Here is a 140954-nt window from a genome sequence, read left to right on the forward strand (position 1 = left end):
TATGTGATTAAAGCATTTTGCAGCGGAGAGGAATTTGGATGGATAATGTTGGATTTAAAAGAATAAAATCTGAACGCATTTTCACATCATTATAAGCATAACATGGATAATTTGCATGGATTTCTTTCCATGTTATCTTTTTTCTCCTTTTTTGATCTGTTCCAATAAAGCCTCACCCTAGAGCACATTTTAAAATTGACACCAGTGCAAATGTGGCCACCGAGGTAACTAACTAATATTTCTGTCCCCCATAGTCTCCCTTAAACATATATATTTTAACAAATATGCTATTTCTCAAAGTCAGTCTGCAGCTGGTGCCACGTTATCATTTCCATCCTGCTTTCATCAACAATAGTGAAATAGCTCAAACTGAATGCAGCCAATAGGGACTAATACAGAAACACAATAGCATACCATCAATAGTAACAACTTTATAAAGGGAAGCGCAGCCATTGGCTGCACTCACTAAAATGTGTTCTCCTATTTCATCATCTAAAAATCCCCTGCTGAGCATGGTAAACTACATGCTCCAATAAGAGAACCAAAACAAATGGAAATAAAAGAAGACAAAAAAAACTTTTTTTTCCCTGGGATATGTTCCCAAAAACTGTTATCGGGCTCCCGGTTTTCACACACTTAAGCCCCAGCCAGGCAGGCCCCGTCACTCGCCATCTTGTCCTGAGTGCTGAGAGGCCTGTGCTTCTGGTTTCCAAAATAAGTCATCAACAGGAGCCTCTCTGTGGGATGAGACAAAAGGAGGGTGATAGGAGCCCAGAGCTCTCACATTATGCCCTCAAAACAGCTGACGACAACCGCAACAGGCTGCACTATAGCTTTTGAATGGGTATATAGGACTCTTAAAGCACTTCTTACCATGAAGAAAAGCATTTATGCTTTGATTTAGGCCAAAACAAGTACAGTACATTCTGTTCCCAAAAATTCCCCCAATGTCCCTTTAGACATGAATGGAATATCATTGCTATCTGAGGCCAGGTATTTAACTATTTAATGTGGTTTTCTGTTCTTTATACACATTTTTAGAAGTATTACTCTATATGCACACAAAATGTTAGAGTGGTTTAAAAGGTCACATCCCTGCTCATCTTACTGTGCTGATCGCTGTGATAAAGTGCACATGATTTTATGACTGATATTTAATATTTTTTGGCCACAAGGAGGTGAGGAACATAATCTGTTATGTCTGTTGTCTTGTCACGGCAGGAATACAAAAAAAAAAAAAACGCTCTGGAGGAAGATTTTAAAATGTACCGTTTTCAAACAACATGAATATTTAAGCCTAAATATTTCTGGAAAGCACATTTAATGTTCCCCAATTAATGATACTGTCTTTTTGTGAATGAGATTAAGTTTATTGCACCAGAATAAAACCCTTAATTGCAGTTTTTAGATAACCCGACAAGAACAGGGTTGGTACTGATGTCATGACATCTGACAATAACTTTCTAACTAAAGACCCTGTTTCTGCAAAAATAACTAAAATGAACATCTGGATTTTGCACTGCATTGCAATATTCACACTGATCCTATTACAATCTGACAACATCAAATTGAATTGATTTAAAGTTCAAATTCATTTACATAAAAAAAACTTGGTGGGAACAGTACACAAGGACAAGATGTTGGAATTAATTTAGATTAAACCAGATGAGGTGGAGTAGAAAATCATCTACCCCAAATTAAAACACGTAAGTGTTCTAAAACATTGTTCTTGAATCTTGGACATACTGATGAGCGTTTGCTGATTCTGTCAGTTTGTTCTGTGTGTGTATCCTCTGGTGCATTCTGGGATATAAAAGTGTGAATCGTATTAAGTAAAGTATTTTATTTGTGCTGCTTGTGGCTCATATGTTCTCAATTTCCTGTCACAAACAAGCAAGCGTGGGTCGACATTTCCGTTGCAATTTGTCTTCTCACAAGTACTTCAGGTCAGCTGGGTGCTGGACCTGCAGCCCACCAGGGGGGATGGAATTGATGGAATTGCCACAAATCCTCCCACCCGCTACTGTTTCCGAGGCAGCAAATGACCTCCCAAAGTGTAGCGGAGATCTTGATAAGTGAAATTGAAAAGCCAGTTTTTGGATCATCAAGGCTGTGCTCCAGTGCACAGGGGGAAAAAATCTGATGAGTCTTTTTGGAGAAGAATGAGGTTTATTCCACTCAGTTTGGTCTCCAGAAACTGACTCTTTTAGTCGTCAGAGGAAAGATCGAGACACACAGGATAAAGGTACAACCGAGAGGATGCCAAAGGCAGATATAGAGGGAAGAAGGGGTTAGGGTGGCCATCGTCGCTGCAGCTCCTCTCAGCAAGTTCCTATTTTCTCTGGTACAAATCACTGCTATGGCTGGCAGCCCCAGAGGGGAAAGCACTTTTCTTCACCTCATCGTCAGGCCTTGGAATCTCACTCGATTTTTCCAGATGGCCTCAGCAGCAGCAGCAAACTGAGCTGATCCTGCTTCCTTTGACCTGCCCAGTTATCCCATCCAACCCAAGCAACCTAGTCACTACTGGCTGCAACTGTTTGAGACTGGGAACCTAATCCCAGCGAGTCCCTCGCTGGAGACCAATTTGTGAGGTAGTTTGGTGGAAACCGTTACCTCTATCTTTGGCCGTGCTCCTCCTGTACTAGGCAAACATCCTAATTGATTTACGGTTAACAGACATGGGGGGAGGGGAGTTTATTTTCTTGTGTTGAACATATGGAGCACATACATGTGCCCCTTTCCTGGAGTAAGTGATTATTTAAGTTCCAAGTCTCAGGCAGTGCTTACGCTTTTTTTTGATTTTCTTAAAATATTTGTGCTTTAATAACATTTGATACATGAAAATAGCATAAAGATGTTTTATTGTTAAGTTACAAATATCTTTAAATGGTGAAGTGTTTTAAAATGCTTCCTGATAATGACAAAACTTCGAATTTCCTGGCCAAATGTTTCTTTCATTATTTCGCTACATTATCCTGCAAAACTCTCTTTTTGTTGGAATGTAGATTAGATCTCTGGAAAGACTGGATTTAACTGATATTGAAAATCTTTTATCAGGATCACAAAAAGCTTTCAAAGGGTTCAGTTTTCACTTAAATCACTGATCAAACGTTCAACATGGAGCACTCAGCAGTCATTACAAACATCAAACCCTTATCTTATACTTGCATTTTCGACACAGTAACACAATATATAAGAACAAGTTTCATCCTTGTGACATAAGGCAGTGACCAAATCCAATAATTAAAGCAAGCAATATGTCACATAAACACAACTGAGACGTCATCCCCTTTGCATGCAAGGACATCTGTGGGTATTCATTGAAACTTTTGGAGCTTGGGGGACCCTCTCACTTTCCATCAGCTGAAAAGGACTTTCCAGTACGATAGCAGCAAGCTGGAAAGGGCAGCAGCATTAGAGCCAGCTCTTTGAAAGCTTCAAATTTTCCCAGCTGCTTCCATAAAGGAACAGCAGGTCCAGGTGTTCAGGCAAGATCTGAAACCCTGATCGTGAAATTCAATTGTTCCAGAATTGATTTTTTTAAAGTTTCTATAAAATTCCTTTTTATTTTTAAATTCTTTTTTTAATATAATGTAAAATTCTTCTTTAAAGGCATCTATAAGTGTCTAATGTAACAGTATTGCCCACTTGCAGAGTAAAACACATCTACAGGTATTGTTATATGGGCTAATGTTAGCAGGCTAGTGACCATAACAAATAGGAAACTTTCAATATATAATGAAATGTATTATTTTTAGTCCACAAGAACCCTCAATTGCACTGTTTGGTGCTAAGGAATTTATCACAGGGCTTAAATACGATTCATGTGATGGGTTGGATAAAGACGGTAGTAAAACGGTATGTGTGGATTTTGTGCATGTGTGTGCCTGATTTAAGAAGGGGATTTGGGTTAATTAGAAAAGTTCATACAAAGTCCAACTTCCCTGGTTCCATCTTCAACCTGTAACACAAAGACAGCCACATGCAGTAGCAGGGAAGAAAGACGAGGTGACAGGTTCAAAAGTTCAGGCTCTGCTTTAGACTCACTTTGCATGCCACTACCATTCGGCACACCCTGATACTTTGGAAATGTCAGGGGGAACCTCATTTAGTGTTCTGTTTGGATCACTGGGTGACAGCAAATCTCCACAGGGGAATACCAAAATGGAAATAAGAGGACAGGGGGTGGGTGAAGGCCGGTTGGTGTGAAAAAAGCTACGGCCCTTTTACATCCTCCTTGATGAAATTGTAAAACAGATCCACGATGTCTCACTGAAGACAAGCTGTGACATGGCCCCCTTTTCAGATGTGCTAATCTCTGAATGGTTGTTATCGTCACATGAGATACCATGAAATCGATTCCTTCACCTGTGACCTCTGAATGATATGGGATATTTCCATGTCACAACAGGAAAACACCATTAATGTAAAATTGTTTGAACAGAGATCATTCCAAACCTACAATAATTGATATGTACCACGGGGGGAGCTAAATTGAGTTAAATAAGCCAACCTATAGTTTGATTCATTGATATATTTGGAGTAGGATTAGAAGCCATTCAAAAATCAAAAGGGCAACATTTCTTCAGGAAATAATGTGAGATCTGAGCAAGCTGATATCCAACTGCTTTCAATTTCATGGGGTTTGTATTAAATATGACTAAATAATAATAAAGAAGTAAATGAAAAGATTTGTTCTGATGGATGGATAAGGCTGCTGAAGCTAACAATAGAACAAAATATCTCTGAGAGCTGACGCATAGAGTGTGGAGCTTCCTGCAAAACTCATCTCAGCTGAAAGGTGGAACTTAAGCCTTTAAGCCATGACAACATTTTCTGGAGAAAATGCATAAAAACAAACCTAAATTAAGTACAATAAAGAAGTTTCAGTCTATATTTCTCTTATCTATCTATCTATCTATCTATCTATCTATCTATCTATCTATCTATCTATCTATCTATCTATCTATCTATCTATCTATCTATCTATCTATAAGAGAAATATAGACTGAAGTTTCCGTTACTGGGCACCTCAGAGGGGCTTTTCCATATCTTGGAGAGACTGCCATGTGGCAGGTCGGGATCTTTGGCTTGTGTCTCGGCTCCTGACGGACTTTCCACATGTCTGCAGTGGCTCTCTTCCCACCAGTTCACTTATAATTATCTCTTAAATCGAAGCCATTCAGAGGAAGTCTGGGATCATGGTATCAAAATACTGTGGAGGTTCAAGAGTTGTAGAAAATGTGTGGCATCCTGGCTTCAGAACTTTTTAAAGTGCATTTCCTGCATTCTTTTATATGTTTATGAGATTGTTACAGCTGGCCCTAGTTAGAAGACCCTGTATGACTCTTGAACAAAAAAATACTGATTTATATTGTTGTATACAAATTGTTATTTTCTATACTTTAGTGCTACTATCAGGCTTCAATGGTCATTCGGCCACAAGTTCCATTAAACCCTACAACAGTCGTCTGTATTAGGATCTGCTATCAACCACAACAGATAAGTACGTCACTTTTATGTACTGAGCGAGTTTTAACGGTGAATGTGCAGATGATTAAAAACATCTTGAATCAAGGCTAAGGAGTCAACTTTGGGTCAAACAGATGCAACTACGTAAGAGCAGATTTAAAGCTCCCAACTGATAAAAATCATGTTTGTGAACATCTCCATGTGGTCCTTAAAGAGCTATAACACACACAATTACAGAATTAAAAAAAAACATTGAACCCAGTTTAGTGAAAATAAAATGTGATGCTGGAACTCCAGATGGTCAAAGATCTCAAGGCTAGCTGCTGCTGATAAATGAGAGCAGAATCTGTCTGCTAGATAACATCTCTACCACCAGCTTGGGGATTTCATTCACAGACTCATGAGTGTCAGATGAGTTCCATGATGTGGGTGTGATGTTCGTACATACATATTTACAAAGGGGGAAAAAAAAATGTTTATCTCATGCATTCTGCACATTCTTTTCCAATATCAGAATGACTGATGATGATAGATTCTAGTAAACATTAAACGTTTTATTAAACAAAATACTTAACTGTAGTGCTGTGACTTTCACAAGCGATATAAATATCTCTTTGCCCCTCCACCGGGTCCTGACTCTGATGTTAACTAATGTGAAATGTCAAAGAACGAACAAACAAAAGGATTTTGTTGAATTTACTGTTATTCAAACATCTTCTTTACCAAGAAAAAAAAATATATATATGGCCGGCAGTGGTTATAATTTCAATTAATCTGCAAGTGGAATGTACTATAATCAAGCAGTTGAAAATTTAGATAGATGACTTTAGCACCATTGACTGGAGCTACCAAATGATTCAGAGGCTGCCCGTGAAGCCTAACAGAAATTATAGCTCACCCTCGAGAAGAGAGCCCTCTTTGTTTTTAATGCGAGTTTGTCTGTTGAACACACAGTAAATGTAGCGTCTCTGGAAGAACTTTTGGCTTCTTCTGAATACCTCCGTCTGGAGCTTTCAGAACTCAGTATTCAGCAGCTACCTTCCTGCACTGAGTGACACGTCCTTCCTCTTGTCAGACAGCACTTGCGGCGCGATCATTTTCATTAACGTGAGATGGAGCAGGTCGAGGCCACCGCCCTTCTCGGTGTTTTCATTTGGCCAGGGTTCACTGCCTGTGGAAGACAAGTCTGCATCATGCTGTCCCCTCCCTTTTAATGGAGCCCACTTTCTCTGGCAATAACAATGCCATCAGGTATGGTTGTTGAAATACAATTAGATCATTTGAGTCTTTTTTGGAAAGCACATATAATCACTTTATATTTGGAACTTTTAAGATTCATCTGAACTTTTATAAGTGACTTCAGACAGCTAATGTACATCAATTTAAAATGCTTAAAATATTCCATTGGTTTTCTTACCAGAAACATCCATGCAAAAAGCATCCAATCCAATCTCTCATTTAATGGAACACTGCTTCTAACATATTAAATTCCAATTCTCATTCTGCCTGATTTGTTTTTCTCTTGGTACTTCCAAAGTGGGAGTTGCAATAATGATCTCACACTGGATAAAACACATTTATTCTGATGTGCCAGGAAACATCATGTCTTGTATAGAAACATGAATGTGACATTACGGATTCATCAGCATAGAAAAAACTTTTTATGAGAATTTGCTGTAGTTACTTTTTTCCTGACCATGTTATTCCTTTTGGGGTCACAGGTAAGGTGCTGGAGTCTATCCCAGTTTTATATGGACAAAGGCCGTGTACACCCCTGAATCGAGCATATGAGCTATTGAGGGTTCTGTAACTTCCTCAAGGGTACCGCAGCAGGTTCGTATCCTGCTTTAAATAACCATGCATTCATTTATAATTATCTAGAAGTAGACAATGGATTTGTTGAAAAGAAAAATAAAATAAATCCAACTAATATTTATCAGAGTATTACAATAAAATGGCACCTCCATTCCCAATGAGGTTTAGGTCTTGCTCTTTCATATGAGAGCTGTTCCCTTGTGCATGTTTCTCATTTACTGTATGCAGAGTTTATACTGTGACCTCACATACACAAGACTTATGTTTGTTGACTCTAGCCTGTCCCATCATAATATTGCTGTTGAGGGTTGCTTATTCCACTTAAGATGAAGAGACTGCTGTGTGAACTATAACATTCCATTCAAACAAAGGTTTGAGTGAGGTGGGTCTGTCCATCCGCAGAAAATGCAATGTTCATTTGTTGCCCACAAAACGTTCATGAAAAAACTTCCTTTGACATTCCTGAATTATTCGTTAATGGACGATGCATTTTTCTGCCATCATATGATAGATGGTTCTGGGAATGATAAATCCGTAACATTTTATAACTGAAAACATCACCTAAAAGTTTTAGACTAAATATGCAGGGGGACAACACAATTTCCTCTCTTAAATTATTTTTCTTTCCAGCACAGCAATGTAAAGTTTTTCATCACAATCACCGAATTTAGATTATTATCAACTCATTTGTTTTTGACATATACAAAGAAAGTTAGGCAAAGGTATTAAGGTTTACTTTCAACAAGCTATTCCAAATATTTCAATTCCATTTCATTTATTTCATGCTTTCAAGTAAACACTGATAGATGCCCACAAGAAGAACCATCCTAAATATAGTTTTATCTTCTAGCCATTGCAATAATGCAGCTGTACAGTTGTAGTTAGGGTATAAAATGAACCTTCACAATGCAAAAAAAAGAACAACACGGTAGAAGCTCAGACTGTTGGGAACTGAGCTAAGGAGCACAGGGTTCTTGGTTCGAGCCCCAGTGCACACAAGACCTGGAAGGTGTTCAGGTAGTGGGGGAAGGATGTCAGAACACCTTTAGAACACTGCTGAGGTACCCTTGAGCAAGGTAACAAACCCACAAATGCTCATATAGGGCCCTGCAATGAACTGAGAACTCATTGAGGGCCGGACCTTTGCCATTGTGTACCCTCCACATGATCCCGAAAGGGACAAAGCAGTTAAGAAGACAAGAGGACATGACTCCAAATGTTGCATGTAAAGTTTCTACAGAATGTTGTGCTGTATCACCTGTGTGCTGGGGCCAGGATAAAATATTCTGAGGAGAGGATAAATAAAGGTAAAGGCAAACTCAACAGAAGTGTTAAACCACGTCTAGCCACCATGCTGACAGAAGAACTCAAATAAATTCCAAGTTGGACTTTACAAGCATACAACTGATGCTTATGTCCAGACGGTAAAAGGACAACTTTAATCCCATTCCTGCTTCTCTATTTGAAAAATGTCTCAATGCTTAAATATGGGCCACAAGAGAGAGTTTATGCATCTCATGGGGTAAAGCAGGGGAATGTTAGGCCAAATCTGGAGGTTACAAGTTTGAGGATCAACTTGTGCATGTGGCTGTCTTATATGTGGGTGACATATTCAGAAAAAAAAGTGTGTGTGAATGGGGAAAGGAAAGACATTTTGGCTGGTTCTCACAATTTCACAGGACTGCTTGAGGGTTAAGAAATGGTTTTAGACTTGTGGTGAGAATTGCATTTAGGTCAAGGGTTAGGGTCAGGTATTTAGTTGTGACGGTTCGGGGATGGTTAGTTATGTCTAACACAAAGTCCTCACAAAGATAGAAGTACAAGGATCTATGTGTGTGTGAGAGAGAGAGGGAGAGAGACTAGGGCAGAATACATCTCAGAATGAAGTCCAGGAAGTCACACATGAGGATTGAAACATGCACGTTCAGCACTTCCTCTAAAGCAGCTCCACAGTTGAGGAAGATGCAGGTGGTGTCACAGGACGTGCTGGTGAGCAGCAAACCTGACAAGTCTAATCTGGTCTTATCAGGCTCTGCTACAATTTCATGGCTGTTTGGAACAAGTGGGCCATGTTCTTCAGATCTTTGGTAGAGGATATCAAAGCATCTTGAAGGTATGTGGGGCAAATTGTGCTTTACATGACTTTGTTGTGCATTTCTGCAGTAGTGTTTCAAGTCTTTTGAGGAAGAGCAGGGGTCTATACATTACAGTCAAAGACAACAGCCTGTCCTTGTGTGATTAGGGATAGAGGTAAGTGTCAATGTGTGCTGGTGGTGATGAAAATACACTTTTGGGTTTGTGAACTGATATCAGAACTGTGGGAAATTCAACCATTGCTAAAGAATTGAATGTTGTCCTGAAAAAATCTTCGATTAAAATCAAAGCACTTTATTTGGCCACTATGACCTACGTGTGTGACTTTTTTTCCCAGGCAAAATGTAAATGTAAATTGTGAACACATTTATCCATTAATGTTAATTGAATTTCAAAGCTATTTGTTCTGACAGACTTAATTTCTAGAGGTCAGCTTCGTAAATAGTAGACACAGTATACTCCCTAAAGATAGGTGAATAAGCACTCTCCTCATGTGTTTGCACTAAAATTTCATGACCTTTCCTCCCACATGAAATCTCTGACAACCTTCTGACATTCTCAATAAAGAAGTTAAAGTGGGGGCGTCTGCATGTGAACTTGGAGACTTCATGTCACCGCTCCTTTCTCCCATAACCACACCTAAATCTGACGCTATAAAAACAAAAAAACATCAGGGATGGAGGTAGAATTGACAAGTTCTGCACATCCAGAGCATTCATCTTGGTTAGAAAAGAAAAAAAAAGCAAAAGCAGAGATATCCAATTATGTGTTTATAATCCAACTAAGTGCACACAAGAGGACCACAGAAATGGTCGGCTATGTCCTTGGAAAACTGCTTCAAAAATATAAATTAGACAAACGTTCTCAAGTCATATTTCATACTGTAGAACTGAGTGAACTGTTTAGTAGAACAGTTTTTATCTGAACAGGTTCGATAGTCAGAACATTGTTTACTTTTTTCAGCTTGTCTGGAGCTCAAATACATTTTTATCAGCTAATTTTTGCTTGATTGTTTGGAATAGCAGTCAGTTTCTGAATGGTGTCCAGTGGGTCAGTGTCCTTGGCTGACCATGAAGATGTCCCCTTTCACTTCACAGCTTTCTGCCCTGTCATAGGGGCCGGCAAATTCTCAGCACTTTATCCTCTTTTGGGAAAGAATCCAAGAAACTTTAGGCCCAACAGTTCATTAGTATAATCTAGTACACCAAAGAATGCGTCCTTCTTTTAGACTGTTTGAACCACTGAAACATTATTTATTTTGGCTATTTATGCTTTCACAATTGGCTTAGCAGACAACCATTTAAAGGTGAGATAGTTTAAGTTATATTGGGCTTACGTCTCACCTAATGGGAAATGACATTGTTTATGCTCTTTCTGCATCCTACCAACAGAGGGTGATCAAGATGCCTCCATTTTGATAGTGTAACTGCAGTTTGATTAGTGTAGCTCTCTGGCATTCTTCTAAATTTACAAGGTTTTTCTTTTTTGGCACCTCAATCTGAACAATAATGAGCAGTATGTTTTCACCCCACACTGATTTATTTAACAATAAAAACAAGAAAAAAGTTAGATTTTAGGGGGAAGAATTCCACAAAATGGTGCGCAGGAGGTCCTTTCCACATTAAAGTGTGTGGTTTTGATCTGTTTTCTCAAACCTCTAAGAATCAACATTGTTTATGATGCTGACATCATTAAATAATAAGCTGTTACAAATCCCAGCAAAGTCTCTTGACATTCCAGAAAGGATAGGACCTGGAATACAATGCCGTGACGGAAGAACTGTTAAAATGCGACTCGTCCAAGTAAGTAATTACTGCTGATTTTGCCAAAGAAATAACATCATAAAGTCAGTATCCATTTAAAACGGATTTGGCAAAGTCTGGGACACTATCTCCCTAATGCGAACAACATGAGAAAAGTTCAATCTGGGTTTTCAGCACTTTCAAACATGAAACAGATGGTCTCATTAGAGCGAGCGTAAGCATAATGACGTGTCCTGTGTATCTGACACATGAAGGCAGTGAAACCCCACTTGCTGCCAGAATAAACAGAGCAGGAGCATTACTCAGCATAAATTACACATCCGAGGTGCCTTGAAAGTATAAAATGCAACGTAAGAAATGTGGTTTAACCTCAAACTAATCATTGTCACCGTCACAGAAAATGTAAGAAAACTCCATAGGCCAATTATTGACAGCAGAAATTAATAATTGACACAGTTTTGCAGTTCTGAGATACAACTTCAAGCTTAGGGAGCTTAGGGAGCTTGATGTTGCACACCTGGAAAAGCATTTTACTCCTACTATCGTGAATATTCGATACTCTTATTTCAAAGGACGTGCACGGCAGACTGCTACTCCACAAGATCCAGACCTCCTAAGTTGCAAAAAGCTTCAGATTCATGGTCTTTGAAGGTTTTTGGTAATGAGACTGACAGTATCCTACTTTTCTAAAAATACTATAGAGTACAGGACTGTTTTAAATACATGAACATGGCATAAAGTATTTTACTGCAAAAAAAAGTTTTTAAAAATCTTTACAGTGATTATGTTATCAAGGGTGATTATATCATTAGAATGCAGTCCTCATTATAAAATAATCAGCATCTGACTGTATCACTTTGCTCTAATAAGGCCTTTAACTGCCACATTTGCCTTGTAAATGTAATTTTAATTGACTTATTGATCTTTTACAATTTATGTGTTTATTGTAATGTTGCGAAAACGTTTTTTAAAAAGTGTCTGTAATAGTTGAGCACATGTCATCACTATTTCACTACTTCTTAAATGATTGGAGTCAGTCTTGATCTCTTTTACTTCCCCTTACAGCCAAGAATCCATCATAATATTTATTTTGTGTTCTGTGGCAAAGAAACTCGCACTGATTAATGAACACATTTTTATCTCCAAACCACCAATCTGCCTCACAGTGCCCACTTGGTTTTCAGTTAGCATGTAACGCTGGCATTATAGAATGTATACGTATGAGCTTTTGTTATGATAATTAAGAACTTCAAACAGTGGCTTGAAGTGGCTTTGATTTATTTTTTGTGTAGAATGCAAAGACTGCTTTCTGCTGAGCTCTCTGGAACGCTTTCCCGTTGCTATGCTCAAGATGGATGGAATCGGATTGTTTCAATAGTTTAAATTTGTGCTCGGAAATATCTCCACATAATTAATCATGCAGCTTCTCATAAATGTGCCAATTTCCGAGAGGTGCAGCCATGCAATTTCGATATCAATCCTCTGTCACGTGCTGACATTCTGACACATTAGAGCTCACAGTATTGTGAGACAAGTAAAAGAAAATGTTATTTTGTGCCGATAACCCGGCGGTTGTGTCTTTGACCAGGCCATAAAATGACATTCAGTTTATTTTGATAACAGAAATTGGTTACAAATGTAAAATAAAAAGATAAAACAAGGCTGGAAAATCAATGAATAGCATAAAACACTGAAGAAAGATAAAGGTTAAAAAAAATGAAAGAAAGAAATTAGTTATACATAAAAAAAATCAGTTACCTAGTCAACCAATCTTCTGTAACCAATACAGATTTTGTCTCTGTCCACAGGAGGACATTAAACTGATACAAGTCTGGTGGCACTAAATAATTTACATATGTACACAATGTACACAAATACATTATTGTTAGGCAGTTCATTTTGAAGGTGTTCAACAAGATAAGTGAAGATTGAGGAGTTTCGTTGCAGAGTATTTGCCATCCCCAGAGTACACTATTCTCCAGCTGAGAGCTTGTTAATTCTTACACGCTGGTTCCACATTGCCACACCATCACTCCAAAACAAAAAGGCAGTCTTTTTCTTTCAGACCTTGGGACATTTTCGGACGCCTGTGTGTGGTCACTTTAACTAGAGTCTCCCTGGTACCATTACATCTTAAAAACAAATGGCAAATAATCAAAAACCCGTAATTGCTCGGCCTCACTGGGTTTGTTGGTCTATTCTTACTGGTTTCAGCGACGCGATGACGTATGATTAACAGCCAAACTCTAACTGTTTGCCAGGTGCTGCGTCAGGCTCTGTTGCCACACTATGGTGGTCATGAGTGTCAAACAATGGCCCTTTTTTGGAGTTACGACCGCAGAACGGTAAACCTGTGAATCACTGTGGGTTTTTTCCTTGTTCTGCGAAGCGCTGTTTGGGTTCAAGGAATTTGGGTCTTTTGCGGTTCTTTTTTTTTTTTTTTTTTTTAAACAAAAGCTGGTTTGGTTGTGTCTGCCCTAGCGATTGTCTTGGACACAAAGCTATCCTCCCACAGCACACCCAAACCCGCGTCAGTGCTTGATAATGGGAATCTTGTCTCCATCTGTTTATCATTGCTCCGTCACTTGATTCGGTCTCAGTCTGGTATGCACACTACATCTTTGTGTGCACGGCAGGGCAGTCAGTGATGTGGTGGATGGCATGAGTAATTTGCTCTTGATGTTCAGATGTTGCTTGCAACTTTTTTGTTCTAACGTCACCTGGCTTTTCAGCTATCTTGATGGAAATTATGGCATGGCACAGGGTCAATGGCAGACCCAAAGTACAAAAGTTGAATGTTTTTGGAACATGAAGGAAATTTCACTGTATGTCTGCAGAGGATTGAACTGTATATCATTTTCAACAAGGTCCAGCACAATTTAGAAATTTTTACTGCAGAGGATTCTAGACCCCTTGGGCCATGGTTCCTCACTCTGTAGGGTACTGGGCTGAATGTTGCAGGGTTCTCAAGTGTTGGCCAAAGTTGGAAAATGGGTTTGTAGCAGGAGAGGTGTCAGGACACTTATGACACTGCTGAGGTATCCTTGAGCAAGCTACCAAACCCCCAAATCCGCAGAGCACCTGTCAAGTGCAGCTTGCTAACTTTGCCTCAGCTGCCTGAATGACTGTGCATGTTTTCATTGTATGTTCACATGAAACTGCATGTGTCTCATGTGCAAGAGCTCAAAGTGTGGAAAAAGTCATTTCCCCTCTGTGGGAATAATAAAGCCTGCTTCTTCTTCTCCTACTGTCCGCTTATTCAAAGTTTTATAATCCCAGGTTCCTGAGACTGTCCTTACAGCCACTGGAAAAAAGCAGAATTAGACCATCAACTGGTTCACACACTCATACACAGGGACAAATCAGTGTTCCTGATTGACATAACTGAACATGGGCACCAGGATTTTTGCAGGGCACTTCAATAATCTGTGCACACACCCCCACCCCCATATTCTCGGTTTCCAGTATTAACCACTGCACCAAAGCAGTTATTTTGTTTGGATGCAGTGGTTTTTCCTACTGTCCCTCCTTTTTCAGTAGCTGCTCTCCTCATTAACAGACGTCATAACAACGGACAAAAGTCTGGATTCTTAAAGACGTAAACGCTGCAAGACTGCAGTCACTGTGGGGGGAAAAATCAACATGTCATTATTAAAAATACCACTTGAAATGTTTTAATTTACAGCTGGAGGCAGATCAGAACATCTGGAATGACCTTTGTGATTAAACATGGCACTTTACACAAACTTGAAACTGCTTATGCTGATGAACATGTCACTGGGACTTACAGTCACGCAAAGATGCATCTGTGGTTCCGATGCTTGAAACCCAAAATATTATTATTATTCCTGTATTATGGGAACAGCACCTGCACAGAAGTGATCTTCAAATGAAAGAACATAAAGTTGCATTTGGTTTGAAATGCCAAAAGCCATCAAAGTATCCTTCTGTCTTTCTATATATATTTTTGAAGTTTTCATGTGAATATACAGTGATTAGACTTACAAATTTTGGTCTATGTCTGTCATGCATGACTTCAAGGAAAGATCATTGCAGACAGTGGAATCATTTCAAGTGCCAGTAGGCATTCAAGAAGCTAGAATATGGTGTGACAGGTTTCCTTCTCTGATTGCCAAGTTTTATTCATCCGGTTGTATTCCTCCTTTCAGACTTTGCCTAAAGACAGTGTGGGTTCTGCTATTTAGTAATCTGTTGCTACATGAAGCTCGCAGCAGAGAGGAGCGGCTGGCTGAAGGTTGTTGTTGACTTGCCCTTCACATTGACTCGTGTTTTGTTTTTCAGTCCATCAGAGTGTGCACATTTGCCGTTTTCCATTAGCTGTGCACTGATTTACTCTTATCTCACCTCCAAGGACAATACAAAATGCTAAACCTGATCCCTGAGCAGCAGGAATCCTATTAGATACCTTTAAAAAAAAAAAATCCCACCTTTGAGAAGTTGTTTTTAACCCTAAATTTAATGCAAGCGTGTTGCATATGTGTCAGCTGTGATTCATTTAAAACTCCGAACCTACTGTGGTTATTTTATTTAAAATCCTGTAAATAATGCTAACAGTGTGAAAACTAAATGTCACTGGAAAACACTGTTTAATCTCATCCTTTCCTCCACCAGGGCAGAAGAGATTCACCCATTTTTCTAGCCCGTGTTCTCCCTCTCTGAATACAATGTGTATCGTGTTCTTCTCCTTTGTGGCATGATTGTGACATGTAGCTCTACACAATGAAAGATCAGTTTGCACAGACACATTTGTTCTCAGACACAAAAACACCATGTCTGACTTAGTGAAGGGAACAAGACAAAACATGCAGTCAGCTCCGTATTCAGCCGAGGGTTCTCGGTTTAATGAAAAAATAGCCTTCTTCAGACCTGCATCACAGTATCCTCACAGCTCTGTCTGTTCCAATAATTAAATGTATCAGTAACATTGATCTTTTGTTCTGATTCTGGGTGAGTTTGTGTGTTAGTGAGTCCCTGACACTGTGGAGGCAGTGGGAGAAGGAATAACCATGTACCACTTTAAAGTGGTACATGGTTATTATCAGATTGAGATTACAATCCATTCCCATCTGTTCCTTTCACACCAGCCCCCATATTCCATTTCTACCAAATTTACTGCTACCAGGCATCCCATTCCCCACCTTTACTGGAAATCCAGGATCCTGACAGCAGTAGTGTTTTCAGTAAAGTTCGGGCTTATTGGTGCTGTGTTATCGCTCCATTTTAACCGTGGGGTGAAAAGATTACAACCAGAGCGTGTTATAGCCTGTTCTTTGCCTTTTCTAAGAAATGAGCTCATAGAGAGCATTGATTTCCCTTATGCAGAGTAAATGTGCTGAAGATTTGGGGCATGAAGCAGCACTTGACACCTATAGACCCGAAGGACCCGGCTTTTACTCAAATGAGAATTTTCAATGTGAAATCTGCAATTAGTTCCTGGCCAAGTTAAATAAAACGGCTTATGCTCTCAGGAGATTACGGACATTAGCTGCCTTAAGCCATAAAGTCTAATAATAAATGATCGTGCTAACATACATGTCAAAATATTAATACAAAGATTTTGACATGTATTTAGAGCTGCACTTCTGCAACATTTATTATTGTCCAAAAGTATTTCTGTAGCTTGCGACCCGGCCTCTTAAAGGATCATATCCTAGCAGCGCTATATCCAGACACGGGGGTTATACTGGTGGCATGAGAGAGACCACAAAACAAAACAAACATTAATTTGGCCCAAACTCCAGATCTGTCCTCCAGCTCCTCAACGGTGTCACAGACAGTTCTCCTCCCTGGAGGAGATCCATTTCCTGAAAGTAGAAATACAGGCTCTTCTGCAGAAACAGGTGGCTTCTATCAGTCTCTGTTACAGGAGCAGCAACATCTTCTACTTTCTGTTATTAAATGTGGAGGCTTTCAGCAGATCTCTTGCAGCTTGCATGCTTTTAGCATATTACCTCCTTCCTTAGCTTTCTTCACTGCCAGTATACAGAAATAACAAATGATGGTCACCCGTGGCCTATACTGTACTGAGTGACTGCAACAGAGTCATCAAACACACCCAAAATACCTGCCAAGGGAAAACTAGGATTTTGTATGGTAGGTCTTGTTCTCTACCCACTATTGGAGCATTTTTCACTGGACCTTGCTCCATCCTCAAGGTGTAGAGCAGGGGTGCCCAAACCGGCCAGGTTTTCTGTCTTACCAGGCAGAAAATGCTTCTCTGAAGAAAAATGAGATCCCAGGTGATCGTGAATTGATTGGACCAAAATCCCAGTTGGATAACGACCCTCAAGAACTGAATCTGGACAGCACTGGTGTATTTTCTTTAAATAGGGCAACATACTCATTGTAAAGCAAACGCACGGGTTTGGAAATTGAATTTTCAGAAAGAATGACCAATTATGTCTCTGTCCAATTTGTATTAAACTGATGATCTTCATTTTTTGCACTTGATGACAGAGACCTTTGAATTGCTCCAGAGACACAACAAGGAGCTAAATTGTGGGTTTAATTTTGGAAAGATATGACTGAATGTGCATTTATGGTCCAGGTTACCATAGGGCATTTTTCTTATTTCTTAAGTGAAAGTGAAAGTCATATTTTCAGCACTACCTGTGCTACAATGGACTGGGCCAGTCAAAGGTTGGCTCTAGGCCGCCTGAGGCCCGCAGACTGGTACAGACTACTGCAGGAGGCCACAACCATACTAGAGTACATTGTGCATATTTCCAGCAGGCTATTATTTTATCATGACTGTAGGAGAGTACCAGTTCAGTGGATTTTGAAGAGAAACCCTGAAATAGGAAACCCATGCATGACACACAAAATGTGCTGTTAAACTCATTATTTTGCATGAGATGGGATCTGTGACTGATATCCAAATAAAAGGGAAGAAGAAATGGAGCAGTACAGGAGCTAAGAGAATAAAGGGCATCACATTGGTGTAATGGCATCGAAGTGAATTCATAGATTATTTGTGACCTAATAACATGCTGACAAGGTTTAGTCAAGGTCTTATTAAAGTCAGGATGCAGGATTATACAGTGTCAACTGTCTGCTTGCCAGTTTTATCGCGTGAGTTGCAGGTGTGAATGTATTTAACTGAGGAGGATGTTTTTGGAAAGCTCTGGGAATGTTTAGTATTCCATTGGATTTAGATTGTAAGAATTAATTAATTTCTGGGGGGGCGATTTGGAACAGCTTGTAAAACTTTTACTGGATCACATCATCTAGAAACAAAGAATGTGGCGCCCATCCAGAAGTCCAGGAAGGTTTTGGTTACTGTGAAATGGGAAAGAGAAATAAATTGCACCCCCCTCACTTCAGTGCACATTATACAATTAATGCTGATCAAAACGTAAATCTCACCCGGTGGGAGAATGGGGTTAGTCATGAGGAGTATCATTAGCGTGTCATTGCAATTTATTTCCTCTTTGCGTGCTATCAGTATGACTAATCTAATTAGCCTCAGAGTTTAATGAACTGCACTGTGCTGAACTTGAAAAAAAAAAAATCCATAACACTCCAAAATGAGGAAGATCTTAGCAATAACATACAGGAGGCCTGTGTGTATGTGTGTGTGTATATATGTGTATATATATACATTTGATTAAATGAAAAGAAACACTGGTTGTAGGTTTTCGTGTTATTTGTCGGCTGATTGTGGAGGAGAAGGGCCTACGTTTTATGCCCCATACATGAGAACAGCAGCCAACCCCTTAACCAGCGCTGGATCAATTTAAAACGACAAAACTTTCCCCCAACAAATCCAGCAACCACAAAGACAGATTTCGAGGAAAAAAAAAAAACAAATACAGCAAAGTAACTTTGCAGGAATAAAGGCTGCGTTTCGCAGCAGAGAGCAGTCAGCGTGTCAGCACTTTTTGATCGAGTGGCTCATCACGTCTTGTTGTGGCTTGCCAACACGCAGTGCTTGAGGTGCTATGTGAGCCTGTCACGGGAGGAGCAGATAGTGATTTACATGCTGGGTCTTCATGGCACAGAGGCGCTAAGCTAGCTGGAGAAGCAGCATGCATCTGCAGCAGCATGCTCGTTAAGCATGAGAGATGTTTAAACAGGTTGAACGGGTCAACTTGCACGCGTGATATACTGTATGACTGTATGAAGTTTTGAGCAACCTAATAACATGCTGAGCTATTTCTGCACTATTCTGCACGTGCAACTGGTGGTCTGTGTGCCATATGACATAACATTCGATTTAGGATGTGGGTACCTTACAATTTTATGTCTTGAAATACACATCTGGCCAGTAAACTTGGATTCTTGTCTTTACAATCAACTGTTTAGAAACCATTTAGCAATCAATAAACCCTCCCTCTACCTAAAAACTACAGCGACCTCTTAAGATATAGCTTTAATTCCCAAACTGGTGATTTAAAAACGTGTACCGGAAGTCCTGACTGACTCATAAAGTTCGGAAAACATTACACGGTGAGTTTTACCACGTGGCTGCATCATGGTGGACATTTGTCACTGGTGGATCCATCATGTTAACTGGGCCACTAAATATGCCCTTGATAAATATCCTGACTCAGTCATGAGACAGAAAGCTGCACATGTTGTCAAACCAATAGATGCTAAAGACATTAGTTCCTACTTACCGAAATGTTGACTGCCTTTCTCCGATTGAAATATTTTTCTTCAGCAAATTTTACTTTGATTTATTTAATGTGTTGCTCTATCAGTAGGATCTAGTTGATTTACTGGCATCTTTTATGTACACTGCTAACAAATGCAACAGGGGTTTTGAATTTTAAGAATAAAAGCTTGGGTTTTTATCCAGAGGAAAAGGCATCTGGGAGAAGTGGCACTCACTCGATGTGCTACACTTGGTCCAGAACTTCTGTTGTAGCCCCGCTTGACCATGTTAATGACAAAATTGTTTGCAGACTGGAGTGAAATGTGAAATGTTTCTCTTTGATACTCTTATCTCCTAAGCTTTCCCATTCGACCTCATCCTTGGCTGGTGTATGGTCTGCTCCAGATCACAGAAACAGATGTTGTGCAGGGTGTCCCCCTCTGAAAGGGACCTATTGTTGGGGATTAGAAGGAGAGCATGTGTCCAGCCCGGGCTAAGGGTCAGGTTAGGCAAAAGGCAGCAGCTTCCACCAGTCCTGACCTTTTAAATGAGTGCAATGTGACATAATGCATGGGTCAGCAGTCGCATGCTGAAAGTAGGCCCACATGTTGACAGCGACCCATGACCCCCACTGCTCTGACCCAGCCCAAGCCTCAGCCATGAAGTGTGGCCACTCGCATTCTGGAATAACAACCCCCTGAGATTTCTGGGTAATTAGGGGACCAATCAAAGAGGCTTTGGGGCTGACCTGAAATAGGGATTCTTATGGGGCGCAGACACGTCCTGCCAATAGAAATAAACATGCCTTAGCTCTGCTTTTTGTCGTCATGGATGAAGGTTTAATACTTAACCTGGTTCAAGTGCCAAATCCTACATCACAGTATCAGTACAGTTCCAGAGACCAATCATTGCTTCCAGGCTTTTGCGATTGCTGCTGCTAAAAATATTTTTTCTCTCCTGCCTCAGAATCTGAATGCAAATGTTGAATGTCTGTGAATTACAACATCACAAATTCCCGGAGGGGTTAATTAACGTTTGCACGGAGCAGCCGAACTCATCAGCCATTTGTAAACAAAAGCTAGAAATGGTGCTTGATTTGTGGTCTGATTTATGACTCTCACTAATAATATTATCTAAAGACAGCTGAATATGAAATAGCTTGAACTGTTTTTTTGTTTTTATTATGAATCACAGTTTCCCTGTTAATAGTACCAAACTTTTATCCTCACGTACTTTCATTAAAACAATAATATTTACCAGTGGTTCAGGGCTCCAGGATGTTACATGATAAATGTTGGGTGTCCCATGACAAATCTCCTGGCATTTGTTTAAAGCTGGAGAAAAGCTGATGCACTCTGCAGAGCCCAAAACACAGTGGAGGTTTTTCCTGACTTAATAATGTCAACACGGCGGCCCTCGCACAAACCAGATGGAGCCACTTTATTTGCCGGCCTGATTGCACCTACTCAAGTTTATCTCCTGCCGCTCACATGGTGGAGAGGCTGACGGGGTAATTTACAGTGCCGCTAAGACCGTGGTAACCCCTCTTCTGCGTAACGCAGCCCATAAAAACACCACACCGTCATCAGAGAGCATAAATTCTAGTAAATGAAGCCACCCCTCCCTTAGCTTTCTGTCCTATACCACAAATGGTAATTTCATTTTAACAGTTGCTTATCTTAAATGTCACCTCCTTTTTTCCCCCAACCGCTGATGAAACATATAAAAATGAGACTTACTTTTTAAAGATTTGGCTATCGCGCATTTCACAACACTATAATTCTACTTAAATCATATTTATGGAACAGCTACGGTACTTTAAAATGTTAACAGTACATAAAATATTCAACAAAACAAAGAAGTTGGCAGTGATTTTAGTGTCTGCAGCCAAGAGGTATCTAATATATATATCATATTTGAAAGGATACAGGGCCCAACTTATAGGCTTAAATCCACACCAAAATTTAAAATTGTCTCACTCAACTGGTTAAATCTGCTCTGCTCACAGCAGCATACACACTTGCAGACACACAGATACAATCATACCTCTAATTCTCTCACTGCACAATATTCATGGCGGTGATGCCAGCGTTACCCGTCAAAAATGTGGACATATAACATTGTTGAGATAATGGTGACAAGCGTCTCTGCATCTAGATCAGGGTGATAAGTAATAGGAAGACTCCCATGTGGATCTCTTCAGGTTTCACTGAAATGTAACGTTATATAAGGTAGATGTCCAATCTAAACACCTGCCATTAAGTTTAGCTGCTCCAGTGAGCAAACCCAGCACAGAAATGGACAAAAAAGAAGCAGACCCGGATGATTAACGCGATCTCCCTCTGGAATGATCATGATAATGAGCAAAACATCTATAGGAATGCATCACACATTAAGAAATTACTCGGACATAGAAAAAAATGATTGTGACGTGACTTGAAACAGTAATAGTCAGCTGGAAATGTTTTATGTGCAGCCATTCAGCTGACAGCTGGTGCTAATGGAAAAATCTGTTGCATTTCCACTGAAGAAATATTCCCCACTCTCCCTTCCAATGAATCATCTCAGAGCGCTTTTACATGTAATTTCATTCGCTGAAGCGGAGCCACTTCTGTCCACCTCCACTCCAAACAGAAAAAAAAGTGACAGATCTCCCAGATTGTGTCATTTTCTGTTAGCAGCAGTCGTCCCCAGCCGCGCAGATCAAAAGCCTTTGTTATGTCAGTAAAAGCTCCTAAATGTGGCCGCTGCTGCAACTGGTTATCACTTAGAAAAATCCCGACACCAGTCTGAGCAACAGAACACTCGCCAGTGGCGCCTGCACCATTCGTCTGATATTCATCATACGAGCATTCATTTGCTTAAATTGCCACCTCCGAGCTGCCAGCTCCGTGTGCCTCTGCGCTGAAATATGCCGCGCTTGGTTCCATCTCACCACAGGCTGTATGGGCTGCAGCCAGCGTGGTAGAGGGCCGATTACATGTTGGATTAAACTGGGGAACGGCTGTGGTGATTGACTGCCGAAGATGGCCTAAATCTGGATACAGAATCATTTGGGAGAGGGAGGGGGGGCGCTCATTTGGACTTAATCGATCTGTGGAAGGGCTTCCATGCATTAAAGATTCTTTTGCTATGTTCTGCACTTCACCAGCGACGCCATGACATGAGGTAAAGCAGTCATGGGTCGCTCTGTGAAAGAATGCCGTAAACACAGGTGATTAAGTCAGATGTGGGAGTGAGACTTAGCTTTTCTGGTGCACCAACATGACACAAAATGGAAAAGAACAAGTAATAATATTTGTCATTTTGTGTCCTTGAGTGCCAGAGTCCTCTCTGGAGTTTGTGCCTGTTTGTTTTGTTCTGCAGTTACTGCAGACGAGATGTTGCCCATTGGAGTGTGACTGAACGGTGTGTGGGGGGGTGTGTCTGTGTGTGTGTGACCTGCTGACCAATACCCGGAGCATGCTTTTTTCAGTGTCCACTGTGAAAGACTCCAACTCCCTCCTTCACCCTGACAACAAGTAAGTGGCTGTTTATGGATGTTTACATCCATAAAGGATTGCGTATTGAATTAGGGCAGCAGAGGTCAGTGATGAGAAGACCAACAGTTCCTGAAGCTGCAAATATAATATGAACGAAGTTGGGGGTTTTTGGCTGCTAATAAAATCTGTCAACGTGTCGTATTTCTGCAGGGTGTCTTGAAACCCAGCAGCTTAGTCATGATGATTCCCCCATATGCGGAGAAATGCTGATCTCAGACAGGTCAGTTGCTCTGACACAGGAACTGGTTGTTCCTTTATACCTGGGGTTTCATCTGCCAGTGTCAGTCCCACACGGACCGGCCGGGCACCCTGACAGGTTAGAATGTCCAGTCAGGAGAGCAACATAAACTCATTTTTGTAAAAACTATACTCAAGGCTGCATTCACTGTGTGTTTAGCTTCCACACTAGCATTTAGCCTTTTTTACTGCTTTGCAAATGCTGGCTAATTATGGCTGCTTCATTTTATTAGTTCCTAGTTATACCAAACAATTTTCCCCCTATGTAATGCATATTTATGACTGGAGATTCTAGTTTGATAAGCGGACCTTCAGATTTCTTCTCTCTGGCTTTAGAGACAGCAGTTTCTTTTGATTTTATACATGGGACATAAATAGGACACACAAACTGTGTTTAATAATATATTCCACGAAGGTCTTATATTAAAAAAAGGCTAAACTGCAAGATTTCATCCTTCACCGAAGGATTCAACCACTTCCAGGTATATGGTTCCAGGATACACAGTATTATTTTTTGGGTTTTAAACAGTGTGGCTCTGCACTGCCAGAGGCATCCTTGTAACTGGTTTTGAAAATAACTGCCTCTGTGTTTTGGTTTGGACCCACTGAACAATTTACAATGTAATTACACATTCTGCAAAAGCCTCTGTGTCCACTCCGTCCCACTTGGGGTTCTCTTTGCATCACAGTCACAACCAGAGCTTTGACCAAATCAAAACTCAAAGCCACTCTCTAATCAAATATTGGAAAGCTCATATGTAGAAGGGGGTTTCTAGATCTGCGGAATACCTTTTAGTTACCAACTGGGTAATAGTTTAAAATTCTATTATTATTATTATTGTTGTTGTTGTGGTTGTTGTTGCTGTTGTAGTTGAATGTATTATTTAACTATCCATTGTTTTAATTACATTTCCAGTGAGGTTTACACACACTTTGGTATTTGATAGCTCAGAATTGTTCCTGTTCCTCTCGTTTCTAGGCCACTATCATAATTAACAATTTTAAATATACTGGGTTTAATGAAAAGTTACCTTTTCAGCAAGAGGTTGATTAAGGAGCAGGTCCGAGCATTTGATTGTCCTGAATTTGTGTCCCCGAGTGTTCTAAAGACGGCACTGAGCTGCATACAGATTTACACAAGATCCAGGACATTAACAGTTACGTATTTACCTAAAGAACAGTCCTGGCTAGGCTACAAAGGCTAAACTCACTGACCTGCTAGTGCGTCAATCATTACAAGCACGTTCCATCCTGACACACTTAACAATACCAAACGTGTTGTTCTTGACTGAGGTTTTCAAAACCTAAAGGGAAGATATCAACAACAAACATAGATTTGAATATTTGATTTGGCTTTTGTCCAACGAGCAAGAGCCCATGTGATTGGCAAAACAAGCTAACACTTCTATCATGTAAATGTCAATAAAAGTGATCATTTAATATAATTACTGCATAACACCCGTAACACCCGGTATATATATTTTTTTTTTAAAAATCTCATCATGAATTTTAAAGGAAAATATTGAAATATGACTTTTGCCCCCAAATACACGCTTACATATAAAGTTAGCATCCACATGCATGTGCCGTCTCACCACAACAGGCTATATTCAACCTCTTCCAACTCGTCTCCTGCCATAGTTAGCGTTCATGTCCAGAGATTGGCACACACTGGACTTGAGCTGCCCACCATCAAGGTAACAGCTGGCCCCACTAAAGTGGCAGTGAAACGTGATCGTTGGCCGAAGCGGTTGGCACATTAAGTTCAGCACCAAACAGGAATGTCAGGAACTGAATTTGTTTTCAGTTATTTCTAAATCCCTGGACATTTTTTAACAGCCAACCAATCTATTACATGTTCCCAGACTGTGTCCCAAAATTAGCTGTTAGCTTTTAGAATAAAGCTGCTGTTCTGTAAAATAAACCCAAAATCATGCCCACGCTGGATTCGATTAATATGCATTGTTGGAATTTCTAAGCTCTTAAGATAGGCTGAGCACTCCACAAACAGTGATGATGAATGAGGTCTTTTTTGTTTCGCGTGTTATGTATTTTTCACACCATACTCAAATCTATCCAGCCTGGGGAATTATTTTAAATTTATAGTGCAGGATTTCTAATGTTGATCTAAACTGACAAACTGAAAGGAATGTTTTAAGTGTTTAAAGAATACTTGAGCCAGAACTTGATGTATAAGTTTTAAATATTTGCAAATATGACTTGAAGGTTTTTATCCTGTTTTCTGTCCCTAGAGACACATTAACAAAATATATTAACAAGAATAGCATAATCATTGTTGGGTTTAGTGCCAAAGGTGGGTTAAAGAGGATGGAGAAATATGAAGAAGGTAAATATACCAAAGGACTACAAAGCAAATCCCAAGAAGCGAATCCATTGTTCAATACCATTCCCAAGTTTTGCCCAAACTTCATTTTGTAAAATTAAGAGACAGCATTTCAGAAGGCTGTAATGGCTCAAAGCCAAAGTATTAACATCTTGTTTACAGAGTGAGAAGCAGGTTAGCACTAGGAGTGTGTCGTTGTGGTAATGCAAACATCAGCCAGGATCTGCTAGTTCACAGAGAGGCTAGTTAATCTCTGGATGTTTGAAAGACTCATCATACAGCATATTCAAGTAGAGACTCCAGCACAACATTTAAAAGGATGAAACCAAGTGACAGTCAGTTCTGTCAATACATGACCTTTGACCCACATGTTAAAGCATACGATTGATGCTGATCATCACTTCTGAAGCAAATCTACACCGTATGTGTAGCGTAGTTACCTCCTTTGCAGGGACAAAGCACGCCTACATGTAGCCCACTTCCCCAATTTCCTTCTTGTTTTGTGAATTTTGTGTTTAAAAAGGTCTATAAATAGTGACAGAAACAGTTTTAATGGTTTCAAGCTGTGGCTAGAGCTAACACAGAAACTCTTTCGATATCTGTACATTTATGGGTGTGTCAATTCAAAGGTTTTTAAAGTTTCGATGACGATACTAGGAAAAAAAACGAAAAAAGGTGAGCTCAAAAAAGGTGAGCACAGACTTTTTTAATACCAAAGGGGTCCGTTAGCATCACTTTGGTGTTATCTTGCTATGGGAACATGTGCTGCACCTGTATGAAAGACAGAGGAAAGAATCCAAAACAATGTAGCCAAGGCTGCAACCTGAAAAAGCAGCAACATCTGTTGAGGCTTCCCATCACTGCCTGCCTTTGGTGCCATGTGCTTCTAAAACCGACCTTTGTGTTGTGGATGTTTCGGGGCTACATACATTAATAGTCTATATAAAGACTCACAGTTGTGTAAGGTGTTATACTTGATGGCCGGCTTATCTCGATCAGCAGAGTTTCCATCGCAGCGCCGAGATAAGCCGCAGCACCGTCTCATGTTACGAGATCATGCAGGTCTTGTCATGGTCACATTGTGGCGATTCGGTGTTAATGGAAACCCACAGGACGCTCATCACCACAGTTCACCGCGCTGTTGACAATGCTTCTATAGCAACGGTGTCAACTAGAGTGAAACCGAACCCAGGCTGAATATCTGCCGCAGCTGAATTTAACGCTCATGCGCTGCTTCAATGCACGTATGATAATAAAAGATCAACTTTCAGGTTCTTTACAAAATGAACGCATAGTAATGCGGCTTTCAAATGCTGATATCGGGGGTTTTGCATTGTTACAGGGGGTCATTCAAATTTGACCACCGTCATGCACCCAAAAAGTCAATATTTTTATTCGTGACTGCAGATAAAAGACTTTGTAACAGCCACAAAATTCTAGTGATTTCAGTCTCAGCAGCTCCTTTCAACAAATGTTCATGAAGACCAAAAGTTAAAAAAAACAACCTTGAGGTCAGCGTATTGGTCACATCCCCGGCTTCCTTTTCTGCAGGAACACATTTACACTCACTTACGAATTTTATTGCTTTTACAGTACACAGTTTAAATGACAGAACCCAGACTGTAAACGGGCCCTGTCCTGGAGCCGCGCTGTCTAGTTTGAACAGATATACACAACAACACCTTTTTGTCTGTCCTTGGAAATGGGACTGTTTGTGAGCCCGCGAGTGTTTGTGTACCACATTCTTCTCTTGTATATACTCTATGTAGAATGATGACTTGAAAATAAGCAATAAGAACTATTATAAGCTGATCTTGGTGACTTTCCCTGGCAGGACAAATTGCACAAACAGAAAATTCCACTGAATTTGAACCTGGAAACACTTAGACGCCGATTCATCACCACTTTATGTATCTAGAAGGCAACATGAAAAATGCCTGTTTGTGCATTTAGGGGTGTTTTACGTGTAACCATCACCTCAACAAGACTTGGTCTCCTGAAGTGTGGAATGTTCAGAATGGGACTGAACATCGTGTGCTAGACTTGGGATGAAACAAACACATTTGACCTATTTGAGGACAGACTGAGGACATTTTTTAATTTAATCAAGGACTTCAAATATTATTATTGTTATTTTTCTCTCACTGTTGGCTTTAAGCAATTGTGAAACCTCAGATCAGAGGTTACACTTTGATGCTGCCGCCCTTTTACAGTAGCAGGTATGCGTCCAAATTTTGTTCACAGGACTCCAAAACTGTTTGACTGATTGAGCCTTTAAAAGAAACTCCCAGTATTTTACCAAAGTAAGCATGACTGACTGAGTATCTTGTTGTTTTAAGGCTCCACTCCTGCTCTCCTCTGTGTTGCTGGGTATTTTCTTTAAATCCTAATTGCGTTGCGTTCGCCTCTATGGGAAAGGTAAACAGAATGGTGGTTACGTGAAAAACAACATGTTAACAACTGTCAGCGATGGTGATTCTTCAGCTCAAGTAATGTTTGCCTTGTTCAGGACAAAGGGAAGTTAATGGACTCGTGCACGTGTCGTGGTAATTTAGCCTGAGCAAAGGGTGAACAAAGCAATAGGAGCGATATGGCCTTTCTGAGTAAAGTAGTGCTTTCATTGGAAACACATTTTTCCTCTCCTTTTGTGTTGCTCTTGCTTCATTCGTCGCCCTCTGCCCAGCTGAGTTCTAGTGAATGTGTCATTAATCTGTACTTCTTTGCTCTCCTAATCCAGCTTGTTATTCTGCTCAGGTTTAGTCAGGGCAGTTCAAACCTATGTCTCAATTTACACTCTTTGGGTTTCGCTTCTCCCATCTGCAACAATGACTTTTTCTGCTGCTTATGAAAATGAACACAATCGCTGAAAGTCACTTTAAGCTCTTTGTATAGCTGTTGGATTAATTTGTTGGCGGCTGATTAATTTGTTCCCTCTGCTAATAATAAAGCAGAGGGAACAATCCCCATGTCTCTGTTGGTTGTTGCATGTAATGGATAGCATGTGATAGCATGAATATGAATGTGAGGGGTGGTGTGTGAAGGGAAGCTGGGGGAAAAAGCCATATAGAAACCAAAAATCCCAGAAATGTAAACAGCGGTTACGGAACCTCAGTGAACCCAGTTCATATCACCATGGCTCAGATTAACTGAGGAAAACCACTTAATTTAAGACCTATCCCAAAGATAATTAGAAATGTGTTCTCAGTTTTCTAATAAGCTAAAGTATATGATTATCTGTTGAAAAGGCTATGGATTTGAAGTCTATCTAGTTTCAACACATTCTGCTCTTAGTGCCATGATGAAAAATCAACTAATGTGATAATTTTCTATGATTGTAACAGTTTATAAAGTGAACATGTGTCATTGACGCCCTTCCAGAGCTTACTGTTGTTAACAGTGCCTTCTAGTGGTCAACTGTGGAACTACCGTGGTGCATACACTCCTCAACTGCCGGCAAATGCAAAGATGCAGGTCAAATGTGTGTGCAGGACATCTGGGAGATGACTCTGCCGATTCATTAAGGATGTATGACAACAGATTCAACTTTTTGATCCTGAGCTTTTATTTATGGGAGAAAAAATGTGGCAGAGGTGGTGGTGGGGAGGGGCAAAAAAGCTCCAACTGGGCTGATTTACAATACATGTGTGGTAGGAGCAGAGCCCACAGCAAAGCAGTCAGGCCTCTGTTTTGCTTACAGCCTATAAAATAATAGAGCCCAGTTGTTGGCAAGCTGTTGTCTCAAATCACAGTTTCAAAAGTCCTTCCCTTCTTATTTTCTCACCATTTAACTCGTGAGTGTTACACAAGCTGTGGTGACCAAATCTGAGCAGAATTTCACATTAGGGGTACAATTTCTTCATAGGGACATAATGCAGCCCCATCTGGGGGGGAGAATGGGTTAGGGTTACGTAGTGATGTGACTGTGTGTGTGTGTGAGTGAGTTTTTCAAAGAGGAGAGTTATAGTGAAATTGAAATTGCCCTCTGGCTCAATTTGTAAAGCAAATGGGTCGAGTGGAAGCAACAGGTGACGACTTAACTGCAGCAGGTACCCCTGCCGGTGTTTTCTTACAAATGTACAAGAAGAATACATAAACAGACACACACACACACACAGACAAAGCCAGAAATTTCAACAAGTGTGTTTGATTCAGCACTTTTTAAGTCCCACACTTTGTCGGCTGCCACAGTCCTGCTTTTCCCTTCCTAATGTGTCTGTCTCAACCCATGACAATGACATTCCTACGAGTCAAGCAGGTTTACCATCGGGTTTTTTTTTCTTCTTTCTTTTTACAGGAGGAGCAAAAGATGTAGGAAATGTTTTCTCTAAGACTCAGATCTAAACGCCAGATGTTTTCATATCCACATGTCTGAAATTATTTTCTGTTCGTGAAATAAATTCACGCCACGATCCAGCGAGCTGTCACAGCCATGGCCAGAGTTGAACATACTTTATTTTTTATTGTGTGTTTTTTTGTAACTGACAAACTTGTACTGGAAATTTAAAAAAAAATAATGCTAACATGTTATTAAAGCACTGTTATTTTAAATAAAAATCATTCAAATACGTACGTATTTGACTAGAAGTCTACTCAAATCACTTTTATTCTGATAGAAGCGAGTTGGATGAAATGGTGGGAGGGTGTTTACATTGGGATGTTCTTGATGAATGGTTTCAGACAGTTGAGTCTGTCCCACTAGAACCATTTGGGCTCTTTCTCATCATAACCAGGCTGTTGAGCCTTCCTATAAGAACCCAATCTCCCACTCATGAGTGTCACCTCATTTAGTGATATAGAAAATTGCCACTGAAGTTTCTTTTTCTTTTCATTTCTTTCTTTATATCGTCTTGTTCTGTCTTGAAGAACCAGAATTGGTGATTTAAAAATAAGATCACTTCTTATCTCATGTTCCGACCCAGACAGCTCTGCACGCAGTGAAAGCTCGAACGTTTTGAGCTCTGCTAGAAAGATATGATGAGGGCTGTTCTCTCGGCATCAGTTGAGCTCGGAGAGCGTTCTTCCTCCTCCTCCTCGTCGTCGTCGTCGTCGTCCTCCTCCTCCTCCTCCTCCTTCTACTGCTGCTGCTGCTGCTGCTGCTGGAGGATAGAAAAAAAGCAGTCTGGCCGTCTGCCAGGCCGTGGAACAAGTGCGCCTCCCTTCCCTGCTGTTCGGCGAATTCATAGTCAGGGGTTTGGGCTCGGCTGTTTTAAAAAGGCAAGGCTGCGCTCAAGTTGATCAGTCCGTTCAGAAACTTGTGTTGGAGAAAGTACCGGAGTCCGAACTGAAGAGGAGTCACGCTGTGTGCAGGGACTTGCGCCTGCATGTAGGACAATATATCGGGGGAAACAGCATATTTGTTCGAAATTGCTGAGTAGGACTCATTTATGCGCGGCGCGCGGCGCAAACCTCTAATGTAATTTTTAATAGATAGAAACACTCTTGGATGAGACTGTTGGCTTTAGCTTTTAAAAATCGGATTATCTGACTGAGTCATTGTGCTCATTAGACCAGTCTACTTTTTTCCCCTCCTCTTTGCGTTTCAGGTCTATAACTGAACAGAACACCGAGAATGTTTCTGAGTTTTTGCCTCTTGGTGACATTTATCTTGGGGCTGTCCGGGTGTTTGGGCTCTTACGTGCCGTGCGAGCCTTGTGACCAGAAGGCGCTCTCCATGTGTCCTCCGGTCCCGGTCGGCTGCCAGCTAATCAAAGAGCCGGGCTGCGGATGCTGCCTAACGTGCGCCCTGTCCGAGGGCCAGGCGTGCGGCGTTTACACAGGGACCTGCACCCAGGGCCTCCGCTGCCTGCCGAGGAGCGGCGAGGAGAAGCCCCTGCACGCGCTTCTCCATGGCAGGGGGGTGTGCACCAACGAGAAAGGATACAAACCTGCTCACCCACCCATAGGTAAGACGCGCACCGGTTGCATGGCCGAATGCATTCGTGCATGTACGGGGGAGCATAAAATGTGGCCAATTTTAGAAACGGAACGATAGAGAACCGACGCGCTCAGTTTTGCTGATAGGTGTTTGACGGTGTGGAGGAGACCCCCCCACCACTACCACCACTACCAGTGGGTTATAATCATGTATTTTGCACAGACGAATTCGGGGTACAATTGCGGTTAAATGAGGGCATAAATCGATATTTTGATCTTGTTTCCACCCCCCTGTCTCCCTTCTGGATTCGGCTCTTTAGCGCATGAGGGCTCTCTGACAGATGGTTTGAGGTGCCATCTGATTAACTTTTATCCACCGCCTTGATTAAACTGGCTGCAGGAGCTTATACCTCCTCTCCTCGTGGGTTTGCGCAGGGACAGAAATTTACCAAGGCTTCTTACTCATCCAACTGGAATGACGCGGTGGTTTTATTGCGGATGATTAGAAGCGTTGGCGGTAGAAAATGACCAGCACTTGCCTATCCGTGCGCTGCGGTCAGCGGCTCTCCGAATGCGCGCACATCGCGTCCCGACCGATTTGATCTGGTATAGTGCGGGCGACGGGCTGCCAAATTGCGTTCTATTAAAGAAGAAAGGGTGGCTGATAAAAGATCCAGGCAGTGGCTCTTGTATATTTACATTTTTAGGACAGCGCGTAATGGTCTGAACAGATTTCCCTCAGAAGAAATGCGGTTCGTGCACTCCGCCGCGGTGCGTGTGAGACGATGTAAAGCTGGGGAACTCTTTAACAGGGTTTCATTCTTGCAAATTGCCACATTTAATGCCAGTTGCTGCAACAAGTGTCCATCAAACTCCACCATAATTTTCCACACCATTTAGCACATTTCCAATAATCACGCTCAACTGCTTGGGAAAAAAAATGTAGCGCGGTGCCAATCAAAGGAGTTTATGTTTTAATTTAGCATTAAGGTGTTGACTTATAGCCTGGAGAATGCCAGAGTCTAAATCTGTACTAAAGGAAACAGAAAAGAAAAATGCACAGCCGTTTAAGGACTGAAGATTTGAAGAGGACTTTTTTTCCCCTCCTGTCATTCAAGAGTTTTATCAGCATGTCAACAACTAGTTAAGTAGGTGGCAACCACAGAGGTTTTGGCCACATGCCATGTTTTGTAAAAATGAGCCACCGCTGGGCTCAACCTTTCCTCTCCTCTAAATGATTCTTTTTCACGATGTGGCTCCGTCATGGACGTCATTGTTCCAGGAATACCCATTAAGCCCTGTGTTTGGGAAACGACACGGGCTGACATCAGTTTGTGTGTGCCAGAGAGCTCACATGCATAGGTCTACTTAGGCGGGGCTGTGTGGGTGTCTGGGTGTGTATTGTGCGTGATCGCTGTGAGTGATGGCACCTCAGGCAGCTTGGAACACACACACAAGCTCTGACTCCTTTGTTGGCCCACAGAGGTAATCAGAGCATCTTTTCCTGCCTCTGGTGGTGGATTCATTGCATGAACGCGCAGTCACAAGGCAGTGATTCAGCAGAATGCCTGTGGCCCCGTCTTGCGTCTGAAGGGCCCTTCTGTCAGACATCTCTATGCTCGGACACCGGCGAGGTGAGCTTCTGGATCCCTGCGGTGTGGGATCACAGCTGTCCTGTGTGCAGCACCAGCTGAGTGAGTCAAACACAGGGAGGAGGAGCTCAAGTGTTCATGACACTTGAGAGGCCATGAGGGCTGGCAGCCTACTAAATATTGACTGGGGCAGCCAAACAATGGGGGGAGAAGAATCTTTGCTATCCAACAGCCCCCACCATTGTATTTGGTCGAAGAAAAAGAATCCTGGCCATCACTTTGTGTCTAGGTTCATGTCCCAGTGGTGCATTAATTCACATTTTTCCCACTCTGTGATCCCTGGAGCTGTTTGGATTATAAGGCACAGGAGGTGGTATGTGCACTGGGGGCACTCAGATTTTGTTAGCCCCCCCGCGAGTGAATCAGACCCTGGAAAGCTTGCCAACAGATATGACTTCATAGCAGCAGGCCCCTCGTCCTTCAAGCTTCTGAAAGGGCCTTATGTTTTAACAGATTGCTCTTTGCCAAGAAACAAAAGATGATTAGGGAGTGGTTCCAAATCCAGAATACTACTCACACGCACGCACACACACACACACACACACACGCACAGAAATGGCAGCTTAATAGCATAGCAACAAGAAACCTGCTGCCTTCACTGTATGATTTTTTAAAATACATTTAAAATTTGTTTCAGTTGTTTGCATCTGCATAGATGACAATATCATTTGCACTATTTGTTATTTTCTACATTATTCTGTTGTATGCAGAGTCCACAGACATGTTGAGCTTAATGTTTACCAGAAAACTTCACATGCAGTAACAGTGTTACATTGCTTTTATGAGCGCGGCTCGCTCGTCACCACATATTCTTACATATACAACATCTGCTGAGTCCGTGTCCACAACATCACTCACGCAGCTGGCCATTGGCTCGGCGCAGACAAACTGAACCTCATGGTCAAAGACATGATTCTCTCTGACTTTACACTCACGCTAATGACAACCAGCCACCGTGCTCCGTCCACAGTGGACGTCATGTGCTCGCACAGACACGCCAAGTTAGATATAGCTATGGTGATTACGATGTGGTCCCAGCTGACAGCTTAATGATGGGCTCGTGCGAAAGGAACGACAGTGTTCGGCTTTCCATCCTTCGCACCTTCAACATCTGAGAGGTTGCAGTGAAGGCTCAGCATGCTGCCTCTAATCAGCTGGAGGAATTATTAAGGATGCCTCACATGCTGATGAGAATATGATTTGGACATCAACGCGATGGTTGTCTAGTTTGTCAAAGCTTTGGAGCTGTTGCTGGAGGAGGCAAGATTTAGGAAACAAAAAGCCTGATCTATGCCAAGACAGGGTGCAAGAAAGCAACCGAAATAATGTGTTCACAGAGGGCGAGCAGACCAACAGATAAAGCTTTTAGCGCATGTTCCTCCAGGTTCGATGGATGTGCCAGTGCATCTCTGCTTGTGCAATGACTTGGTAATGTCTTGGCTTCATAATTGAGCCATTGTTTTACAACCATGGGCAAAAAATGCTTCAAAAATACAACAGACATTGCTGGTTGTTTGGTGCGCTACCATACCTAACATCACACTGAAAAATGCCACAGTGTTTACCCCAAATTAATGTTGAAGCAAGATCCTGTGATGTTTCTTTTTTATGCCTCTTGGGGATCGGCTTGGGAGAGCGTAGCCAGCAGACGCTCACCAAAATAGCTGCTTCTGCCACTCGGGAGTTTGAGAAGATCGTCACACCCAGTAATTGTGCTGTGGTGACGGTGAGCCAAAAAGAGGTTTCGTCCGTCCGTGTGGCTTGTTGAAAACCCAAACCTAGATGTGGGATTTGACCTCAGACCAAAATTAGGAATGTGCAGCTGAGGAGCCCTGTGCCACACTTGTGATGCTGCACTTTTCACATGAACAGCTGCAACATGCAGCGGGCCCCTTGTTTTGCAGCATGAAGGCTGTAAACAGGTCGGAAAGTTTGCTTACCTACAGCATCATTCCCCACTTGGGAAGATTTTGCATGCTTTTGCGAGTTTTTTTTTTTTTTTTTGCGATTTACAATCCTTGAATTGTTCTTGCAGCTATTTATACCGTGCATTCAGAAAAGCAGGAAACTTTTTGATTGCATTGAACATACTCTGTGTGCACAATACCATGGGAAGAGGTATTTCCTCCATTTTCACAGGCTGATGCAGACCGCAAACAGGGTCACACAACAGAAATTCCACTGAAACAACAGGACATCGGGGCCAAAACACATTTTTCACTCTTGGGGGTGGTCATAACTAAAGCTTATGTGGAATGTTTTAATTTTATGAGTTTGTCCTCCTAACTGGTTGGAATGGAGCCTCTTTGGTTTACCATTTCCTATGTCTTCTCATGTGCTCTTTAGCTGATTTATTGGAGCTACACAATGAACTTGGCCATGAAAGCAGCCATGGTTTAATCCAGCTACAACTTTCTTTGCTCCTAAAGCCTTGGTTTCTTGAGCCAGTCCCATTCTATTCAGTCGCACATTACAATGGTTATTTTTCCCTTTCAAATTGTCAAAAGTTGAAGACAATGTTGGCAGAAAAACCTCTTACTTGCCTCGCTGTTGACACATTTCCTGGAAAGTAGACTTAACATTATCTCTGGGTTTATTTACAAGTATTTTAATTGTTCACCTCTTTACGCTTACATTCTGTTACATTTCAGAGGACAACATCATACGTGTTACTCTGGTTGCATATTTCAGTATCGTGTGTCCTGTGTGCGCACATGCTGCATAATACCTTTCTTTTTAACTGCATTGGGGGGAAAAAACGTTTTTGGTTTTAAAGTTACTCATCAAATGTTCAATGACAGAGTTAAAGCACCTTATGATAGATTTTTCCTTAACTTCACTAGCTTACTTTTGTTCCCACCTCCGTCTGTGCAAAGCTGTGTGGTTATCAGGCCATGCTTTTAAATATTAATCTGAGGTCGGGGGGATGGTTTACTAACTGGCCCTTTATATGACTCAAGCCCCGAGGTTAATTTCTCCAGACATTACCTCCCTGTCTCCCGTACTGAGATTAAATTTATCCACGGCTCTTTTACGTCTTATAAAGATGTAATTTCAGCTGCAAGGCAGAGAGTGACTTAATCAAAGACTAAACAGATGAGGTTCAATGCTGGGATACCACACTAATGAAAGTTGAGATAATCTATTGTCCCCATGTTTTGTAACCATCCAAAGGCATGAAAGAATCAAGAGAGGACTAGCATGTCTCTTCAAGGTGTTGCTTGTAACAAACAGTGGATATTCACAAAGCATAATTGTGTGCAGATGTTAATTTTTAAACAGAGGCATATCAGGTGCACCTCTTTGGGCTCGTCCTAATGAAATCTTTAGCCGGTGCAGACAGAGATAGCAGCAGAGCTTTTGGCTCGGCTGAATTGAAGAGCCGCACATGACTCGGCTCTGCTGGCTCTCCTCCAGGATCTTGGCTGAGTTTCAGAAGTTAAAAACAGACCCTCTAAGCCTCCTTTACAATCTGGGTACCCTGAGCATGGAAAAACTGAGGTTTTTTTTTTTTTTTTGTGGCCGCGCCATAGAGCCCACTTCAGAAAAGACAAATTTGGTGATTTTGTGTCTGGAAGAGAAAAAAAAGTCCAGACACCATTGTCTTCAGAGCAGTTGTATCGTTTTAAATGTATACACTAAACTCTAAAAGTTGGAAATCGTCTCCACACGACTGACTGCTCAGGCATGTTATATACTGTGAATGTGCTGTGCTAAAGTGAGATTGCCCATGACACAAGAACACTCCAGTATTAATCCTTATGTTACAGACAATATTTCAAATACACTGGCATTTTAGACATGTATCCTGAGAAAACATGGGTTTGTATTGCACAATGAGGAATTTTCCACAGTGGTTGCTTGCATGATATACACAGGAATGCTTGTTTGACATATTTATTTATACCGAGTAATATCCCTGTCGCCGGAGCGGACAGACACAAGGACATATCTAAACACAAACCAAGGCCTGCCAAGTCATGAGTTGTGAGATTAATTTCAAAGAGACAGCAGCGCAGAGCAGAAGCCAAAGACCCAATTCTGGTAATCATCCCGCCTGCCGCCCCTCCCCTCAACGAGACTCCAGACACTCATGCTGTGTCAGGCTCTTTGAACATCAGTTCTCTTGAAGCTCATGCCCCTCTTGCGTCTCAGAGCATTTTTCTATGGTGACTGTATTAATAGACTAGTCAACCGAGTTATGGCGGCAAGTTGGTAGCGGAGCATTTCTCTCATGCATGACCTTAGAGTGGTGGTTGATTTGTCTAGCAGCAATGATTGGCCCACAGCCCACAGTGAGCATTCCTCTTTGGTTCAGTGCATCTGGCTCTGTGCCCTGTGGTGGGTTTCCTAGTCAGATAAATATAACCAAGATCATCCACTGGCACTATTGCCTCAGCCACTCGGGACCTGGTGGAGTCCCCACAATAACTCTGCACTTACGGTACAACTAAGCCAAGGGTGGAGGGGGTCTCTGGTGTTAAGGGTTTCTTTCTGTGGATTCAAAGAACCTCTGGCTGGGCTTAAGAGGTTGAGTTCCAAAGATAGGCAGTAGTGGGGGGATGGGAGGTGGGTTGCTAGGTTAAGGATAAAGGATCTCAACCTGTGAACATCCGATCAAAGAGCTGGTCTCAGATCTCTGAAATGAAAGTGCCCCCACGGGAAGCAGAACTGCGTCAAAAAAGTCCATAAAATTTCTACATGCTGGATTTTTCCTATGCCTTATAATTGAATCCATTTGAATGACGGACTGGTAATGTTATGACATCCACAGGCCCGTTGAGGTCCCTGCTGAAGTTCTGCAGCCCAGATTACTCGTTAGCAGATTTTCCAGACAAAGCACAGGCGTAAATGTAAATGGATTTAGTTGTCGGTATGCTGACAAACTCGTGTCGTCTGGTGTCTGTGTGCGCTCACGTGTCACTTCATGCTAAAGACTAACTCGTCACCTTGATACATTCAGAGGACAAGAGATGTACTGTTCTTCTCGATCGTGCTTCGTTTGGCCATGTTTCCCTTGGGTAGATGTTACTGATGAGCATGGAAAAGTGGTATGGATGTCATTACATACAGTATATATATATATACTGTATATATATAATGATCACAGATAATTCTATTGTTCTAGCTGAGCTCTGCTGGTTGTAAATCTGGAAGTTATAGAGGTAACAGTTAGCATGTGAACCGATTGAAAGAGTTGGCGTCCAAAGAGGCGGTCAGAGCTCTTCATCCTTCTCCAGCAGAGGGCAGACAACTTTGTCATTTGGTTTTATTCCACTGTGAAATGAAATTCGGAAAAACAATATGTCGCATAACATCTGGTTTATCTGTGTTGACGCAGATCACGAGTCTCACGAGGACCCAATAACCACAGAGATTACAGAGGAACTGCAGCCAGCTAAAGTGCCAATCCATCCCAAAGACATTGTGAGCAGTAAAAAAGTCCATGCCCTGCAGAAAGAACTGAAGAGGAAACTTGGCAAGCAGCGCTCAATGGGATCCCCCATGGACTACTCACCACTGCCCATCGACAAACACGAGCCTGAGTTTGTAAGTATCCAGTACTAGCTCTTAGACAGGGATATAACGTATGATGGAGCTCAAAGAATGTCTTTTCTTAAAGGGTCCGTGCCGAAGAAAGTTGGATGGAATCATTCAAGGAATGAAAGACACTTCACGTATTATGGCTCTCTCTTTGTACCTTCCCAACTGTGACCGAAAAGGATTCTTCAAACGCAAGCAGGTGAGTTTATTTTCCTGAGACAGCTTTTGGACCTTGTTTTGACTCAGAGGCTAATTGAAATGGAGTTAGGAATAACACAGTTTAATGAAAATCTGATTAAAGTGCATCTATTTACCACCGCCCACCTTCGATTTAACGTCTAAGCTCGCACAATCACATTTTCACACCAACATGTCTTAAAAGCGCTGCAAATAACTACTACTAGAGAACTAACACCTAATATGCAAACAAAGATGCTGTCTGAGCCTGGAAAATGTCTCCAGCCAGAGCAGAGGACACAGGGTGAGAAAAAAATGGATGACATTTGAGACAAAAACCTAAAAGAATAACACAATATAAACAAACATTGTAGTCTTTTGTGGCAAGCCCGCGTGGGAATGCACTTGTAGTCTATTTTCTCATGTTTTCTGTGTCACTTCATTGTTTTCAGAAGCAAACAGTTCTGAAACCTTTTTCCACCTGTTGTCAGCCAGTCCCAAACATGATGTAGTCAGTGACGGCACACAAACTGCAGGGCTGCATTCTTGATATAATCTCTACATCAAAGTTGTGGTTTATTTTATAAAAACACAGGTTAACAATCTATTCTATAAACCTGTTTTCAGTGTAAACCATCTCGGGGACGCAAACGAGGCATCTGCTGGTGTGTGGACAAGTATGGCGTTCAGCTCCCCGGCACAGACTACAGTGGAGGAGACATTCAGTGTAAAGACCTCGAAAACAGCAACAACAGCGAGTGAAAATGGGGCGGATCACCCTCGGCGACCCCACCCCCTCCTCCCATTTGTACTCACCACGTGACCCAGGGCCCGTGTCTTCTCTCTGATCCACACCTTTTACGCTCTGCCCGCCGTTCACTCCAAAATTGAAGAAAAAATGGGGAAACAAAAAAAAATCCCGACACAGTCGACAAAAGAGACAACTGCAAATTTTCACCTTTATTTTCTGTTGTTGACCAAGTACTCACCTCCTAATTGCAGGGTGGGGGGGGGGGGGGGGTCCCAGATGATTCACTCAATCAGGCCATTTAGTGGGATGCCTTCTTTGAAGCCAGTCCACAGATCCATTATTATATATATGCACTCAATGGATATTTTTTTTAGAAGGTTGAGGGTTTTGTTGCGCTTTGTAAAATGAAACATTAAACATTTTGAAAAACAAAAAAGAAATCTGGCCCATTGATTGAAAACAGAACAGGTTTAGGCTATGGAACATGACACCCGAGTCATTTTCCAAAGAACAAAAAAGAAATATTAGATAGGAACAGAACTGTACAAATACAGTTGACTCTATCCGGGTTTGTGGTTCTGTCAGAGCACTTATGAATAGGGGAACCTGCTTAGGTATGTGTAACTTCACAAAATGATGTGTGTGGATGTGTGTGTAGTCGCGTGTGTAGTATGAACGTTGTGTAAAAATGGAGTGAGCCTTTTACAAAAACAGAATGTCCTTTTTTTTCTTTCATTTGTTTGATTTTGTCATATATTGCTAGAGCTTCAAGTGGTCTTGGGGCCGGCTTCCTCTTTAACTGATGTACGTCTCCAGACACATCTGGTATCACAAGCAGATCACCACAGATGAACATATGTATGCGGCTCTTCGACAGCGAAGCTAGCCTGAAACGCCAACTGTGCCTACTCTAAAACAGACACTGCCATGCAGGGCGACACTAAACTTATAGAGCGCTGAATGAAAATAATGTGTTTTAAGCTGATGTGACAGGACTCGAGTTTGACTTGAATCTTGGAGTGCAGCTGTGTGAAGTGTAGTTTTGTATGGTTTTGTTTGTGCTGTATTTTTGCCTTCAGTGAAGTGAAGCCCGCCCAGTCTTGAGCCATGTCCCTTTGTCAAGTGGTTTCCCCTCATTTCTGCTACTACAGTGTAATCATGGTGTATTACATTATTTTAAATATAGTTATTGATCCCCCCCCCCCCCCATTTGTCCTGTAGAAACTTAGTATGGCAACAATTTAATTGTGCTTAGGGAAAAAAATAGCTTGTAAACAATTTGAATAGGTCTTTGTAGCCTGTCAGTCTGTGACAGTGTCAAAAAGCTAACTTTCTGGAACCATTCTGGTTACAGGATATGCCTCCATACTATGGTTATCATCAACCAAGGGAAGGTATGATAACAACAACAACAAAAAAAAGGAAAAAAAATCAAAAACTTGCAGGTTATTACAGGGTTGTATAGTCTCGGAATGCAAGTCACAGTGCCTTCCTACATAAAGTTGCATTTAAACAGTGACGTGAAAGTGACATGGAAATGATGTTGGGGATGATAACCAATGAGGTTGCAGTATAGTTCTTATTAAGACAAAAAAAAAAGATGAGTCGGTCCTGTAAACATTGTCAGAAGTCCAACTGTAAACTCTGCCTATACCTCGGGATAATTCTGGACATTAACGATGAGTGACAAAGTGTTGTGGGATATCAGCTCCCTCATCTCTTTTAACCAATAAGCTATGATTGCTTTTCATGGGAATGGCGAATGTATTCGAATGCCTGAGAGGGGAAGATAAAGGATGGAGATAAACCTTCTATTTCTTCAACTTCAGACTAAAGAAAATGGTGCTTCCTACAGGGCTTCTTAACCCATTTCCAACACCAAATCCCCACTACCACTTTCGAAAAAAAAAAAGCAGCTTGCACTTATTTCACTTACTCTCTATAGATATTGACACGCAACAATGTCCTAAGATGTGGTAACATGAAGTTAGTGGAACAAAACAGAAAACAAAAAAAAAAAAACTGCCACAAATGCTCAATGTTGTGTTATCTTGTGCTTACCTTTTAAAGTTGGTGTTTTGAGGTGATATATGTCGACAGGGGCTGTGCAGCCCATGCCTGGGACCTCAAAATGCAACGACGTCTTTTAATGAGGGGGGGTGGATGGCGAAGCAACACACAGCTGGAGATACTGTATTCTCATGGCTGAATGCACAGAAATAAGACAGAGAGGGCAAAAAAGAAAGGAAAAAGGATGACCAAGTGCCGTGGGTAGTGATCAAAATCAGGGCCTAGCCACTTCCCCAATACGGGGTCACCAATCGCATGAAATTAGTTTCATTTAGCAAGACAGTTACATCAGGAGTCATGTAGATCTGGGGAATGCACTACTAGCACCAGGGGTATGAAGTGTAACTTTACTCTTTGGTTTATTAATCCCGCTGCCAGTATCGATCAGATAATTAACACGTTAAAAAAATAGGTGACTACTAATTTTCTTACTCCAGCATGGGAGCTTTCTGTAATCCTTTATTGGAATTATTTTTAAAAAAAAATCTTTGACTTTTGGACAGTTGGTTGATGGTTTAAACTTTGGGCTCTCTCAATCGATGTCTGTTTAACCATATCCAGACTTGGTAATATTTAGATTAACTGATGATGAAAATGGATAATTAGCAGCCATTTCAAGTGTGTAAATACTTCAGTGTATTAGGTGTGACTGGAAGTGGAAGTTCAGACCCATGCAAAGTCTCTCTTATCTGTTTGCAAGTAGCAGCTTCCTCAGGTTTTACATCTCCTACTTGGTTTTTAAGCTCATACTCCTATTTCATACTGAAGTAGTACAGTTTTTGACATATTTTTGGGTTTTTTTTTGAGTACATAAGACACAATTGGTTTGCGTAATTTGGTGTTCACTGGCTTGTGAAAAAGACCCATCGGTGGCAGGAGGACAGTGAGATGTAAAATGGTCAGTATTTGGAACAACATAAGATAAGAATAAAAACAAGAAAGACAAAAAAATCTCAAATTATTAAAGTGAATATCACTGTGTAATATTTATTCAACTTGTAATTTATGTACTCTTTTAACCTTTGTCTTTTTTTTTGTCATGACAAAGCATTTATTTAAATAAAGTTATGTATTCATTTAAGCAATCTGGTGTAGCTTCTTTCTGTGGCGTCGCCTTTTCAGGAGCCGTAAGTGGCACTTATCAAATTGGCTCGAAAAGTGCAGTTTGAGGTGGAATTGGCCTGATACTAAGCACCGCCTAATCTCCGAGGCACGAGCAGATAAACCTCTTAGACGTAAATCTAAGATGCTAAGGCTATCCCAAAAGGATCTAATGCAGCATGCAGGATGTGCCTTTATAAAGCCTCGCCTGGGGGCCAGTCACCTGGTTTTCAGCACCACGGTCAAGAGATTGCTCCTGAACAAGGAAGTCATTTAATATGAGTTTCGGGGGGTGGAGGTCAAATGCAAAAACTTGAGAAAAACCATGACGTCATTCTAGATACACGATTTTGGTTTAAGGCAAATCCAACATTGGGAAAAGCTTTTGACATTAAATGTAGTCCTGGTGTTAGACAAGATAATAAATATACTTGGAACAAATTTATACAGATATTTTTTTTTAGTGCTCATCTCACTCTTCACTTGTTCCTCCAGCACAAATGACTAAAATCCATTCAAGAATTTAAATGGGATGAATAAAATAGGGGAAAAATTAATTGTAATCGTAATAATAGGAGGTCTCAACCCATAAATGTTGAAATGAGAAATCAATTGATAAATAAATACAGTGTCTTGGATGTGTCACTGCATAAGTGATTACAGTGCCCCTCAATATACAGTATATACTTTTTAAAGTCCTTAGCAGAGTTTTATAAAATGAACACCTAAATATTTACTCTGGGTACATTTTACCTGGTGTATTAATTACAGCAGTCTCTTAGGTGTAATCAAGTAGGATTATATGAAGCTAATTTCCCTTACCTTACAGTATTATGGTCCTAACAGTTGTAGTTTTTAATCCCTGTTTGTACATATTATCTATTCTATATATATGGCCCTGCATGTCTACAGATGGCTTTCTGGACATGTTGAGCCCTTCTCAGACTCCAGGATGTGATATTTATTTCTGGGGCCACCAGAAGCTTTCCCTGGGGCCTACGACACTGTGACCAACACCAGATGTGGATGGCGGGAGCAGGGTATGAGGGGCAGAGGGTCCCTGTGTGTGTGTGTGTGCGTGCATGCATGTGCGTGCACGTGTCGTTTGACTTAGGGAGGAGGAAACACATGTAGCAGATTTTGATTTGTGAGGGACTGAACATGACAATTTGCCTTCAAAGAAACTGAAAAGTGCAGTTAGGACTTCAAAACATGTATTCCCTTTTTATTACATAATTAGGGCAAAAACATTTGACAACTGTGACACCAACACCAGCTCATATGGCCCCATCCTTTCCAAAGGCAGAAAACAGAGGGATTGAGCGTGTTTGTAGCTCTCTGACTTCAGCTGCAGACATTAGCTAAAATGATCAATAGCAGCTCCTTAAATGCTGAATAGTGACCTGTATAACAGGCTTTTTTTTTAAAAAAATCACTGGAGCTAATTTCTAGAGACAATGATGAAGATTTATCAACACACAAAAGGACAAATGTGCAGATGTTTACGGCGAACAATTGGAACCTCTTTAAATCACTGCTTGCGCTCTTGTATAATACCGTCTCTTAAAGAGGTAATCACCGGGGATGGAGATGAAAGAAGATTTGAAAGAATGTGCAGCAGTTGGGAGTTAATCACATGACTTAGCAGGGGAATCCTCCACTGCTGGTGGTTACTCATCGGCAGACAAGTGTCTGCTAGTTTTCGTCCAAGCCCTTTCATCAAAGATGGACTTATACCTGGATTCTCAAATGAAGGGTTCTTCACGGTGGATCGGATGTGACTGTGAGAACCACAACTGCACATTAGGTAAACCAGCTTTGAGATTATGAACGGACATCCCACAAACCATGAAAGGAGTATTTTTTTTAAGACAAGGCAACTATATTATTTTTTTTAAATTGACTTATTCAGTTAAGCACTTGACAAATCAAATGGATATATGGATGGACACATGGATGAACGTAAATGATGAATGAAATTGTAGTTATATGTGACCGTCATGATCACATTTTTTATGACTACATGAATAAAATAGTTTTTAGGAACACTCTTAAATCCCAAAAACAATAAAATAAAACAACCCACACACTTTTTTCAGCTCCAGAGCTACCAGCTGATATCTGGCTTGATTTGAAATTTTTAAAAAAAAGTTGTTGCATGCACTGTGTATTTTTATATTTAAGGGGACATTATGAGTCATAAAGTACAATGATTATACATTTTTCATCAGATTTGCATTAGCTTCCACCATTTCTATATTTGGATGAACTGTTCCTTTAAAAGACATTTTTGTGTTGTTAATACAACACAGATTTCAGACTTTCCAGTTTCTGGGTATTCTACAAAGCAGAAACACAACACTAGTTCCCTTTGTCCATATTCAAAGATAAATAAATATCTGCTGCACTTCCTGCTAACATGGGAGCACCTTGTCATTCCAACAAAGATAAAACAACAATTATTTTGTTAACATTCAACAAATACAGCTTTCATGAGTCTTAGTAACAGACCCACCATCAACATATGAAGGGAAGTTGTTGAATGTTAACAAAAGAAATAGTAGCCTGAAAAGTAGGGCAGATCTTCAGCTCTCCAGGCCAGTCCATGCCAATGTGCTTTTGCACATATACACACAGACGCACACACGCGAGCACACACTTACTCCCCCAAAGACACACACACAAACACACACTACCCTCCTCAAACTATTGTACCGGATCTATCAAACCGAAACAAAAGACATTTGTTTTGATTTGTTTTCAGAAAAGGCCAGCTTCAAACTACCATTAAATGTGCTGAACGCGCTGAGGATGCCCGTTAGGAGATCCATGTGTGACACCAAGCCAAGCTGACTGCCAAATTCCCAGCTTTAATACCATAAAAATAACAAGGGTGAAACGGAGATAGAAAAAGAAATCTGAATAAAGCTCGAGCAGTCCTGGGACTGGTGCTTGCCATACTTGCGCACTGTAGGCATCATCTCTCACTTTTGGGATAACTTAAAGGAAGCGCTTCTTAACTATTGGAAGTATTGTCCTTGCAAATAAGTAGTGACATTTGCTTCGACACTTACAAATGTAGTGGGAATTTATTCCATATAATATCGACGCATTGAGTTTGTCCTCATCGCATTCATTGTCAGTCCTGCTTTGGGGCAGAAATGCATCTCAAATTTAATTCACAAACACATTCATTGATTCTCTTCTGATTATGCGCTTTTTAACTGAAACCCAAATAAACGTTTTCTTTTTAATTTACAGAAAATTATTTACATTTTCAGCATTTCACTTGATTTGAGTCACCATTAAAAAACCTGCCAGAATCACTGAATGCCGTACACCCCAATAAGTTGCACTTTGCTTTAGAAATGATCTATCTACGCAACATAGATGGCAAAAGTACTGCCCTCAGTGACTCCGTGCTACTTTTAAATACTTGACTTGTACAGTGAATAAAAGGACAAGAGTTCCTGAGTATGCCGCAGGTGCCCACTAATCAACTTACTGTGTGTAGATTATGATGCATTGTTTGCAGGTTTTTGAAGCTGAATAAAATTAATCAAAACAAACAACAAAATTGAGTCAAAGAAAAATTTATTCCAGCCCTCCATCGGTCACGACGAAGGGCCTGACTCGCGTTAGCGTAGGAGTTTTAGGGTGGGGGCAGCCACATTCAACAGTCCAATCCATCCCTGTGTCAACACTTCATTAGTAACCCTGGAAACAAACACGCACAAATGTACTCACATGCACGCACATGCATGTCTGTGCACACAGAAGTTTCCATTTGACAAATAGAACAACTACAAGCAAACAACAACCGTTCTTTAGAGGCAGCTAAAAACTGATGGGTGTGGATTAACAAAAGAATGGTGACATCTGTTATTTCATTTAGTTCTAACGACATTCTAATGTCAAGCCGGACATGGATATTCATAAAAACTTCACATTTTTCTTCAACAGTCACAGGAAGGATGGAGAACTAGAGTTCACGCAACCCTCAGCTGAGGTATTTTACTTAAATCAAAAAACACCAAAAATTAAAATAATCTGAAAATAAAAATAACACTTGAGTAATATCATAACTCAGTTTTCACAACATCAATGGGGTTTTAGGGGGTTCACTTTTTCAGACTTTTTTCCTTGACAACAGGAGAAATAGGAAGAGGAGGTAAGAGGTGGGGGAAACAAAAATATAAAAATAGAGTTTTTAATCACAGTTGGACAATTGTATACATATATTTGACTACCAACCTTTTGCACCACCAGTTGCTAAAGGCAGTATCGCTCATTTACAATAATGTGGAAGTTTTTAAAGAATGATCCCTAACCCTAACCCTAACCATGATCACCTCATGACATCACAATGTACCGCTGGGATCTACAGGTGAGTAAAACATTGCAGGTGTCGGCATTGCTAAGGGTTCCTCGTGGAACTGGTGGCAGTCGGGGTCTCCTCTGACTTTAGGCGTCTCTGGAATCTGAATCCCAGTATAAGGATTGACGCACCAGCATTCGCCCCGCTGGCCCTCGGTAGACATGTTGCACTGGAGAGGGGGAAAAAAAACACAAACTAGACAAGTTGGAAAACACTGGAAAAAAGAAGGAGGGGTAAAGATGCACAGTGGGAAGTTTGGGGGTGCGTTAATGAAGCATGGCATAAAGCTTGAGGTGGGTGTGTGTATTTTTGTGCATGTGTTTTTCTGGTGGCAGGGGGCTATTGGACAAAACTGAGGGCCATGGCCTGGGTGGGACTGCCCTCGCCCAATGACAAACCATCCTTAGGTCATGCCCCCTACTCATAATCCATCCACAGCCACACTCATAGGGATGCCAGTAGAGCCCCCACACAAACACACACCCATATACAGCCCCCCCGCAGAGCCCCCTCTCAGCTATCTTCAGAAATGAGGTCATAATTGAAGTGGACACAGTTTACGGCGCACACACGGGACAGCCGTCAGAAAGAATGAGGAGCCGGGGAAAGAAAAGACTTTCCATTTTCTTCCTTCGATGAGAAAGAACAAAAAAAGTGACAGTTACAGTAATTACCCCGCGACATGGAGGGACAACTCCAAAAGGGAGCCAAGTTTGAAGGAGGTACAGTGTTCCTCCCTGGGAACCAAGGACTCCAGCCTCAAACAATGCTGTTGTTTGTGACCGGTGATGAAAATTGGCTGAGTTGTTGAGAGCTGTGCTTTGGCTATTCAAATCTTCTTTTCTGCTCTACTATCCTTGTAGGAAAACACTGGATAGGTGACCTTGTTTGTCCGCCTACGTCTGATTTCTATGGATGAGCAGAATTCAAATTCAAGCCCCTGATCGGAAGCACATTTCGTTCCTCAAACTGAACAAAAGTCTTCCCATGAAGTATGCCAAACGGTTTTATTACCTTGTAACCTTAAGCTCAGAAGTGTTGCCTCATTCAGGATGACATCTGTGTGTGTGAGTGTGTGTGTCTCTGAGCGTGTGTGTGTGTGGGAGAGAGAGAGAGAGAGAGAAGCTGACTATATCCAAATTAGGGTTTTAAACAGAAAAGAATGGGCCTAACAAATTTCCATCTACCGTATTTTCACGACCATAAGGCGCACTGTATTAAAAGGCGCAGTCTCAGTTATGGGTGCTATTTCTGTATTTAAAACATACATAAGGCGCACCGTATTATTAGGCGCATGCTGAAACATACAGTAAAAAATGACAACGGAAGTAAAACAGTGAGTTTCAATACATTTATTGAACAAAATATTCATTCTTCCGCCACAAAACCATCAAAGTTTTCATCTTCTGTATCTAAATTAAACAGCTGCACTATTTCAATGTCCAACATCCCGAATTCCTCTTCTTAATCATCTGAATCGGACTCACTGACCGGTTCCAGTTCAGCATTGATTTTGTGAAAGCTCTTACAATACATGAAGACGGTATCATAGCCCATGCGTCTACAATCCACCCGCATATGGTGGCATAACTTGCCTGCCGCTGCCTCATAGTCTTTGTGAAGGAGTGTTCGCCTTCTGTCATCCAGCGCTCTGTCCGTTTCCGTGGCAGCCGAGAACCACGGTGAACGACGACTTCTTGTGCCCCGTTGTGCGTATCGCCACCGTGCTGGTCCCTTTTTCTCCACTTTGTGGGTCAAAGCGATGTTAAAAGTCAGAGGGATCTCATCCATGTTGGTGATGTGGCTGGGCACGGTTATCTTGTCACGGCAGTAGGTGCGGAAGATGGCCGCCATCTCCTGGTTAGGGTTAGGGAAGATGGCCATCCTCTCCTGGTTACGATTAGGGTTAGGGTTAGGGAAGATGGCCGCCCTCTCCTGGTTACGATTAGGGTTAGGGTTAGGGAAGATGGCCGCCCTCTCCTGGTAATCCGCGGGCAGCCGCTGCGCAACAGTTGTCCTCGCGCGCATGGAGAGATGCCGCCTCCTCATAAAGCGAAAAGACTAAGATTGCTCGATTGCCATTTTCAGCCGCATATTCGATGTCCTGCAGTTTAAAGTAAGCCTCATTCATACGCGTCTCGCTTGAACGGCGCCATTTTAGGGGGTCCTTACGCGTAGGTGTGCCGCTAATCGATTGTCGGAGCGTTTACCGTAGCGCACCCACCAAAGGCGCACAGCAGATTTTGGAACTCAGTCCACACACAAGGCGCACTATATTATAAGGCGCACCGTCGATTTTTCAGAAAATCTCAGTGTTTTAGATGTGCCTTATAGTCGTGAAAATACGGTATTCATTCAACAGAACTCTATCTATCTGTCTGTCTGTCTGTCTGTCTGTCTGTCTATCTATCTATCTATCTTCCATTGACTGCATCCATTCTCAAAGCTACTGTACAATTTCTAACATGAGTAATCATCTAAATGTAGTTGTAAACCATTTATTACCAGCAGATAACATGGTAATTAGGGAACAATAGCAATTATTTTCAAAGTAATTTTTCTTTCATTCAGCAGTATATACAACCAATATTTAAAAGAAGTAATGGCTCAGAATTACCGGAGCTCGGCTGGTATGTTTTATGTTATTGCGGTTGGCCTAACAACCAGACCAAGTTAAATTCATGTCTTCCATGTTTTCACCATGCAAACAACAAAAACAAAAAGAGATTGGTCCTGTCTCTTATTTCTTGAGCCTCCCTACAAACAAGAGTTTTAAAACAATGCCTCTTAAAAACCTAGACTTTCAAGCGATTGAAAATCTGTGGGAGTCATTTTATGTTGTCCACAAACAGACAATGGAGTAAGTACATCTAAATATGTGGAAAAACACGCTGAGATTAACACAGCTGTTAAAAGTCTGTACAGAACTCCTACAAGCAAAAAAAGAACTGGCACTAAATGGCATATGTGATGAAAGACTACTTGCAGTGATGACGATAATTGCCAAAGATGGTAGACTGTTAGTCTTGTGGATTCATTTGTTGTTTTAAACTAAAGCTTAGATTACAGTGCTGTCAAGAAGACAGCATCACCACGAAACCCTCAAAACTACCAGCAAACAACGCTGGACGCCTGGAAGAGGGGGGTCGTGGCCCTGTTTTAAACATTTAACTCAACTCAGCTGTGATTTTTAAAATGAGCAGCTACGAGAAGAAAGAGATAAAACCTTGCTTTTGTAGAAAAACACGATGCTCTGTGGGTTCATTCAAGTCATTTGGGCCATGTGACCATTCTATTTACTAAGATTTGCTTTATATGGACATTTAAAGGTGACATTAATATTAATAGTGCCATTGACCACATGTGTAGTTATTAATGTTGTTATTACTGAACCCTAAGGGTATACGTACAGTATGGGGCCTCTGTTGTAACATAATTAGTACAGCTTTAATGTCAAGCCAGAATCAATAATTAGTGATTATTTGAAATTGCTTGTTTTTTCCACTCATACCTAGAGAAACAATTACATAAATGTTATAATTACATATGTAATTGCAAAGTAGTGTGCAAAAGATCAAAATGGCTCATTTGCCGAGTGTCAGTATTTTAGTGTTCTTCCCACCTACTTTTTAGGATGGTTTCCAAAGGAAAAGATCATTAGTGGAATACATTTTGTATACATTTTGTGTGTGTGTGTGTGTGTGTGTGTGTGTGTGTGTGTGTGTGTGTGTGTGTTCTGCATGGCTGACCTGCTTGAGGCTGTACAACCCATGTTTGTCACAGTTTGGAAATTTGAGCCTGTATAGGTTCTCCAGCGGGCCTCTGTTATCCTCAGATGTCATCCTGGAGATCTCCTCTAAAACCTCGTTCAGCTCCTGCTGACAGGGGGTCTGAACAGAAGAAGTTAACAGGATCATTTAGGGAAGAATCCCATGTCATCTATAAATCTCTTTAGTGTACTTATATCCAAGTCCCTTTGGAGAAAACTTGACCATAACAGAAGGATAAAGTCAGTTGAGATGATGAAAATCTATGGAAATTTAAAGTGGAAAAATTATTCAAAATGTCACAAAAATACACATTTAGAACATTTTCACTTCAGCACTTCATGAAAACTAAATGCTGTCACAGGATTAAATGACAAGATCAGTCATGTCACCATCTACTTTCATTGCTGACCACTATTACAAAGCATCTTAAAATTCAATAAATAAACCAACAAAAGGCATCTGAAAGTACAAATGCGCTAGTTTGGGTGCCCCTCCTGAAGGGCAAGTGGCAACCTGTGAGGTCACCACGGCCATCAGCTCATGAAATGTTTGTGAATGAATGAATTCAGACTTGTGAAGCGCTTTGAGTGGTTAAAGAAAACTGTAAACAGAGCCTGTTGACCGTTTTACTGTTTACCATCTTGACGAGGGAGATGACCACCCACCTCGAGCTGGGGTCAGGTTTGGACCCGTTCGGCATCCTCTTGTGTTTTCAAAGATCCTATTCCTATTCCTATTTAGGATCCAAATTCACAATTTATGATGCAAATCACGTCTCTGTGGAGTCCCAACTTTCTTGGAAATGGGTCCGAGAGATAAAGGAAAATCTTGTATTACATTATCTGACCTGATATGACCACCCACAGTGCAGTGCTGCTATTCTTGCTGTCTGAAGCCCCTCCCCTGCACACATGCCCAGGTCCATTTAGTCCATTCTCTCCTTTGTCCTTTCTAATGGCCCTAACAGTTGTTTTGCACCCATTTGCATATACATTTTGTTGAGTTAATTGAGGGAGAAAATGAGCAAATGCATTTAACTGACAACCACATACACCCTGCTCCACATGTGCTCTTCAGAGTTCATACACATTTACATGAAACATAAAGAATATGCATGTGTCCAACCAGCGATATGTGAAATGTGATTGTTGGAGTAAGGGAGAGGTGGGGGCTTGGAGGGAGCCTAAATTCTCCTTTAAATTACCGCCACTGCAAAAACGAATCCACCGCGAAGAGCTTATTTTTCATTGTTTTGCATGAATTTGAAATTGGATATGATCAATTCCTGGGATGATCAATGCTCAGATAAAATGAATTTTAACAGGTTTGTCCACCAAAGCACGCCTCGACTGTCTGAGTGCCCATAGGAGGGCACTACTGCACCATAGCACACAGCACCACATTGACTTTGGTCCACCCATTTTAACTGGCATATGAGAAGTGATTGACAGGTTTGTAGAGGGTAGAATGTGATGAACCACATACATAAGTGAATAACCAATAAGTTTAAAGTATTTACGTATTGGAAAACCAAACATTACATGTGAGTCTCAGAAGTGCAAAGGTGTAAATTTGAACTGCCGTATTTCATGAAAAGATAGTTTAGGCCTGACCTGAGGGACAGTTTGGGGTCGAGAGTCTTCAAACTGATTTGCCTTCATCTTGGTCTTGAGTTTATTCTGGTGTTGTTTCATGGCGGACTCCTGCCACATCCGAGCATCACTTGGTCGCTTGGCGAGTGGGTTTTCAGTCCCGTGCACCTCTATGGTGGTACAAACATAACAGTAAATAATCTGCAGCACATCAAATATCTGTCCTCACATCGACCTTGAATGAGTACACATAATGTTGCCCTTAAACACGGATCAAGTGTTTAGATTCTTTGATCACAAGCTGAGACATTTTTTCCTTACAAAACGCCTTTTTACAAGTCACCTTAATCCTGAAATTAGAAGACAACCTTGTTTTGGGCCCTCAGGGCATCCTTATTCCAGTAATGGACAGTCAGGTGCTGAACCAACTGTAATTACCACAGCTGGGATCATTTTCTGATTTAAAGTTCATTTGTAGCAGGTTGACTCTGAGCATTTCCTGTCGAACAACCAGCACTCCTCTTTTCTCTGGCATGTGGAAACACAATGCACAGATAAGAAGTGAACAAATGAATTCAGAACAAAGCACGTGTGCCTGGGAGGTCTGTGAGGTCTGCGAGGTTAACTCGGGCAATACACGCAGAATCAAAAGATGTGACTGAATTAAAGACTCACAGCTGGTGAGTCCTGACTTGTGGACTGATGAAGGACTGTTATGCTGAGCAAGGATTTCCTTAGAGGATGCAAGCTGCCTCCTAGATGCCCCAGGGGAATTATGTGCATGTGTTGCGCGTGCATGTGTGTGGTGGGGGGAGTGCATCTGAGTGTGTCTGTAATTAACATACTGAAAATCAGAAGTGGAGCTCTGACAATATAAATCAAGACAGAGGATGAAATGACTCTCAGTGCTTAATTTTTTACACTCCATTCCTTGCAGGAAACAATACAGCACACCTTTAGCCAACAGCTATGCAGCTACGTTGTTGACGCTAGTCTGGGTACCATAGAAACCACCTGTACAGTGTTTGGGACTTCAGTATTACGTGTATTGCCTCTGTGCAATACTTTCACAACTCTCATATCACAGAATGAGTAATGTTTTTCCAGTGTTGCTTAGCATGAATGTATTTGCACTGTTATTTTATACAGTGAGGCTCAGGCCGAAAGTGGCCTCATGCCATTTCAAGGATGGGCAACTTCAAACACTTCACAGCTGTACAACGGCCAAAACTAAATGAAATAATGAAGATAGCTTTGCCAAACCAGCAGGATGCTCTATAACTCTGGCATTTAATTTGTTTTCTCCAGGCTGGACATTACAGTTGGAGTGTGTGTGCTAGTGTGTGAGGGGTAGGGAGTGAGAGAGATCCTCAATAACGAAGATGCTCTGCAGATTAAAAGAGTGACTGTGACCATTATGACCGGATGTCACAAGTGTTGACACATTATATATTTGACTCATTTGTACCTGGGACTGCTCTTGAAACCTTTACTGGTTGCTGGTCTATGAATTTTATGTCATATATCAGATATTATATGTGGTCATTTTTCCTTCCCCACAGAAGTTTGGATTCTGAAAAATATAGATAATGTTGCCTGGTTGTTGTTTTTACAAGAAAAACAAGTAAAACACACTTAGTCAAGACCATATTTCCCTCTTAGGCTAGAGCTAAAACTTTCTTAGGTGTAAAATGGTGGATCGTGTGGCCAAATACATCCAGGTTAATAATCTATACAGATCTGGACTTTGGAAGGTTTGAACATCATTCCAGAATATTTTATTTCGTCTAAAAATACTATTTTAGAACTCTTAATAAACTTCTTTTCACATATCATTCTAAAAGTGGCAGTGGAGCATTTCATGGTTTTGAAAATGTACACAAAATCACATTGAATCTGCCAGGAATGATATCAGTGACCTTGACATTGTCGCAGGTTCGGTCAGTCTAATAACTGCTGTGTTTATATTCTGCATCTCTATTACAGAAGGAAGGGCCTGCTATTTACCCCTAAGGAAGAGCTTTTATTGCAGGCCTCAGCATGCAGCCCCCACCCTTTTCCTCTGTCCTTTTCCTGCAGATGAATGTGCACAGACGCTCTCAAATTAAATTCTGAAGAAATTAAAGATCTAAGCAGGCAGGTGAAGAGCAAGAGCGTGTCTCGGCAGAGGTTCATCTGCAGACCAACCCGTGGTGTCTCAACCTTCTCAAGAAATAACAAGAGGGACACAAACAACTGAAAACTGAACAGAAAAATGAGGGGAAAGTTCATCAGGTGGGTTTTGGGGTAGGTTTGTGCTTGAGACATGTAAAAATATCAATCTTTGTTAATGAATGAAAACAACATATGAAACAAGGTTTTTTCTCAGTTGTTAAAAATTTTAAAACATTTCTGAATGTTTCTCCAAAAAAGTTCTTACTGAAGAATTTCAATGTTTGTTTTACATATTATTGGCATTCAAAGCCGTAAAAACTCTTTCTTTCTTTTTTTGCAACTAAAAGTGGAGACATTCTCTTGTGTTTCTACTTTGACTGCAGCATTTTAGCTGTTGCAGGATAACCGCGTTCACATTAGACAAAGCTGGAAAGCTTTTATCTGAACTCTGGACTGTTTGCTCAGGCTTCTGTGCTGTTTACATCAGCATAGTTAAACTGATTCCCGGTACAAATGATTCCATCTGAACATGGGATCACTCCAAATGAGCATAACCGAATCCCCAGGACTGCAAGTTAGCATTTCTTAAGTCAACAGTGGTCTGCCTATTTAGGGTTGAGGGTGTAATCTCAGACATCTGCAGGGAACATCGTCTATTAATGTGATTACTCTTGTTAGAAGGATTATTGGGCTGTGTTGCTGACTCTTGAATTAAAGCCAAATAAGATCCCCTCCCAGGTGAAGAACTTGGAGATGAGGGTTCATCAGAAGGATACACTTGTTTACATTCACAAATGAGGGCCTGCCACTGCTTGCTCAACAGTCACATGTAATTCAAATGAATTTCAATGAATTGTAATGAAATTGCTGCAATATAAAAGCATAAAAGATTACTCTGTGCCTGCAGGAGATGTGGCATATTTAATTTGGGTAATTATCATGACTACAATGATGTAACTGTGGTTATCTTCTGACATAAAAAGGCCCGTCACAAAACCATTGTTTTGACTCGTTTTCTCAGTGAAACCTCTTTCCTCCGAGCTAGTCGTTCCATGTCAAGGCTAGGTAAGAGGTGTCTTAACTTAAATGTTTGCATAAAATGATACTGCAATACATACTGACAGTTCATCAGTAATACACACCACCAAACATGTCAATGCAGGCCAAAAAACATACCCGCAAAATATGGATGCAATGGTACCAACAATTTATTATGAAGATCAACATATATGTGGAGAAGACACACGCTACTTACAAAACCTCAGGATGATCATTTATATAACCACAACAAAGATGGTGCTCTTGTACAAGTCAGTACTGCTCAATATGCATAATTTGCATGTTAGCAGACATTTTTTGGAAAGGGATCTGTCCTTTTTGGCACTTTTATAGTGAGCTATGATGCAAAATGGTGCTACACATGGAGGGTGGAGCTATACATACCTGGCAGAAGGAAATTCCAAACTGAAAATCAGAAGTTGTGGTTTTAAATGTTTGATCTTCTTTGTGGTCAAATAAGGCACCATGACATGTCATCAGAACAGTGCAGCCAGTGTAACCTCACTCATCTCTAATCAAAATCAAAGATATACGAAGCTTAACTCACACTTCAGTTCCATAAAAAACACTCTTACATGTATAGACTCCAGAAAATAGAAGTGAGGGAGCTTTGCTGATAACAAAGCTGGTACTTCACCAGTCAGTTGTTGAACTTTGGGTCTGGCTGGTCTGTTAGCATCCACCTGTCGCAACAGCTGCTTGCTATTGCTAAGTGTAGATGAGTCAGCTGTTAGAATGAAAACTAATGATGTGTTTTACCTCATTGTTGTGTCATTGTTTAAGAATCAAAACAGTTGTGCCTTACCATTTGTGGAGAGATCATCAAGGCTTGTGATATCCACATCCACTTTTTGTCCGCAGTGCCCAAAACCATCGAGGAGTTCTTGTAAAGGTAACTCAGCCTCTGCCCTCGGGTAGCATCTCAGCCCGCTGGAGCACCTCGGCGTGTAGACTCCGCAGAGTTCCCCTTCCCGCTTTGCACATACTGGACAGCAGCCGCAACCCAGCTCCCTCACAATTTCACACGATGGTGTGACTTTGGGACAGGCAGCAACACGTTCTGCAGTGCAACTGGGACACCGGAAAGCCAAGTCTCCGAGCGTGATTAGAGGCAGAGCAAAGTATGCAAAGAGCTGCACATAGATGCAATATGTGGCCATAGTCACATGTGTTCTATATTTTAGTGGTGACTGAAAAATGAAGTGACCCTTGGAAGACGGGTATGAACTGCAGGTTCATGAGAGTCAGCTGTGTTTGGGCAAACACTGATGCCACTCGCAGGGTCCTACATGCCCTCATATTACACCTGCCTGCATATCAGAAACAGCCTACAAAAGCTCAGTAAATCTATTTAAAAAAAACCTGCAAAACAGGCCTTTTTGTGTGGAGTTGGTGCACTCTCCCTATGCCTGTGTGGGGTTCCCCAAGGGGCTCCGGTTGCCCCCATCATCAAAAAGCATACAAGTTCAGGCCGTTGCAGGCTGCTGCTCGTGCGGATGACCGGCCTGGGCCCACACAGGGATAAACAAGATTTTTTTTAAAAATACGTCATGTATCTCATAGCTTTTACGTCTTAACGTGTTTGTTGATCAAGTGTTTCTTTTATTTCATCAAAAATTTTCTGTTTTATTTTTAAATGGAATCCTTCCCCTCATTTCAGACACCTTTGACTTCTGCCCTGGTGTGTTTCCTGCCCACAGGGTTGTCTGCCTCAATCCCTGAGTGTTTTCAGATGCACTCTAGTCTTTAAATAGTCCACGTCCACCTTGTTCTGTCTCAGGTTGTCTTGTCATGTGCCAGCTTCGCATCACATTCTCTGATAGGAGTTGATGTTGGAAGTGATATAGCTTTAGTTCTTTACAGATCAATGTTTTTTTGTATTTTAATTCCTGAATCATTGAATTAAAAGAAACCTGAAGTCATCCTGGCAGTGTCTCAAGATCCTGCATTCGGTGTTTGACCTTCCAGACCCGTCTTGTCAGTAGCAACGAGAGGATCTTTTTTGTCTTTTGTTCTCTTTTCAGTAAACTGGAGAAACTTTTATGAAGCCATTTTTCATGGGACTTAAGAAGCAGCTTAAAACATTTTAAAGCATGGAGCTCATGATAGAAATGGGACACCTTGTCTATTCACAATCAACCGACCACTTTTCTATCACCAGTGAGGCTCTAGAGCAGGCATAGACTGTAGAACAGAGGTGGTCTGTAAAACCTTGTAAAAATATGAATATTTATCTGTCATCTGCTGTTTCTGTCCCCACAGTTTTTAATGGCAAGTTCTTCCAAATTCCATGTCTGTAAATCTACCAAAATTATCTATATTCTTTCAAAATTCAAATGTTTGTCCTATGCACAATTCAAGCAAGAAAATTATACACTGAAATAGCCCATTAATTGGGTGGGAGAAATCTGCATTTTCAATAGTCTTAGTGGACTCCTGGGAAATGCATTTCCACATAAACCACTGAGAAGCATTTATTCAGTGGAAGACTGATCAATTCTTGGTGTGGGGCAGGTGGATGCAGCAGCCTCATCCGTCTCGGGTTTGCTGTTGCATCTCATCATTCCAGATAGGTCTCCTTTTCACTCCTCTCCTTTAAATTATACCCATGTCTGAAGGAAATGACTAACTGTGGAAAATGTGACCAGCTTTCTGTGGTATTCCATTTGTCTCGACCTAATGACTCTCTGAAAGATGGATGTCTCAGGGGGCCAGTTAAAATGTCTCTCAGCACTCCAGCATCAGGTTGTTCTGGTTAAGTGTAAAATTAAATGCAACACTATTGTTCAGCTATTTCCCATTCATTTGGAGTTGCCAAGCAATCGGGCAACACATAATGCATTTGTGAGTGGAAAACACTGAGAGGCGCTCATAAAAAAAAGAAAAAACAGAAATTGAAGTGTTGCATTGTAACCATCAAGGGTAGACAGCAGAAAGACTCGCGTGCTGTTTGGACAGAGTGTCTCCTTTAGAGTCAAGGAAAAACTGTTTTGTTTTCAAAGGCAAAGGCTTGAATACTTGTGTGCATTGTGGAGCTGCATTATGATAAATGGATTACAGAAAAGGTACACATAGGAGATAGAAGAGATAAAAGAATGATCTGAGTCTGATGGTGACTGATATGATTGGAGTCATGCTCGCCTAAACATTTATAAGAGAAAACAGTTATGTCATGCAGTCAGCTTTTCACCAAAGCACAGACTAAACTATAGACTAAACTAAGGCTGTTTGTTATTTCCTGTTTTATTTTGTAGTCCCCACCCCCTTTATGCGTAGTGTCTTCATATTTCTGATGATTCCTTCACTGCAGTTGCTGCTTTTATCCTGCTGCATTCTTCCTTCTTTCAGTTCTTTGTATTAAGATTAATAACAGATAAGGGGGGATGGGATGGAATTTTGCTACACGTCCACTGATTGTTTCTTTAAACATCTCTTGATGTTCAACATGGACATTCCTGCACACCTTGACTCACACATATTTGTACCTCTGCGTATCCTGGCGGTCTGTCAGTCTCGCGTTCTTTTAGTCAGCATCTGAATCTAAAAACCATAAATCTGCCTTGTTTTGTTCTCTGACTTAATTTTGTAGATTTACCAAACATAGGCAGGGCCCTTCATGCCTGGACGCTACAGAAGATGATGAATCAGTTTGATCCTGGATCCTGGATCCTGTGAAAAGGATCATTCCCAACTGCGATTAACAATGATGCAATTGCGGGTTCTTATTTTTGGAGGTTTTGGTGAACGCTAAGCTCAGCGTACACGGCTGTACGCAAAAAGACTGACGGGGGACTCGTCAAGGCAAATCTCCAAAAACAAAAATTCATCCATCTCTCTGCAACATCTCTCTTTTGGGCCGTGCACTCATCGTGATACCTGCAGCCAGGAATAACACATTTTTCATGACCAGTCCTCCGTGACATTTCTGCACTCACGCACGTGTCTCAGTCACTCACCTGGAAACTGTGGAAAGACGTGAGCAGTGCAACGTCTTAACTCAACAACTATTGATTATCCGCTCCCCCAGCTGAAACTGGATCCATTCCTCTTTATGAAACTCATTTCACTTTATTCATTTTGTGCACGTTGATTAAAGAAGCTCACATAAGATTGATTCTCTCTGTGCAGGTGAGAAATGAAAAGATTTCCTGGCTTCCATTTATATTACTTTAAATTTGTGTTTTCGGTTTTTAAGGCACCTGCATAGATGTGAAACAACAGATTTTATTCTACTCTCATTTTGGGGGTTTATAACATCGGAGGAAACTTCACATTTTTAAAAGGCAATCTTCACTGGATTTTAGTAGTTTGTAGGTGAAATTGTTTGTTTTTTCCACTGTATCTTTCAAACTGATTCCCTCTGGAGCTGACCTCACTGCTGCTGGACTGGAAGTGTATCCTGCAGCACAGGTCTCTGCAGTCATCACAAGACTATCGTGTTCCACTGGAGAAACGTACTCATGAGCACGGCCTTATGCTGGGGTATTTCTCTGGGCACCTTTGCTCTGCTTTCTACAGCTCAGCACTTTGATTTGACTCTTTGATGAATGCAATGGAAAAAATGCATTGGTTTTGTGCAATGGACCTGTTTTCATTGCATTTGAATTAAAGCGCACATTTTGTTTCTCTTTTTCGATTTTGGAGAGCCTGCATTACTTCTGTGTCAGCCTTTTGAAGTGAAGTAATGTCATTTTAACCGCTGTAATAAATACATCTGTGCAGCAAAAGTGGAGTTTTTACTGTCTTTAGATATGCCACTTGTGCAGTGGAACAAGTGTCTTTCATCCCAATGCAGCTGCATATAATCTGTGGGTGGGAAGGATATTGCAATTGCAAAAATGTCAGCATGATGGAACTTTTGTCCACAGCGTTTGGACAAGACGGGCGCAAACTCAAATACAAAAAAAAAACAAAAATTCAATTAATAGAACAATAGATAATAGAACAATTAATAAACTGTAATGTCAGACTGTAGAGTAAAATATCTGTTTTCTATGGGCACTTACTGTTGATTTGAGGTTCACTCAGAAACAACGTGATTTTAAAGCCTACATTTGTTTAGTGTTATAATTCAACTCACTTATCCAGGCATTAGGTTTATTCTTCAAAAATCTATTAATGTAAACATTTGAATGGCGTCTTGTTTGCAGATTATTCACTCCGGAAACCTCGTGCAAATGGCAAAGTCATGCAAAGTGACGGTAGATGGACCTGACAGACGTTACTTCATACCCCGGCTCGCAGAGTTGCGTGTTCCACATTGAGCCATGCTGACATCACACTGTGGCTGCAGTGTGGCGTGAGTCCCCGGGGCCCACCACAGTAAATATCGTTCTCATCTACGGAGTGAGAAACTTCCTGTTGGGGGGGGGGTGTGTCCACCAGGCGTGACCACGCTTCACTGCATGGCTGTTAGTCCATATGATGTGTAAATCATTTGTGTACAGGATGATCCATGATGATCCCAACTTCAGATATTTCACCACCAGCTTTGGATGTTCCACCTCCACCTTAGCCCTCCTACACTTGTCGTTTGTTAAAGTTTAAGTTATAATTTCTGCACATTTATTTTTTAACGTGTCTAATCAGGCATGTGCTTTTTTATGAAAAGCTGCCAATTTAGGGCAGAAGGAAAATAGTCCAATTCAAAGAGAAAGTTGCACTGGTCATTAGTCTAATATCCTTCTGAACAGTCATTGTATATTGGTCCCTGTTGACAACAGTAACGAGTTGTCAGGATGAGCACATAACCTTTGGACTTTATGCTTATTAATGACATTTGTCCATTTCTTGCAGAGTAAAATCGAATCTTCAGCATTTATATTTAAAACCAAACAAAATCAGATACATTTGTCAGAGCTTGCTGGTATTAAGGCCTCTTCAGAGGTCCTTGGGGGGGACTGTGTGTGCAACATGACTTTGGGTAGCATGGGAACAGCCGAGGGGAGTCTGGGAAAGGAAACAGGCTGCAACATCGCTGTTGCGCAATCCGATTAGCTCCGAGTTGCATAGATAAGAAAGTGGACCAGATCACTCTGAGGCTTCATGGAACAGCTGGTTCTGTTGGCTGGCTGGTAAACCAAGCGTCCGTTCCTAATTGAGGCTTTTCTCCAGATTCTGCCAGAAAAGACATCCTTCAAACAGCAACACACAGAGCTGGGGTAGGTGGCTTTATTGTTTTCTGCATTTTAAGCCCAGTTTGATTATCTGTCACGCTGCACATTTATCAGGTATTGGTAATTATGAATAATCTTTTGTTTGACTTCAAACTGAGCGGTCATATAGAGGAATAAGTGTATTTGTCTTGAATAAAGAGAAATGCTTCATATGAGCAGACTGTAACGAGGGGAAAAAAAGCATTTCTCTGTGAACATCTGTTTTCAGTGTGTGTGTGTGTGCGGTTCCCACGAGATATATTCATTAATTTTTGGGAATGTCCAGGAAGCAGATGGCCATCATGTCTGCTTCACCGAGACCTTATTGTTATTGTTTTTTTTCCCTCCCTCAAAATCATGGCTGCACTAGAATTAAGCATGTTTAAAATCCTAATTCTGTGATTTATGAATGAAAGAGTAATAGAAACAATATCATGCAGATACAGGGAAGATTATTCAAGTCTTTCATGTACAGCTGATTTGCAAATTTGGGAAAGCTCTAGAATATATTTGATGATATCTTTTGGACAGATGCTGTTGACTGCGTTGCTGGGTATTCTGCTGACCTGCTCAGGTAAACTTGTTTTTTTATCTTACGATGTAACTTGGGTGACAAATGAGCTCCAACCTTGACATGAACTGTTGAATTTGCGGGATTGTATGTTATTGCTGTCCACGTCTCTCCGCAGGAACTGCTGTAAAATTAACAATCCCACCATGTGACCAGCACATGTTTGATAGTCAGGTTGAGGACTGTCTCTTCGGCTTCAACACCAGCTTGGAGACGAGTGACCGTCAGGAAGGCTGCCCCTGGCCTGCTGTCAAACAGTAAACTTCGTTATTTTCATTTCATCCTTTTGCTTTTTTCCATTTGATCTTTTAGTTAAAATGATTTCTTTGAATTGTCATCTTTAATTTTAGATTATGTCAACTGTAGCCACTATTTTAAAACGATCCCAGAAGTCTTAAATGACATTTGCATATGTCTCGTCGTGCCTGCCTCTGTGCTGAGTGCTAACTGGCTGCTGCTGGAACATTGGCGCGCTTGTGTTGCTGTAAGTTATCCCTGAACACATGTCATGGGGCCAGAACCCGAGAAAGCTGGATAAAGTTGTGGGTTGCGCACTTTTTATAGCGTTTTCAGGAAAGATCTACGACCTTTAGCTGTGGGAATGTCAGATACTTTCCTGTTTACCGCCTGACTTTGGTGCTAGCCAGAATTTTGGCTAACCGTCAAACCCTTTGATGAAACGCGCTGAATTCTGTATAATACCCCCATATTTGCAGACAGCAGTTGTTTGTGTAACCTCTTCCAAACTGCATTAACTGCTGGAGCTCTTTGGCCTCAATAACCCATATTTTACTGTAAATATGCCTCGGGGTGAGATATTAATGAAGAGTCTGCTGATCTTTTGATCAGGCTTCCATATTACCCTCAGTGAGCACCAGAATATGTCCACATGATCCTCGCCGCCTGTGTGAGGCGCCTATTGAGAGATCAAACGTTATGGTGAAATATATCAGCGAAGACTGATTTCTCCACCAATAAAAAGCCAGCGGCTGGATGTGTTTGGCTCGCTCGGCGGTGTCGCAAAATGCTGACTTTCACGCTCCGAGTCACAGCTTTGAGAGCTGTGCTAATTTTCCAAACCCCACTTTTATTTAAAAAGTGAGATCACCAGAGATCTATCACAGTCTCTCATGTTTGTAATGGCACGGAGGAAGGGAAACTCTTGTTCACCAGAAAGGAAAAACTCATCCTCCCCCGTGAAGCAGGGTTATCAATCAAAAGCGTTCCCTTTTGGACTCCTCGCCGCCCAGGCTCTGACTGATAGAGCAGCTGCAGAAACAGCAAATATGTGGGGCAATATTACAGACTTCACATTTTAGGCCATTTTAATCAATAAACAGATATCCAAATATTATGATTTTGTCCTTTTTAGTTGAGCTGAATATGAGTAGGTAAGATCTTCATTGCCTGAGAAATATAGAGAATCATACGCCCGCTCGCTCCAAGTGTGATGAAATGAAAGACAATCCCGTAAATATGAACCACTCATGATGTCCTCTGTCTGATATTCTTCTGCAGCAAGTACCACAAACTGAAGCTCTGTGTGGACAACCTGGCCATTGAGTCTTGGTGTAAGGGCCACGGATTTCTGGTGGACGATTTCTTCCTGAAAGTGCACAACATGTACTTTTCAGGCTGTGGGCGCATCAGAGACCCCCCACTCAGCATTCTCGTTTTGCTGATAGGACCCATGACCTTCTTGACACTCCTGCTGCCTCATCTGTGTGTGTTTCTCACCACCAAAGACACAGAAATGCCTGGATCTCTGGGACTCTGACGCTCTGCGACAGGAGTAGCTGGCGGTTCGGAGGATTGTAGGAAGCTATTCTTCATGAAGTCATACAAGCGGTGTCAATAAAGTCTGATAAAGTTGGCATGACATCATGTTTAGTCATAACAGTTAAAAGAAAAGGGCCTTTTGAAATAAAGAACAATTTATATTCCTAACTTCTCCTAATTTCAATTATTACGCATTGAAAAAGGGGCCTGAATGATCCCAGTTATACATTTTAAGGGATTCCCAATTCTCTTACTTGAAAGTGTTACATAATGTTTAGTTTTGGCAGTGGTTTACTGGAGGTGTTGCTATGAGTCTCATTTTTCCAGCGTGAGTAGAAACTCCCTTGGTATGGATTTCCAAAAGACGAAAGATCTCTGTAACCTGGAAAATTCCCTCTGAGATTCACAGCCTCTTATGCAATTTAGCCCTGGCCAAGACAGCAGCAAACCCTATGATAATAATTTAATAAAGCTGAAATACAGCTTAGTTTGCTGTTTAATGCTTTAAATATTCTGCTTCTATACATTTCTGTACTTTTTATGTAACAACAGTGCACGTTTACAATAAATACAATGGAAAAGTGTACTTTTTCCCTGAATATAGTCTCTTTTCTGTCAGTGAGCTGTATTTTTCTACATAAATGTTGCACTGGCTCACTAAATAAGGTGCAGTTAGGGTATATAAAGATACTAACTGAGCATTTTCATTAAAATACCCAAATTATAGCAAAAGTTACTGTAATGTTTCTATTTTAATGGCAAATCATATGCATTGTATAGCAGTTATAATTTAAGTTAAACATTTCATAATAAGTGACAGAAATGATGATCTTTACAGCTGAAACACATGATAAATATTTATTTCAGACAAAAAAATAAATTTACAGTTGTACAATAGCAACAGCGGGACGGCGGCTGCTGAAGTGACAGCCTGGCTTTTCAACGCAAACACACTGAACTTTGGACGTTACGCATCCGATGGTTGAACAAAGACTGGCTGTGTGTCGCTCAAACTCCATTCAGAAATGCGGTCAAGCCCACTTTGTGTTGGGTGGCACTCGTGGCCTGCAAGTTGTGTGTCGAGCGGCGAGCTCAGGAGGGCCACATAAATGGAACATTACCGGAGACATTAGTGCATTTCGGACCAAGACGACCATGTTTCCATCTGACACTGAGCATTTAGCTGCTTTGTGGGCCCCCGAGGATAGAAACAAATGGGTTAATGCAGCTGTAATGGCTCATATTGTGAGGAGTAATTGCAGAAATGCTCCTGAAAGAAAATAAATCTGTGTTAAGCAATCACAAAACAATTGAAAATACAAAATGAGATTAAGAAAACTGAAACACGAAGATCAAAATAATACAATATTGTGGGATTACTTTTTAACATTAAAAGGAAAATTATCATATTTGATAAGCTGTAATAACTTATCTACTTCCATAGGTATCTAGTTAAATAGCGCTTTTAGCTAAACGTTATGCTAGAGACCAAAGATTCCCAGAAATCGGTGATTGAACAGAAATTATTTTCAAAAAAAGGTTAAAAAATTGTAATAACAGCGTCAAGGCTCAGCATTTGGGTGGGTGGTCTCTACTACCTTGGTGGTACAATGTGACGAATTGACGCAGATTTTTAGTGGGGGAAAAAAGAAAAGCTTTTCATCTTGTGCGTTTCAACATCAGGACAGAGGGGCAGCAGCTCACCTTTTATTATCTGAAATAACAAGCACAGTTAAACTTTTTAGTCTTGTGTAAATAGTAAACGTGAGATTTGCCAAGTAAAGGCTTGCCAGCTCTTCCTCTGAGGCTGCGGCCTCACATACTCAGACGTAGCAGTTCCTGTCATAACAGCAGCACGTGGACGTGTTCAACAGCCTTTGTTTTGTTTCTCAGAATGTAAAAAGGCCATTGATTCTGTTAGCCCTCTGCTAAGTGCTAACCAGTGCAGATAAAAATGTGTTTGCCTGAATATTAATCATTGTATAAAATTTAAACACGCGTAGAATTAAACTAATCTGAACTTTGATAATGGTGATTTGACTATTTTGTCTTTTCCAAAATCATAAACGAAGTAATAATTTGGGTGCATATGTAATGCTAGTGCTAATATTAGCGCATCATTTTCAATGACAGGCTTCTTAATAATTTGGTAATCCAGGTCATTTGATTTAGTTAAGACAGAGGATACTTCGAAACCAACCATAAACTTTTAAATTATATTTATAATAATCACAATTTTTAGAATTTTTAGGCTTCTTCAGTTCTGATAGTTCAGAACTGAAGAAGCCTTCTGGATAGAAGGCGAAACGTCTTCAAGAGAAGAAACCCAGTCCAGTTGACAGAGAAAACTACCTTGGATTATGTTAAGAAGTTAAAGCAAATACTGCACTGTAAAGTGTGTCATGTCCCAAACATTCTTGATGAGATAAGATCTGTTTGCAGCTTTAGAAACATTTACATTCACCAACATTATGAACTCATTGGTCTATAGTGCACCAACGAAACATGACTATGTGTCCTTTAAACATTTAAAATCATTTATTAATTAGATAATTAGGTTAGGGTATGGTTTTCTTTCCGCCAAGTGAGGAGAAAACTTATTTTTAGTTATGATTTCAGCACGTTCGTCTTCTCTTGACCTCCTTTTCTCTTGAGTAGAACACAACAGCCTAAACTGTAAGCCTTAGATTTTTACACTGGATTGCCTTGACCGCAATATGTACACAAAAGAGACGACAAAATAAAGGCTGCGAAGCAATATTTACAGATCGAAGGTCAGTTTACCCTGAGACAGAATTCTTGCATGGCTCATCATGTGGCTTGTGTGAAAGAAGGGCAAAAAAATATGGTTATTGTGGTCAGCGTGCATAAGTGATATTGTTCTTGCTGACCAGTCAAAGTACATGATTAATGTACCTTAAACATCGTGATGTGCCTCCATATTATACTGTGTAAATGTAATTATCAGAGGAACAAGCACTTAATCAGCTGTTCACTCAAATTACTGCCATGGAAAATGTTTTAGTTCTGAATTTTCACAGTATGGAAGTCTTTTGTTATTGTTCTGTTTTGTTTCATTAAGGATGTTAATTCTAACCACAATTTAAAATCAACTATTTGGCCTCTAAAGTGTCACAAATAAATTGTAAAAAAGAACAAAACATTATGTTGAAATTGGGCTTTTAAACTCATTTAAAATAAAAATCAGAACATTAGACGATAGTTATTTATTGTCCATTATGAACTGAAAATCTGTTTTAAATAAAAATGCGTACAAATCTAAATTATGATGTTCTCTTCTCACTTTTATTATTTGGGTTGTATAGAAAAATAATATCAACTCTCAATATTCTTCACGGTGTTATCAAAATTATGAATTCCTCTATCGTGGTGACACTGGTGAAAATCTGCATATTTAAAAAATAGCCCTGGCAGAGCCGACAATGAGTCTGTTGATGGGATGCTAATAAAAGAGTGACATCCATCAAAAAAAGGGTAAAAATGAACTTTTAAACCTTCTCTTAAACAATACATTGAGTTTCTGTTTCTACGTGACAATTTCAAAGTTTTATGAAAAGATTTAAGGGTCATTTCGGCAGTTTGAATCCAATAATATGCCCAGCTACAGGAGATGGTACAGTCCAAGATTACACCCCCGACTGTACATCGTTTGCTTCGTTTCTGTGCTCCTCTCCCATGCAAACGTGTTAGTACGTCACAAGTTCAGTGAGAAAAGTGGAAATGTTTGCAGGGATGAAAGAAAACATGACTTCTTTTCTCTTCTGGACACGTTAATCTACACAATGCTATCGTTTATTACAGCATAATAAATGTCAGAGCAGTTTAGGCTAAGAGTCTAAACAACACTGAGAATCTGGTCACAAGTTAAGTTACAGTAGAAAAATAAGGTTGACACTGTCATATACAAGGTCACAAGAATGGAGCCAGTTTAGGAATATCAAACACCGAAGAGTGTAATAACACCTCTGGGGAAGGTGGACAGCCCCTACAGGAGAAGGTTTTGTGCCCCCCCCCCCCCCCCACTCAAAAAAAAGCTTTTGTCTTTTTGTCCAGCTTTCAGTGCTGAGAGTTTGTACAGAAAGAAAGAAGGAAAATAAAGTAGATTTGAACTCATGAAACTAAAGTGGAAGTCAAAAAAATGCAATTTAAGTCATTTTAAAAAATGAGTAGTCGTCATTGCACTTATTCCCAGAACCTGCAGAGTCATTAAAGGGATTAAAAAGGACTTCTTTTTATTTATTTTTTTTTAATGTTTGCATGATCCGAATCAAGTAAGGACATCTTCAGGGAGTTCAACACAACACCACCAGCAGCAGCACAGAGTTCTAATGTGTTTTGTGCTCTTGGGATGAACAAGGTAAAGTGATTATCAGGCTATAAAGTAGCGTGTCAACATTTCACATGGCAGCAGAAGCTCGCTCCGCTGTGCCGTCGCTACTGAGGTTTCCAAAGAGGCTCGCTCGGGCGGGAACAGGAAGTCAAATCCTGTTTTTAAGCCATGAAAAAACCCTTTCAAAATAAACAGTCTGGGACCAGTTGCAAATGGTTTTATACCCTTTATATTACTTTAAACTCGTGCAGCTGCCTCACTAAAGAATTTATCTGTGTTTATTTCTCAACTGAATATGTTACTTTGAAAGGGTGTCATCAGACTTAAAGACTGGATAGCGACTGGATAGTCTAATTTAAACGAGCATGTGGATCTCATTGTACTCATCTCGTCCATCTTCATCAAAGTTTGGCGAGTCCTCGTCACAGTCCAGCTGTGAAGACACAAATTGGACTCATCAGTTTCATAACTAAAATGATTAGTTTTTCCTTTCTTTATGAGAGGATCAAAATAAATTGTGCATCCTGCCTCCTAGAGAGCAGCAAAGCATGCCCCAGTGGCCTAATGGATAAGGCACTGGCCTCCTAAGCCAGGGATTGTGGGTTCGAGTCCCATCTGGGGTGTGAGTCTTTTGTTGAGCCTGGGGAAGAGGTGCTGGAGGCAGAAGAGCCCTTGGGCAAGGAAACAACCAAATACAGTATTCACAGCACCTGTCAATGATTGCTTGTGCATGTTGTTGAGCAGAATAAACTAGCAAAACAGTTGTTTCCTCTCTGTACGATCAACAAATTAGCTTCCTTTTAAAAGTCAGTGCAGCTATTTGGCCTAAACGGAGGGCTACAACTTGAAAAGCACGTGTCACACTGAACTGTAACGGAACGAAATTCTTTGGGAAAAATTAGAGTGTAAAGGTTCACACCTATGTCCAAAAGCTGCTGAATGAGAGGCAGGAAACAAGTGACAAGTGGTCAGCTCATTGCAGGTCCAACATACAGACAGACATACCCAGAGTGACCCTGGGCCCCAGGCGGATTTAAACCTGGGACCTTCTCACTGTAAAGTGCGAACCACTGCACCACCATTTCCCACTGTAACCGAATACATTATCCTGAAAGATATCACATTTATTTAAGGAGGTGGTAGGGGAAGAGGTCCTGATATCATGGTGGTCCAATCAAGGTAATCGCCCTCAGGCAATTCTGAGTTAATCCTCTCGTGCAGTGGGTTCATGCGACCTTTGGATGAACGACGTACGAATGGTGGTAAAGGGAAGAACGAAATTATGTATTTAAGCCCCTGAAAAGGGTGGGTTTTTTTGCTAAAATGCAGGGCTTTAATCTGACAGTGATGACATGCATGGGTTTGGAGCATCTAACCAAGAAAACACAAAGCCCCCGCTCCAGGCAGGAAGGACTGGGAACGCTTTCCTGGTTAGAACACGGAGCAAAGAGAAATATTTGCTCTTTGGTTAAATATTTTCGGACAGAATGCCGTCCAAAAGAAAAATATAAAAATAATAATTTGTGGGCAATTTCAATTATTTATTTTACAAAATGTCAGTGCATGATAGACGTGAAAACAGGCCAATGTCTTACCGATGTTACGTTCCCTGGATTTGAAAATAACCCTGTAAAATAAGTATCTCAAAGCCACCTGGGATCAGGTTCTGGTGGCAAAATATCATTCCTAGAATAACTGGGCTGTACAACCTACCGCCTGCAGCTCTCGCTCCTCAAAAATCCTGGACAGGATGAGGCGGCGCAGCGGCACCGTCATGATGAGGATGAAGGGGAACGCCAGAGACGCCGTGGTGGACTTCACGACCCACAGCGTGATGATGCACCCCAGCTGGGTCAGGGTGAACATATTCATCCGCCATGTCTTCACCTAATGCAGCAGATGCAAGGAGGCACAAAGGTGTCAATCCAGCAGACCGGAGCACCAGAACACGTGTATTTGGTCCCATTTTGTGGAAAGCTGTGTTGGACACTGATGCTGATGAGCAGAATGGTTAGAAAGGTCAACTTGTCTCTACTCTCCTCAGAGACGGCTCCTGTTGTTAGCCTTGTTAGCATGTGATCACACACCTGCAAACTGGAGATTCAACTGTAATTTCCTTTATCTCACTGATAAAAGCAGCAGCACTTTTGCAATTTGGTGTATGAAATCTTTCATTTGTGGCCCTTGGTTCTCCTTACGCTAATGGAGCACCAAGGGCTCAGTCTGTGTGTCACCTTGGTCACATAAATGTGGTCGGGGTGATGCTTGGCAGGCGTGACCATCAACGTGATGCGCTCGTACAGTTGGATGCCGGTCAGAGAGGTGACCCCCATGTAGAGGAATATGCCAAAGAGCACAGCCAGAGGGATGAGACGGAGCACGTCGGTCATCACTATGGACATACCTGACGGTCAAGAGTGAGACAAGCTCATGTTTACTGCTTCTGTACAACTGTGGTTGTAACAATAAAACTTTCAGGTTCAAGAATATGTTTCTTTTCCCCAAGCTTAATATGTTAGATTCCCTTTTCTCCTCACCGACGAGCACGGCCACTAGAAGCCCAGTCAGCCTCTGCTCTTTCACTTCCTGGATTTTGGGCTTCTCTCCAGGAGCGGTGGCTTTGCTCATGACAGTGAGGGCGTTCACGTGGGTGACGGAGCGCACGGTGGCAGCGGTGAGCCACGGCAGGCCGAAGAGAGGACAGAAGGCTCCCAGGATGACAATGAGCAGGAGGTCCAGGTGGAATCCTGAACCTTTAACCAGCCGACGCTCCTTCTTACTCACTATCAACCTGATGGAGGAGAGGGAAGGTGGAGTAGCGGTGTGTTTCTACAGAGAGGAACCCTTACACTCGCGGATGCAGTGACGGTACATACGAGGTGATCTGCGTTTCCATGAAAATGAGGATGAAGACCAAAAGGGCAGGTACGACAGATGCTCCCATCATCCAGGTGGGAAACGGCTGCTTGTCACCAAAGGGACTGATGAACCAGCCTCTCTTGTCAGGAGATGTGACAGAGAAACCTGAGGGCACATTGAGCTTCTGTAAACAAACAAACAAAAGTATGGAATAATGTTAGCAGGTAGTGAACTGAAGATACCTTTGTTAATTCATTTGTTATACCAGGGATTTTCTATTAAATGTCAAGTATTTGGAATCAGAGAGATCCACTAAATAGAAAACAGGAAGTTACTTCACCCACGTTTCATTCATCTGCCATCGATGGTTAGAATGAAATAGATAATAAGTTCCTCAGATAACTTTGAGTGATTTGCTGTGACTTAAAGTAAGGTCACCTGTGTGTAGGTGTCAGGAATGCTGCAATCCATCATGACAAAAACTAAAATTGAGATGGGGATTCCAAAGTCGCCAATAATTCTTCTGGCCTGGGAACATTGAAAAGTTTTAAAATTAACTGCAATAGTGAAAGGAAACATTTAATTTTTCTCATTTGTACATTGAAAGTGTGGAAATAAAGTTAAAAATAATAATACCTTGCCGCCTAAAAAGCGACTGTTTCTCAATTTCCTGAGGAAGAAAGCAAGAAAGAAGGTGCCCATCATAAGGACCAGAGACAGAAGAGCCGTGTTGGGCTGGTTGAAGACCAGATGGTCATCATGAAACCCATTAGCTGTGGTGGCGTCACTGGGATAAACTGACATCAGTGGATGCTCCTTAAAAACCTGGAAAAACAACCTCCTATCAGTTTAAGCAAAAATTGAATGTGTTAACAGAAATAGATGGATTTCTTTCTTTGAGTTACTATCTTTAGTTGACAGAAAAGCCACAGTACAAAGCGGATCAAACAGAGATAGGTCTCTTTGATTTACGCAGTGCCAGCTGTCTTCGAGCAGCACATGTTTCCAGGGTGTGTTTGGTAGTGGAAAAGTGTTTGATGACGACTTTGTAATGACCTTCAAGGTCGCACGTGCTGAAGTTACTCTGCTTTCATGTGGAACAGCTGTGAACTGTCCCTCCGTCATTCTTGCTCACACACGCAAGATGTTCATGTCGCACGGTTCAGCAACGCCACCGCGCAAAGACCGCGGCCTTGGTGTGAATATCGATTACAATTAATCAAAGACTGCTGGTCGTGGTGTGTCCCCATTGACTTGATTAAGTTTCGTGTTGTGCGTGGCGGTCAGAGTCGCTACCTTGACGAGCTTGGAAAAGGTCTCATAGATGAAGATCAGGGAGATGAGGAAGGCAAAAATCTCCTGTGTGAATGGCGAGATGTAGCGGACGAGGAAGCTGCCCTCGGCCGCCACAATCACCAAGACAATGAAGATGAGCCAGAAACCGATCCACACCCGGCCGGTCAGGTACTCGTAGTTGTAGGCCTGACAGAACTGATGAGAAAAACAGAGACGTGCTAAAAAAGAGGAATGTAACACGAATACGCCTTCACTGCAGCAACATTTTAGGTCGGCTACCTTGAAGTAGGCTTCTTCGAACACCAACAACGGCCCCGAGAAGCCGATGATGAGGAGAGGCTGCCCGGCTAGCAGCGAGAATATAACTCCAAGAGTCGCAGTTGACACAATCAGCTCAGTCACTCCCATCATGCCCTCTGTTTTTTCTCCTTCAAAGGGAAAGAGCACAATTCCAAAACACAGCTATCACAGTAAAACAGAGTCCAAATGTCCAAATGAATTTACCCAACAAGCCTCCAAATGTAATAGTCGGCGAGAGCGCGGCGAAATAGATGAAAATAACAGCGGCGATGCATTGTGTGTCCAGGGCGTCTTTTAGGTCGCTGACGTAGTGTGGGTAGCGTCGCCGGATGTCGTGGATGAGACCTCCGAAGATGATGCCTGAACGCTTCAGCGGATCCACCTCCTGGTCTCCCTCTTCCTCCTCCTCACATGGGCTTATCTCTAAAAGGAGTTTAAAGGCCCTGTTAGGTAGTTGCATCAAAACTAGCCGCTATCACTTGAATCAACCTACTAAATACAGGTTAACTTGTTCTGGATTTAAAATAGCTTCAAGTTTCGTGTGGGTTTGACAGCGAACCTTTGTTGTTCAGCTCGATTCCAAGAACGGATTGGTGCTTCTTGAGTTCCCGCTCCTTCCTCTTGCGTAGCATCTGCTTTTGGAAGTCAGCCACTGTCTTCAGGAGGTCTTTGCCCTCTACCTCGGAGGGTGGAATGACGATGCTGTAGTCCAGGAATTCATTGATGCCGTTCAGGAGATCCTGTCTGTCATCAGCAAAATAGGCCACCTCATGGAAGCTCTGCAACATCATACAATTAAAAAGTGAGGCCATTTCAATCAGCATTAAAAGCTGCTTCTTATTATGATATCATTAAGACGATATCTAAGAATTTGGCTTTTTTTTTACTCTTAAAATTGACCTTGTCAGACATGAGAGTGGAAAAAGATCGTCCAATCTCATGGTAGTCAACGTTGGACTGACTGGGACCCAGCAGGACGAAGAGGAAGCGAACAGGAACGGGGATCTCAAGCACCGATTCTAGGAGGACCGCTTCGTTTAGCCTGACGAAGGCCATGGCTGGCTGCTCCAGGAACTCCACGCAGCCTAACGGGAAATGGCATTAAAATGAGTCTAGACCATTGACGACAACAGCCCTTGCTTTCTCCTGTCACTGCTCTTGTCATCTGGTTGAGGTTAACATTAGCATGACAAGCTACAGTAAAAACACAGAGGTAGGCACTATTAGCATTGGGCGTGACATAAAAACAAAATCAGACGAAAAGACTTAAATCATCAAATCTACTTTGTTAAGAGCTTACCAACTAAAACAATAACAGCCTCGGCATCTTTGGGAATTTTGGCGAGGAGTTTCATGGATCTGGCTGCAGCTGGGTTGCTCTCGGGAGGCAGAGGGTGGAGCGATTTCTTGGAAAGACAACAGAACAAAAAAAAAGCATTACTATGTTGTGATACAAGAAGATACTGGGACGTACGTATCGGTACCGATAATGCAACGGCAGTACGGCAACGACGGGTAAACAAAATTTAATGGTCACAGTTGGACCAAGGGCACTTAATGGTGATCCAATTTTTTTTTAATGGTTTACTTGAAATGATTCAACACTTAAAAAGCCAGGGGAAACACTGGGATTTCAGAGTTAATACATCAAGCAGCTTTAACTAGAAGCACCTGTCAGAGGCATAGGAACATAATCCAGCACATGTGGTGAAGTGAGCCTCGCTTTCTCCAACTTCAACAACTACCTGCATGACTTCTGACTTCATTTGAAGAGCGTTTCAAAGTGGTAGACGGGCCTCACATCAGGAATTTGATGTAATTGAACACTCACCGCTGGTCCTAAAGGCGTAATGTGAACTGTAAACGAGAACAAGTCGGTCCAGAATTGCTTTTATCTCCGTTTTTTATCTCCATTTTGATAGCTGGGGTCACAAACCTACGTGAATTCCAGCCTGATCTAGTTAATCACTGACCACATCTCATCTGGTTGTCAGCAGATTCTCACACTGGTAGGAAGCATATAGGAAACCGGCGTAAACCGACCTCACACGTGAGCACCTCGTTACCGTGGAGACTTACAAACAGGCTGACAAACACATCTTGTTTGGGGTCGTAGACGGGCCCTTTTCCATCGCTGTTCTCATCGTGCTCCTCAGTTACCAGCGGCAGGTTGGTGTCTTGAACGTGGTTGTGATTGAAGCTACCGTGCAGACTGGCGGAGGACTGGTGGCGGTGAAAGCGATGTTTCAGGTCACTGGGATGGCTGTGGTAAGGACCGACAACAGGAAGACATCAGTCTGCAGCCAGCTGCAACTGTGAGCGCTGTGTATAAAGATGGTGAGGCGAGGCGTGAAGACAGCTCAGACACCAGTAGTGGCTACAGGCTAATATACAGATAAATACATTCATCTGGTCATCAATGATTTTGCTTAATTTTGGTGTCTTCATTGGTAGAAAAGCAAAGAACTGTGTGTGACATAAAAAAAGGTATTGCCTATCCACTAAAATGGCACGCTCAGTTAATAAAAGCTTTGTGTTATTTGATATCTGCATTAGAACATAAAAGGAAAAGAGTAATCTGTAAGGCCGTAAAGTCGACGGCCAACACTGGAAACACCCCTTTATTACATCAGCTCTTTGATGAGATCAGGTCAAATATTGGCCTCCAGAGGTCCAAATCTGTGACAGCACTGCAGGACACATTGAATTATGTGTGAAGCTGAAATGAACGGTTCAGTCATTTTACAGAGGTCTCAGCGAGCCTCTAGCTCTTCCTGCTTGCAGGTCTCTGCATATCCTTTGTTCATTTAGATGAAAATGAAAGGTAATCTTTTTGAGGATCTGATTAGGGAATAAATGAAACAGGCAAGAAGGAAGGTTTCCTGAAGTGGACATTGCATGTGGGCTCAAAGCCACGCCAACGTGGGTGAGCGCTAAACGCTACTGCCAGTACGCTAATGTCTCAAACTCCCCGGAGCAAGATTCCAAATACAGTTTTTCCCTCAAGGTTTCTTCTTAGTCACCAGTTAGAAAGGGTTGAAAGCATGTTCATTACTTTCTGTGTTCGTCATTCTGATTCTGATCCACATTTGAGTTAAAGCCTTCCTTTATTTAAACCGAGCTGACAGCCGACATTACATAACCAACAAAAAAAAATCTATAAACCTCTCTGTTTGGAGCATCACTCAATTGACCGCTCATGTCAGTTCAACGCAGCAGGCATGCATGTGAAAGTGCCAATCAATAGTCGGGGGACCGTTTGAGCAGTGATGAAAAGAAAAGAACACATCAAAAAGGTTTGCAGCATTAGCAGTGAGATGTGGACACTTTGGGACTGTTGTCTTACGAGCCCGACGCTGAGACAGCTGGCGTTGTTGAGGTTTTCTGGTAGACAACTTGTGGTCTCCCATTGTAACCACACCCTCTTTAAACCAAGTGACCTAAACTTCCTTTGGTTTAACAATATCACACCCAATAATTTTGACAAACGCCACCGATCTTATTGCCAACAGTGACTGTCTGGGTTCAGGGTGAACTCGTCGCGCATAAACCGCAAAACACCGAAATGCTGTTTCTCACCTAAACTACGTGCCAACAAAAATGACTCTTTCAACCCTTTCATGTGGTGTCCGGGATGTCAAACGAAAGTTATTTACAGTTGGGGTTTATTTGATTGCATTGCGACACAAGCATAACGGAATGAACCGGCACGCTCAAGCCACACCCCCCATGGCCTTTCGGCCAATCAAAAGGATCGATCATCTGCGTTATTGTCACCTTCTGTCTCCTCAAACCATGCGGAGGCATCAAATATGCTGTTGAACTATGGCCTGTAAGCGTCTCAGAGACTCACAGGAAAGCTCGCTCAAAGAAAAAACATGTGCGGTTGAAGACAGGAACTTTTCGCACCAACGCGGTGGTCAGCCGTTGGCCTCGGTGGGAGACGTGTAACCAAGTCAGCCTGGCCAGTGCCATTCTAGTCCCCCATCTGCACTAGTCCCCCATCATTAGTGGGTTTTTCACTCACCCAACACGCTACACTGGCGTCACGGTGAAACGTGTGCTTTGATGGACTGTTTAGCTTCGGCAAAGCGTCAAAATCAAAAACACACTTTGTTTTTGCAGCGATGATGTCGGACACGTGCTGCTTTTTCAGCCACTAAGTGATGATCTGTTGAAGATCAACATTAATAAACTCTTTTGTAGCTACAAACGAATCACAGCTGGAATGAAATCCAGATAGAACGCGGCCAAGCCGAGTTGCTCAATGCTAGAAAACCCTCACCCAAATTAAAATACTAACCCTTGACCAGGGACTTTTTTCAGAGCTTGAATAAGGACCTGATCTGAATTTCGACTCTGCTGTGGCGGAAACTCACCGAGTTCCTCCAAGGGTTGACAGCCCCTTGGGAAATTTTCTGTGGTGGAAGCTCGGATAAAAGCTAAAATAACAAGTAACCCTGCTGGCAAGAGACAGTAAAACGTTGGAATGGAGACAGAATAATTAAATGTTTAGTCACTCCCTATTATCTAAACTGCCTGGTTTTACGTCTTTCTCATCTCAAACAAAACAGTTTAGAAGCCTAATGAACCTGGATTTATGGAAATTTCCTTAAACCTAGGTTTTACCAAATCCTACTCATTACAAAGGAAAAGATCAAAGGGCTGGGATGACTCACGTCTTTCGCAATCACACTCAAAATCCGATGGCCGAGGCTTCGGGTTTTGACACAAGAAACTCAAGTCAGCCGCCAGGAAAACAAGCAGATGATGAGTCCAGTATTGTTGTCAGCAAATTCTCTCCTACCTCAACTAACATACTGTAACCTCCAGCTCAGGACAATAAGCAATGAGGAAGATAATTCAGAATTTATTATTCAGGCTGTCGTATATGTGGAAAACAATCCCATAATAATCAAATACATAACAACTGATGGCCTTTATGACAAACTGTGTGACCTGTGTTTGAGCAGCAGAGCTCTGAGGACGCTGGGCCTGTCCTCGGCTCTGATCTGATCAGAGATGATCATCGTCTCCACCACCAGATGGGCGATACCTGGCAGAGAGTTCTGCTCCAGGTCCAGGAGAATGGCGCCTGTGGGACAGCAGCAGAGGAAGGGAAGGACGAGTGTGACGTTAGTTCAGAGGACAACGTCTCAGCTGTTTTGCTTTGTCACTTTTCTCCTTAACAGTCTTGGCTAACAGTCCAAGACAGCAACAAGTAGGCGGAGTTTACCGTGCGTGATGGTACGACGGAGCTCCAGCAGGCTGCGGAAGGACAGGGAGGCCACGTGAGGCTTTCCCCAGCGATCCGTCTCCTCCTCCACGTCTTCCTCAAACTTGATCCAGCGAGCTCGCTCCTTCCAGCGCATCTCATGATCCTTCTCCACGATCAGCTCGTTCAGCTCCACAAACAGCTGAGGAGGAAAACACTCCCAAATCATTCAGGAGACGAAGGCATTTGCACAGAGAAGGTGTTCTGATTGAAAGCTGCGAGCTCTCTGTCCCTGTGTTTTAGCATTTTCCAGCTATTTCACTTTAATGCAGGTTATATTTTGGGGGTTTTATAAAGTGCAGTCATCATTTTGTTTATGTGCTGATGAAAGCATGCAGTGATGTCTATATATACTCTACTGTGAGGGGCGTGCGTGCTGCAAACCTCGTGGGTTTTCTTATCTGCTGCTCTCTTCTTCTTCTTCAGGCTGCTCAGAGGTGTGGAGCTATTGCTGGCCCTGCTTATCTGACATCGTGATGACTTCTTTACCAGGTGGCGTCTCACCCCGGGGTTGTCTTCAAACCTGTGACCTACCAAAAATGAGCCACAGCCTAAAGGTCATCGCGGTTGCTTTATGGGAATCATGCAAACAATTGAGATTTTCAAACTCACAACCATCCGCCATGAAAACTGGACTCAAGTTCAAGATTCTGCAAAACAGATTCCGTGTTGGTGGCTGGGAATTTAAATACGGGGCCAGGATAAACTGTTAAAATGGCACTGATCAAAACCAAAGTCATTTTCAATCTCAGTGAGCCACACGCAGATAACGAGCAGCTCGCTGCAGAGAGCATTCTGTTCCCACCTATTATGAAGGAAACGTGATAAAAGGGGAACAAAACATCTGTGTCAACGCGTGTTTAGAGTGATCGTGCATAAAGAAATGATTCATAATGTTTACAAAATCTGGTGATGTTTAATTTGGGTGATCAAAAAAGAACCTGAGGGAACAGGTGTATTTACAGTCAGGCAGCTCCCGTGTGTGCAGAGGGATTTCATTCCTTATCTGGGTCTCGGTGCCAGATACTGAGCATCTACGTACATGAATAAAAGCCTGCTGAAGCTTTTTTTTTTGTTTTTGCAGCTGTCTTGTCAAAACCAATGCAGCACAGACCATCCTGAAACATTTTCCCATTCATGCATTCAGATCCGAGACCAGATTTTCAAGAAATCTGCGTCAGAAGCTGATTTGCAGCTGAAAGTCGGTCCAAGAAAAATCAGCAGCGGTGGAGATTCGCGATTAGAATTATGGGTTAGTATTATATACTATTTGGAGCTCGCCGGTTGGTGCATTAAAGGTCAAAGATCTGGGGGACGTTTTAGAAACCGACGCACATTCAGTCCGCAACCGCCGGGTCCCAGTCACTCAGGCCAACGGCTGAATAGAATTTCTTACCAAATAAACAGTGTCATTTTTAATTTTGCGCACGGGCGGCCAGGGGTAACCAAAGTAGAGGTGAGAGGCCAAAGAGCGTGTGTGTGTGTGTTTGTGTGTGTGCATAAAATACAGCACAAGTTCCAGTCTGATGAGTCACGCCTTCCGCAGGGAAACAGAAATGGAAACTGAGAAGTTATTTATTTCATTTTGCAAAGCCTCTGAACAGAGAGCTGCCTCCACTTGAACCGTTGGACGGGCCGATACGTCTCATGGCAGCGATCAACGTGAACAAGACAAATCGATCTGTGCGGAAAGGAATTCGCGCTACTCCCTCTCCTCATTGGGAACGGCAGCCGGAGCTGAAGCAAGTCCTTTCATCCAAAAAAGCACTTGAGCGACATCAGTCAGCAGCGTCATTCAAAATACAGATCGAGCTGCATGTAAGATGGAACCCACGCTCATGAAGTTGCATGTTCTTTTATAATTACCACGCAAAAGCACCCAAAACACCATTTACTGTTCCATGAGGGATTTTTTCAGGATCTAATGAAAAAAAGCTGCAAAAAGAACAATTTAATAAAACCATGGATGCAAAAGCTGGAAGTGAGCAGGGAGATAAAATGATTTCTTTTCCTTGTCTCCAAAGAGCAGATTTTGTGCATTTTCAGATTTTAGCCTGGTCCAACCCTCAACAGGGAGAATTGATCAGATTTTGGGTTCTCCAACCACAAGTTTTTATTACTTTTTCTTCGTGTCCCCATGTAAAATGGAAATCCCCTCTCATGTAAACAAGATATTGGCTTGCACTAAAATTTGACTAAAGCCAATGTGTCAATTATTGAAATATAAAGTGAACTGTTAGGAAATGCACTGAACATTATTATGAGTTATAGTTAGTAACTGGGCACTTGCCTAACAACGCATCAATGACAAAAAACAACTCTTAAAAAAAACCTACTTCATTTTAGTAATAAAAATTTTAAGTAATACATTAATTGATTCTACTCCCGGACCTTATTAAGTATCTGGAATACATTTGTGTCTCCATCTCTCAATAAAGATGTTTTCAGCTACCATACTGTTCGCCCTGATTTCTTTAGCTCGCTATTAGAACGAGCCGCACCACATTCAGCACAGCTAATCATTGGAATGCCTTTCTGCTCCAGCTGCTGCTAACCCCAAAACTAAATGGGCACCACTGGATCAATAACAAAGCAGGAAACAGACCGTGTCAATCAGCTCAATACTAGGGACATTTGGCTTAGCGCGTAGTCAAGGATGACCCCCATATTATGATTATGCAAGCAAAGTAAACAATCATTGGAAACAAGTGACTTCCTGTCTATTGATTGGCCGAATGAAGTAACATCTTCCACAAACATCAAACTGTCAGGATGGAAAACCGGAGGCAGCGGAACTGTAATGCAAGCGCGTGAATCTGCACGGATTCTCGTGACTTACGGATCGGCTCAAGCGGTGACCCCAGTTGCGTGTGGATGGACTCCAGCAAGTCGTAATCATCGAAATCCAAAACGAACTCTTCAAAGTCCTCAAAGCCTTCCACGTTGGATGCCGAGCCGTGCCGTTCATACAGGTGCTGCTTGGGGGTGCCGAGCCCTCTATGGGCACCAAAATGATGCTCGGGAACGTGGTGATCGACGGAGTTTTTCTTATCGGCATCCCCTCCCTCCTGGTTCTCCTGCGCCCCGAGATCTGTCATCTCCACAGCCGGTAAAGCCTCCTATCCACCCGTCTCTGAACGGACGCAGTGCTCATCCAGGGCTTGCCGCTCTTGCGCAATAGAGCGTACTTCCTTTTGAAAGTTCAAAAGCTGATCTTGAAAGTGTGAAACACACTCAATTTTGTTCAAGAAGGCCTACTTCTACGTGTTTCAGAATCCTCCCCTTTAAGTGCAAGTCTACAAATCAGGTGTATATAAAAACGATCCTCAATGTCGTGAAAAAGGTTAGATCGTCTTAAACCCGAGTTAAATCCAAAGCCAAGCTAACCTGCCGACCAATCATAATCCTGCTGGATGCACATTAGCAGAAGAGGAGCAGATGATGGTCGAGCTAGACCTGCGAAGGGAAGTATCGATGAGGGCTGGTCTACTTTGAGGTTTGGAGCACCGCCCATTTTCAGTCACGTTTCCAGCCCACTGATCTATGAGGGTGTTGGAGAAGAAAAAAAAAACTCAAGGGCTCAAAAGTGAATGAGTTTTGTTCAAATGGCTAATGCCTGGCTACCATTTCATCAAAACAGCCATAACCTGTCATAATGAATGGGGGATATTTTAAGTATTGCTGGGGTTGGGGGTGGGGCCCCTGTTTTGCCCTTAATCCTCATTAATCCTCAGGCCAAATTCAAGCACTTATCAATGGTCTTTGTGTTTAAATGGAGTTCCTTTTCAAAATGGGGGGAGTCCCAGTGTGGTCAAGTAACACTGGTCCACAGTACAGTTCAGGGACATGGGTGAAGTGAAGGTTATGGTTATGATCATGGGTTTTGGTCAAACCCCCATCTGGATCTGCACAGCCTGGAGGAGGGAGTGGTGAGGGTTTCGGCCTGTTGCCACAACATCTGCGATGCTGCGCTGGCACAAAGCAGATCCAGGAGTGCCGGGCGTGCCAGTCCGCTGTCCCTATTAGCGTTTGGCATGATTCTGCCGTTGCCTCTCAGAACCACGGGCGCTTTAGATGCATCCATTTTCTCAAAGGCCTCAAAGGTAGCAGGTGCTGAGTGGGAGCCCGTGAAGTTCTGGGAGTGCAGCGCCCCTTTCATCAATGAAGTCTCTGCCAACCTGCTGTGCTGTGAGGCTCAGCGTGCTCACCGGGATACCATCGGAGCATCGGAACTCCAAACGTCCGTAGTCAAACCGATGGCAGGAATGTCACAGGCCCGTGGGTCATGAAGCTGTCACATCCGGCGTCCTCCACTACAGAGAAAGGCCGGTCATCTAATGTGATGTATTTAGTTATCCCTTTAGCTTTGGTACTGTCTGCTGGGGTTTGTCATTTAAGCTCCAGAAGACTGGGGTCTGTTTTGCGAGGCAGCTTTCCATCGAAACGGTGCACGGCATTTTTAGCGCACCGTTGTCTGGGGTCAGACTCATTATTTTACTTTACTTACGTTCCAGCTGAGCATAAACCAGGCTTCAGTCTGAATGCCCGTCTGCAAATAACCAAAACATTGGCTACTGACATCATCAAATTCTATCTAATTCACAAATAGGACGGTGCTAGACAACAAGGGAATTGTTAGCCGATCCCAATATCTGGCCGGTGTGTCAGTGGATCCCCCTTAAGAGAAAACAAGACACTTCTGGAGACCTTGAGGCCTGGTACTGCACCAGATGGAGATCCCTGACACACCCCTCACAGCAGCTTCGACAGCTCCGCCGTCCCCTATATATTTCCTCATGCAAATGTATTTTCTGTTTCTTTGGACCAAGTTGAGGAGGGATTGAACCAAACAGTTCACACAAATATCAGTACTTGTATGGCTCCTGATTAAAGCACCACAGAGATTTGCCAGATGGCTTCAAGTCCGTGGAAAGAATTTTCCACCGACATTAGTTTGGATGTAAAAAAATAAATGCAGACTGGCACACACAGCCGCACCAGTGCGCAAGTATAAATACTCCCAACGGCATGCACAACGTGCCTTGGCTGCAGCCGAGGGTTCTTCCCAGAGTCCACGTACAACCATAAATCTGTCCTCAACAATAATAGTTTTGCAAAGTGATTAATGACGACTTGCCACAGAACTTGCGGTCTCTGAATGTGCTCTGGAACCCTCATCTCACACAACCCATAACAGCGGGTGATATTAACCAACCGGGCTGCAAAATGGGGAATGCACCGAGGTGATATGTATAGGCTGTCCATGTCAGGCATGACTGCGTACAGAGCCGATGAGACTCTGGCTGTCCCGTTTTCTGTTTCCACACTGTTTCTAAACAGTCAATGAATGCGGTGCTGTGCCGGACCTGGAAAGGCCGGGGGCATGGTCACTGCTAGAGGGAAATCGACTGCAGCCTCAGTTAATTAATGCCCCTGGATGTGGTGAGGGAGAGTCGCTTTTCTCTATCCCGCTGCCCTTTGCTCTACTTTTGTTCACGCCTCTTTTATTTGATTCGGGATATAAATGACAAACTCTACTTTTCATCTACTTTTCAACACACTTGTTGACTCAGCATAATGCCACACCTCCAAATGCCTCATTCAGGAGAGGTATAGATCCATTTATTGAGTGACTATTCACCGTTTGAAACAGGTGAATGTGTCAATGCTCACATCACTCCGTAAACTATTACCTTGTCACAGAAGAAGGGACTAAGAGCCCTAAATATCAAACGTGTTGGTGGGGTCTTTAAATGCAAGATCACACATGTCACTGAAGACCCCGCTGAAGGAAGGAACACTAATGTGGCCTACTCAGACCAAGGGAAGCAAGTCGAGACCAACAGTAGATCCACAGTAGCTGAGTGTTACCTATTGTGTTAGCTGTTAGCTAGAAGTATATTTATAGCTCGAAGGGACAGGAAGTATGTGACAGGAAGTGCCATTCTGAAAACTTGCTGAGAAAGTATTTAATATAATCCAATCTACATACAGATAGATATAATCTGAGCAAATAAGTGAGGTTAAAATTATGTAAAGAGAAAAATATTAGTCAGGGATTAAGACACCTCTTTCTGTGCAGATGTTATGCGAAGTGACGCTGATGGCGTCAGCTGATCCCAGCTGGATGAGCTGTCAGCTGCCTTTAAACCTCCCGATGGAGTCTGTCTGCACATTTGTCAGTATAAATGAGGGCGTGCAACAATCAGTGCGGAGCAGCAGTTATTTCTCTGTTTAAAGAGCAAGTGAACAACAGGCTGCTGTCTTTTTCATGGTGATAAAAATAAATCCATCCCCCAAAACTGAGCTAAGATAAAAATCTCACTTACTCTTCATATCATCTAGATCAGCACTGGCCAACATCTGAGCCTCGGCTTCATCAGTGGGCACCTGCTGGTAGACGGCCGTCTCCAGGGCAGTCATGCTGCCGATGCAGATCCGCTCCCGAAGGTCATAGTTGCTCCGCTGGGCCCCTGCCATCCGATGGTGGACGGGCCTCCTTCGGAAGCAGCTGTGGGTCGTGCTGGAAGGTGAAGGATCTGATGGTGGAGGGATGCTGGTAAAGAAGGATAGTTGGAGATGTATTTTTTTTAAATCAAGTACTGCATTAATAAAGGATTCATATATAAAGGAAAGTAAAGGTTTATTGTGTTTAAATGTTCAAGGTTACATTGCACAAAAAAAGACTAAATTTAAATCTCCTCTTGGTCGCATTCTTGGATGTGACCACTGGGGGGCAACAGAACACAGGAAAAACTGTGCTATAGCTACTAAACGGCTGACTCTTCTTTGAGCTGACCACACTTACACACACGCACACACACACACAGCTCTGCATTTATTCTTATATTAGAAGATGGCAATCACCTCTGCAGCCATGACGAATAGAAATACACAAAAATAGAATTTCTCTCAGTTAAATGAATCTTCTCTGTGTCCAGACAATATGTCTACCAGAAGGCTTTTACATTTACAGTGCATTATTATACAAATTAATGATGTGAAGATGCTATCAAGAGATAATAAATATTGTAGTATTGTTGTACGAAAGGCTGAGCTGTGAATGGAGCTCGGCATTTTGAGGTACCTGCTGCACGCGGTTTCTTCCTCATCCTCCTCCCCATTCTGGCCCACAACAGGGATTTTCCCATTATGTGTCTCCGCCTTTATCTCCATGGATGCAGCTTTCCCTGTTGATAAGTGTTCGTTCTCCACGTGGAAGGTGGTAAGTGGGGGAGGTTCCTCCAAGTCCTCTTGGCTTCCCAAACTAAACTGAGAGGAAGAGGAAGATCATTGAGAGTGGAGAAAGAGGACATGCACAACCCCCCGTGATCAGCGTCACAACAATCTCTGCTGACTGGGAATTTAGGAAACCACAGAAAGTCTCATTTTACCTGTGGCTGGAGGTCGGGCGGCTCTGTAGGCGTCGCAGCCACGCCCTGCCCGTCTGTGTCCGACTGCGCCTCCTCCTCGTCTACCTCGTGGATGGTGGGTGTGACATCAGAGGGGGGCAGGGATGTCTTTTTTTTCTTCCGTTTCTTTTTGCGCCGTCTGTCCATGCTGTGCACCCTCTTGCGTAAGCGCTGGGGCAGGGGCAGGTGGGTGGACAGGGGATGATGCGTGTGGTGAAAAGAGTGTCTGTGGTCTGGAGGAAACAAAGAAAATCACAAGTGTGACCTGATGTCACAGGAGGAACCCGTGTCAACTGGTCATGTCTGAAACTCTGTGTCTGAGGTCTGTGGCACAAAGTGAATTTAGAGCTGTCATGGATATTTCAGTGAAAACACACACGCACACACACACACACACACACACACACACAGACAGTGACCGAATAGAGATCAGAAAAAAGTGGCTTATCTATTAGAGATGTTTGAACTTGTAGCCTGATTATTAAATGTTTTTAATCCACACTGTTACAGAAACAGAGAGGGTTTCCGAACAATGCTCGGGCCCAACGCCGTCTCGGTAGAGATGCTTTATCGCCCCTTAATCTGCTCATTACGCTCTTCTGAAAATTGGGCCCATTAGCTGGCGTGACCTTGGTTTGCTGCTCTCACCATAATTAACACATCCACTCATCTATATCAGCCATGGCTGATATGTGTTATATTAAGAGTTCTCTCTCTCTCTCTCTCATCTCCACATCCTGTCATGGTCACATTTTGACTTCACTGTCAGTGGGAATGATTTTAAATATCCAAATACCAATGTATTTCTATGGTCACAGTTCTTTCATTTTTTTTAAATGCAGCACCGCCACCTGCAACTAGGTGGTGCTACGCTAATCAGCCCTTATCTACTGGTCTGTTTAGAATGACAGATAAATGGGACTGAATGCACAGAAAGAGAGCAACAGTGCCGTGAGGCGATGCTACATTTGTGTGTAAGTTTGTTGCCATGACAACATAATGATCACCTCGGGTGATTTGAACGGCTGTCGTTTAACTTGACGCTGTCGCGAAGTGCAAAACTTCTCTCCTCATGTGTCATCTTGGTTTTACCAGAAGAAAGCAGAGACGAGCTTTAGAGGAAATGATGCTTATTTTCTGACCATTTTTGTTTCAGTTCAGTTCTTTTGGTAATAAAATCCTTCAGGTTAAAGCCAGCAGAAGCTAACGCCTCATCACCAAGGCAACTAGCACTGCAGTTAGCTTTAATGTGGTGATATTATGGTTACTGATGATTGTGTCCCTCTACGTCAAACCGACTTCCTTTCCTAAATAACAGAAGCAGATTTTGGGGACATTTATGGTGCATTATATTTTATTTATTACATAAAACATGTTGCTGTTGTGGACTAACGTCTAGGCAGATTTTGGGCTCTAATGTCTGCTTACATTCAAAGTCCTTCTCGGTGTAGTTTCGGCCCATCCTGCCACTGCTGCTGGAAGTGGAGTCACTGATGATGTCTCCAAAGCGCTCCACTGACAAAGTCTTCTCCAGGTTCTCCTCCTCCTCTTCTTCCTCCTGTTCCTCCATTGACCCCTCCTCATCTTCATCCTCGACCTTCACCTGAACGAGGTCAAAAAGGAAAACACTCGATCAGATGTTTGAACTGGCAACGAGACTGGCTCACACATCTGAGGGCTCAGCATCAGGATTTGTCTCTCGGATTTGTGATCAAAAACACATTTCACTGGTTACTGCTTAAAAAAAGCTCCTAATTATTAATTAATGTAAGATTTTGTACCCGTATTTTGTGTCCGCGTACTGTAACAAGAGTAGTTTCAGATTTTCTACCACCAAACATAAAAATCTGGGGAACTGCCTGAAATGTGAAACCTGCATTCATTGATTTACATTAAATTTGCTGTGTGCAGGTAAACACGAGGACCAGACATGCTGTGCTAAGTGATAGCATGAGTGTAACGTAATCACCTGAAGACAGCTCGGCTCCAGGGAGACGGACTCAGGCTGAATGAATCACAACCCGCCAACAAAACAATCTACCCTCACCAAAGCGTATAAAATGGCCATTGTTGAGTGACAGTGTGGGCAACTTCTACCTTACGCAGAGAGGATGTCAAATCAATAGAACAAAGTGCAAAGCAGTGGAAGACTAATGCACTGCACAGGCCCTGGAGACAGGGGGAGTAGAAAGGAGTGTCCTCCCTATCAGAGCCTTTCTGGAGCTCTGATAGGCTAAAACCTCAGGACAGACGGACAAGTCCCTCAGCCGCCTCTGCCTCACGCTGGTGCTGGCACAGTGGAGCTCTGCGGGCTCAAATTTCTCTGTGTCAACGCTCCAAAACCACTGGGGGCCGGCTGCATTTAATGACCGTGAAGGTACCAAAGCCATAAGCGTTCTCTTCATCAGACCTGACATTACAGATCAAACTTAAAAGGAATAAATAATAATAGAAACAGGATGTGGTTTTGCTCCATAAGGCACAAAGAAGAGGGCGACCCCATGTGGTTGGTTTCATTACAGACGTTTGCAGCCACGATCGCAGCGTGCGCAGACACACAGCGATTGGTTGGGCCACTTAACTTTTTTAAAATTTCCATCAACCTTCCAAATCACAAACAAGCGCATAATCAGAGCAACAAGGAGGCGTTTAGCACCGCACGTCTGAGTGAAACACAAGATGTGCGCAAGAGAATTGACATCAGTCTTAAATAATTAATGGCATCGCTCAAAATGGCAGTTTAGAATCGGGAGTGAAGACGCGGGTGCAACATTGGGCTCCCTAAACGTGCTGAAGGAGGGATGAGTCATCGGCGGCATCAGAGCGGTTTCCAGGAACAGAGGAAAAGCATGATTCCGACATGAACCGTGCAAACTTCGAGACAGTTGCTGGCAGTTAATGAAGGATGCAAATTTTAAAAAAGGAGAAAGGAGAGAAAGGAGACCTTGTCACGTATTTTTATACGATCGCAATGAATTCTGAACGCTGAACCAGAGCTTTGGTCTTTTCGCCACATCAGCTGCCGCCTGCTAACCTTTACCACTGACCTGCCCAGCATTTACTATGACATTAATATTTTATTTTAATGGAACGCTGAGCCAGAGAGAAAACATTTAATTATTAATCAGATGCAGAGTAATATGGAGGATTGTGTGCAGGATCGTTTTGGTCGGCCTAATGAATTAGACATGCTTAATAATATAACAATAATGTTCTTAGTTCTGATATCTTGTTTGGGAGGCTGAATGAAAAAAAACACGTGACCTGTTTTGAGAGTTTTAGTAATATTAATGAAACTTTGGTGTTTCGCTTCACGCTGTGGTTTTACTACATTGGCTCAGCAAAAAGGCTGATGCTGAGTCATCTGAGGCAGATAGATCCCCTCCGGTGCTGGTGGAGACCGAAGCAGAAGCTCACAAACACGCAATGCTAATGTTGCTCTGCTTCGGCTCATGCAAAAATGCAATTATTTGCATTGTATATTACATCATCACTGTTCTGCTAACACTTTAGCAAGTTCATCGCTAACGAACGAACGGAATAACAAGCATTAATATGCTGTTAATAGACAGCATTATGCTGTTAATGGTGAATATGTGTTCCCTAATTGAATTTGTGATATCATTGTTCTTTAGGGGATTTCAAAAGCTTTATATATGGATTAGGAATGAAAATACATTGCTTTTCTCTTTGCGTCGCCCTGTTTCAGTCCCGATGCTCTTCCTGCTTTTTTTCTTTCCCAGAAACTGCTTTTTGCTCCCATTATTTTTTCATCTGGTCCACTTTGATTGAAAAAGCTGGCACACTTCCCAGGCAAACAGACCTGACCTAAAATAACTACCAGCAGCACTTTGTTGTTCATTGTGAAGTTTATTGGTCAGAATCGCTGTAAATTTCGGTTTTCCTTGTGTGTAGCGTTCCTTAAATACTCTCCGATCGCAAACATGTTATAAATGCACGACGTAGAATTTTCAAAAATGCGACTTTGGCGGTAAAGAAAAGGTGACGCAATGGTTGAAAATAACAAGGCTGACTGTTAAACATCGCCTGTCAATAACAGGAGCGGCTGTGATAATCACCACATGCCACCTCCAGAACGACGCCGCGCACAATGGCAGCCTTGCGACTTTGATAGACCTGACAAAGGACTCGGAGACTGCTCGTCACCTGCCTGCGGGGGCCACGCTGTGGAGGTATGACTGTCACAATAAATAAAGAGAATGTTGAAGGTAATCTGTGCACGTGCCTGGAGGCGACATCGCCGCATTTCAAGGGCTCTTTTGGCATTCTGCCACTGTTTCTCCCTCATTGAGACTACAAATGGACCAGCTTAAACCCCACAAATACAGCGTCAGTGCACGAAAGCCGTGCAAAAAGGTCTAGTAACACCACGGAGCAGCAGGGGAGCGCTGAGCTGCGGCTCCTGGGACTCTTTCTGCTGTACGCTCTCTCTGCCTACACCAGCCCGATATAAACCAGAAACTTACACAACACTCTTCAAAAACAAACGCATGCTTTAAAAAGATCTAATGTGGTATCGGCCCAGTCCGTCACAGGCAAAAGACCCAGGAAAATCAGTCCAGAACGTCTCGATCTGGAGACGTGCAAGAGACATTCTGAAGTACCAGCAAAAGAACAAACGTGGGAGGAACGCTCCTAAAACGGCTGCTCGTGTACACTGGCAGCAGCTGGTCATGTTTCTGTGGCAACCAGGACTCAGCTGGACCAGAGGAGGTTTAATTCATATCCTCCCCACACACACACACACCACACACACAGAAACAGTGTGTGCGAGTGTGTAATTGAATCATGGTTCACTACAGTCGAACCACAGTAACTGATGGGAAGCCTCTTTTCTGTGCCTCTGCTCTTAACCGCACCAAACATGGCAAAAGCATGTTAAAGAAGGCATAAACGCTTGATTTTAGGGATCATTTATCTTCTTTGTTTTCTTTAAATCGCCCATCAGCCGGTCAGACGTCCCCACTGGCCTGTTACAGTTGAATGTCAGGATATTTGAGGAGAATTTAACTGTGTTGGAGCTCCTTTTGTCGCAGAATTTTATCACAGCATTTCAACAAAGCTTTTCTTAACGTGGCGATCCAAGGCGCCAATATTGCTTCTCTGTTCTTTATCCAAATCTGACAAGTTTGGAAACCAGTACTTCATTAATTTCCCATATCCAGCAACATTTTCGCTCTGAGATGCTACAGTCTTGTAAGTGTTGATGCAATATTAATGGTGGCCAGTAGTACCCTTTATTGATGGACCCAGTGTGATCTGCTCCACCTAATAAATAAAAAGGCCACTTCTTACCTGTTGTAGGTTGACCAGAACATCTATCTCTGGGACATGACCTCCTGTAGCCATGTGGCCCGGCCCCCAGCCAGCGGGTGATGAATAGTGTCGGTGGGGAGGTCGAGGACCCGAAGAATGAGTCTGGCTGGAGTCCCACTAAACCGCCAGAGTGTCGATGGGACGGCTGTGAAGAGGGGTCAGACTCGGAGATGATGCGGCTGGAGGGGTCAGGTACCAGGGCCGGCGGGGTTTTGGCGTGGCAGGGAGAAGGGAAATAAGCAGGAGAAAGCCAGAAGAGAGACGGGGTACAGAGCCTGGGGGAGGACGGGGATCAGCCTTTCTCTTTCACTGTTGGGGATCCAGGAAGCCTTTTGGGTGGCATAACCTGCAAGACGGAAACAGATGGGAGACAGGTGAAGCGGTCACATCCTGCCGATAACCGCGGCTACCACGGGAGTCCACGTTGCACTTGTTTGTTTGCTCTGATTTAACTTGTTGTCCTTCTGACAAAAAATATCTCCATTCTCACGTTCTCGCCCTTCAGGCATGGACCAACAGAAAGTCCCAAAACAGGCACAGACGAGGAGGAAAACAGGTGTTTCTCAGCCATGTCGACATGCCAAGGTTGGTTAGTTAGTCTGGAATTCCTCTGTGCAATGTGGGAGATGGTGAGATTTATCACAGTTATTATCAAATCTACCATTTAAACAGTATTTTCTTCCGAGCTCGCCGCCGAGTCAGCGTTATTCGTGCTGACAATTGCATAACTGTGTTCTTTTTTTAGGTTAATCCAGTATCTTGTTGTAGGTCTACTGTGATTTTGAAGAATTAAACCTGCTCTAAAACGGCTTCACAATTTAGCTGATAATGCTGACGCGGCCTTTGGTGTTTGGGAGCCGCTGTCACAATAACAGCAGTACATCTGTCTTAGTTTTATTCAGCTGACTCATTCGCTCCCTCTGAGACATTTACAGCGGGTTCATAGCTCACTTTATGCGCGAAGCCCTGCACGCTGACCTCAAAAACAGGCTTTTGAGGTGAGTAGGCACAGTTTGGGTTGGTCTTTTTAGGATTTGCTGTGAAAAACAGTGGCATTATTGCACTGCTTTTCGAAGAAATTTGGCTTTTTCTGTAAGGCCCAATTTTATAAGTGTTATTGTGTTGAGTAAGTAGGGATGTATGAACACAAATAAAACACCTTTTTTGACACGAAACCATTTCTGTGCATGTTGCAAAAAATTGTAATTTGAGTTTTTTGTTGGATTTTTGGATAAGAAATACAACAAGTTTGTCGCAGTGGAAATATTCTACTCTTCTTGCAGGTTGATATTTTGATAAACTCTGGCCACTTTGCACCGGAATTTTAGTGCACGTGGACACGGGCAAATTGCGATCGCTGTGCTGGATTGAAAAGTAATAAACCAGGACGATTTCTCACCATGCCCCCACTTCCTCTTCGATTACCACCATCTGAATTGAGCTGTTGTCTTTCTAGCCTGCATGATAACCTCAAACTGCACAAACATGGCGTATTCCGCTCGAGGCTTCACACCTTTCCGACGCGCCGGTGGGGTTGCATGGTCTGTGGCCGGCTGGGAGTGGTGAGAGCGTACAGGCAGACTTAGAAAGCAATGGCAGAGATAATTAGCATGGCCGTGCCAAACGTGCTAATTACTGTCCCTGTTACTGCACTGTATGATGGCTGTATGAACCAGAATGGCTGAGAGGGTCACAACCCTTTTAATCCGAATATCTGAGCTTATTAATGTTGGTGTCTGTTAAAAATGTAACAGAAAGTTTGCTTTATAGGTGACAGGGAGGTTCTGATAACAACATAGTATCAGGATACTGATACTACTACTTGTTTGGTGCAGTTCAGCTGAAGCTTGGTGAGGTTTAAACCAGGTATTGATAGCAGAGCTAATCTAAATTAACCAAGCAGTGGCTCACTGTTCAGAATATGTCAAGACCAGAAGCCGTCGTGCTCCGGATGGTGAAATGTACCTGATAATATCAGGGCAAAAACAACATATCATGCAAATCACACCATGCAAATGAAATGTAAACTTCAGGCTTTTCTCACCGTATCGATGATCAAATGTGCCTTAGTGAGCTTCACAAACATGTGTGAGCAGTAAAATCACAGCGATGGAGGGTTTGCTGTGTATGAAGAATAAAATAAAGGATGCCTTTGTCATGCATACAGTAAAAATAATCTGAGCTCATCAAATAATGTGTCAAGGAAATGGAAAAACAGAGTAAATATATTACCTGGAACGATACAGTGATTATATAACTGACGGCAGAAGAATGTGAGTGCTGTTATAGTGGTTATCACACAGGGATGAAGCTAGAATATTAGCTAGGAAAACCAGACAGATGTGTTTGATCTGCTCAGATGACTGCACGAACGCTCAGAAAAGAAGTTGACTTTGGAAGTGGCAGCATCCAGGTTCTTTTTTCCCCACACGTGCATGGCGAGCAACGCTAAAGTCACGTGACGAGCTGACAACGTCCACTAACAGAATTACAATGGCATTAACCTTCATAAATGCATGATCATTTGTCTCCATCATTGCTGAATGATTTGGTATTATATTAGCATGTACAGTATTTATGCATTTATATACATATTTTGAATGTAACAAAGCCAATAACTGTCCAATCATACAACATGTTTGAGCCAGTAACACAATAACTTCAACTGGCTTGCGTCATGGGCTGGTATTACTTTATTATTGTACGCTGTCAGAACCAGTCGTAGACTTTAATGGGCCCGGCTGCAGTGTGTGTAATCAGTTTAGAGCAGCTGCGTGTGTCACACACCTGGCAATCAAGGTAAAGCGAGTACATCTGTTTAGATGCAGCACAAATGCGACTACGAACGACAAACGTGCATCTGCTATTTTGGTTCCAAAGAGATATCAAAAACATCTACGGGTAATTATCCTTCCATGTGATTTAGCTGGTGAAGCAGAGTATCTGTGCACTTTTCTGCAGCGGATTATCCGGAGAGAAACGCGCCTCCGTGAGCTTCCTCAGCCCTAGCTGAAGAAGGCCTCTTGGCATCAGCGAGGAGACATCTTGCAGAGTTTCACAGCGCATGTTGCCAAAAGAAGCGCACAACTTCACATGCAGGACAGCAACAGATCACCAAATATCACAAACCGCAGGCAACCTGCTAACACATCCATCATTATCGTCACCAACATTCCACGCAGCCTGGCGTTTGCGTGGTTCTGGTAAAGCCATCGGCGGCATTGTTCGCTCGTCTTCTGGAGGCACAACGACGCCGCCGCCATCGCCGACGGAGTCGTGTTTGACAGCCTCTCGCTGAGGAAGAATGCGGGGAGATGAAACCGCTCAAGACTTGCATTGATCTATAATTAAGTCAGCGTCAAACACGGAGGGAGAGTGGTCGTTTGTTTCTACACAGGCGATAAAATGCAGCAATCTGTGGGAGGCAACACACAACACTGGGACCTACAGACATTTCTGTCCACAGCAAACTTTCCTGCAATGACGAACACTGAGATCACCAGGGTAACACGTGGAAGTCAGCAATTATTGGAATGTGCTCATTACACACTGTTATTAATGTTGTGCAGTTGATATTTATGACCCCTGAGCACATGACCCGACGGGGTATTCGAAACACTGCTGGCCCCAGCGAGAGGTCATTCAGTCAGTTTTCACTCTTGGAGATAAAAGACAAGGTCACAGCAAAACCAGATCCTCTTTAGCATGCTCAAAAATGCCACATTTCATTCCCACCAGCATCGAAAACAGAATTCAGAATCAAACCAGTACCCTTTAAAAAAAAACTAACTCTACCATTCATATAGAAAGTTATGTGCACATATTATATCGCATACATTTGAGCTAAAGCTCAGGTCATAATGTGACATATTCAAAATCATCTGTGGAGTCTTTTCTCTCATTCTCAAAGTTAAAGATAATCTGCTCAATTATTGGAGTCTATAAGACTTTTGAGAGCTGGGTCTGCATCTCTGCTCACCCAGGAGTTGTAGTCTGCAACAATCAATACTTTTACTCAGAGATTCCTTATTTCTCCAACAGTGGAGCTGAGATGGGGGTCACGTTACTCATCTGTTTACAGGAGGGTTCGTTTCCTCTCGCTTTGATTTCTTGCTGAGTCACTACAGTGTGACCTTAGGGACCCTTAGCTGCAGTTTGAACTTCGATGTTGGACTCTTTAGCGCGAGAAACGAGAAAAAGTGTTGTGTTGTTTGAAGAATCCCTCAGTGAAATAGTGCAGAATTGTCGACAGTGATCACACTAAGCTCGGAAAACCACCGCCTCCAGATCGCAGCGCCGCTCCACCTGCACACAACAAAAATGTCTGCAGCCTGCACATGAAGCGTGCAAGGACAGCCTCGTTACCCTTGACTGGAAAGCTTGCAGCTCTCAGCAAAAAAACCGCCATGCTGCCCTCCGCTTGGACTCATGCACATCTTTTGTTGCAGAGCAACTACAGCGCACACAGCGATCGAACCGTCGGTGTCGGAGCGCGATTCACGCGTCCGTAAGACGTGATTTACCTGTGGTTTGGGAGATCGAGCCAGCCGTGCAGAAACTGGGAGGAATGCTGCGGCTGTCAGCTGCGGCAGCGCTGCTGGGTCATAGTAGAAGCTTGTGATGAGGACGGAGCAGCACTCTAGCTCCTGGATCTGCGAAGGATGCTCGGCTCAGACAACCACGTGACTCCCGGGGACCAGCGCCAAAAGACACCGATCCGTATTTACTGGCTTTACTCAAATGATGATGATAATAATAATAATAATAATAATAATAATAATAATAATAATAATAATAATAATAATAATATGAAGGACGAGGAGGAAAAGAAAACAACAATAATGTGTCTCCATCATTCACCGCAAATATATTAAAGGAAATACATTTCAAATCAAAACCATAAAAGTATAATGTAGCTATAGATTGGATTTTATATTATTAATACAAGATATAAGGGAAACAACTTTAATCAATAATGTACAAATAAATAAATAGTGCAGTGAGATATACTGTATTTCTAACTAGCGCGCACGTGCCACCGTGTGTTTTCAGATGCGTTCAGGTCGCAGTCTCGCCTGGAGGTGTGGGTTCGAATCCCACTTCTGGCATAACCCTTCCCTTTTGATACACAGTCATTCTTGAAAAGGCTGTGGTTACGCAGTTACTGGAGCATCTGTAGAGGAACAGTCTCTTTGGAATGCCTCAGTATAACTCACCACAGCACTTATTAAAGTTACTAATCAATCAATCTTTATTTAGCATCTGTTACAATCAGAATTGTTTCTAGGCGCTTTCCAGAGTCCCAGGCCCTGACCCCCAACAAGCAACAGTGGCAAGGAAAAACTCCCCTTTAACAGGAAGAAACCTTGAGCAGGACCAGGCTCATATTGGGGGACCCTCCTGCTGATGGGGGGCTGGGTAGAGAGAGAGGAGAGGAGAGGAGAGGAGAGGAGAGGAGAGGAGAGGAGAGGAGAGGAGAGGAGAGGAGAGGAGAGGAGAGGAGAGGAGATAATAGGTAGAACATAGTAATACATTATATTAATTAAAATGAGCTGCCGGTAGAGTCGGGTTGGGTGGGTCAGCGGGGTTGGAGGTCAGTAGGCTTATGAAGGCGGCGATACCTGTAGATGAATACAGGTGGGGGGGGGGGGGCAGAAAAACTACACAAGAAATAACATCGCTGGTCTACTTGAGGAGGAGAGGAGAGGAGAGGAGGAGGAGAGGAGAGGAGAGGAGAGGAGAGGAGAGGAGAGGAGAGGAGAGGAGAGGAGAGGAGAGGAGAGGAGGAGAGGAGAGGAGAGGAGACCATAACCCAGTAGGGTGACAGAGGCCTGTCAGGTGATCATGTTTCTGGACCCCAGCAGCCTCGGTCTATAGCAGCAGAACTGAGATATTAACCTAACGATTAGACGACCCCCTAAGTATGATAATTTGTCTGTCTATGATAGTAACTGGAACTATAGAATTAGTGACAATACGCTTTTTCAAAGAGGAAGGTTTTAAGTAATCTTAAAAGTAGAGATGGAGTCAGCCTCCCGTACCTGGACAGGGAGCTGGTTCCACAGCAGGGGGCCTGGTAGCTAAATACTCGGCCCCCCCATTCTACTCCAAGAGACTCTGGGGACCACGAGTAGACCAGCATTCTGAGAGCGGAGCGGTCTATTTGGATGATAAGGTTCCACTAGCTCCTCCAGGTAGGATGGAGCGAGACATGATCTTATAGCTTCAGCTCCAGCGTCTGAAACCAGGCCATGTTCTCTAGGCTGGACCTCAGTGCTGCTATGGATACAGCTGATCAATTGAAAGGAAATTATTGGAAATTATTGACACTGAATAATGCTGAAAATCCATGTCACTAGTCCATGCATCTGTTGCTTCTGACTATTGTACTTCATTTCAACATCAGGGTGTCCAAAGAACTCTTTGAGAATTCTCCAGCTAGTCCAAAATCCTGCAGCAAGAGTTCTGATAGTATTGTCATGAGAGATCGCATAATTCCTGAACTCTTGATCTTCATTGGCTGCCTATTAAATCAAGAATATTTTTTAGAATTCTTCTTCTGATATATCAGGTCATCAGAGGAGCAGTAATACAACGAAACAGTGTAAAGGGGACGAAGGAAAAAAGGAGAAAAACAGGAAAAAAGAGAAAAGAAGAGAGAAATGAGGCTTTTGTGCCCATATTTATATATTCTTATTCTGAGGAGAAATATGTAATTTTAATATTTGTTTTAGTTTTTTGGACAACCGCGGGAGGGATTTGAACCGGTGACCTTGGAAACATCAGCATACTGTCAAAAAAACCCACTTTTGATTGTCAAGGAGTTTTATTTGCCTCCAGAAAATGGGAAAATAGAAATACTTTGGTTAAAAAAAAAAAAAAAACTGACCAACAAACCAATATATATTAACAGAAAAACAATTCTTGTATAAAAATATTCAACTATTTACAACAAAAATTATTCCCAAATGACGATTTACAAATTATTTTGACTTTTTTTCTACCTCCTACTGCCACAGTGGCAGTAGGAGGTAGAGAGGGCTCAAGGACCTCGACTACTGTCAGATCTTGTGGGAGGTCAGAGAAACCCTCCTCTTCCTCCACGCTGTCCACCACATCATGCTCATTTAGTGACATCACTCATCCCATGCTCTACACAACATTAAATTAAATCTAGTATTACTTACAGACACAGTGGCAGACACTCTTGAAGAAGACGGGGAACTGTGGACAGGAGCTGGTGGAGTCTGTGGACAAAAGGAAAAGAAGACACTCACATTTGAGGCAATCTGATTTTCTGCAATCTGATTATTGTCAATTTTTAAATGTGAATAACTATCCAAATACCATTGCCAGGGTCAACACTGGGGTCCCTCGGACATCGCTGCCTGCAGGGCTTTGCTGCAGGGCAGGAGCAGGAGCAGGAGCAGGAGCAGGAGCAGGAGCGGGAGCGGGAGCAGGAGCAGGAGCGGGAGCGGGAGCAGGAGCAGGAGCAGGAGAGGAGCAGGAGCAGGAGCAGGAGCAGGAGCAGGAGCAGGAGCAGTAGAGACAGCTGCTGCAGCTGGCTGTCCCTTCATGATGGAGCAGAAGCATCATTACTTAACTCATTGCATTAACTGCACTTTACAAATAAACTAAACTGAAATGAACTCACGTACGCACGCACACACACACACACACACACACTGTTACCTTCTGTACGTGGAACCCACAGATGCAATTTATCATGTCCCCGAACAAGGATCTTTGTCCATGGGACATCTTTGGGCACTTCTCAATCTGAAAACAACAGTAATTTGCTTAAAAGGTTTTTCATACATCTTAAATGTATGAAATGTATGTCTTAAATGTATGTCATACATCTTAAATGTATGTCTCTGGCGACAGTGGCAGAGAGGAGAACTATCGACAAACTGCGGAGCATCATGGACAATGTCCGCCACCCTCTGCACACTGTCATCCACAGCCAGAGAAGCCTGATCAGCCAGAGGCTGCGCCTCCCCAAGTTCAGGACCAACAGACTGGGGAACTCATTCATCCCCCGAGCCATGGCTGTTCAACTCATCACTGGGGGGGAGGAGGGCCAACAGGAGAACCGGAACATTTTTATAGTTTTATATTTATATTGTTATATTCATATTCTATTTTTAATTTATTCTATTTTATTTTATTTCTTATTTTCTTATATTCTATTATCTTTAATAGGTTTGATGGGGGGAATGGTGGTGGGAAATTTTGTAGATGCTGTAGATCTTTGGAGATGCTAATTCCCTGGTGGACACCCCCTAAAGGGATCAATAAAGTTATCTTGAATCTTGAATCTTGAATCTTGAAAATGATTGCGTCTCTTTTTTAGTAATTACAAATTTACATTATACCACATTTATTCAACCTAGAAATTATAAATCCTTGGAATTAATATAGGGCCCAATTTCTATCAGTATTAATAGTATAATTTAATAAGCTACTTACCTTTTTATACAAATCAAACCATTTTCTTTGTCGGGGGGCTGGCCTGTTGCCCTCCCTTGCAGGCCAGACCCCAGTGCTGGCAAACTGACCAAGGCGAGACATCCACTCTCCGTCTCCCATCGCCTTGTGTGATTTCTTTGCTGCTGCCTTTGATGACATAAACACACAGACATTATTTAAATGCCATCAAAATAAACGTATGAGCAGACATTAGGGGTCATGCCCTGAACCCACCGAGGGCATCTGCATGAGAGTGTGTGAACATTTGACGCTCAGATCAGCAGCATTTCATGTATTTAACTTTATGAAATGAAAGAGGGCTGCAGCTTTTTTCCTCTCACTCTACTGTATCTAATAATTTATACATACTATAATGTTACTGAACCATTACTGCTAATAAAGTAACGGAACTACAGTGTTGTCAGTAAAGTAAATGTGAAATAGACTTTCACTCCCTCCCCCATTAAAACGTCGCTCCACTGTAGTAGCAGCAGTGGGGGTGGGGGAGTACAGGCCACAACAACGTAATAAAGGAGTTAATACTCCACACCGCAAATATGTCACAAGCGCACACTTTAGCCGATGGATGACTCTATTGCAGTTTTGAAAAACCCGTCGACGTATTAGCATTAGTCAAAAAAAAAAAAAACATTTTCAAACTTTTTTTGTGTTTCACCACTTTACTACATTTGAAAGACACACAATTCCATATTATCCAATATTGTGCAGTTTTAAAGGCCATCTACTATTCCGTGTCTCTCGATTATCAAATCGGATTTCTCTGGAGAAAATGTGAAAAGTCTCCAGAGACATTTTGGTTTGAAATATAGCCCTTCCTGTCTCTGCATCCCACAGTTGTTTCATCCTTCGACTTATAGACCCCAGCCAGGATGAGGAGGCCCAAATATGTATCTAAATGTGTTTTGTCCAGCTCCTTCCACTTTCATCCCAAAACAGGCCTCCCTTCTAGATTTCTCATTTTCAGAATTATTTTCTGAATTCATGACCAGCTCAAAAGCTGACTTGATGTCACAACATAACAGGAGGGATAGACTAGCTTTTGTATTTTCTTTGGAAATACAGGGAAGATGTGCATGCATGCTGCTGTCACTAATGTAATGTTTGAAGACATTTTATGATACTGCTGACTGGACTAGATCATATGTTTCAGGTTAGGTAGAAAGCACTGACCAATGTTAGAGAATGAAATAATATTTTTTATTGAATCAAATACCGTTAGGCATTCAGGTCATGGTCTGTTGAATGTTGACGCTGAATGATCACTTATATTATTTTCATCAAGTTTGCATGAAAAACTGAGTTTTCGCATTTGCACTTGAAATACAAGGAAGAGGTGCCTTTTTTCCTCTAATTTTCAGAGTATTCAAATGTATTCTGGATAGTTTGACTGTTGTGGTTTTCAGCTACAGCTGACGTTAAACGCGCTGCAACGCATGTCACACTTCTGTGGGCAGTGTCGCACTGAACCACAAGCGTTGCGTGATTGCTCTCTAGTGGATCAATGCTGTACTGCACACGGAAGTGTTCGACTCCCACTTCTGACATCGTTTTTGATAAATTTAAAGATAATTTTAGTTATGATAATACATTTGTTGCTTGTATAGGCTTCTACCATTCTTTTTAATATCAATTCATACACGGAAGGATGGTTTGTTGGGTGGTGGTCGAGGGACCCTGGATAGCTGCCACCTGCGGAAAAAAGACTACCTGAATGTGTAGCCAATGTTGTAATTGTCAGAGCAAATATTGCCAAAAAAGAAGATTCAGAATGTTTTACTGTTGATGTTTGCTGTTGTGAACACACCTAGTGCAGTACAGATGTTAGCCACCAGAGGGAAGCGGTGAAACGAGTAAGTCAGGATGGCCGAGCGGTCTAAGGCGCTGCGTTCAGGTCGCAGTCTCCTCTGGAGGCGTGGGTTCGAATCCCACTTCTGACATTATTATTTATTATTTTTTTGTATACTCCAAGAGACATATCTCTGATGTTAGATGTCTGCGTTGGGGACAGAGCTTGAAAATATAGCCCTTGTGCACTATATAGCCCTTGTGCCAATTTTCAGGTCAAAATTGCTTGAAACTTAAACAAAGAATATTCAGAATGTATTCTGGAAAGTTTTACTCTTATAATTTACCAACAGCAAACGTGCACCTTGCTCCTTCTCACGACAGCTGGCGTGAAACACAAGCCTATATGTAACTGCAATTGACATGTGTAGTACAACAATGATCCGCCAGATGGCAACCGCACCACATTAATAAGAATATGTCATGCTGGCGTTTCCTGGATATGCCAGGAGATGTTGCAATTACTGTTGCGGTCTCTCGGTATGTCTCTGAGTTAAAGTTTGCTGCTATATAGCATTTGTCCAATGGAGTGGGAGAGTTCAAGACACGCGTTCCATGTCAGGATGGCCGAGCGGTCTAAGGCGCTGCGTTCAGGTCGCAGTCTCCTCTGGAGGCGTGGGTTCGAATCCCACTTCTGACATTGTTTTTTGTGTGTGTGTGTGTACGCTAAGAGACTGCGTAGATTCTCAATCACCCAGGTCATAATTATCCAAGTTGGTTTTCTTTGTCAACTGGACTTTTTTTCTTCTCTTTTGAAAACGTTTCGCCTTCTATCCATAAGGCTTCTTTAGTTCTGAACTCGCTGGGGCACACACATAAAAAGCATCAAAAATAACCTGATAAAATTGCAATATTGTGGCAAGCTAGGGTTCTCGGTTGCGGAAGAACACAGACACAGACTTCTGCCAGCTTGTTCTGCAGTTCGACTGCAGAAAAGAGTCACTTTATTAAACACGAAACTGAAGACACATGAACGAAGGGAGGTCTTCGATCACACACATAACCTGGCTTATGGTGTGCAAGTGCAAACAGTAATTAAAACAGTTAGTGGACTGAAAGTGGCGGACAAATCCTTTTCCCGGTTGTGACAGGCTTGCTAGCTTCGGAGTTGCCCGACCTTGCTTAACAATGTCCAGCTTTTCTTGAAAAGTCCATCTTGAAAATGGCTTTGACAGTAAATCTGCGAACAAATCCATTTCTTCTCCTACTTCAGCCATTGTGGGTTGACAAAACAGCTATTGAATCAACACAACAATATCTTTGCTTGTGCAGGTCCCTATAGATGCAGTTTGCTAGCTCTGGCTAGTACACTCTCTGACTATCCAATCAAAGCGTGTGAATACGCTGACATTTCCGTACGCCTGCTAGAAGGCCTTGGTGTCGCCAACTCAAAATCTGATTAGTTGAAGCAACAGTTTGATCGACATTTTTTTATGCTACAGGGCCCGCAGAACTGATTGTGAAGGCCTCCCGGCAGATTTCTTTGACCCTGGCAACAAATAGTGGCTGAAATGTGATTGGTTAAATGCTTGAATATGAAAATACACATCTGGAAGCAGCGCAACCAGGGGGCTAGGAATGAAAGGAAGCGGACAGAGCATTTGGAATTATTTAATACATATTCATGGACAAAATAATATTTTGAATGAATCACAGACTGATGTTAATTATATTTTCAAAATTAACATCAGTCTGTGATTCAGATATTTTTAGGCCAGCAGAGAAGGCCTTGCAGGCCCTGACGGCCCACCACTACTCAGAGTCAAGGCAGTTACCAACTCCAACCTGACATGGTTGAATAAATATCTTTCTGAAGAGCTGTCATTACTGTCATTATTTTCTTTTTATAAAATTGTTCAGCAGAGAATCATCATCAACATTAGACTTCAATCCCAACAGATAAATCAGACAATTATGTGACATCCTGCACCTTATAATGTCCTCATGTAAATGAAACCTAATTGATTATACAGGGAGGGGAAATTACAAATAACTAATTTCTGTTCTGACCACATCTAAACCGATGTAGACTGAAGCACACCAGAAGACCTGCAGGGCGCTGGTATTCATGCTACATCTATTTCAAAGTCACCCAACTACCAACCCACAGAATAAGGAAAGCAAACGTGTCTCTGCAGCCCACCCAGTGGTAAACTGGGGCTCAAAACAGGCTGCTCAGATTCAGTCACATCTTTGCAGGAGTGATTTGCATAGGCCGGCCCCCTCCCTGCAGAGCCCCCACCCCCCACACACCCACCCCCGGAGTTTTTGCAAGTCCACACCTCCATACACCACCCTGCACACCACCTCTCTCCTCATTCGCATTAAAAGCTGCAGACAAGTAATTTGCACGTCACAAGAAAAACTCATTGTGGAACTGGCTTGCAGTTGCAATAATTCTGCACCTTGGGTGAATTTGGGTTGAGACCTCAGGGTATTCAGGGATCACGAAGGCCTATTTAAAAGCCTCCAAATACATCATATCATGGGACCTTTAAATGTGAGCTGCAGTTGTCTGTGCTTCAAAATAAAACAGACAGATTTATTCAGTAAAGGAGCTGTCATGGCTTTTATTTTGAAAGTCAGCTATGCACCATAATTGAGTTTATTGCATTTGATTTAGAGCAACATTGATTGTCAAAGTCCCACCAGAATCTGGAAGATCACTAAAATATGTTCTTTGGCCAATTATCAACAATTCCTGAACATTTCATTTAAGTCCCTTCATAGCATTTGGAGTTATTTTATATAGACATATCAACACAAAGGGACAACAGCTGGTACATATTCTTCTAAAAGGTTACAATATAATTCCTATTGTCTTCATAATATAATGAAAAACAGAGATCAAAGAAACATCAATTCTACTTTCCACATTAAGTTATGCCTTTCATCACCAAATCAAAGATACTTTTTAGTTATCACCAAGGATTATTGGAAATTCAGACTATGATCATATTCATTGAACTTATTTGTGATCTGGGGCTAATGCAAGCTTGAGGTTGGTTTAGCATCTTGGTAGTGAGATCCTCTTGATAATTTATAATAGGACACCCTGTAATGAGCACCCTCATTTAATGCACATGAGCTTGTTCCTATTCTCTTGTTTTTTTGGTGTATGCGTGACATCAATACATTAACATATGATGAATATTAAAGCTGCTATTAAGCAGAACCTGGCTGCATTTGTTTCTGCCAATCTTAATAATGTGGCTAACATCCATCCCTATTTGAGAGCTGCTGCATATCTTGATGGGAAGCAGAGGCAATGACTCCCTTGGAGTTCCCCTGCTTGACAGCGAGAGGATGGAGCACATCTGGAGGGTCCAGAAGAAGCACGTAAAGTGCATCCAGGATCTGCCAGGTGTTGCTCTGTACATCAAGACAGGGGAGCTGTCAAAGGGAGGAGTGATTCTCTCATCGGGATGCAGTATCTCTTCAAGCAGGCACTGCAAGATATGCACCCCGATTCAGAGGCGACAGCTCAGCTCATCGAAGAGCATGATGTGGTGGACAGCGTGGAGGAAGAGGAGGGTTTCTCTGACCTCCCAGAAGATCCGACAGTAGTCGAGGTCCTTGTGCCCTCTATACCTCCTACTGCCACTGTGGCCACATCAGTTGTCTCGTCCCCGGCACCCTGGACACCCATCATCACAGCTCCCAAGCCTTCTACACCGGTAGCTCCAAGCGCCACAGCACCCAGGTCATCAGTGGCTGCCAACCCATCTGTGCTGCATACCAGCGCTCCAGCTACTACATCTGTAGCTGCAGCTGAAGATGTGGTAGTTGACAGAATGCTATTTAGAATGTATGAGTATAGCTCTGTACAATTTTTAAAAACATTACGTTTATACAGTCACATATTGTCAATGTTCAGTGTCAGTGAAGGCTTTATATTCTTATCTGAAATGTTTAATCATTTGCACAGGTTGTTGATGACAAAAACAGGCCTGGGTACCAGCACGTGGACAGCCTTGGCGAGTACCTGGTGGAGCTTCGGGAGCAGACAGCCCTCTTTTTAAACCGGCAGCAGACCGACAGCATCATCTCCCTGTGGCAGAACCTGCAGGACTATGATAAACAGCAGGTGGTTTATGCTGCACGGCACCAGGGCAGACTGTTGAGAGGCCGATTTAGAACACCTAAGAAGCCCTCAATAGTGATGGGACGATGATACCTCAAGGAGTGTATTGACACACTACACAAACTGTGTCGGCACTGTATTGATACTGTGTTGGTCACCCGATAGTGACCCCTGCAGTAGTTATAAAATGATTGCAGGTAAAGGAATTCCTTGTTTGCTAAACTGAGTTGGTATGTAAAATATAGCAAATTTCAGTTACAATTCAGAGTTACAATTTTTTACTTATGTACACACATTCTTTGTTAACTTAACTGTTAAATCATGAAATAATACAAAAAAGTGATTAGTTTATGAATTTTTATTGGGGAACAAAAGTTTTTGGAGGCGATTTCTCCTCTTAAACACCAGCTCCCCAGCCTTAGAAAATACTCTTTCACACGGTGCAGATGACGATGGTGAGCAGAGAGTTTTAAGTGCAAGTTGATGCAGATGTGGATATGTTTTCTGGTTCTCTCACGAGTATCTGCCAATTCTTCATTGCCATGCCGAGCTCTATAATGCCTCAGCATTGATGGAGTGCTCTTATTGATGTAAGATAGCTCTGTGGAGCAGAGCCGACACTTCACCTACAATAACATAAAAAGTTACAAACAATTCAAACCTCTTACTAGAACAGAGTAAAAACTAAGGTGGCGCATTGCATTCACTTGTTAAAAAAATAGACACCCTATAAAATCAATAAAGCAACTGTAAGGCTCTTGACTATCATATGTATCACAGGTCATTCACTTGATAAACTGATAAAGCGCCACCGTTAAAAATTGTATATAACAGTAAACAATGCTCAAAGGAGAAAAAGATTTCCCTTGTTTGGAGTCACAAGATCAAAATTATTCCACACTGGGGAAAACTTAGAACGATCCATAATTGCGCAACTGCAAAACTCCATCCAACAAACCCACGACATGTCGATGCAGTTTGTTTCCTTATAAACACACTTTGGCGCGGCACATCCAAACAATACAATTCCTGTATCGGTCACGTGATTCTTTCTTAAAGCGATACACGCACCGATACAGGGTTTCACTCTTGAGCTCTCGGCACAGTGTTGACGCACCAGTGTCGCTCATCCCATCACTAGCCCTCAACAGCCCCTGGTGTGGAGAGTATCACTCGCTGTACGCTGGGGGCAAGTAGCGTTCCTGCTCAGTGGCCTGACTGCTGCCGGCTGGTTGAGAACGTTTTCTTACGGTTGTGCAACCCTCATCCGAGCCCCTTGAAACGTGGCAAGAAGACTGATTCGAGGTGGTCTATAATTCTTAGGGACTACCATCGAATCAGACAGCTTGTCACTGGCAATGCGCTTGTGATGCAGGATACAGACATTCAACTGGTTGAGGTGAACCAGAACACCCTCATCCAGTGGCACAACCGGAGGCAAAAAGGACTGGAGCTCTCCGTGAGGCTGCAGGGTATTGTCCTGCCTACAGCCCTCCCAGTGTCCACACAGCCTCTTCAGGAGGCAAGAGTGCTCCCTGCGGAGCCCATGCAAGCACGGGAGGAGCTCCAGTACCACCTACCTCACAGTACGACAGGCCAGGCACAGCAAAGAGCAAAAAGGAAGCTCTTTGCTATAGCACCAGCACCAGTACCTTTTGTGGTACCTCAGCTTTCACCAGCTGGGGTGCATCAATGGGTACCGGTGACCTTTATGCAGGGTCGTCCCCTCGTCACCCCAGCTTCCATCAAAGAGGAAGAGGCCGTATAACCGTACGGTCAGCGTAATAAATGTAAGAAATGTGGGGATTTCCGCAGCGCTGAAACCGGCCACAGCCAGTACCGGGGCAAAGTGTTCTGTCCGAGTACAGAACACTTGTCAAAAAAAAATAAAACCCTGTTGACCCTGGCAATGGTATTTGGATAGTTATTCACATTTAAAAATTGACAATAATGGTTTGGCATTTTGTTTACTTTTAGTTTGGCAATATATGATATCTTTTGCTTTATTTTGATTCAGTCAAGTCAAAATTCGGAGGGAGACATGTTGCAGCTGCAACTCCAAATTTAAGCATGGCGCGGAAATTTACAAAGGTATGTAGAGTTTTAAACGGAATAGTAATATTTGCAGCTATATCAGAAGAAACCTAGATGGACTGCATTGCTTCACAGACCCAAGTCACTGCTGGCACCAGCCAGACCCCACCTCCAGCCAGTATCGCTGCCCCAGTAAGTCATGACACAAACCACTTCTCAAATACAACTCAAGCAAACCTAAACCTGTAAAACAAATACAGAGAGAAATAATAGAGCTAAGTGCAAATGTTGCTCTAATTGTGAAAAATTACAGCAGGCTAATATCTTAAACATCAGATTCAATGGCAATGTGATTATAGTGTAAATCAGATTGCCACAAATGTGTCTTCTTTTCCTTTTGTCTACAGACTCCACCAGCTCCTGCCCACAGTTCGTCTTCTTCAAGAGTGTCTGCCACTGTGTCTGTAAGTAATACTAGATTTAATTTAATGTTGTGTAGAGCATGGGATGTGGTTATTAACAGGGTCGGCTGTATTGTTGTTTTGTTGATTTGGTTCTGTTTTGTCTTTTGTATAGACTGCTGCCTCCAGCCCTCTTGAGTCCACTCTTGGGACGCCAGCAGGAAATCAGCTGCCCCGTTTATGGTCAGAGACCTTGCCGGTTGAAGACCATAAATGGATTTCTAAGCGGCTTTTCCGAACTGGACCCAAGGGAAAGCTGGAGCTTCAGGACCACCTGAAGCTCTGGTACTTCCCACCTCAGCCCAGCGGGGTGTATAATCAGGCTCCAGGTCCAGACCGCTTTTCTGCCCATCCACTTCTTGTCTGGATGCCATACAAGTTGTGGAAGGTGAAGGTGATCAGATCTCTTTTCACGCTTCTCAACAAAACTATCCAGCCACCTGACTCCCTACCTCCACACATGTATTCAACTGACACCTGTAACTCCCTAATGCAGTTTTTCAAGGACAAAATCCTAAACATTCACTATCACCTAGACACAGGCTCACTTCCCACTCTCCAACCCGACCACCTCCTCCCAGCCCACCAACTAATCTGCCTCACCGTCATCAATTCTCCAGTTTTCTTTGCCCTAAAAATCTTGACATCGATGCTCTTATCCGGAAATCCAAACCCTCAACATGTCAGCTGGATCCCCTACCCACCAATCTGGTCAAATCTTGCCTCCCCGCTGTGCTCCCCCTCATTTCTGCCATCATTAAATCATCACTTTCGACTGGAACTGTTCCCTCATCCCTCAAAACGGCAGCCATCATCCCAATCCTGAAAAAAACCAGGCTCAGACCAATAATTACAACAATCTCCGTCCCATTTCTAATTTACCTTTCATTTCCAAAATCCTTGAAAAAGTAGTTGCCTCTCAACTACACACCCACCTAGCACATAACTCCCTTTATGACCCCTTCCAATCTGGTTTCCGCCCCCGCCACAGCACTGAAACTGCTCTCATAAAAATAACCAACGACCTTCTCACTGCAGCTGACTCTGGTTCACTTTCCATCCTTATCCTCCTCGACCTTACTGCAGCATTCGACACCATCTCCCACCCCATTCTACTCCGTAGACTCTCCTCCATCGGCCTTGCCAAGACCCCCATTCAGTGGTTCCATTCGTACCTCTCAGGCCGCACACAGTTCATCCAGCTCAAATCATTCAAGTCCAACCTCTCCGCAGTCACTTTAGGCGTGCCACAGGGCTCAGTCCTGGGACCCTTGCTATTTATCATCCATCTTCTTCCCCTTGGCGCCATCTTCCGCAAATTCAACATCCAATATCACTGTTATGCAGACGACACTCAACTGTACCTTTCAAGCTCGCCTAACTCCTCACTCCCACCCTCCTCCCTCCCCACCTGCTTAGCTGAAATCAAAGCCCGGTTCTCATCCAACTTCCTTAAATTAAACAGTGATAAAACTGAAGTGCTCCTCGTAGGGACGAAATCATCACTCAAAAGTTGCCAGTTTCTCCATACCCATTGACGCCTCCTTGGTCTCCCCCTCCCCTCAAGTTAAGAGTCTGGGCGTCATCCGTCACAGCACTCCCTCATTTAAATTCCACAAGTTGTGGAAGGTGAAGGTGGTCTGTCCCAACCAGGGCTGTGGGCTGCACCAACTAACTGGTGCGGGCCTACATAAGAGGGCACGGCAGGTTCTCGATGTAGATCGGACCTACAACATGTTGGCAGAAACTTTAATCTGCAATAAATGTAGATCCTCCCATGTGTCATGGAGCCAGACTGTGCTCACACAGCTGGACCTGGCACATCGGTCAGAATTTAGGGTCATCCTTACACGAAAGTGAGTATTTTCTTTCTCGCCATGTCTTACACACAAGTTTGTACAATATTCTTACTGATATGTTTTCTATCTATATCCAAGGTACGCTTGTGATATAAGGGTGATCCGGCTTCTGCGGGACAGAGGACTGGGCAACAGTCCGACTCGTCTCCTGAAGCAGCTGAGGGAGAACCACACAGAGGAGTGGCTGAACCGAGTGGCACGGTACACCACGGAGTGTGTGGACTTCCTCCAGCGGCCAGGACTGTTGCCCACGGTCTTCCCTGAGCCTCCACAACCTGCTGTGGTGCCTAGCTGTAAGTGGCTGCTGTCAGTTTACAGCCAGGACGTCCTGACGAGGATGGAGGACATCCAGGCCCGGCTCACATCCGTTTACGGATCCATTTTAAAAATGGATTCCACAAAAAAGTTAATAAAAATATTTCTACAAGTGTCTGCTGACATTAGATATATTATATAATTGCAATTAGCACAGTGTCATTTTTCCTCAATCATCACAGAGGTCCTACACATTTTATGTGTTTCAGATCACAAAGAAGTTGGCAGGGACAGCAAAGGGGACAGCACTCTGGCTGACTTCAGTTGGCAATGAGTATGGCCAGATACTCATGAGTGTGATGACCGCTCAGGAGGGAGAAGGCCTGGACCTGATGGCTGCAGGTCTAATGAGAAGATTCCAGGAGGCTGGTGTGGATCCCCCTGCGCTACTCTATGTTGATTGTGGTTGCTGCGCACAGTTGGGAGAGACAAAGCTGAGGGCCAGATTCAGTGGATGGCCAGACCTTGCCCTCAGGCTGGATATGGCTGTTGGAAGGGCTGGACAGATGGAACCAGGACCGTGGGGCTGCAGCCCTCTCCTCTGGGTCATCTGCTCTCTGCAGTTACTCTGGTGACCTGCTTCACTGTGTGAACAGCAATTACCAGAGGCTGTTCAGCAGGAAGTTGGCACCAGAGTTCTGCCCACCCTCCCGTTACACCGGTAAGCACACGTGAGCTCATGAGTGATGTCACTAAATATTCAAATATTTTATTAATTTATGAATGAATTATTGTTATTTCAGGAGAGCTCATCGGGATGCAGTATCTCTTCAGGCAGACTGGCCAGGCACTGCAAGATATGCACCCGGATTCAGCTCAGCAAATCGAAGAGCATGATGTGGTGGACAGCATGGAGGAAGAGGAGGGTTTCTCTGACCTCCCAGAAGATCTGACAGTAGTTGAGGTCCTTGAGCCCTCTCTACCTCCTACTGCCACTGACCACATTCTTATCTAAAATGTTTTATCATTTGCACAGGTTGTTGATGACAAACAGGCCTGGGTACCAGCACGTGGACAGCCTTGGCGAGTACCTGGTGGAGCTTCAGGAGCAGACAGCCCTCTTTTTAAACCGGCAGCAGACTGACACCATCATCTCCCTGTGGCAGAACCTGCAGGACTATGATAAACAGCAGGTGGTTTATGCTGCACGGCACCAGGGCAGACTGTTGAGAGGCCGATTTAGAACACAAAAGAAGCCCTCAACAACCCCTGGCGTGGAGAGTATCACTCGCTGTACGCAAGTAGCGTTCCTGCTCAGTGGCCTGACTGCTGCCGGCTGGTTGAGAACATTTTCATACGGTTGTGCAACCTGCATCCAAGCCCCTTGAAACGTGGTAAGAAGACTGATTCGAGGCGGTCTATAATTCTTAGGGACTACCATCGAATCAGACAGCTTGTCACTGGCAATGCGCTTGTGATGCAGGATACAGACATTCAACTGGTTGAGGTGAACCAGAACACCCTCATCCAGTGGCACAACCGGAGGCAAAAAGGACTGGAGCTCTCCGTGAGGCTACAGGGCACTGTCCTGCCTACAGCCCTCCCAGTGTCCGCACAGCCTCTTCAGGAGGCAAGAGTGCGCCCGGCGGAGCCCATGCAAGCACGGGAGGAGCTCCAGTACCAGCTGCCTCAGTGCAGCAGGCCAGGCACAGCAAAGAGCAAAAAGGAAGCGCTTTGCTATAGCCCCAGCACCTTAGCTTTCGCCAGCTGGGGTGCATCAATGGGTACCGGTGACCTTTATGCATGGTCGTCCCCTTGTCACCCCAGGTTCTGCCACTCTTCCCCAGCTTCCATCAGCTAAGAGGGCAAAGAGGCCGTATAAGCGTACAGCAGAAATAAGTGCAAAAAATGTGGGGATTTCCACAGCGCTGAAACCGGCCACAGCCAGTACTGGGGCAAAGTATTCTGTCTGAGTACAGAACACTTGTCAAAGGAGCAGTGGCTGGAAGAAGCAAAAAAATAATAATTTGTAAATAGTCAAAAGGGAATAATTTGTTGTAAATAGTTAAATATTTCTATATAAGAGTTGTTTTTCTGTTAATATATTGGTTTGTTAATTTACCAAAGTATTTCTATTTTCCAGTGGGAAATAAAACTTGACAATCAAGTGGGTTTTTTGACAGTATGCTGATGTTTCCAAGGTCATCAGTTCAAATCCCTCCTGCGGTCATCCAAAAAACACTTCTCAGACAGCCAGGAATATATAAATATGGGCACAAAAACCCCCTCTTTCCTCTCTTCTTCCTCATCAATTTTGGACTATTGTTGCCCAGCTTCTTGGATTTCTGTGATGGGATCTGAAACCATCAGATCAGCAAGTGTAGCTTCCCATCTCCCCCAAAAAAATAAAATAAAAAAATATCCCTCATCTGCATCTTTTGGCTCCTCAACATCCAACTCCTCCAGCAACTGGGATGTCTCCTCAGAATTTGGGTGCATGTCTTGTAGAGGTTCATTATTCTGCCTCAGCAAGTACTGCACCCCAATGAGTTCCCCTGAGAAATTACATCAGGAAATTTTGAACAGAACCATCCCAAACTCAAATAAACAATGCACACAGGCATATTTGACACTACCTGTATAGTTTGCAGGTGGTGAAAACCCTGGAAAAGGTTTACTGCCAAACACCTTCTCGTAGTTGCTGTTCACACAATGCGCACGTACACAGGGGAGTTGGTTCAAAGTTGAAGGTTCAGCTGTGACAGCAGCGGCCCGGTCTTGATTCCAGGGACTGAGTCCTTCCAAAAGGTAGATGTGGCAGTTCAGCAGGTTCACACTGTTCCCTTGAAAAGTAAAGGAAGCAAAGTGTAAGAGATTCCTGATAAATGTGAAGTGAAGAGTTTTACACAAACACTATAAGGTAATTGTTAGAACCCAAAATCACTGTGGCCCACAGGCCAACAAATTCTTTTATCATTGGTAAAACATTTAGCACAAACCTGGAATGAATCAATCCAAATAGCAGTGAAACGATTCCAGAGATGAGGAACCGCTGGCACAGTGAAATGTAATACCACTCCTCCCTTTCTAGTGCCCCCAGTCTCCGTGTATGATGCACCACCAGGAGGGTCCTGGATGCACCTCACATGCTGCCTTTGGATGCACCAGATGTGCTGCATCCTGACAGTGTCAAGAGGAACACGCAGTGCATCCTTCCCCTTGCCGCTCATGAGCTCCGTAAGCAGCTGATCAAGGGCTGTTTCCCAAACCAAACACACTGGTTCCCTATTCACTACATGGGGGACGTGGATTGAGTGAACTATGTAGTGCACTCAATTTAACGTTAGTATTTGGACAACGGCGTCATTTACAGCGCACAAAGTGACGTCATGGTGTCGCATAATTACGAACTGGTCGCCGGGAAAAGTGGCCAGGTCCATTTAATTGTTTTAACCCATCAGAAATACATTCAGCAGTCATTTTATTAAAATGCAATATTTTACCCTATACAATGAAATATTGTCAATACTACCTAAAATAATTAGTGTCCTTTGACATTTAAGCCAAGACGTGATGGCACATTCAAGTCATATTCTGCTGTCGTGAACACATTTAATATAGCCATTTTCATCAAAAAAATAAAAATTCAGGTTTGGCTCTGCAGCTCACATGTTTTCTACCAAAGCTTGATCTTTCAAATTTAATACAAAACATATCAAAATCAAAAGCCTTGGAAAGAGGCAAAATGTTGCATAATGTCATAAGATGTTTTTATGTTTCAAGAACATTTGGAGTAAGTAACTTTGACTAAAAGACACTTAATGACAGTATGGTAAATTTACCATTGAAGTATTTATCCTCCACCTTGTTGAAGCAGTTGAGACATCAGTAGAGCTGACTGGACTTCCCTGTGGAGGAGGAAGAGTGATGTGTCACCCGCATGGGCCGTTTCTGGAACAACAGAGGGTACCTGAAACATACAGCGCACCCAATGAGTCAGTCAGACATACGCAAGTTAGACTTAAGTGCAAGAAAATGATTGAGGCTTAATTTACCACAGAACGTGCATGCAGGTTTTGACACTGGTGAATCACCAGTGGATGCAGGTGTGCGCTGGCCAACAATGCATGTTGAGGCAGCAGCAGGGGGAAGCTGAAGAGTCACAGAAACCATCAAGAAATCATTTGCCCAGCACTAGTAAATGTAAATTAAGTGATCAAAAGAGTGAAATACTGCAAATACTATTAACACTAATACATAGCAACAATTGTCTTGCAGGTAATTATAATTGAACAGTTATTTTATTGAAACATCACCACTGTGCCCAATTAGTGCCTGTGGGATCTTTACTTTAAAGCTATAAACTACATTAGGGTGATTTGGTTAGTTGAAGATTACAAAACCCAGAATATTACCTCATGATACATGTAATGCCATTCTTCAGGTGAGGAACAGACTATCGTCATGACCCACTGACAGAGCCCAACCAATCCAGTTTAAGTTAAACCAATGTATTTAATATGAAATCAAACACTGCAGCCCTCCCAGAAAAAACACACATGACCAAATAAAGTCAAAAGTGACACTTACGCTGTGATATAATAGCAAGCGTTTCATCCAAGCCCCCGCGACCATAAGCAGGGCCGTTCTGCCTAGGCAGAAAATGTCCAGGCCTTGTAGGCCTCTGGTAATGAAGCCTTCTCTGATTACTGAAGAAGTGAAATGAGTGTAACTGTTACGGGCGAGTTAAGAGGCCAGGACCCACATGCAGAGTGCAAAACAAAAGGTTCTTTACTGACAAAAAGCCAAACGATCGAACCAAGTAACAACAAAAACTCTAAGAAAGTAGCAACAGAGAAGCGAACGAAAAACCACCATAAAATGGGGGGGGGGGGGGGGGGGGACCGTCGAGGAAAAGTACAACTGAAAGCCGTGACCAGGCACTGAAAAACTTACTACTTGAGAGAATAAGCGAGGCGAAGGGCTGGTGATCTCTGGGAGCTGGAGATAGGTACTGAAGCATGAGCAACAATCCGGCACAGGAGACAAAGAGGGGAGAGCGTAAGTAGGAGCCAATTAGGGCGGAACGAGCTGCAGGTGCGCCAGAGGCTCAGCGCTCTCGGAGATCGGCCCGCCCCTAAATGCCGCTCGCGCGTTAGAGCAGGAGGTGAGAAGTCTGAGTGACAACCAGAAAAGCGAACCACAACAGTAAGAGTCTCATGGAATACTGGAAACTGAATACAGTAATACAAGAACGCTTTTGTGGTTTCAAGCTGTTTTAATATCTGGTTTATTGTACAACACTTTAGTAGTCAGTAGACAACATTCACATGTAGACAGAATAACAGAAATGGCCAAATTAGAAAATTTAAAATGAAAATAGTTCCAGGAGATCCCATGGACTGTTGACAGAATGGTGACAGTTGTTCCATGAAAGGGGCTCTTCTCCTTGCTGTCAAATCGTCCTGAATGCTGATAAGTTGTTTTTGACAGATTACTTGTTTTTGGCTGTCATAGAGAACCTCTTCTTGATCAGATCTGTCATCAATACTTCCTTCCTCATTATGAGCGTTCTTCCTTTTACCGCCTACATTTTTAATCGATACAGAATCAAAGGGTAGATGATGCTCAACCCTGGCTCGTTTGGTCCCATCAGCTCCACTACAAACTAGATTCCTCTTGCTGTTTGACCCCCTGATGTGGTCTTTCTTGCTCAGGTTCACAGCAGAGGTAGCATGAGCTGACAGTTTGGCTCTTTTTGGAGCCTGAGAAATCTCACCGGTAACTTTGTTTTCAAGTTGTCGTTTTCTGTCCGATTTAGGGTGAGTCACCGCCATGGACTCTGGACTGGGCTGTGGGCTCACAGTGTTTGTTTTGCCAGTAGATGGTGCTGGGTAAGCACACCTGGACTCATCACAGGACTGACCTCTGCAGAAAAAATACAAAAAATTTCATAAATGACTTCGTGTAAAATATTATCTTTGAGGTTTGGAGGTCAACGCTGCAACAATTAACTTACGAGGTTCTCAGGGGGACAAGAAGGGTGACAAATTTATGCTTTAGAGCAGGGGTGGGGAACCCTTTTCATATTGAGGGCCATTTTAATTTTTATAAAGTCCTCCGAGGGCCATACTATTATGAACACATACCTAGGGATGCAAAAAAAAGACAAAAAAAAAAAAAGTCTATAACCACTGTGTTACTAAGTCTCATGATTGCTGCATTTGAGTTTGAATTATTTATTTAGCACACATGCATATAAAAATCACCAAAAAAATAGAATAAAATGACAAGTAAAATATGTTTTCATGATCATACAAAACAATAAAAAGAGGTGCAGAGTTGAGGCAAGAGACCCGTAAGGGCCTGTTCAAGGCCTCTACTCACAAAAACTGCAATACAACAAGATAATCAAGAAAATAAATGAAAAAGAAAGAAAGATAAAGACAATAACAACAACAACAACAACAACTAGAAAGCACTCGGAGAGCGCAGACCTCCGCCAAGCGCAACAATTCCTGGCATATTGTGATTTCCACCATAAATATTAGTCCCACATATACTTGACCATAAAAACATACCGTTAGCCACTGGAATCATAACAATATATGTCTTAGTTCAATAGTTATTCACGAAAAAAAATTCACGCTTTGAAACAATTTTACTTTGTACGGCGCGAGCGCCTCAGCGGCGGCTACGAGGCACGTTCACGAACTCTCCTTCGGCGTGAGGTTTCAGCTTCGTGGCTATTAATTCATTCACCACAAAACTTGCACGCGTAATATTCTCTCTGTCGGTACATGGTCGTGTGAAAGCTGCTTGTTGAGCCTCCAAACTCCGGCGAAGAGCGTTAATTTTATCCAAACTCATCTGTCCTTTCAACTCGTCGAGTTTAGCGTGTTTCGCTAAGCATTTTTCGTCCGTGTCAATCAGTCCAGCCCACTACGTACATCACATGCTGTGTTCACTGACCCTGACTCGGACATAACATAACCGTCTGTTTTATCTCAGAAAACGGGAAAATATTTCCTCGTTACGAAAGAAATTTCAGGATACGAAAGGCAAAAATACGCTACCGCTGCTACTCGCAGCTCGCGGAGTACATATAAAATATAAAAATCTTATTGCGTTGCGGGCCGGTAGAAATGGTCTCGTAGGCCGTATACGGCCCGGAGGCCGGAGGTTCCCCACCCCTGGTGTAAGCCTTCCGGCAGGATCAAGCTGAAGCATCTTCTTCAGTATGTTTACAAAAAGGAGGATATACCTCTTTTCTTCACCTTCCTTTAAGTCCTGGAATGACAAATAAAACAAATTAAAATTACAGCTCGGAAGTCACCAGAAGGCAGCTGGGACAGGCTCCAGCCTGCCCCCACAGGGAAGCAGTAATAGAAGATAGATGGAGGAACAAGAAAGGCCATTCAGGTGTTCAGTAAGAAACCTTGAAAACACGAACCTGTTTGAGGTCATCCAGAGAAGATATTTTTCCTTCTCTTGATCCTGCGCAGCTCTTGTTCAGTTTTGTAATTTTCCTTTGTCAACAGGGCAGAAGAGTTTGGAGGTGAAAACAAGTAGAACAGTGCACAAACACAAAAATGTTTAAATACCAATACCTTGAGTTTCCAGGAACCTTGAGAATCTTCCTCAAAGTAAAGTTGAGTTTTCACACCAGCATTGAGCTGCATGTCTGATGGTTGACCCTATGTCTTCAGCATGTAGTTCATCTGTAAGTGAAACAAAATGTTGATTTCGAATTTTCAAAGCTTCAAAATAATTTGATGAAAACTATCAATAAACCGCAAAACCCCCGAAACTTAATAAAATAAATGAAACCATGTGCAATAAACAGAAACGGGAAAATAGCAAGTTCTTGCCATCTCCTTCTCCATTTTTCCAGGATACAGTCTGACACCGAGGTACAGCCTCACAGCCAAGCAGCCCAGGGACCACATGTCTATAGCCTCTGTCAGGGGCAGACCCAGCATGACCTCTGGAGCCCTGCAAGGTCAAATGGTGACAGGAATGAGGCTGGTTCCCCCAAAACTTAATCACTCATCTGCTGAATTTAAAACATGCTCTAGTTAGTGACCTGTAATTACACTTCTGTATGGTTGAGCCCTGTGGGACATATGACACCTCATGGGCCAGCCCAAAGTCTATTAGCTTGACTCGGAAAGGCTCTTTTTCATGATTGACCAGCATCACATTAGGCAGACTGATGTCACAGTGCATCACTCCAATGGACTTTAAGGTTTCCAGTGGAGCCGCCAGCTGTGAAGGCATGAGGTGATGGTAAGACAGGAACGATGGGTAGATTCTATTAATAATGATTAAAGGAGATAGGAACACAGTAGTAAATACCTGCTGGACAATCATGCTGATTGCCTTCAGCAGGAGATGGTGAAAAGGTCGCTGCTTGACAAAGCCATACAGACTCCTGTCCAGGTGTTCAAACACAAGGCAGTTGAATCCCCTGTCAGTAAACGTTGTGTAAAACCGCACTATGTTGCACTTGTCAACGTCCAACTTTTGCAGTTTATTAAGGGTTGTTACCTGTGGAAACAGGTTTTCATTTGATTAAACCCTGTGCATAGGGTGGGTGGGTGATGGTGGGGGAGATTCCATACAGTGACTGCCACTCACCTCTCGCATCATTTGGTTTTTCAAGATTTGTTTTTATTAATCATTTTGACAGCAACCAATGCCAAATGAGCCCTCTCCAAGAATGGACTGCACCAGGTAAGTGGTGGACTTAGAGTAAAGCAGGTTTCCAGGAACCAAGTGGCTTCCTCCTGTGGGTTGAGCAGATGGTATGTTCGACATATCTGTGAGGAGAGCAGCATAGGGATGTTAGCCACATTATTAAGATTGGCAGAAACAAATGCAGCCAGGTTCTGCTTAATAGCAGCTTTAATATTTATCATATGTTCATGTATTGATGTCATGCATACACCAAAAAAACAAAGAGAATAGGAACAAGCTTGTGTGCATTAAATGAAGGGGCTGATTACAGGGTGTCCTTTTGTAAATTATCAAGAGGATCTCACTACCAAGACGTTAAACCAACCTCAAGCTTGCATTAGCCCCAGATCACAAATACGTTCAATGAATATGATTATAGTCTGAATTTCCAATAATGCTGTTGGTGATAACTAAGTATAGAAAGTATCTTTGATTTGATGATGAAAGGCATAACTTAGAAGAGAAAGTAGCTTTAATGTTTATTTGATCTCTTTTTTTCATGTTATAAAGAGAATAGGAATTATATTGTAACCTTTTAGAAGATTGTGTACCAGCTGCTGTCCCTTTGTGTTGATATCTGTATATAAAATAACTCCAAATGCTATGAACGGATTTAAATGGAATTTTCAGGAATTGTTGATAATTGGCCAAAGAACATATTTTAGTGATCTTCCAGATTCTGGTGGGACTTTGACCTTCCAAAGATCAATGCCAATGGGCTTTGATCAAAGGTAAACCTACACTATACATTATTATATATAGAGACTTGTGACATCACAGAGTTGCTCTAAATCAAATGCAATAAACTCAATTATGGTGCATAGCTGACTTTCAAAATAAAAGCCATGGCAGCTCCTTTACTGAATAAATTTGTCTGTTTTATTTTGAAGTACAAACAAGTGCAGCTCACATTTAAAGTTCCCATGAGATGATGTATTTGGAGGCTTTCGAATAGGCCTTCGTGATCTCTGAATACTCCGTCTGAGGTCTCGACCCAAATTTACCCATGGTGCAGAATTATTGCCACTGCAAGCCAGTTCCACAATAAGTTTTTCTTGTGACGTGCAAATTACTTGTCTGCAGCTTTTAATGCGAATAAGGAGAGAGGCGGTGTGCAGGGTGGTGTATGGAGGTGTGGTCTTGTGCAAAAACTCCGGGGGTGGGTGGGGGTTCTGCAGGGAGGTGGCCAGCCTATGCAAATCACTTCTGTAAAGACAAGACTGAGCAGCCTGTTTTATCATCATTATTTTTTATATCATTTCTCCCGAATGATATAATCGGCCATTTCGTGTGTGTCGCTAAACACTCACCATGTCAGTATTGTTTATTTGCCGCTTTCTACTAAGAGATGAACGAACAGCGGTTGCGCGCAATTTAATAAGCAAAAAAAAAAAACAAGGAGGCGGGATCAACCTGCTGGTCGTAAAAATTGAGCGCTGTAATTGGTCAGTGAGGGGAATTTAGACGAAGGGGGAAGAATCCACCAATCATATTGAGGTCCGAAATTCGTAGCTGCGGTGATTGGCTGATCCCATCAAAATGCTGTCAAAATCTTTGCGGACGATCCCGGCGTTCCGGATTGAAGATGGGGGGAGAGAAAAAAGGAGAAAAAGAGGAAAAAAGTGGAAAAGAAGAGATAAAGGGGGCTTTAGTGCCCATATTTATATATTCCTGGCTGTCTGATGAGAAATATGTATTTTTAATCTTTGTTTTATTTCTTTGGACGGCCACGGGAGGGATTTAAACCGGTGACCTTGGAAACATCAGCATACTGTTAAAAAAACACTTTTGATTGTCAAGGAGTTTTATTTACCTCCAGAAAATGGGAAAATAGAAATACTTTTGTAAAAAAAAATTAACCAATATATATTAACAGAACAGTTATTGTATAAAAATATTCAACTATTTACAACAGGGGTGGGGAACCTCCGGCCTCCGGGCCGTATACGGCCTACGAGACCATTTCTACCGGCCCGCAACGCAATAAGATTTTTATATTTTATATGTGCACTTATACAGCGGGACCATTCGCTAAACTCCGCGAGCTGCGAGTAGCAGCGGTAGCGTATTTTTGCCTTTCGTATCCTGAAATTTCTTTCGTAACAAGATGAAATATTTCCCGTTTTCTGAGATAAAACAGACAGTTATGTTATGTCCGAGTCAAGGTCAGGGTCAGTGAACACAGCATGTGATGTACGTAGTGGGCTGGACTGATTGACACGGACGAAAAATGCTTAGCGAAAAACGCTAAACTCGACGAGTTGAAAGGACAGATGAGTTTGGATAAAATTAATGCTCTTCGCCGGAGTTTGGAGGCTCAACAAGCAGCTTTCACATGACCATGTACCGACAGAGAGAATATTACGCGTGCAAGTTTTGTGGTGAGTGAATTAATAGCCACGAAGCTGAAACCTCACGCCGAAGGAGAGTTCGTGAACGTGCCTCGTAGCCGCCGCTGAGGCGCTCGCGCCGGACCAAGTAAAATTGTTTCAAAGCGTGAATTTTTTTTGTGAATAACTATTGAACTAAGACATATATTGTTATGATTCCAGTGGCTAACGGTATGTTTTTATGGTCAAGGAATCTAAATATGTAGTCAAAGTATATGTGGACTAATATTTATGGTGGAAATCACAATATGCCAGGAATTGTTGCGCTTGGCGGAGGTCTGCGCTCTCCGAGTGCTTTCTAGTTGTTATTATTGTCTTTATCTTTCTTTCTTTTCATTTATTTTCTTGATTATCTTGTATTGCAGTTTTTGTGAGTAGAGGCCTCGAACAGGCCCTTACGGGTCTCTTGCCTCAACTCTGCACCTCTTTTTATTGTTTTGTATGATCATGAAAACATATTTTACTTGTAATTTTATTCTATTTATTTGGTGATTTTATATGCATGTGTGCTAAATAAATAATTCAAACTCAAATGCAGCAATCATGAGACTTAGTAACACAGTGGTTGTAGACTTTTTTTTTTTGCATCCCTAGGTATGTGTTCATAATAGTATGGCCCTCGGAGGACTTTATAAAAATTGAAATGGCCCTCGATATGAAAAGGGTTCCCCACCCCTGATTTACAACAAATTATTTCCAAATGACTATTTACAAATTGTTTTGACTTTTTTTTTTCCCAGTTCTTCCAGCCACTGCTCCTTTGACAAGTGTTCTGTACTGGGACAGAACACTTTGCCCCGGTACTGGCTGTGGCCGGTTTCAGCGTTACGGAACTCCCCACATCTTTTGCATTTATTTCCGCTGTCTGTACGCTTATACGGCCTCTTTGATGGAAGAATGATGGCAGAACCTGGGATGATGAGGGGACCCTGCATAAAGGTCACCGGTACAACCAATTGAAGCACCCCAGCTGGTGGCAAAAGCTGAGGTACCACAAAAGGTACTGGTGTAGGTACTGGGGCTATAGCAAAGAGCTTCCTTTTTGCTCTTTGCCATGCCTTGCCTGCCGTACTGCGAGGCAGCTGGTACTGGAGCTCCTCCCGTGCTTGCATGGGCTCCGCCGGGCGCACTCTTGCCTCCTGAAGAGGCTGTGCAGACACTGGGAGGGCTGTAGGCAGGACAGTACCCTGCAGCCTCACGGAGAGCTCCAGTCCTTTTTGCCTCCGGTTGTGCCACTGGATGAGGGTGTTCTGGTTCACCTCAACCAGTTGAATGTCTGTGTCCTGCATCACAAGCGCATTGCCAGTGACAAGCTGTCTGATTCGATGGTAGTCCCTCAGAATTAAAGACCACCTCGAATCAGTCTTCTTGCCACGTTTCAAGGGGCTCGGATGCAGGTTGCACAACCTTATGAAAATGTTCTCAACCAGCCGGCAGCAGTCAGGCCGCTGGGCAGGAACGCTACTTGCCCCCAGCGTACAGCGAGTGGTGCTCTCCACACCAGGGGTTGTTGAGGGCTTCTTAGGTGTTCTAAATCGGCCGCTCAACAGTCTGCCCTGGTGCCGTGCAGCATAAACCACCTGCTGTTTGTCATAGTCCTGCAGGTTCTGCCACAGGGAGATGATGCTGTCGGTCTGCTGCCGGTTTAAAAAGAGGGCTGTCTGCTCCCGAAGCTCCACCAGGTACTCGCCAAGGCTGTCCACGTGCTGGTACCCAGGCCTGTTTTTGTCATCAACAACCTGTGCAAATGATTAAACATTTTAGATAAGAATATAAAGCCTTCACTGACACTGAACATTGACAATATGTTACGTGACTGTATAAACATAATGTTTTTAAAAATTGTACAGAGCTATACTCATACATTCTAAATAGCATTCTGTCACCTACCACATCTTCAGCTGCAGCTACAGATGTAGTAGCTGGAGCGCTGGTATGCAGCACAGATGGGTTGGCAGCCACTGATGACCTGGGTGCTGTGGCGCTTGGAGCTACCGGTGTAGAAGGCTTGGGAGCTGTGATGGTGGGTGTCCAGGGTGCCGTGGACGAGACAACTGATGTGGCCACAGTGGCAGTAGGAGCTAGAGAGGGCTCAAGGACCTTGACTACTGTCGGATCTTCTGGGAGGTCAGAGAAACCCTCCTCTTCCTCCACGCTGTCCACCACATCATGCTCTTCAATAAGCTGAGCCGTCTCCTCTGAATCGGGGTGCATATCTTGCAGTGCCTGGCCAGTCTGCCTGAAGAGAAACAGCATCCTGATGAGCTCTCCTGAAATAACAATGATTCATACACCGTCAGAAAAATTAATAAAATATTTGAATATTTAGGGACATCACTCATGAGCTCACGTGTGCTTACTGGTGTAACGGGGGGTGTCACAGCTCCATTCTCCCACTTCCCTCCTGTCCCTCTGCCTCAGTAATTTTCTACTCTCCCTGCCTCTGCTCCACTCTACCTGTCAGCCACTCCCACCCCATCAGCTCAACTCCACTCACCTGCAAGCACAGCTGCAGCTTATTACCAATCAGCCCTGCTTATTAGCCTCCCCTGCACTCTCACTCTTTGCCTGATTGTTCTTCAGCATTTCCATGAAAGACTCTCCAGCACTTCTTACCTGCCTGACCTCCTGTTGCCCAACCTTTTTGCCTCTGACCTGCCTGCACCGCCTGTCTCCTGGTAAACTCACCAGCCTTCTGTCCCTGACCACGGCTTCTGCCTCAGCGTTTCTGGTTCCTGTCTGGTCCTGACTTCTCCGCCTGGTCCTGACTTTGCTGCAGCTCATCCCCAGTCTGCTCTGCTGCATTGTCGGCCTCATCTCCTGTAAGCCCCTCTCTGCCACTCCTGCGCGCTGTAAACGGAACTGTATGGTTCTGAGGGTTCACGTCCTTCCCCCTCGGTTCCGCGTTCTGGCTCAGCTCAACCCAATCCCAGAGCCTGAAACCCACAGACTTTGTGTGGGCCCTGAGCCTGAAGAACAGACTGTTTCCTGTGTTTCCTTGTCTGCCTGAGTTCCTGTTTGCCCATGTACTAATAAAGGTCATTACCACCGGTCCCAGCTTTCCAGAGTGCTGCTTTTGGGTCCCAATTACACCCGTCACAGGGTGGGCAGAACTCCGGTGCCAACTTCCTGCCGAACAGCCTCTGATAATTGCTGTTCACACAGTGAAGCAGGTCACCAGAGTAACTGCGGAGAGCAGATGACCCAGAGGAGAGGGCTGCAGCTTTTTTCCTCTCACGCTACTGTTTATAATAATTTATACAAACTATAATGTTACTGAACCATTACTGCTAATAAAGTAATGACACTACAGCGTTGTCAGTAAAGTAAGTGTGAAATAGACTTCCACCCCCTTCCCCGTCAAAATGTCGCTCCACTGTAGTAGCAGCAGTGGGGGTGGGGGAGTACAGGCCACAACAACGTAATAAAGGAGTTAATACTCCACACCGCAAATATGTCACAAGCGCACACTTTAGCCGGTGGATGACTCTATTGTAGTTTTGCAAAAATCCGTCGACGTATTAGTAACTAGCGGCTAGCGAAGACTCGCGAAACACGAACATGTAACGGATCATGTAAACGTCACGTATAAAGTTGTTGGTAAACAAACACAACATGACAAAATTGAAAACAACGCTAGTTCTCCCGCTAGTTCTCTTTCTATGTTGCTGCCCTATTTGCAAGGGCATATCTTTTCAAAACAAGAAGACAGACATGAATCGGACACTGTTTAGATGTTAAAATCTGCAAAGCAGACAGCTCACAGCTGGAGAATCATTCAAATGGAACATTTTCTACTCCCGTTAAGTGCTTCTGCTGCTGGTGGTGGTGGTTGTTGGGGGACTCAAAATAAAAGTAACATGGTGAGCAACAAACATGGTGGAGCAGCCAAGGTAGAATTGGAGGTTGTTCCTCCAGAGTTTTGGAGGTGAGTAGGCTCCACCTTGCAGTAGAAACATGACGCTGTGAAAAGGCGAGGTGGATGGTCACTGTAACCAGATCAGACCTGTTACCTTCCTGTTTATACCAGCCTGCATGTGCAAAGTGTTTTGCAATAATCTGGTGTGAAGGGAGAAGTTGCCAAACAAACTGTGGGGAGAAGATCGATGAAAATGTTTTATATCTTCAATAATAATTGGTCTCAAAATTTTGGATTTGATAACTTAAAAAGTTCTCAAAAGTTGATAACTTTTTTTCTGTACGCCAAGAGACGTATCCCTGTGTATGTCTGATGTTAGATGTCTGCGTAGATTCTCAATCATCCAGGTCATAATTATCTAAGGTGGTTTGCTTTGTCAACTGGACTTTTTTTTCTTCTCTTTTGAAGACGTTTCGCCTTCTATCCATAAGGCTTCTTCAGTTCTGAACTCGCTGGGGACAGAGCTTGAAAATACAGCCCTTGTGGACCATAAAGCCCTTGTGCTAATGATCTGGGTGGTCACCTGAGAGTCGTTGGCAGGGTCGTTCAACCTAGTTTCAGTTGGTGTGTCTCCCCTTTGTCTGCTGGCTCACATGGTGGTGAGTCACTAGGTCTCCTAAAATGGTGTGAACGTTTGGTTTGTTGTTGGAAGGAGTGGAGTACTGCATTGTATGTGGGTAATAGGAAGTGCCATAGCCCAGCATCTCTGTTTAATGATGGTTTTTCAGTACCCATACTTGGCTGTCCTCAAAGGAGTGCCCGCTCTCCTTTAGGTGTAAGTGGACTGCTGAGTCCTGACCTGAAGAGGTGGCACACAGTAGTAGCCACTGGTTCTCCACGGTCTGGCTCATGCTTTATTGTGTTTCTGATCAGACATGAAAGTGGGTAGACAAATATTACAGACCAACGTTGCAATCTTCAGTTCAAAATTGCTTGAAACTTAAACAAAGAATATTCAGAATGTATTCTGGAAAGTTTTACTCTTATAATTTACCAACAGCAAACGTGCACCTTGCTCCTTCTCACGACAGCTGGCGTGAAACACAAGCCTATATGTAACTGCAATTGACATGTGCAGTACAGCAATGATCCGCCAGATGGCAACCGCACCACATTAATAAGAATATGTCAGGCTGGCGTTTCCTGGACACGCCAGGAGATGTTGCAATTACTGTTGCGGTCTCTCGGTATGTCTCGGTATGGAGTTAAAGTTTGCTGCTATATAGCATTTGTCCAACAGAGCATCCATCCATCCATCCATCTTCTACCGCTTATCCGGGGTCGGGTCGCGGGGGCAGCAGCCTAAGAAGAGAAGCCCAGACTTCCCTCTCCCCAGCTACCTCTTCCAGCTCATCCGGAGGGATCCCCAGGCGTTCCCAGGCCAGTCGAGAGACATAGTCTCTCCAACGTGTCCTGGGTCTTCCCGGGGGTCTCCTACCGGAGGGACATGCCCTGAAGACCTCACCAGGGAGGCGTCCAGGGGTCATCCTAACTAGATTCCCAAGCCACCTCATCTGGCTCCTCTCAACGCGGAGGAGCAGCAGGTCTACTCCGAGTACCTCCCGGATGGCAGAGCTTCTCACCCTATCTCTAAGGGAGAGCCCAGCCACCCTACGGAGGAAGCTCATTTCGGCCCGTGTACCCGTGATCTTGTTCTTTCGGTCATTACCCAAAGCTCATTACCATAGAGGAGGAGAGCTCAGAACCTGGGTTCCATGTCAGGATGGCCGAGTGGTCTAAGGCGCTGCGTTCAGGTCGCAGTCTCCTCTGGAGGCGTGGGTTCGAATCCCACTTCTGACATTTTAGTAGCTGTTGCAAGAAAAAAAGCCTCTATGAAAATTTCACAATAATATCACGTATCCACTGGTTAATTGCTGCCTTTTAAATAATTCAGAAAGTCGAACAGCAAGAACAAATACATCAAATACAAATAAAAGAAGGAAGTATACAAAGCCTGAAGTTTCATCCAAGTGGAAAAAGAAAAACAGCAAATTCTTTGCAATTCCTCAGTGTCAAATTTCATTTTCACTTTCTATGTTGCTGCCATATTTGCAAGGGCATATCTTTTCAAAACAAGAAAACAGAGAAGACAGACATGAACAGGACACTGTTTAAATGTTAAAATCTGCAAAGCAGACAGCTCACAGCTGGAGAATCATTCAAATGGAACATTTTCCACTCCAGGTAAGTGCTTCTGCTGCTGCTGGTGGTGGTTGTTGGGGGACTCAAAATAAAAGTAACATGGTGAGCAACAAACATGGTGGAGCAGCCAAGGTAGAATTGGAGGTTGTTCCTCCAGAGTTTTGGAGGTGAGTAGGCTCCACCTTGCAGTAGAAACATGACGCTGCGAGAAGGCGAGGTGGATGGTCACTGTAACCAGATCAGACCTGTTACCTTCCTGTTTACACCAGCCTGCATGTGCAAAGTGTTTTGGAATAATCTGGTGTGAAGGGAGAAGTTGCCAAACAAACTGTGGGGAGAAGATCGATAAAAATGTTTTATATCTTCAATAATAATTGGTTTCAAAGTTTTGGATTTGATAACTTAAAAAGTTATCAAAAGCTGATAACTTACACTGGGCTAAACAAAAACAGTTTTGCAAAATTAGCTTTTTAAAATGAAGAATACTACATGAGTTATAATAATTCATGGTGAATTTGAAAAGCTTAAATCCAGAACATTCTTGTCCAAACAAATGGAGGAAGCCAAAGCAGACTTTCTGAAAGAAATTTGGCTGGAATGAGCCTATAAAGTGCAGATGATAAAAAAAAAACATGAGCCCGTCCCATTATGAGCCAGGTTCAACAGCACTCCTTCTTAAACGGACATTGCAACAATAATTAATGAAGGTCTAAATTTTTTTTTTTTTTTAAACAAAACCTAACAACCGTGTAACATCATCAAATCCCAAAACAAATGTCAGAAAACACTCCCAGAACTGTGGAAAAGCCATAATATGACTTACGACGTGGCAAACAACATCTGTGCTGCCTCAGCTTCCTCAACACCCAGAGGGTTTGATTAAGTGAACGGTAGAGCTGCTAAATGCTGTTAAATCATGTTCCAAAGTTACAGGCAAGAGGAGGCTGCAGGGCCACCTGAAAGCACACATTTCCTTCTGGAGAGTCTCCCAGATGTGATACAAGCAAAAAAGCCATTGTGGCTTTCACACAGCAGAACTCACAGAGAGAAAGTGCTGAATATTATTTGGCCTTCAGGGTGGACAGTGTCAAAAAATTCAACTAATCCAAATCCATCCTTGCTTTCAGATGGGAAATCACTTGCAGTGAAATGAAAGCTGTGGCCAGTGCAGCTGGAAAGTTTCAAAGTTGCATTTTCTGCCCGAATAAAAGCTCCTGCGGCATCTGAATGTGCAGCGGAGCGTGTGGATTTGTCTCATGCATTTGAGGAAACAAATCAGGATGTGAAATAAACCGTGGGAAGCAAACAAAGACATTTGCAGATGTGTGCTGCGCAAATCATTCATCTGCAAAGACACAACCTGTCTCCAGAGATTGAGAAGTACCACAACGTCCCTCTACTGTCCCCAATCGAAGGAGACATTTTTATGTATGTCTGGGACAAACCAGCACTTTTCTGCCCTCAACACTTGTCCATCAGGGGACAAAAGCTTCCAACAGAGAAAAAATTTAAACCACTTCAGCAAATAGTATTCTTTAGTTTTACTCTAAATTAATCTTAAGAGAACTTCTAATGACAGAAGTTAGAGGAATACCCTCATCAGGACTGATACTAGCTTCTACTTCTAGGTTAATGTCTACACTGCTGCAGCAGAACCTACAATTAAAACATGTTGTACAGAATGTTGGTAGTTGAACACAACCTGCCAAACCTCTCTGTCTTTGCAATTCAGTGAATCATTAGAAGAATCCACACACCTCATTGGACATACGCAGAGTCAAGGCAGGTACCAACACTAACCTGACATGGTTGAATAAATATCTTTCTGAAGAGCTGTCATTGCTGTCATTATTTTCTTTTTATAAAATTGTTCAGCAGAGAATGATCAGCAACATTGGATGTCAATACCAACAGATAAATCAGACAATTATGTGACATCCTGCATCTTATAATGTCCTCATGTAAATGAAACCTAATTGATTACAGAGGGAAGGGAAATGACTCATAATATGTCGAGACCTCAGAGTATTCAGAGATCACGAAGGCCTATTTAAAAGCCTCCAAATACATCATCCTTCTGGATAGAAGGCGAAACGTCTTCAAACAGAAGAAAAGCAGTCCAGTTGACACAGAATTCTACCTTGGGTTCCTTCTGTCCAACATTTCCGCAGTTTGTGGGGCGGTTGTCAGGGGACCCTGATTAGCTGAAACATCCAGATAAAATAGACTACCTGCATTTATAGACAGTGTTGTAATTTTCAGAGCAAAAATATTGCTTAAAATGCAAACAAAAAATATTGAATATATTTCCGCAATGCCTTTATTGTTGTGGTTTCCACCTATTCTTATCTTTTGGCAGGGATTCTTTACCAGAACTGCTATATAAAAAAAGAATCTACGCAGACATCTTACATCAGAGATACCGAGGGATAAGTCTCTTGGCGTACACAAATAATAATAATAATAATTATAATAATGTCAGAAGTGGGATTCGAACCCACGCCTCCAGAGGAGACTGCGACCTGAACGCAGCGCCTTAGACCGCTCGGCCATCCTGACTTACTCGTTCCGCCACTTCCCTCTGGTGGCTAACATCTGTACTACACTAGGAAGTGTTCACAACAGCAAACATCAAGAGTAAAACATTCTGAATCTTCTTTTTTGGCAATATTTGCCCTGAAAATGACAACATTGGCTACACATACAGGTAGTCTTTTTGGCAGCTATCCAGGGTCCCTCGACCACCACCCAACAAACCATCCTTCCGTGTATGAATTGATATTAAAAAGAATGGTAGAAGCCTATACAAGCAACAAATGTCATATCTATCATAACTAAAATTATCTTTAAATTTCTGGTACATCAAAAACGATGTCAGAAGTAGGATTCGAACACTTCCGTGTGCAGTACAGCATTGATCCACTAGAGAGCAATCACGCAACGCTTGTGGTTCAGTGCGACACTGCCCACAGAAGTGTGACATGCGTTGCAGCGCGTTTAACGTCAGCTGTAGCTGAAAACCACAACAGTCAAACTATCCAGAATACATTTGAATACTCTGAAAATTAGAGGAAAAAAGGCACCTCTTCCTTGTATTTCAAGTGCAAATGCGAAAACTCAGTTTTTCATGCAAACTTGATGAAAATAATATAAGTGATCATTCAGCGTCAACATTCAACAGACCATGACCTGAATGCCTAACGGTATTTGATTCAATAAAAAAAAAAGTTATTTCATTCTCTAACATTGGTCAGTGCTTTCTACCTAACCTGAAACATATGATCTAGTCCAGTCAGCAGTATCATAAAATGTCTTCAAACATTACATTAGTGACAGCAGCATGCATGCACATCTTCCCTGTATTTCCAAAGAAAATACAAAAGCTAGTCTATCCCTCCTGTTATGTTGTGACTTCAAGTCAGCTTTTGAGCTGGTCATGAATTCAGAAAATAATTCTGAAAATGAGAAATCCAACCCAAAATTAAGAGGCTATATTAAACGTGTGGTTGCATGTAACAAATGTTCCAATGTCCGCACAGCTGAAATCTTAATTTATGGTAAAGAATCACTGCTAAAATATAAGAAACTGAGCAGGTTAACAAATTTTAAAGCTAAACAGAGTGCTGCTGATCTTTGATCTCCTCGGAATTGTGTTCTTAGTCTTCAGGCATAGTCCAAAAGCTAATGTCAGAGGTGGGATTCGAACCCATGCCCCCAGGGGAGACTGCGACCTGAACACAGGCAATCTAAAGGCAATTGCGAAAATATTTTCAATATTTTTTGTTTACATTTGTGATTGCCCTCTGGTGGATCAGCGCTGTACTACACACAGGAGTGTGACACGCAAAACGTATTTACATTTTAAGAGTAAATGAGTGACATGAGTGACAGCAAAATGCAATCACTTCTTCGATGTATTTAATTTTAAAAAAACGAATCTAGTCTATTATGTCCGCCCTCTCCTTGCTGTAAACCACAATAATGCCAGAAGTGGGATTCGAACCCAGGCCTCCAGGGGAGACTGCGTCCTGCGCGATTTTGACAGCGTTTATACAGGATCAGCCAATCACCGCAGCTTCGAACTTCATACCTCAATATGATTGGTGGATCCTTCCCCTTCGGCTAAATTCCCCTCGTTGACCAATCACAGCGCCCAATTATTGAAAACCGGCAGGTTGATCCCGCCTCCTCGTTTTTTTTCGCTCATTAAATTGCGCACAACCGCTGTTCGTTCATTTCTTAGCAGAAAGCGGCAAATAAACAATATTGACATGGTGAGTGTTTAGCGACACACACGAAATGGCCGATTATATATATTATTTGGGAGAACTAGCGTTGTTTTCGACTTTGTCATGTTGTCGTGTTATATGTTCGTGTTTCGCGAGTCTTCGCTAGCCGCTAGTTGCTAATATGTCGACGGGTTTTTGCAAAACTACAATAGAGTCATCCATCGGCTAAAGTGTGCGCTTGTGACATATTAGCGGTGTGGAGTATTAACTCCTTTATTACGTTGTTGTGGCCTGTACTCCCCCACCCCCACCCCCACTGCTGCTACTACAGTGGAGCGACATTTTGATGGGGGGGGGGGGGGGGTGAAAGTCTATTTCACACTTACTTTACTGACAACGCTGTAGTTTCGTTACTTTATTAGCAGTAATGGTTCAGTAACATTATAGTTTGTATAAATTATTATATACAGTAGAGTGAGAGGAAAAAAGCTGCAGCCCTCTTTCATTCCATAAAATTAAATACATGAAATGCTGCTGATCTGAGCGTCAAATGTTCACACACTCTCATGCAGATGCCCTCGGTGGGTTCAGGGCATGACCCCTAATGTCTGCTCATACGTTTATTTTGATGGCATTTAAATAATGTCTGTGTATTTATGTCATCAAAGGCAGCAGCAAAGAAATCACACAAGGCGATGGGAGACGGAGAGTGGATGTCTCGCCTTGGTCAGTTTGCCAGCACTGGGGTCTGGCCTGCAAGGGAGGGCAACAGGCCAGCCCCCCGACAAAGAAAATGGTTTGATTTGTATAAAAAGGTAAGTAGCTTATTAAATTATACTATTAATACTGATAGAAATTGGGCCCTATATTAATTCCAAGGATTTATAATTTCTAGGTTGAATAAATGTGGTATAATGTAAATTTGTAATTACTAAAAAAGAGAAGCAATCATTTAAGATGTATGAAAAACCTTTTAAGCAAATTACTGTTGTTTTCAGATTGAGAAGTGCCCAAAGATGTCCCATGGACAAAGATCCTTGTTCGGGGACATGATAAATTGCATCTGTGGGTTCCACGTACAGAAGGTAACAGTGTGTGTGTGCGTGCGTGAGTTCGTTTCAGTTTAGTTTATTTGTAAAGTGCAGTTAAGTAATGATGCTTCTGCTCCGTCATGAAGGGACAGCCAGCTGCAGCAGCTGTCTCTCAAGCTCCTGCTCCTGCTCCTGCCCTGCAGCAAAGCCCTGCAGGCAGCGATGTCCGAGGGACCCCAGTGTTGCCCCTGGCAATGGTATTTGGATAGTTATTCACATTTAAAAATTGACAATAATCAGATTGCCTCAAATGTGAGTGTCTTCTTTTCCTTTTGTCTACAGACTCCACCAGCTCCTGCCCACAGTTCCCCGTCTTCTTCAAGAGTGTCTGCCACTGTGTCTGTAAGTAATACTAGATTTAATTTAATGTTGTGTAGAGCATGGGATGTGGTTATTAACAGTGTCGGCTGTATTGTCGTTTTGTTGATTTGGTTCTGTTTTGTCTTTTGTATAGACTGCTGCCTCCAGCCCTCTTGAGTCCACTCTTGGGACGCCAGCAGGAAATCAGCTGCCCCATTTATGGTCAGAGACCTTGCCGGTTGAAGACCATAAATGGATTTCTAAGCGGCTTTTCCGAACTGGACCCAAGGGAAAGCTGGCGCTTCAGGACCACCTAAAGCTCTGGTACTTCCCACCTCAGCCCAGCGGGGTGTATAATCAGGCTCCAGGTCCAGACTGCTTTTTTGCCCATCCACTTCTTGTCTGGATGCCATACAAGTTGTGGAAGGTGAAGGTGGTCTGTCCCAACCAGGGCTGTGGGCTGCACCAACTAAGTGGTGCGGGCCTGCATAAGAGGGCACGGCAGGTTCTGGATGTAGATCGGACCTACAACATGGTGGCAGAAACTTTAATCTGCAATAAATGTAAATCCTCCCATGTGTCATGGAGCCAGACTGTGCTCACACAACTGGACCTGGCACATCGGTCAGAATTTAGGGTCATCCTTACACGAAAGTGAGTATTTTCTTTCTCGCCATGTCTTACACACAAGTTTGTACAATATTCTTACTGATATGTTTTCTATCTATATCCAAGGTACGCTTGTGATATAAGGGTGGTCCGGCTTCTGCGGGACAGAGGACTGGGCAACAGTCCGACTCGTCTCCTGAAGCAGCTGAGGGAGAACCACACAGAGGAGTGGCTGAACCGAGTGGCACGGTACACCACGGAGTGTGTGGACTTCCTCCAGCGGCCAGGACTGTTGCCCACGGTCTTCCCTGAGCCTCCACAACCTGCTGTGGTGCCTAGCTGTAAGTGGCTGCTGTCAGTTTACAGCCAGGACGTCCTGACGAGGATGGAGGACATCCAGGCCCGGATCACATCCGTTTACGGATCCATTTTAAAAATGGATTCCACAAAAAAGGTTATTATATAATTGCAATTAGAACGCCATTTTTCTCAGTCATCATCACGGAGGTCCTATACATTTTATGTGTTTCAGATCACAAAGAAGTTGGCAGGGACAGCAGAGGGGACAGCACTCTGGCTGACTTCAGTTGGCAATGAGTATGGCCAGATACTCATGAGTGTGATGACCGCTCAAGATGGAGCAGGCCTGGACCTGATGGCTGCAGGTCTAATGAGAAGATTCCAGGAGGCTGGTGTGGATCCCCCTGTGCGCCTCTATGTTGATTGTGGATGCTGCGCCCAGTTGGGAGAGACAAAGATGAGTGCCAGATTCAGTGGATGGCCAGACCTTGCCATCAGGCTGGATATCTGGCACTTTATGCGCCGACTCGCTGTGGGCTGCACAACCAATGCTCATCAGCTGTATCCGCTTTTTATGTCACGTCTATCGGCGTGCATATTTGAGTGGGATGCTGCTGATTTAGCTCGGTTGTGTGAAGCTAAAGAGCAGCAGTTCAGGGCGCAGGGCTCGTCTGTCCCTACTGGCGACATCCACAAGCATCTGTCGAGGGAGGAGCTGACTCTGCATTGCCGGAGAAGGACACGTGGGGAGGAGACCACCGTCCAGCTGGTGGAGGAGCTGCTACATACCTTGATGGGAAGCAGAGGCAATGACTCCCTTGGAGTTCCCCTGCTTGACAGCGAGAGGATGGAGCACATCTGGAGGGTCCAGAAGAAGCACGTAAAGTGCATCCAGGATCTGCCAGGTGTTGCTCTGTACATCAAGACAGGGGAGCTCTCAAAGGGAGGAGTGATTCTCCCCATTTATAGATGTGCAAGGGGCTCGACATCTCTGAAGTCTTTTCACCGCCACCACCTGAACCGGTTCATTCCAGGTGTGTCTGACAGACTCGTGTGTTGTGTAATCTAAACCAATCCAATAACATTTTCATCATTTTAATTTTTTTACCATGCATTTCCAGGGACCTCTGCCAACAGTGTAAATTTTCAAATTTACCTGTTGGAAGGGCTGCACAGGTGGAACCAGGACCATGATGCTGCAGCCCTCTCCTCTGGGTCATCTGCTCTCCGCAGTTACTCTGGTGACCTGCTTCACTGTGTGAACAGCAATTACCAGAAGCTGTTCAGCAGGAAGTTGGTACCGGAGTTCTGCCCACCCTCCCGTTACACCGGTAAGCACACGTGAGCTCATGAGTGATGTCACTAAATATTCAAATATTTTATTAATTTTTCTGACGGTGTATGAATCATTGTTATTTCAGGAGAGCTCATCGGGATGCAGTATCTCTTCAGGCAGACTGGCCAGGCACTGCAAGATATGCACCCCGATTCAGAGGAGACGGCTCAGCTAATTGAAGAGCATGATGTGGTGGACAGCGTGGAGGAAGAGGAGGGTTTCTCTGACCTCCCAGAAGATCCGACAGTAGTCGAGGTCCTTGAGCCCTCTCTACCTCCTACTGCCACTGTGGCCACATCAGTTGTCTCGTCCACGGCACCCTGGACACCCACCATCACAGCACCCAGGTCATCAGTGGCTGCCAACCCATCTGTGCTGCATACCAGCACTCCAGCTACTCATCTGTAGCAGCAGCTGCAGATGTGGTAGGTGACAGAATGCTATTTAGAATGTATGAGTATAGCTCTGTACAATTTTTAAAAACATTCCGTTTATACAGTCACGTAACTTATTGTCAATGTTCAGTGTCAGTGAAGGCTTTATATTCTTATCTAAAATGTTTAATCATTTGCACAGGTTGTTGATGACAATGCACCAAGAGCAAAAAGGAAGCTCTTTGTTATAGCACCAGCACCTGCACCCGCACCAGTGCCTTTTGTGGTACCACAGCTTTTGCCACCAGCTGGGGTGCATCAATGGGTTCTTCCGGTGACCTTTATGCAGGGTCGTCCCCTCGTCACCCCAGGTTCTGCCACTCTTCCATCATCAAAGAGGCCGTATAAGCGTACGGTCAGTGGTAATAAATGCAAAAGATGTGGGGAGTTCCGCAACGCTGAAACCGGCCACAGCCAGTACCGGGGCAAAGTGTTCTGTCCGAGTACAGAACACTTGTCAAAGGAGCAGTGGCTGGAAGAAGTGAAAAAAATGTCAAAATAAATTGTACATAGTCATCTGGGAATGATTTTTGTTGTAAATAGTTGAATATTTTTATACAAAAATTGTTTTTCTGTTAATATATATTGGTTTGTTAATCTTTTTTACAAAAGTATTTCTATTTTCCCATTTTCTGGAGGGAAATAAAACTCTTTGACAATCAGAAGTGAGTTTTTTTTTTTGACAGTATGCTGATGTTTCCAAGGTCACCGGTTCAAATCCCTCCCGCGTTCGTCCAAAAAAACTAAAACAAAGATTAAAAATACATATTTCTCATCAGACAGCCAGGAATATATAATTATGGGCACAAAAGCCCCCCTTCTCTCTTTTCCTGTTTTTCCTTTTCCTTCTTCCCCATCTTTGACGGTGCGACATGCGTGTTTTTGACAGCATTTAGACGGGATCAGCCAATCACCGCAGCTCGGAATTTCATACCTCAATATGATTGGTGGATTCTTCCCCCTTCGTTTAAATTCCCCTCGCTGACCAATCACAGCGCTCAATCTTTGACAACCGGCAGGTTGATCCCGCCTCCTCGTTTTTTTTCGCTCATTAAATTGCGCACAACTGCTCTCACGCTACTGTATATAACAACTTATACATACTATAATGTTACTGAACCATTACTGCTAATAAAGTAACGAAACTACAGCGTTGTCAGTAAAGTAAGTGTGAAATAGACTCCCCCCCATCAAAATGTCGCTCCACTGTGTTGCATCATACACGGAGACTGGGGGCACTAGAAAGGGAGGAGTGGTATTACATTTCACTGTGCCAGCGGTTCCACGTCTCTGGAATCGTTTCACTGCTATTTGGATTGATTCATTCCAGGTTTGTGCTAAATGTTTTTGTTACCAATGATAAAAGAATTTGTTGGCCTATGGGCCACAGTGATTTTGGGTTCTAACCATTACCTTACAGTGTTCTCTGTGTAAAACTCTTTTTTTCTCATTTATCAGGAATCTCTTACACTTTTCTTACTATTTATGTATATACTGTATATATGTCTTATTTTATTTTATTTATCTTATTCTAGTGTTGTCTTCTTTATGTTGAATGTCGCAGCGTCACACCAAGACAAATTCCTAGCTTGTGTAATACTGTGTATTACATGAACAATGGCAATAAATCTGATTCAATTCAATTCCTTTACTTGTTTTTCAAGGGAACAGTGCAAACCTGAACTACCACATCTACCTTTTGGAAGGACTCAGTCCCTGGAATCAAGACCGGGCCGCTGCTGCTGTCACAGCTGAACCTTCAACTTTGCACACGTACACAGGGGAGTTGGTTCATTGTGTGAACAGCAACTACGAGAAGGTGTTTGGCAGTAAACCTTTTCCAGGGTTTTCACCACCTGCAAACTATACAGGTAGTGTCAAATATGCCTGTGTGCATTGTTTTTATTTGAGTTTAGGATGGTTCTGTTCAAAATTTCCTGATGTAATATTTTCTCAGGGGAACCCATTGGGGTGCAGTACTTGCTGAGGCAGAATAATGAACCTCTACAAGACATGCACCCCAATTCTGAGGAGACATCCCAGTTGCTGGATGTTGAGGAGCCAAAAGATGCAGATGAGGGATTTTTTTTTTTTTGGGAGATGGAAGCTACACTTGCCGATCTAATGGTTTCAGATCCCATCACAGAAATCCCCCCTCCTTCAGCTGTCCTTTGTCCTTCAGCCGTGCCTCCTCCACATTTTATTTTCCAGGCTGTAAACAACCACAGCATTCCTGGAATGGACCGTGTAGATGAACTGGCTGAATACTTGGTGGCGCTACGTGAGCAGGCAGGATTGGATTGACCCTGAACAATGAACATGTTTGTGGCAGAGTCTTGACAAATTTGGCAAAGACAGGGTTGTTTATGCTGCAAGACATCAGGACTGGTTGCTAACTGGATGCTTCAGGTCTCCTAGAAAGAAGGCTGTGTTCACTCCTGGAGTCCAAAGCACAAAATGGTGTGTTCTTGGCTGAAGTGGTTCACCAGCTCAGTGGCCAAACTGTTGTCGCCTGATTGAAATGTCAGGCGAACATTTGTCCGTCAAAGATGGGGAAGGGGGAGGAAAAAGAGTTAAAGGGGGCTTTTCTGTGCCCATATTTATATATTCCTGGCTGTCTGATGAGAAATCCGTATTTTTAATATTTGTTTTAGTTTTTTTGGACGACCGTGTGAGGGATTTGAACCGGTGACCTTGGAAACATCAGCATACTGTCAAAAAAAAACAACACTTTTGATTGTCAAGGAGTTTTCTTTCCCTCCAGAAAATGGGAATATAGAAATACTATTGTAAAAAAATTACCAAATAAATTCTTGCATAAAAATATTCAACTATTTACATTATTCCCAACTGACTATTTACAAATTATTGAATTTTTTTTTTTTCACTTCTTCCAGCCACTGCTCTTTTGACAAGTGTTCTGTACTCGGACAGAACACTTTGCCCCGGTACTGGGTGTGGCCAGTTTCAGCGTTGCGGAACTCCCCACATCTTTTGCATTTATTTCCGCTGTCTGTACGCTTATACGGTCGCTTTGACGGAAGAATGGTGGCAGAACCTGGGGTGACAAGGGGACCCTGCATAAAGGTCACCGGTACAACTAATTGAAGCACCCCAGCTGGTGGCAAAAGCTGAGGTACCACAAAAGGTACTGGTGCTGGGGCTATAGCAAAGAGCTTCCTTTTTGCTCTTTGCTGTGCCTGGCCTGCCATACTGACAGGCAGCTGGTACTGGAGCTCCTCCCGTGCTTGCATGGGCTCTGCAGGGAGCACTCTTGCCTCCTGAAGAGGCTGTGTGGACACTGGGAGGGCTGTAGGCAGGACAGTGCCCTGGAGCCTCACGGAGAGCTTCAGTCCTTTTTGCCTTCGGTTGTGCCACTGGATGAGGGTGTTCTGGTTCACCTCAACCAGTTGAATGTCTGTATCCTGCATCACAAGCGCATTGCCAGTGACAAGCTGTCTGATTCGATGGTAGTCCCTCAGAATTATAGACCACCTCGAATCAGTCTTCTTGCCACGTTTCAAGGGGCTTGGATGCAGGTTGCACAACCTTATGAAAATGTTCTCAACCAGCCGGCAGCAGTCAGGCCACTGAGCAGGAACGCTACTTGCCCCCAGCGTACAGCGAGTGGTGCTCTCCACACCAGGGGTTGTTGAGGGCTTCTTTGGTGTTCTAAATCGGCCTCTCAACAGTCTGCCCTGGTGCCGTGCAGCATAAACCACCTGCTGTTTATCATAGTCCTGCAGGTTCTGCCACAGGGAGATGATGCTGTCGGTCTGCTGCCGGTTTAAAAAGAGGGCTGTCTGCTCCCGAAGCTCCACCAGGTACTCGCCAAGGCTGTCCACGTGCTGGTACCCAGGCCTGTTTTTGTCATCAACAACCTGTGCAAATGATAAACATTTTAGATAAGAATATAAAGCCTTCACTGACACTGAACATTGACAATGTGACTGTATAAACGTAATGTTTTTAAAAATTGTACAGAGCTATACTCATACATTCTAAATAGCATTCTGTCACCTACCACATCTTCAGCTGCAGCTACAGATGTAGTAGCTGGAGTGCTGGTATGCAGCGCAGATGGGTTGGCAGCCACTGATGACCTGGGTGCTGTGGCGCTTGGAGCTACCGGTGTAGAAGGCTTGGGAGCTGTGATGGTGGGTGTCCAGGGTGCCGGGGACGAGACAACTGATGTGGCCACAGTGGCAGTAGGAGGTATAGAGGGCTCAAGGACCTCGACTACTGTCGGATCTTCTGGGAGGTCAGAGAAACCCTCCTCTTCCTCCACGCTGTCCACCACATCATGCTCTTCAATTAGCTGAGCCGTCTCCTCTGAATCGGGGTGCATATCTTGCAGTGCCTGGCCAGTCTGCCTGAAGAGATACTGCATCCCGATGAGCTCTCCTGAAAGAACAATGATTCATACACCGTCAGAAAAATTAATAAAATATTTGAATATTTAGTGACATCACTCATGAGCTCACGTGTGCTTACCGGTGTAATGGGAGGGTGGGCAGAACTCCGGTACCAACTTCCTGCTGAACAGCTCTGGTAATTGCTGTTCACACAGTGAAGCAGGTCACCAGAGTAACTGCGGAGAGCAGATGACCCAGAGGAGAGGGCTGCAGCATCATGGTCCTGGTTCCACCTGTGCAGCCCTTCCAACAGGTAAATTTGAAAATTTACACTGTTGGCAGAGGTCCCTGGAAATGCATGGTAAAAAAATTAAAATGATGAAAATGTTATTGGATTGGTTTAGATTACACAACACACGAGTCTGTCAGACACACCTGGAATGAACCGGTTCAGGTGGTGGCGGTGAAAAGACTTCAGAGATGTCGAGCCCCTTGCACATCTATAAATGGGGAGAATCACTCCTCCCTTTGAGAGCTCCCCTGTCTTGATGTACAGAGCAACACCTGGCAGATCCTGGATGCACTTTACGTGCTTCTTCTGGACCCTCCAGATGTGCTCCATCCTCTCGCTGTCAAGCAGGGGAACTCCAAGGGAGTCATTGCCTCTGCTTCCCATCAAGGTATGTAGCAGCTCCTCCACCAGCTGGACGGTGGTCTCCTCCCCACGTGTCCTTC

The 140954-nt window shown here is 42.9% G+C and overlaps 8 protein-coding genes, 3 long non-coding RNA genes and 5 other non-coding genes across 26 annotated transcripts in view; 10 read left to right on the forward strand and 6 right to left on the reverse strand.

The window, feature by feature from the left end:
• The first annotated feature begins 31032 nt into the window (after positions 1-31032).
• Positions 31033-43040, forward strand: igfbp5b (insulin-like growth factor binding protein 5b). Its single transcript, XM_057011738.1, has 4 exons — positions 31033-31790; positions 38755-38963; positions 39037-39156; positions 39762-43040. The coding sequence occupies exons 1-4, from the start codon at positions 31457-31459 to the stop codon at positions 39894-39896; spliced, it is 798 nt and encodes a 265-aa protein (XP_056867718.1). The 5' UTR covers positions 31033-31456; the 3' UTR covers positions 39897-43040.
• Positions 43041-46633: 3593 nt separating this feature from the next.
• Positions 46634-57220, reverse strand: LOC130513121 (insulin-like growth factor-binding protein 2-B). Its single transcript, XM_057011723.1, has 4 exons — positions 56815-57220; positions 52818-52966; positions 51184-51324; positions 46634-47603 (listed from the first exon to the last, which is right to left on the reverse strand). The coding sequence occupies exons 1-4, from the start codon at positions 57167-57169 to the stop codon at positions 47418-47420; spliced, it is 831 nt and encodes a 276-aa protein (XP_056867703.1). The 5' UTR covers positions 57170-57220; the 3' UTR covers positions 46634-47417.
• Positions 57221-61992: 4772 nt separating this feature from the next.
• LOC130513140 (receptor activity-modifying protein 1-like) lies at positions 61993-65100 on the forward strand. The gene is made up of 4 exons (XM_057011760.1): positions 61993-62170; positions 62696-62738; positions 62854-62992; positions 64254-65100. The coding sequence occupies exons 2-4, from the start codon at positions 62696-62698 to the stop codon at positions 64510-64512; spliced, it is 441 nt and encodes a 146-aa protein (XP_056867740.1). The 5' UTR covers positions 61993-62170; the 3' UTR covers positions 64513-65100.
• A 245-nt stretch (positions 65101-65345) lies between these two features.
• Positions 65346-96010, reverse strand: slc4a3 (solute carrier family 4 member 3). Of its 4 annotated transcripts, XM_057011632.1 has the most exons (24): positions 95868-95997; positions 93389-93465; positions 91324-91690; positions 87436-87610; positions 85990-86240; positions 85683-85867; positions 84925-85151; positions 78980-79125; positions 78557-78737; positions 78280-78415; positions 75400-75583; positions 74621-74726; positions 74221-74405; positions 73880-74099; positions 73525-73743; positions 73300-73448; positions 73021-73215; positions 72361-72549; positions 72163-72252; positions 71742-71908; positions 71403-71656; positions 71100-71269; positions 70579-70752; positions 65346-69298 (listed from the first exon to the last, which is right to left on the reverse strand). In XM_057011632.1, the coding sequence occupies exons 3-24, from the start codon at positions 91375-91377 to the stop codon at positions 69221-69223; spliced, it is 3735 nt and encodes a 1244-aa protein (XP_056867612.1). In that variant the 5' UTR covers positions 91378-91690; positions 93389-93465; positions 95868-95997; the 3' UTR covers positions 65346-69220. The 4 variants fall into 4 exon arrangements, with proteins under 4 accessions (XP_056867612.1, XP_056867603.1, XP_056867620.1 ...); XM_057011623.1 differs by lacking the exon at positions 93389-93465 and having other exon boundaries at positions 95868-96010; XM_057011640.1 differs by lacking the exons at positions 87436-87610; positions 91324-91690; positions 93389-93465; positions 95868-95997 and having other exon boundaries at positions 85683-85862; positions 85990-86130.
• trnar-ccu (transfer RNA arginine (anticodon CCU)) lies at positions 69416-69488 on the forward strand. Its single transcript has one exon. It is a non-coding gene; the product is annotated as a tRNA-Arg (tRNA).
• A 5681-nt stretch (positions 96011-101691) lies between the features above and the next one.
• trnal-cag (transfer RNA leucine (anticodon CAG)) lies at positions 101692-101774 on the forward strand. The gene has a single exon. It is a non-coding gene; the product is annotated as a tRNA-Leu (tRNA).
• Positions 101775-102239: 465 nt separating this feature from the next.
• Positions 102240-102322, forward strand: trnal-cag (transfer RNA leucine (anticodon CAG)). The gene has a single exon. It is a non-coding gene; the product is annotated as a tRNA-Leu (tRNA).
• Positions 102323-106109: 3787 nt separating this feature from the next.
• LOC130513156 (uncharacterized) lies at positions 106110-115519 on the reverse strand. Of its 5 annotated transcripts, XR_008946630.1 has the most exons (6): positions 115332-115519; positions 114966-115084; positions 114431-114527; positions 114218-114345; positions 113012-113218; positions 112674-112930 (listed from the first exon to the last, which is right to left on the reverse strand). It is a non-coding gene; the product is annotated as an uncharacterized LOC130513156 (long non-coding RNA). The 5 variants fall into 5 exon arrangements; XR_008946633.1 differs by lacking the exon at positions 112674-112930 and adding an exon at positions 106110-106392 and having other exon boundaries at positions 114966-115519; XR_008946634.1 differs by lacking the exon at positions 112674-112930 and adding an exon at positions 111120-111544 and having other exon boundaries at positions 114966-115519.
• LOC130513114 (uncharacterized) lies at positions 106386-109102 on the forward strand. Its single transcript, XM_057011711.1, has 3 exons — positions 106386-107992; positions 108208-108264; positions 108377-109102. The coding sequence occupies exons 1-3, from the start codon at positions 107915-107917 to the stop codon at positions 109085-109087; spliced, it is 846 nt and encodes a 281-aa protein (XP_056867691.1). The 5' UTR covers positions 106386-107914; the 3' UTR covers positions 109088-109102.
• LOC130513166 (uncharacterized) lies at positions 111538-112542 on the forward strand. The gene is made up of 2 exons (XR_008946635.1): positions 111538-112202; positions 112259-112542. It is a non-coding gene; the product is annotated as an uncharacterized LOC130513166 (long non-coding RNA).
• Positions 115520-122208: 6689 nt separating the features above from the next.
• LOC130531677 (uncharacterized) lies at positions 122209-123998 on the reverse strand. The gene is made up of 2 exons (XM_057043800.1): positions 123395-123998; positions 122209-123243 (listed from the first exon to the last, which is right to left on the reverse strand). Exons 1-2 carry the CDS (start codon positions 123758-123760, stop codon positions 122209-122211), a joined length of 1401 nt encoding a protein of 466 aa, XP_056899780.1. The 5' UTR covers positions 123761-123998.
• A 3142-nt stretch (positions 123999-127140) lies between these two features.
• Positions 127141-127223, forward strand: trnal-cag (transfer RNA leucine (anticodon CAG)). Its single transcript has one exon. It is a non-coding gene; the product is annotated as a tRNA-Leu (tRNA).
• A 2818-nt stretch (positions 127224-130041) lies between these two features.
• Positions 130042-130124, reverse strand: trnal-cag (transfer RNA leucine (anticodon CAG)). The gene has a single exon. It is a non-coding gene; the product is annotated as a tRNA-Leu (tRNA).
• A 3321-nt stretch (positions 130125-133445) lies between these two features.
• On the forward strand, positions 133446-135882 carry LOC130513086 (uncharacterized). The gene is made up of 5 exons (XM_057011664.1): positions 133446-133839; positions 133921-134248; positions 134327-135128; positions 135216-135425; positions 135516-135882. The coding sequence occupies exons 1-5, from the start codon at positions 133592-133594 to the stop codon at positions 135836-135838; spliced, it is 1911 nt and encodes a 636-aa protein (XP_056867644.1). The 5' UTR covers positions 133446-133591; the 3' UTR covers positions 135839-135882.
• Positions 135883-136892: 1010 nt separating this feature from the next.
• Positions 136893-137915, forward strand: LOC130513172 (uncharacterized). Its single transcript, XR_008946636.1, has 3 exons — positions 136893-137194; positions 137529-137735; positions 137822-137915. It is a non-coding gene; the product is annotated as an uncharacterized LOC130513172 (long non-coding RNA).
• LOC130513095 (uncharacterized) overlaps positions 137498-140954 on the reverse strand; it is a 6111-nt gene continuing 2654 nt past the window's right edge. For 2 of the 4 annotated variants that reach the window (XM_057011699.1, XM_057011676.1), the window contains 4 exons: positions 140655-140954; positions 140359-140567; positions 139889-140268; positions 137498-139745 (listed from right to left, as the gene is read on the reverse strand). The exon at positions 140655-140954 is cut by the window's right edge. Coding sequence is in view for 3 of the 4 variants with exons in the window: in XM_057011676.1 (XP_056867656.1) it covers positions 138723-139745; positions 139889-140254 (1389 nt within the window). In the remaining variant the exon portion in view is untranslated. Of the gene's footprint in view, positions 139746-139888; positions 140320-140358; positions 140568-140654 lie in introns of those variants that run through there. The other 2 variants (XM_057011692.1, XM_057011686.1) reach the window with 2 other exon arrangements.

This window comes from Takifugu flavidus, chromosome 1 (assembly GCF_003711565.1).
Source record: "Takifugu flavidus isolate HTHZ2018 chromosome 1, ASM371156v2, whole genome shotgun sequence".
NCBI classification, from domain to species: domain Eukaryota; kingdom Metazoa; phylum Chordata; class Actinopteri; order Tetraodontiformes; family Tetraodontidae; genus Takifugu; species Takifugu flavidus.

Excerpts from the sequence above, each read along its gene's own strand:
- slc4a3 (XM_057011623.1), bottom strand. The coding sequence starts at position 91,377 with ATGGCTACAGGAGGTCATGTCCCAGAGATAGATGTTCTGGTCAACCTA. Across the intron at positions 72,253-72,360 it reads GTCGCTTTTTAGGCGGCAAG|GCCAGAAGAATTATTGGCGA; the intron begins GTATTATTATTT and ends CAATGTTCCCAG. Across the intron at positions 69,299-70,578 it reads AGGAGCGAGAGCTGCAGGCG|CTGGACTGTGACGAGGACTC; the intron begins GTAGGTTGTACA and ends GTGTCTTCACAG.
- igfbp5b (XM_057011738.1), top strand. The coding sequence starts at position 31,457 with ATGTTTCTGAGTTTTTGCCTCTTGGTGACATTTATCTTGGGGCTGTCC. Across the intron at positions 31,791-38,754 it reads ACCTGCTCACCCACCCATAG|ATCACGAGTCTCACGAGGAC; the intron begins GTAAGACGCGCA and ends GTGTTGACGCAG. Across the intron at positions 38,964-39,036 it reads ACAAACACGAGCCTGAGTTT|GGTCCGTGCCGAAGAAAGTT; the intron begins GTAAGTATCCAG and ends CTTTTCTTAAAG.
- LOC130531677 (XM_057043800.1), bottom strand. The coding sequence starts at position 123,760 with ATGCTGTTTCTCTTCAGGCAGACTGGCCAGGCACTGCAAGATATGCAC. Across the intron at positions 123,244-123,394 it reads TAGCTGCAGCTGAAGATGTG|GTTGTTGATGACAAAAACAG; the intron begins GTAGGTGACAGA and ends TCATTTGCACAG.
- LOC130513086 (XM_057011664.1), top strand. The coding sequence starts at position 133,592 with ATGCCATACAAGTTGTGGAAGGTGAAGGTGGTCTGTCCCAACCAGGGC. Across the intron at positions 133,840-133,920 it reads AGGGTCATCCTTACACGAAA|GTACGCTTGTGATATAAGGG; the intron begins GTGAGTATTTTC and ends TCTATATCCAAG. Across the intron at positions 135,426-135,515 it reads CCCACCCTCCCGTTACACCG|GAGAGCTCATCGGGATGCAG; the intron begins GTAAGCACACGT and ends TTGTTATTTCAG.
- LOC130513121 (XM_057011723.1), bottom strand. The coding sequence starts at position 57,169 with ATGGCCACATATTGCATCTATGTGCAGCTCTTTGCATACTTTGCTCTG. Across the intron at positions 52,967-56,814 it reads TGATGATCTCTCCACAAATG|AGGTGCACGGGACTGAAAAC; the intron begins GTAAGGCACAAC and ends GTACCACCATAG. Across the intron at positions 51,325-52,817 it reads GACCCCAAACTGTCCCTCAG|ACCCCCTGTCAGCAGGAGCT; the intron begins GTCAGGCCTAAA and ends TCTTCTGTTCAG.
- LOC130513140 (XM_057011760.1), top strand. The coding sequence starts at position 62,696 with ATGCTGTTGACTGCGTTGCTGGGTATTCTGCTGACCTGCTCAG. Across the intron at positions 62,739-62,853 it reads TATTCTGCTGACCTGCTCAG|GAACTGCTGTAAAATTAACA; the intron begins GTAAACTTGTTT and ends GTCTCTCCGCAG. Across the intron at positions 62,993-64,253 it reads CCCTGGCCTGCTGTCAAACA|CAAGTACCACAAACTGAAGC; the intron begins GTAAACTTCGTT and ends ATTCTTCTGCAG.
- LOC130513114 (XM_057011711.1), top strand. The coding sequence starts at position 107,915 with ATGGACTGCATTGCTTCACAGACCCAAGTCACTGCTGGCACCAGCCAG. Across the intron at positions 107,993-108,207 it reads CAGCCAGTATCGCTGCCCCA|ACTCCACCAGCTCCTGCCCA; the intron begins GTAAGTCATGAC and ends TTTTGTCTACAG. Across the intron at positions 108,265-108,376 it reads GAGTGTCTGCCACTGTGTCT|ACTGCTGCCTCCAGCCCTCT; the intron begins GTAAGTAATACT and ends TCTTTTGTATAG.